The sequence below is a fragment of the Alosa sapidissima genome, chromosome 21, assembly GCF_018492685.1.
Source record: "Alosa sapidissima isolate fAloSap1 chromosome 21, fAloSap1.pri, whole genome shotgun sequence".
NCBI classification, from domain to species: domain Eukaryota; kingdom Metazoa; phylum Chordata; class Actinopteri; order Clupeiformes; family Clupeidae; genus Alosa; species Alosa sapidissima.
In genome coordinates, this window is record NC_055977.1 from 31,096,612 (window position 1) to 31,209,395 (window position 112,784).

Here is a 112,784-nt window from a genome sequence, read left to right on the forward strand (position 1 = left end):
TATAATAAAAATGTATATATTACTTTAGGCTTATCCAACCGGGTTGCTTAAACGCAATTGGGGTTGTTAACGTCACACAGTCAGCTGACGATAAAAGGCTGCTGGGCCTAACCTGCGGGGAGAGAGCGCTAATTACCAGGAAGCTTTATCGGAGAAAGTTGTTACCGAGGGCATGTGAGACATGGCGGGAGCATTTTAAAGCGAGATTTCACACTGGATATACATTGGATTCCTCTGGATCGTACCCTTGTGGATTAATCCCTTTGAGGAATTACTATGAAGCAGCGCGGATCCTGAGCACGTTTCCCTTCCACCAATATACAACTAATTCAACATATTCCACAACTCACTTTCCTTCAGTGACTCAGACTCTTTCATACTTTCCCTTTTTGTTTAAATAGCATTTTATTTTTGATTGTATGGAGGGATATCGATTATTTAAGTTGTGAATGAATATTTTTGGTTTAATTTAAACTATCACAATATATGATTTGAAACGTGTTTGTGTTTGATTTGTGTGATAGTTTCGCTCTAACTGTGACTACATTTGAATTGGCAGCAAATAGGCCTCTTGCCTGGCACCCCAGAGACAACTGAATCTCTAAATTTAAAAATAAAAGATTCAGATTAGTCACGTTACAATGGAAGTGGCTTTGTTACACTGTAACTTAAAAAAAGAATTTTATCTTAATGAAACACAAATGACTGAGTATATCACTTTACACTGAGGTAGTTTAAAGTAAGTTGCCATACGCTCTGTGGTGCGTAATAGGTTACAGGAAAATCCCTGACACTCATTAAATGATACAAAAACTTCTTAACAAACATTTTTCCTCCAGGGCTCAATGTTCCATCAGTCAGCGTCAACAAAGTTAATCAAGCAGTTCAAACATAATTTGAGTACCAAATGAATAGGAGATCTTCCTAAAAAAAGTCAGGCTGCGTAAGTCGAGAAACTGATGGAGTGCAGAGTGTAGGAACAGTTGAGGACAGAGGAATTTAAAATAACATTCACTGTGTTTTCTGTAATACACAGATTTCTTCATTCGGAGCTATGCAGTCACGTAAATTTTGGTTGGTTATTACGTAGGCTAATGCACCATATTACATTTACATACATTTTTCTTTGCAACAACCATAATGTAATACCTTATTACATCATGCAGTAAAATGTAATACAGCTTGTGTTTAATCAGTTTATTACAAAATGTGGCAGATTATTGTGGCAGTTATTACCTAATGACGGAAATGTATTATATTTTGTCAAGTTATTACATAATTCGGTGCTATTACATAATGCTTTGTAATAGGGTGTGATTATGAACTTTCATAGGGCAGATTCAGTATGGAGTGATCTAAAACTACTCCATAGTATTTGTCAAAGATGTTGAAAGTTCAAATAAGGAAACCTGAGAGGACGACAACCTTTTCAAAGATCTTGGCGATAAATGCTAACTTGGAGATGGACCAATGTTAATTATAGTCAACACAAGAGGACCGATTTCTTGAAAAGGCATGAAGCTAAAACATCTACGTGGCACAAGGTGGAATTCATATGAGAAACAACCTCAGATAGCTGGGAGAATGATACGGCTCAGAGTAATGCTGTTTTAAGAGAGATTGGTCAAATCTTTGGAGAAGTTCTAAAAATGGGAGATCTTTTTTCATTTTCGCTCTGCTCTCCTATAAGCTCGTCTGAGAGAATGAGTGGTCATTCAACCACTGTTGTTAGTCTTATACCGTTTTACTTTGAGAGTAATTTAACTATGGAGTTTGGTTTAAAATTAGCGACCTTTTTACCAGGAAAAATGCCCCTTGCTACCAGTGTTAGCATTTTGGAAGCATTGGCTAAAAACAGGCTTGTTTAGAATGCATCGGATAGCAGCTGTTTTTGCACCGAACAAACTTTCAAACTCGTTATCATGTTAAGCATATCCAAAATCCATTTTCCACCGGCTTTCCCCTTTGAACATGGTTGTAACTCATGTTATCACTTACTTATGTAATTTATGACGCTGCATATGTTTCATGAAGACCATTAACGACTTTGTTGGGAAATTATTGATGCATCGATTAACATTTTAGAGCCTCAAACTGAAAACATTCTTTAAAGTCACTATTGTGATCGGCGGAATCTAACAGGTTTAAGGTCACATTGATTGAACAAGATGTGAATATCAATGAAGGGCATATCTACAAGAGGAACTGTGATGTACGGCAACACAGATTTTCTACTTCTAATGCATAAAAACACCTTACTTCCAACATATAGTTCTCAATGAAAAGCAAGCTCAGATCCAATTAATTTAATAGCAATAGCTGACAAGTGATCCACACAAATGAAAATCTCACAACTCATTGTTTATTTTTTTATTGAATAAATGAGTTGAAAGGTAACAATAGTATTTAAAACTACATCATTGCCATAGTCACATACGCCCCCATCCAAGCATGAGAATTCATCCCCACCAGTGCCCCCCCCCCCCCCATTTAGGATCCGGTAATTTGTTCCATACTATTACATTAAATGCCCAATTCAACGGTCACCACACCAACAGCTGGGGAAGGGGAGGATAATCAACAGGTCATTTGTCATCCATTACTAACAGCTCGGAGAGAAAACCAAAAAGAAAACTATGGGTATACAAGGCTATACCTGACAACCCCAATTCAAGCAATCCATTTAGTACATGGAGCATTCCATAATCAGCATTTCTACGTTGCAAATAGAAAACCACTAAAATAATTTAGAAACTAGATCCAAAATATTTTCAAAAAGTTTTTTTTTTTATGATGTATAAAACAGTCATGTTGTCTTTTTTCCTCCTTTTTACAGTGTTTTTTTTTCTACAAATTGTTTTCATTAAACATGTTACTGTTCATATTCATTGTGTCATTATCAGTCATTTCTACTATTCTACTACTGTTCATCTATCAGTGCGATTGTATACTGGTGCAGCTACTGGGTCCAGAGTAAAGAAAAGAGGCTTTTTATTTTGATGGCATTAAAAAATAAAGATGAATGTTTCTTTTGTATAAAGTATAACTGCTGGTCTTTAGGAAAACACATTAAGAAAAAAAAAAAAAAAAATTCTAAGAGGCACGCTATGGGGTATTTAAACACAAAAATAAACAAAAACACTGAAAAAGCATTACATTGACCGTATGTCTGGTCAAGGTACTTCCAGATAACAATATTTTATTTAACAGAGTTTGCAAACTGAAAAGGAAAAAAAATGAAATAAAATGAAAATAAAGACAAACACATTAGAAATTGTACAAAATTGGTAAAAAAAGAAGACAAAAATAGACATTTTCTTGCAGGAGTGCTTGGAAGGACAAGGTGGCAGGTCTGAAGAGCAGCATTTGGACATGGCTGGAGGCGTCTTTGGTTCAGGTGAACAAAGGTGAAGTGAGCCTACACATTTCCAAATGGATACTGTACTGGAGGGAACAGTAGCATGGTGGGGTGTGTGTGTGTGTGTTTGTATGTGGGGGGGGGGGACACTAATCCAAATACGTATATTTTCTTAAAGGAAGTTACAGTTCCTTTTCAACTGATCCCAGTCCAGGGAAATGCCAATGAAATATTTTTTTTTTACTGGGCAAAAAAGGGAGCGTACTATTACTGTAGCCTACAAATATGTTAACATTTCCGTTAAGCATTTTGCTTGAAGTCCCAAATGGAGTGTAAACAAATCTAAACATGCACTGAACTGAAAATAGCCTGTCATGGGAGGTACATGTACTAGGCAGTGGAGCAGTAACCATAGTTCCAAATAATAATGTTCTACACACATAATCTAGCTTTTTGCATAGTATTTGTCCTGTGAGAATAGTTGTGATAAAATGTTAAAGCAGGAGGGGTTGCAGAAAGCAAACTAACGTGACAAACATTTTATTGTCATGTGGTTGGGGTGTGTGTGTGTGTGTGTGTGTGTGTGTGTGTGTGTGTGTGGGGGGGGGGGGGGGGGGGGGGGGTACTCTAACACACTAGATGAATGGCATATGTCCTCTACCCCCAAGCCATGAAAAAGGGATGGTGATGAGCATGGGTTAGACTTGTGACTCCATGTCCTTTCAAACCTGCAGGTTCATTGTATTTAATCTTGGTTACACTGGTGTGAAACAAAAAAACCCCTGCAAAATGTGTGTGCATATGAAGAATCAATAATGATCTATTGATATGATCGGTGAGTCCGCATGACCAGTCATGTTTATTTTGACCGCCCCAAAATGAGGCCTAATAGCACCATTTTATGTTCCTTTTGTTTCTCTTATTTAGTGTCTAGCAGCACAATATGCCATGGATGAACAGATGTTCATGTTCATACATGCAACAGAAAAGTATTGCATATGTGAATACATTTACTCCTGTATGCACATACATAACTCACTAGACTTTGCAGCAGCAAAGAAAGTATTCAGTTTGTATTGTACTCATCAGAGGACCAGAAAAAAAGGCATTTACATGACTTAGATGACATACAACAAACACCACAAAATGTGAAATTTGAGCTATTTTAGCAGCCTCCAAGTCACAATTCCCAAATGGCATTACAGCGTAATAAAAATTATTGTATTTCGATATACTAAAGCTGGCTCGAACATCTCCCATATCTACGGAAATGAAAAAATTGAGCTAACGCTGCTGGGCATAATATCAGAAAAAAAAAAAAACGGTCAAAACAATCAAGTGTATCATTTCAATGTGTGGAAAATGGTGATCTATGCCTGGAAATCTTAAAAATATAGAGAGAAGAGGTAAAGTCGGGCTGCCAATTTACTGGTTCATGTGTGTCAAGTAATTCATTTTTAAGGCAACACAACTGAAATCAGGGTCATCTCTGGGAGTAATAGGGTAACTGTGGATGGAACACCAAAAGCCCTTAATATTGTGCACAATGGAGGAAACAACAATGTCCTTATAGTGACATGTAGAAGCCTCATCACAATTGAGCACCTCTAAAAATGTCAGTTTCTTCTCCAGAAAACAGTACCGATAAGTACTTATGTGTGTGTGTGTGTGGGGGGGGGGGGGTGTCACAACACAGTATGACTTACAAGATTATTCTTGGACATTAAAGTAGTACTAATCCTGTGATTTTCTCAGACAAGCCTGCAGCCCCAGCCCCCACCCCCCACCCCCGCACTGCAACAGCAAAGTGCAAAGCACTTTACCTGGGTTTAAAAAGATAAAAAGGAGTTCATAAATCACTTGTGTGGCCTCACATGATTGCACCAAACTGCAACACACATAGCTGCAACTTGTGAATCATGTGAACAAAAGCCATTAAATACAACCTTTAAGTCTGAAAAATTATCTTCTCTTTACCAGCCCCATTGGTCTATTGTGAGTGTTCTTAAAATGATTTTCTCTAAATATTCACTCGTTAAATAGTATGTTACAGTTTATTTGTTTTTGTAGATAGATGTAAACATTATTCACACCATGATGGTGTACTCGAGAGGCTACAACCACAATATATCAAGACTTTACAAAACCGTCACAAAATGTGACCCAAACCAAGACTGCTAACATAACCAACAAATGTCACGCAAGGATAAGACTCATAGTAAATGGCAGATACAATCAGAAATACCAGCTTTGCCTTCAAGGGAAAAACCTTGACTACACAGCCATTAGCCAAAAAATTCAGGTAAACAGAGTGGTGCCTAGATGTCAAAACTGAAGGGGGAAAAAAGACACCCAGAACCTACTCTGCATGCAGTAAGAAAATTAATATGGCTTATAGTCTTTTCTATGGCATGTCCCTGTGGTTTGAATTTATATTCAGAAAAAAAAAAACAATCCTCAAAAACTTGCACAAAAGGGGAGCGATACAACTCAGCTTAAGATAATTCAGTCAAGTGAAGAACAATAGCGTCTAATATCCAGAATTATAATGTTGGGAAGTATCTTAGCCAATTTTCAGTACTTTAATAATAGTCAAAGCTTTCCAAAAACTAAACAAAGAGAAGCAGACCCTTGTATAATAACTACACGGTATACAAGAGGTCATGAGGCAAACAACTGAAACACATCCACAACCATTAAAACCCACCAAAATTCATGATGGTCCACTGATTTCAGGAGAAAAAAACTTGGGTTATAGATCATGAATGTTTACATGTACCCGACACACATGGCAACACTCGGGGAGAAAAAAAGTTTAAAGAGAACAAAATAAAATAAAATAAAAGAAGAACAAATACTTACATTTTGCATACCCAGAATAAAACTAATCAAAATTTGGGGCTATCACCTCCATTCACAAAATCTAAACCTGATAAGGGGTCATTATTTCTCCACTTTCTCCTCCTTTAATTCACAAAAGGGTAACGGAAATATATGCTGCAAAAACTAAAATACATGAAAGGAAAAATAGGAATTTTTGCTTCTTTAGTAAATCAATATTAGACTTAATTTGCCAACCCCGTTGCCATGAGCCATCAAAAAGATGGTCTGCACAGCAACGGAAACTATCATCATAAAATGGTACAGTAGTAAAGATAGCTAGACCATGAGGGGGCGGGCTCTCCTGGGAAGAGGTCTGCTGAGAGGTCCAGTGACTGGTCATGCGGCTCGGTGTCAGGAATAATGGTTGTAGGGTGGAAGAGGGTGCCCAATGCCATTCTGGTAGTGATGGTGTTGGCGATGAGCAATATATTCTGCGTAGCTCATAGTCATCTTTTCACTACGATACCTGCATGGAGGAAAAAAGAGAAGGTGGACATAACCATGGTTTAACAAAAACCTATTATATTAGACTGGACTCTCACCTCCGCGACTACTAAACTAGTCCCTTCTGATGAGCATCCTTTTCATGTTTCAGCACTGGATCTTCCACCATATTGGATCTTCCACCATATTGGATTTTATTGAAAGCAAAACTAAACTGTCACAGATCAGTGAACTGCACCTGAGCAAGCACACTTTGCAGTTCCTCCAGTGTTTCCCATACTTATTTGTGGCAGCCCACCACAATATCAACATTGACCACCACACAATGATTTTCCAGGTTGTACTAAAATTTGTGCTTAAATCTAGTTAGCATCATAACCACTCTGTGCTAATTTGTTAAAAACTGTTGCATTCAAGTTAATTCTGCAAACCTGCCACCACAAATAGAATTCAATTCTGTGGGAAACATTGTCCTCAGAAATAATTTTCTAGATAGCCTAGGCATACTGGATAGCTAATAAATAAGTTAACTACGCTGGTCGGAGTTTTTAGTTTCCTCATATGCTTTTTTGTAATATTAAATGTAACTGATATTTTTTCTTCTCAGTCTTGGAAAATGCATTTCATAATCCAATGGGACTGAATGAGCAAATGTGTTAATGGTAATGTTCACATTTGTCTAATGTTATCCACTTGCACAGGTAGAAGTAATTGACAAGCTGTAACATTACAGCGTACAGGAGAACTACAATGTGTGGCGCAATAGCACTTGGGAGTACTTCGACCTAGCGTAGTAATATTAATTAACACCTAATTGTAGATCCCAGCCATGCTTTCCGCCGTTTGCGTCGAAGCGGAATTTTATGAAACCTGAAATCACTATAATACTTCTGCTTGTTATCACAACCCTTCACAATGCATGTTATAACCATGATTGTTCACAATCTACTTTACCACTACCTGCTACTTTGCTAAGTCAGCTCAAACTAACGCTAGCACGGCAGGTTGTCTCTATTTACGGAAATGACTGTGTGTGTGTGCCTCGGAGGGGGAGGGGTCGGCTGAACTCTCTGGTGGATAGGATCTACAATTAGGTGTTAATTAATATTACTACGCTAGGTCGAAGTACTCCCAAGTGCTATTGCGCCACACATTGTAGTTCTCCTGTTTATTCGCTTGAAAAATCGCCACGTTTCATGTTGTGTGACCAGTAGCATACGGTGAGTTTTTGTTGCACCAGAGCGCAGCATCAATTTCCCATCATCCAACTAGCTTCTCTTCAAGAAAATGTCACATTAGTTAATCCTCAGTGATTCCACAAGGGTGTTTATACCTTTTCCAATAAGAGCAATTGCGAGGTAATTAAGTCATTTTTTCTCTTTACAATTTTGTTTAATGGTTGCTGCTCCGTGGTTTATTTTAGCAAAAGAATCAAACATACATATTTCAATTCATTGGCGCTTTTTCAAAAAGAAGCGGGCAGAAGGCATGATTTTCAATAACACACTTGCAGCTTCCTGCACAGTGTCTGTTCCATTGTATCTTTTTCAAATGCTAAGAAGCCACCTTGTATAAAATAAATCAACAAAAGTTCGGAATGTAGGAGCAGGTATCTAAAGCCTTCGTTCTCTGCGACACAATACAGCCTCATGTCTTTGCATATAAAAAAAAAATGCAATGGCCTTGCAAAGTGCGACAACTTTTGAGTGAAAAACCTTGTCAGTGATGTGGCAGGCTTGGAAGCCTGTGCTCTCGCCTTCAATACCATAGCGCCTTTTCAGGTGTGCGGATAGATTTGACGTAGCCGCAGTATCTTCTCTTACACTGACAGTCTTTCTCTTTGCAAACGGCAACATCTCTTACCACTGCTTCATACGGTACCATCACCCTTGAAAGTCAGACTCAACAAAACAATAATGTGTGAAATGTAAGTAACGAATGCGTCTGAAGTGGTGTGAAGTATAAGTGAAGTAGAAGACAATAATGAGGTTAGCGCCACCCGCAGCTTAGGAGTAGGTAGTGCGCTTACATCGGAGCCATAGACAGAAAAAGAAAGGTCGGAGCCGATGCTGAAAATAGATAGGTGAACAAACAGGCGGCAAAATAAACACATTAATCGATACTCTTGCGGACGCATCGATGCATTGAATCGTCTGCTGCATAATCGATGCATCGATACAAATTTCGATTAATATTTACACCCCTATCATAAATAAATAAATGTTGTTCATTAAAATACAGGGTGCATAAGTATTCATACCCCTATGTTATATTCCCATAAAAGCAGGCAGATTTATATTTTTAAAGGCCAGTTATTTCATGGATCCAGTGTACTATACATCCTGATAAAGTTCCGTGGCCTTTGGAATTAAAATAGCCCAAATCACATACCCTTCAACATACCTAGAGATTAAGATGGTTGTATTTCAGTTAGCCTAATATAATATCTGGTTTGATTTGCATTGAGAGATGATCTTATGGAAAGTACCCCATGCCAATCGTGAGAAAGTTTGGAATGGAAAGTTTGGTGTATGTAAGTGCTTCTGAAGTGGAGATTTCTCAGAGTGTGAGAGGAAACTCATTTTGAGAAAACAGCCTTGAAACACAGCCAATGAGATTCTGTTCTCAGCAATCACTAAGGCTGATACGAAGTGTCCATATTTGGATTGCACAGCGTCATGCAGGAAAAACAGAGCGTTCCAACGGTACTACACATGATATGTTTCGGATGAAGGTCGCGGTAGTGCGTGTGTTAGAGTGCTAACTTTTGGTGAAATTAGGAGAAATATACAGGCGCGATTAGACAAAATGTAATGAAGTAAACACCTAAATGTGTAAATCGGACTTTGTTGTTGTAGTAGTGTGAAAGAATGCATCCTAAGGTAACAAACTATCCCAAAATATCAACATTGACCAGTGCAAATGCAAAAGCAATGTTTTCACCTTCCGTGTCTCATCTTAAGGCTTGTCCACACCAAATCCAATTTTTCGGAAGAATTATTCAAACGAAATTACGCAGGTTATTAAACACATGTTTTCTAATTAGCCTGTACACCGAGGACAAAATTCAATACTAGAAACTAAAACTTTCGGAACAGTCTTTTGATGTGAAATTTTGCATGCGAAAAAGAGCTCAAATCAGCCGGGTTGATCATTTTGCCGGGTTCCATTGATGTCACAAGTAGAACGATAAGCAGAAAAAGCTGATCTTGCTGCCCATAGTCTCGTTAATAGGCCTATATGCCAAAGTCACAGAGTTTATGTTACGTCACACTCTACCAGGTGTTCAATAGTGCGAACTACCACAGACACTTCTTACCACCTTCCCATCATTTCGCACACAACTGAAAAAAGAATGAAATCAGTGAACAGAGAACTTCTCGCTGCACAGATGTGTATGAAAAAAATTACATTCATTCACGGAAATGGAAGTTGTGCATCACGTTAGTCTAGAATAGGCCATTTAGGCATTTGAACCCATAGGATGCAGTGCATGATAATATAGCCCATCATACTTTTAATATAGGCTATGCTGCTGACAACGGCTTTACAGGGTATCTACACATTTTCCAAGTGCAAATTTAAAGACTTTTAAGACCTTTTCAAGACATCTAAATGAAAAAATTAAGACTATACCACGGCAAAAAGATACATACGACAACTTAAAACTGTTTTATGCAATAGTTTTTTTTCCTACTAATTGTAACCCCCACCCCATTTTGGATGTCTACAGAAGTTACCAAATATATTTTGACGAAAGAAAAATAACTGTGTGTGAATTACCTTCACAGCTATAAATGCCCAATTTTAGGGTTTGGGCTGCTTGCTTTTGAAGCTGGCTGTACCTATTTGGTTGTGCTTACTGGCTGAAGCTGACTGTTCTTCACCTGTGTCTGTAGTAGCCTAGGCTACTTGCCAAAGACATGTGCACTGGACTGGATTCCCCTCAATATTTTAGAAAAGTTAGAATAAGCTATTTGAATATTTTAATAGGCCTACTTTATATAATTTACTATGTGCATCTATTGTCCCATATGCAGCACAGCAAATTAAAGTTAATCCACTACTTTACATTTTGCATACCAGTTGTATCTAAACCAACCAAAGCTTGACTGAAACATTGTAAACCATTGACTTGTTTTAAATTAAGAGACAGGTCCTCCTCACATGATCCTGCTGAAAACTGCTGGTTTCACCTCAAGCACGCAGATATTATGAACGCACGTTTTTTTTTTTTTTTTTTATGTAGCCAGTCGCCGACATTCCAAAAATATGCAGTTATATTTCACAACTTTTGTGAAGTAGGCCTACTGGGAAACGCTGGCAAGCAAGCTGCTGACAGATATTACAGGTATTATAACTTACAGATATTTTCTTCCCTAGGCTAGGCCAGCAACACACGCTGGAAAGATGCAAACAGATCAACTTAACATGAACAGTATTTCCTCCTGATTGCGAAAACGTTTGTTTTCTTTTTCTGTCAGTCCGTGGTTCCTTCATAAATTGCGCAGCAAATTATCAGACGAGTGACAGAAGCACTGCGCATAATTTGACCAGCAGCCTTCGCGTCTATAGTTTGTGAAACGATGCTGCTTCCGAGCAAAGATTCTAGATACCCAGCGCAACTCCAAAAAGGAGGACAAATGAGCGTCCGGCTTGAGGCTGCGACAGGGATTTTAAAATCTATATGTCCGGCCTAAATTCGAACGTATGGCCAACCTATCGCTAACTGGCATACCAACTCTTTCTCCCGCTCACGTAAGCTACCTGTGTATCTCAGGCCTCGGCTACACAAAGAAAACGTCAGGCATATTTGTACATACTGTATTATTACCGTTTTCACACCTTTAACCACACCTGTGAAAAATATCTTCACTCTGCAACCACTACACTTCCTCCCGTAGCCTTATAGTCACTTACAATTGCGTTTTAAATACACGAAACGGGATGGAGACATTTCACTTGCTCTCTTGCACTCGCTGGCGGTCCTGTACGCAAATTTAATACCTCCCTTTCGAAAATTCAAGAAATCCCAGACAATTTAAGACTTGTTTAAGCCTTAAAACCTGAAAGTTGTTTTTAAGACTTTTTTTAAGACTTTTTAAGGATCCGCAGGGAACCCTGCTTTATGTCCAGGGTTCCCACCATTTTAAATTTTGGCTCAGGTTGCCAAGCGCAAGAGAAGTCTCACCGCAGGCTGATGCCCTGGCATGCGTTAACGTTGCTTTATGCTTTACAACTGAAATAATGTGTAACTCTGTAGGCTAAACTCTATGGACCTTATAAAAGGTAAGATAGTAACTAGTATTGTTTATTAGTTTTTGCTGTGTGTTGACCATTACCATTGCAAGCTGATCAATGTTAACCACTTGTTGCAGCAGTGGTTAAAATTGCAATACTCATTTCTATATCAGTCTCTGATGTTAGGCTATGCCCTCTGCTCCTTAGCAGATTAACATGACTTTTGACGTGGTTTCGTGAGTTGCACATAATATAGTCTATGCCATTTTTGTGGCGTGTAGGCATACAACATCTTGGCATGCAACATTTTAATTAGGTCTACTCTACAAGTTGTTACAACAGTCCGCCCAAATTGCAGAACTTGTGTCCAATATGCGGGAGCAAAGGGTGGTTGTGTGTGTGTGTTGTGAAGTGGGGTGGATGGGTGCACTGGTGGGACCAACCAATTGTGTTCCGTGATTCGACTGCACTGGCCTATATCATAATAGCTCAACTAGCATAGACAAGGGATGGGAAGGATAAGCTTTCATTTCCCCAGCACCTCTCAAACCAAAATGCACTCCATGAATGAACTAATCTACTTTAAATCTCAATGATTTTATGAGCTCTCCCTGTTCTCTCTTATAGCGGGCATAGCTTACCCAAAACTTGGCATCTCTTTCTTGGCTACATTTAACTATAAACAACTCCACAATTCACTCAGAAGCCAATAGGCTATAGCCTACTGAAAGTTGCTGCGTGAATCTGTGTGACGCGAGCAAGAAATAGAATGCGAAATATTAAAAATAATCACATCAGACTCAGTGTGTACACACTGCGCAAATTTCGCATTTTCGCACCGGAATTTCATGTCATATCTGGTGTGGACAGGCCTTTAGACTGTGAAAAGTTTGTTTTTGATCTCAACTTTGTGAGCAGCGGAGTTGGCTACTTTCATTCTATAAAGTTGTACAGCAAGTGGGCTAAGCAAGAATTCTTGGAATTTCAAAAAAAACATTTAAACTTACGATACATATACACAGTTAAGAACAAAATAATTCATACCCCTGGCAAATATTGCTTTAATGCTGATTTTCTCTTTATCAACATATTTATTCTGACTAAAAATGACACCATCACATGCCAAAAGTTTGTAAGACAATGTGGGAGAAACATGAAATAAAAAAAAAAGAACCGTTTATCTTTTTTGTGTCCAAAATTATTCATACCCTTTTTAAATAATCAATGGAAACATCTTTATTTGCATTCACAACTCTCAAAATGGTTCTTATAATATCTACCAAGCCTCACCATGTCTCCACAATGATTCTAGACCACACTTTTTTAACAGCAATCTGGGTTTTAAGTCAGGAACGACTCACTTTTTTGCAGTGTTAATTTGAAAAATATGACAAAAAAAAGAATTGTTAACGACCTTTTTTCCATGAATAAGACGAGACGTTGACGAGCTAAAAATAGATCTTTGATAATAAAAACTATGAGGAAATGTAGGTTTAGTTTTCGTTAACGAGACGAGACTAAAATGTTAGTGGTGTGCTATTGGACATTTAAAATGCATGGAATTTACGTATTTACCCCCAATTGTGCATCTAGTCTGTCTGTCAGGCCTGGGGTGGGTAATCGGGAGAATTCCCGGTGGGCCGCTTCACTTTTGGGCCGGTCAAGAAAAAAAACATATGTCACATTAGTCTATCTTCTCTTAAAGCGATGGTTCGGAGTAAAACACCCTCCCAGAACCTGTTTTCCCTTGGTCGAACCCTGGTCGAGTAGCGCTGTCAGAAACTAATGACTTTCTGCAGGCGTAATGGGACCAACTTTTAACTCGTAAATTACCCCACTAATAATGCCCTGAATGGTACCAAGGGAAAACGGGTTCTGGGAGGGTGTTTGGCTCAGGGTCATGGTGCAAAGGACCCTAGGGTGAAATTACTCCGAACCATCGCTTTAAAGTAGGCTACTCACGTTCCTCAATCTATGTCTGACACCACAGCCTCTGCATGGGTTGTAGCCTACCATCTGAGGGAGTTCTCCCCTCCCAAAGAATTGGTTGGGTCCATATAGCCTGTCTTTTCCAAAACGTTCTCTCAGAAAGGCCTACAAATAGCCGGGCTGGCCCTACCGTAGCGATAAGCGTCAGGGAAGATGGATGGTATAAAGAGGCCAAGAGGGACTGAAAAAAAGAAGGCCAGGTAAAAAAAGAAAGGAAGGCATTGGAGGAGGATGTTGCCAAATGTGCCAAGCTTCCAGATTTCTTTAAAGATGGACACTGGCAACTGGTAAGAGAAATAGCAATGATTAGAAACGTAATTATTGGGTATTGCATTGGTTCCCAAAGATTTTATTTTGGTCGCCAGCACAATGTATGTTGTGTAATTAGGCCTAGCTTATACCATTTAACCAGGAAATCTATCAGTTTTCTATTAGGATAGTTTGTTTACCACAGTCACGGCCCTAGAATAGCTCTGAAACGGGGCGAACGCGTTGCAGAGGGGACAGCGTGCATCTCACTTTCAATGTTTTTCAACCCGGGGGACCTGGTGACCTTCTCAAGTAAACAGTAACACTAAAGCAAGAGGCTACACTGAGATTTTGGAGGAAAATCATTGGAACATTAAACCATACAATGATCCAAAACATCCAGCCAAACAAGGCAAGAAATGGTTAACAGAGAACAATGTCAACATTTTAGAGAGGCCCAGGCAGAGTCCAGACCTCAATCAGTCAAAAAAGTTGGCACAAGGCCAAAGTGATGGCAAAAAGTTGTTCCTGCCTCAAAACTCAGATTGCTGCTAAAAAGGTGCAGTCTACAATCATTGTGGAGACATTGGAGAGGCTTGGTAGGTATTATAAAAAGCATTTCGAGAGCTTTCATGGCAAATAAAGATGTTTCCATTGATTATTTAAAAAGGGTATGAATAATTTTGGACATGCCATTTTTCATGCTAGCACCACGTTTAAAAGTGACTAAGATTTCCGGTAATTTTCCTATTTAAAACTTGTCTGTTCTTGTTTGGAAATCTTAGTCACTTTTAAACGTGATGCTAGCAGGCGAGATGCTAATGGACTAATTCGATTCAATGATCTATGCTAGGCTGGAGCTAAAAGTGGTATCGCCAGACTCAGAACGGCTGGATGAACTGGAGAAAGTAAAAATCAATTGTTTAACTCAAGGGGAGGAGGGAAATGAGTGTAATTCACCAAAAGGTGGAATATCCCTTTAATCTCTATTGCATTCACAACCATACTCTACTTGCACTTGGTATTTAATGCTTCTTTGTACTTCTGGTTGGATGTCAACTGCATTTCATTAGCTCTGTAGTCTGCTAAATGACAAAGTTGAATCTAATCTAATCTAATCAATTAAGGCTGAGCCATAATTTGTTGAAAATTCTTACTAAACCATTAGCTGCCTCTCTGACAGGAATCCAGACAGCTTGGTTGTTTCATAAAAGGGAAAAAGAGAGTATCTGCAGATACTCAAGGTTAAGGCATCTTCATCGGGCACAAAAAAAGTGTCATCATGCAATCCTTACTTGTGAGGGAGCTAAAAATTAACTTCTAGCCACTTCTTGTTACTTTAAGCTGTAACCAGTGGGCAGCCGTGGCCCACTGGTTAGCACTCTGGACTTGTAACCGGAGGGTTGCCGGTTCGAGCCCCGACCAGTGGGCCACAGCTGAAGTGCCCTTGAGCAAGGCACCTAACCACTCACTGCTTCCCGAGCGCCGCTGTGGTTGCAGGCAGCTCACTGCGCCGGGATTAGTGTGTGCTTCACCTCACTGTGTGCTGTGTTTCACTAATTCACGGATTGGGTTAAATGCAGAGACCAAATTTCCCTCACGGGATCAAAAGAGTATATATACTTATACTTAACTGTGGAAAAAAGTAGCGGCATTGGAAAAATTTGCATTTGAATACCATCTGTTCAATCATTCAGTCCCCTAAGGGCAGGGGGAGCCTTTGCTTGCTTGAAAGGTCATTCAGAAAAATGGGCTGAATTTGTATAACAAAATTGTCTTCAGAATTAGCAAATACTGAACTGGAATACAATAAGCTTCTCTTACCTGGTCAATTTAATGCTCTTCCTGAAGTCATTTGTGATGGGAGCTTTATAACCTCCCTTGCGAAGTAAGGAATCTATGGTCTGAATGTGGTCCCATCCTGAACAGAGAGAAAAAATATATATGTTAAACAGGAGAGAAATGCACATTTAAAGAAAAAAATAAAAGGTTTACTTACCTTGTTCTTTTGCAACCTCCGGAAGATAGGTGGCTGTGCGTTTTGATCCTTTTTCATTGAAAAATTCTATCCTAATGCCATGCACACCAACCTGTAAGGAAGAATGTGTCATTGTAGGATGGTGCAGAATTGTAGGATGGTGCAGAAAGACTTAGTTTCACCAAGCTATTGCTGGGTGGGGATAGAGGAACATTGTATAAATTTCTGTCCCATGATCTGGACATGCATTGGCTGCAAAAATTCAACGGGATACAGGTTAATTGGATTTGTGTATGAGATGGTATTCATAATTTAAAAGCTAAAATAAAAGATATTGCATATATTTTTGCCTGAGATATTCCAAATGAGTATCAATATCCATGAATTCTGGTAGACAAGTCAAGTTCAAAATATTTTGTGCTTGAAAACATGCCTTGATGTATTTTCCTCTAGCTGCAGTCAAGTCAAGTCAAGTTTATTTATATAGCGCATACAGAGGTCATTCAATGTGCTTTACATAAACAAAACCAAACAATAATAACAAATAAAAGTATAGAAGGGCAATATAGTCAAAGAATAGTTAAAAGGTAAAGATCATAATAAAAAGAAAACATAAAACACAAGGTAAAATCATTTAAAAATAAAGAATAATTAGTCAGCAAAAACAAAGGCAAAAGTAGTAAAAAAGTAATAAAAGACAAGGTAGAATAATTATCAAGGCAGATTCAGAATTTGTAACTCGGCACAGTTAGCAGAAAGCATCTGATAACAGTTTGGTCTTAAAGGAGAATTCCGGTGTGATATTGACCTAAAGTGTATTGAAACATGATACCGAGTGTGAACGTATGTCTCACAGCCCATCTTGGCTTGTCCCCTGCACTCCAAAATCTGGCGCTAGTTAGCCGATGCTACCAACAGCTTTTTCAAAATAATTCAGTGGAAATGCATGGATTCCAGTTTCTTCCAGTAGCAGCAACTGGAATCCATGCATTTCCACTGAATTATTTTTGGAATCTGATCCCTTATCATACCTGTTCATTCTTACTCGTTGCTCGACTTATCGTGACTAAATTCAAGATGGCTGCAAACGCTAAACTTCGTGAAGATACTGTCTGTATAAATCGTCTTGTAAGTAAACTACCAGTGCTTTTTCAAAGTTCTCAATGTCTCGTTTTAAATGTCAGGGCCCTCGGAAGTCTACCAATGAAGTGTGGAGATACATTGAGCCTCGTAAATGGGTGTAAAACAGTGATTTATTTGCATGGCTAGCCCGATGCCGAAGCACCACTATTGAAAAAGCTGTTGGTAGCATCGGCTAACTAGCGCCAGATTTTGGAGTGCAGGGGACAAGCCGAGATGGGCTATGAGACATACGTTCACACTCAGTATCATGTTTCAATACACTTTAGGTCAATATCACACCGGAATTCTCCTTTAAGTCTAGATTTAAAACTGGCTACAGTTGGGGCCTTTTTGATGTCATTCGAAAGTTGGTTCCACAGCCGAGCCGCATAGCAGCTAAAAGCTGCTTCACCATGTTTAGTTCTAACAGTAGGTTTTACTAGCAGGTTTTTCACCTGGGACCTGAGAGGACGAGAAGGTGTACACTGCTGAAGCATGTCTGACAGGTATTTAGGTCCTGCTCCATTTACTGATTTATAAACAAGCAATAGTGCTTTAAAATCAATTCTGTGACTTACTGGAAGCCAGTGCAAGGACTTAAGAATTGGAGTAATGTGGTCAGTTCTTTTAGTTTTTGTTAGAATCCTAGCTGCTGCATTTTGTATCACCTGAAGCTGTTTAACAGTCTTTTTTAGGTAGGCCTGTTAACAGTCCATTGCAGTAAATCAACCCTGCTGGAGATAAATGCATGAATGAGTTTTTCTAAGTCATGTTTTGACATCAGCCCTCTGAGTTTGGCAATATTTTTGAGGTGGTAAAAAGCTGATTTAGTTATCGCTTTCATGTGGCTGTTGAAATTTAGATCAGTCAATTAATACACCAAGATTTTTAACAGTATCCTTTGCCTCCAACCCTTTTGTGTCAAGGAGAGTGGCAACCCTAAGTCTTTCCTCCTTTTTACCAAATATAATTACTTCAGTTTATTCTTTGTTCAGCTGAAGAAAATTGAGACATCCAGGTGTTGATTTGTTCTATACACTGACACATAGATTCAAGAGGACCATAGCCGTTTGGTGACAGAGCTAAGTAAATTTGTGTGTCATCTGCATAGCTATGATATGAAATCAAACTAGATGTACCGCATAGCGGTACAAAATATGACCGCCGCTCAGTCCTGTACATCCGTTCCGCGAAAATAAATCACACTTCAATTTGTCTCCATATTTTACTCCATCCCCCACTCTTGAAACTTTTGTGTATGCTTGTTTGGCATGCCTGAGTGTGTGTGTGCGGCTGCACAGAAAGTACCCTACTGGTGCTGAAAAGGTGAATAGATTGTAGAATAGCCAAAGAAGATGTAGAATTGTTATAAAACCTTTAAAATCTCTAAACAATCACAAGTAGGGCAGTTCATCACAGTTCATCCATTGCAACTGGATTGATGAAAGGTCACTTACACCTGTAGGCTACATTGTATTTGGGAAAAGCAAAAGGTATCAGCATAATGTTATTTATTTATTTATTTATTTTAATGTATTTTTAAACAAAAACATCTCTGTCAGTTCCATGCCGTTTTCAACAGCTATCAAAAACAAAGGTCATTTTTGGATGGATGGATTTTTTGTGAATGTTTCTTCTTCTTACATAAGATTTTAGTCATCTTTAGTTCATGTAATACTTTATTGTCAATGCACAAATTAAGTAACAGTAGTCTGAAACGTTATTGTTAATGCACAAATTAAGTAACAGTAGCCTAGTCTGAGACGAAATGCTGTTTTACATCTAACCAGTGGTGCAAATAACTGACATGTCCAAATGGGCCTTGATGAAATGCGTCGCTAGACTGTTCATACACATTTTAACGGGCCAAAGTTGAAGAGCTTTTGTCCGTTATTGTTCGTGCAAATATAGGCTGATTCATGTTCCCTTGCATTGTTTAACTGAGGTCCATGGCTAGTCTGGCTTTCATCAGACCAAGCTCAATCTTTTAAGAAATCAAAAAATAAATAGCGGGCAGATCAGGCTGGGTTCACCCAGCCTAGTCCATAGGCACCCGATATTGTTTAATTTTCCGATTGAGATATACACGCTCTGGCTATTCTAAATGCAAAAATGCATCAGGGAGTTATGACAAAACGGTAACTAACAAACTAGATCCTAATAGAAAGCTGTTAGCTTCCCTAAGCTACAGGTAGGATTATAAGGTAGGCCTATTTACAACATAAATTGTCAATAGGCTATGCTGGCGACACAAATAAAATCTCCTTTGGAAACCAATGGCTTACGCCTTACAGTATCAAGCAGACTTAAACTGTCATATCGTGGCGAAAAGTTGTAATAACATTCACGCAGCTCCATGAGTCAAGGAAAGCGCGAATGAAGTAGCCACTTCTAAATGGGACCCACTACACAGTAGCTTAAGGTGTTTTGCTAAAGCAGCCATAATGAAATGAAGGTGTCATTGTTTGGATACTTCACACACACGTGCTTTTTAATTTCACAGACTACAACTACCAAGCTGTAATCAAAGCACATCGATTCCCCTCTCACACCCTGCACGCACTTAAAACAAAATAAACAGGCATCTCAGTCTCACGCATGTATAGGCAAAACTGTATCAGACCGGTGTAACGTTGGTAAATCTTCCATTGCACAGAATGATTTTGTAGCACGTGCAATAAATGACAGTCGAAAGATACAAACAGTGCTGCTATACATTTGCTTGGTATAACCGCATTTATAGTTTTCTACAAATGCAATAAATCAAATGCCTCCATCACTCAACCAACGCTAACGGTAACATTACCTAGGTCCTTATTGATATTACAAGATTAACGTACCTGCAGTAAAAACCAAGCATGTCCGATAAACATCCTCAGATTTATTTCGGCTTCAAGAAGAAATGGGAATTACACTTCATGTGAACATCGTCCTATCCTTATTAGATGTTCGCTGCGGTAAATTACAGTCCTTGTATGAAGCGTCCATTGTTTTTTTCCAACCCACTTTTAACTTCCAACAAAATTACGTCTCACTGCAACGATGCGCCATCTAGTGGACAAACGACTACTTCTCGCCAATACTGAAAATGCAGCCATGATGATGATGATGAATATTTATTTTGGCTTTCTTTTAATCCTACTGATTTAAATTTTTTACCGGGGGGGCAAATCACAAATGAGTGATTATGAGCCAGGTTGATGTGGGCCCTTGAGACCAACATACCATAAAAGATTCACAGAGAACTGTGTCTGCCCTACCCTCCTTTCGGGGGTCCAGTCCAGCGGGGGGGCTGCAGATGAAAACGAAAAATGACGGTTCCATGCTATCCATGTGGGGGTACATGCCCACCAAGTTTTGTGTACCCCGGTCTTTCAGTGTCCCGGGAATCCTTGTTGGTGTACGTCACTAAATGTACACATATATTATTTTATTGTAAGGCCCCCCATGAACGAAAGTACACAAAACTTGGCATGCATTCAGAGGGTGTCATAATGATCCTACACTTTTAATTTCGTGCAGTTTTGACCTTGTCAGCCAGAGATATTGAGATGAAAACACCTAATTTTTTGCTTTTTAATTTTTAACTAGGTGGCGCTATACATGAAATAAGTGGTAATGGGATGGGTTGACATGCCCCCTTAAGACCAACATACAAAAAAAAGGTGGACCTCCTAGGCCCTACGGTTCTCGAGATATTCACAGAAAACTGTCTCCGGCCACCTACAGGCCAGTTGGTGAATAGTAACATAAATTAATTTATTGTGTGGCCCCCCATGAACGGAATTCCACAAAACTTGGCGTGCATACAGAGGGTGTCATAATGATCCTACACTTCCAATTTCGTGCAGTTTTGACTATATTAGGTCACAGATACCTTCAATTACACCACCTCATTTTTACTTTTTTGTGTTTAACTAGGTGGCGCTATACATGAAATGAGTGGTTATGGAATGGGTTGACATGGCCCCTTGAGATCAACATACAAAAAAAAATGGTCCTCCTAAACCCTACGGTTTTCGAGATATTCACAGAAAACTGTGTCTGCCCGATGGTTCCATGCTATCCATGTGGGGTTACATGTCCACCAAGTTTCGTGTACCCCGGTCTTTCAGTGTCCCGGGAATCATTGACGGAAATTTGGGCATGCGAAAAAGAAAAAAAAAAAAAAAAGAAAAAGAAAAAAAAAAAATCTGACTAAACCTATATGACCGCCGCTTCGCTGCGCGGCGGTCATAATTAGTTTGGATGATTTGTCCAAGTGGGAGCATATAGAGGTTGAATAATAGTGGCCCCAAGATCGACCCCTGGGGCGTTGGTGTTGAGGTACAGTTTCCGATTGCAACAAAGAAGCTCCTTTCTTGTAGATATGATTTTAGCCAGCTGATAACTATGCCTGTAAATCCAACCCAGTGTTCTAGTCTGTGTAGTAAAATATTGTGATCAACAGTGTCAAATGCTGAGAGAAAGGAGAGTATGCAGGAATTAAAAACATTGAGAATTTAAACTTGATTGTTTTTTTTTTTTTATTTAACAAGCCTTTCATAATTTAGAGCAGTGCTGCACACGGTCTTGTAGAATAAAATTGGCTACATTCTAGCGCACATATCAACAACAACAAATATAGCCGCAAGCAGCGATTAACGGTCTAAGCAGTATGGCCGAATTGGCTGAAGTGGCCCCTGGAGGAAAATGGTTGAACTATTTGAGAGGTTCAACAGGTGGGAAAAGTACCTGCAGTTTAGGAAAAATTAGTAAATGTGAGAATAGCACACAAGGTTTATTCCCCTGAAGTACAAAGTTAATTTGCCTTACCCCTTTACTAGCTGCTAATGAATTGACTTCTCTCCTTTTATCCTCTATTGCCGCTGCCACACATTTCAATACCTGGTTATGACGCCACGTATCCCGCCCCTGGGTGAGACTTACCTTGCACCCTGATAGGATATGGTGGAGACTGTCCACACACGAGCAAAGTATGCATTTATCATCCTCACCAAACCATTGACTTAAATTCTTGGGAGATGGGAGCACATCATAAATAGCACCTAACATAAATCTGATCTTACCAGCTTCCATGCCCCATAGATCTTTCCATTTAATCCGTCTTTTTTCCACCCCTTCCCAGTTCACCCACTGCCCTTGTTTTGCCTGCGACACTGCCTTAGTACATCTTACAGCCTCCTCCTGTCTATGCATTTCCTCCACTACCATTTTCCTCTTTTCTCCTGCAGAAGCCTTACTCCACAAGGGTTTACTCATGCCCACCCCTAGACCCTCCCCGCCCATGCTGCACATGGCCCATTATATCCCTATGCTTCAATGCTGATTGAGCTTGCTTAACTGCCTGCTCTGGGTTCCACTTCCTCCCTGCATTAACTGTGGGTGCAACTTTCCTCACCACTGGGTCCTTGGACTGAGTAAGAGTCATTTCCAATCTAGCCTTAGCACACTTAAATTCCTCTGTCAGACTAGATATTGGCCACTCTACACAATGCCCTTCCCATACAAGGCTACACTGCTTAAGCAGCGTGGGACTCCGAGCCATTTTCTGACAAAGGAGTTGATAATTTTTTCCAACCTCTCTACCTTTGACAGAGGAACTTCATAAACTGTCAATGGCCACATTAGCCGAGGCAATAAACCAAACTGCAAACACCACAGCTTCAGCTTACCTGGCAGCCCTGACTTGTCAATTTTTGCAATACCTTGCCTAGTGACCTGTCTCAAGTCTTCAACCTGTGATTTATCACTAAGGCTTGCATCATACCACCTTCCCAGACTCTTCACTGGTTTCTCCAGTACTGTGGGAATCACCTCTTTATTTATAGCAAACTTCTTATCTATTACCTTCTCTTTAACAATCTAGACTCCTAGACTTACTTGGCTTCACCTTCATTCTGGCCCATTGCAGATTGCTATTTAACTTATCCAGCAACCTGTTGGTGCATGGAACGGTTGACGTCAAGGTTGTCATGTCGTCCATGAAAGCCCTAATCGGGTGGAGGCGTTGCCCTCCCTGCAACTTCTCCCCACCCACTACCCATTTTGAGGCCCTAATGATGACCTCCATTGCCATTGTAAAAGCAAGTGGGGAGATGGTACATCCCGCCATGATTCCCATCTCGAGTTGTTGCCACCCTGTGGTGTAATCAGCTGTAGTAAAACATAATTGAATATCCAGAAAGTATGCTTTTACTAGGCTTTTAATGCTACCTGAGATTCTGAAATAATCAAAGGCCTCCCACAACAGACTATGCGACACAGACCCAAAAGCATTAGCCAAATCCAAGAACACAACGTGCAGGTCTCTCTCCTCACGCTTTGCTAATTGAATTTGGTGCCAAATCATGCTGGTATGCTCTAAGCACCCAGAGAAGCCAGGAATTCCAGCTTTTTGCACCGTGGTATCAATTAATTTATTCCTTTCAAGGTAATTTGTCAGTCTCCGTGCCACCACACTGAAGAAAACCTTCCCTTCAACATTCAGTAGACTAATTGGCCTAAATTGATTAATCTCCACTGCATCCTTTTCTTTGGGAATAAATATTCCCCCAGCCCTCCGCCAAGCCTTGGGAATACTGCTTTTTCCAAATTATCTTCATTTATTGCCATAGAAATCTTAAAACATCTGGTGCACTCTTATACAACCGGTAAGGCACTCCATTAGGTCCCGGGGCTGAAGAGGCCCTTGCACGTTTTATTACTTCTTGCACCTCTTTCCACCTTGGTGGACTATCGTCGCATTGGCCACTTAATTCACCAATAGGTGGGATATCAGCAGGAAGTACCATCTCTCTGAACCGCTCCCTATCTTTTTGCACTCCCTCTAAATACTCCTCAAGCTTCTGCTTAGGTTCCAAAAGACTACCACTCTTCTGCATTACGAAAAGACTTAACAAACTTAAATGAGTCTTTATAGAATGCTAGTCGAGCTCGTGATTTCTTCTTACTATTTTTCCTAATATCTTCAGCTCTTCTTAGCACTGCCAACCGCTCCCTCACATCTGCCTGTAGACAGTAAATACCTTCCTTCTCATCATCTGTAGCTTTTCTCCACTGCTTCTTAAGCTGCCTCCACTCCTTGATAAGTTTATCCATCTCCTGCTGGCGCCTAGATTTGACTACCTCATGTTGCCGTTTTGTCCTTATCTCAATAGTCCCAAATCTTTCCTTACCATAGCTATAAATAATGTCTCCCATTTTCTCTAATTTGCTTTCAGCCGTCCCCTTGAGATCACCCAGGATGCTGACCAAATCACTATTAACATCTTCCCACATTCTACATTCTGCTGCGCCTGGCCATCTAACCCCAGGCCTATGACCATTAATCTTCTCCCTCCTTGGCTGACTGGCCTCTCTTTCTGCCTCAGTGCTAGAACTTTCCTCAACAACAGGGGTGCTGATGTCCTGCGAACTGTGGGTTTCTTCCTGTCGCTGAACTTCAACCGACTGACTTGATGCACTTCTTAAGAAATAGCTATCAATGCGGGGACCCTGTGTTCCCTCTACCAAGCACTTCTTTTTCCCTTGATGAATTTTCAGGCCCTTCAGACTTTCTGCCAACCACACACACACACATCTGCAGCTTTTTCTCAGTTTTCTCTGAACTAGTGGCTTCCACAAACATGTTTTCCTTACTCGTAATCAAATTCGTTCCAGGGTCAGTAACCATGTTTAATATACAGTGCATACGTAACGTATTCACAGCGCTTCACTTTTTCCACATTTCGTTATGTTACAGCCTTATTCCAACATGGATTCAATTAATTTTTCCAAAATTCTACACACAATACCCCAGAATGACGACATGAAAATACATTAAAAAAAGTTTTTTTTTTTTTAAATGTTTACAAATGTATCAGAAATAAAGAATGAAAATGTAATATATACATAAGTATTCACAGCTCGATACTTTGTTGGGGCACCTTTAGCAGAAATTACAACCAGTCTTTTGGAATATAAGGCCACAAGCTTGGCACACCTATCTTTGGGCCAGTTTTGCCCATTCCTCTTTACAGAACCTCTTGAGCTCAATCAGGTTGGATGGGGAGCGTCGGTGCAGCCATTTTCAGATCCCTCCAGATATGTTCAATGGGATTCAAGTCTGGGCTCTGGCTGGGCCACTCTAGGACATTCACAGACTTGTCCTGAAGCCACTCCTTCGATATCTTGGCTGTGTGCTTACGGCAACAGACAGTTGCGTGCGTTGCAGTGCTGGAGACGCATCCCGTTCACTTTACATGAGCTTACGTCATCCGTTGCCGAACTGAATTGTGGGTCCGTTGCATCGTGTTGCTCCCGTCGCTCGCTTTGAGAAGTTCAGCTGTTGCTGCACCGACGGACGGCACCGGCCAATCAAATCAAGCCAATCGAAGGACAGCACCAGCCAATCAAATTACAATTATACTTCAAGTCATTTGCACAGCTACCGTCGGGAACACCCACTGGCATGCGTTGACGGAAAACAACTGTGTGTAGAAGCCCTTAGGGTCGTCGTCTTGTTGAAAGATGAACCATCACCCCAGTCTGAGGTCAAAAGCACTCTGGAGCAGGTTTTCGTCCAGGATGTCTCTTGTACATTGCTGTATTCATCTTTCCCTCAATCCTGACTAGTCTACCAGCTCCTACTTCTGAAAAACATCCCCATAGCATGATGCTGCCACCACCATGCTTCACTGTAGGGATGGTATTGGCCAGGTGATGAGCGAAGTTTGTTTGTTTATTAATATTAAAATTCGAATATATTCGAATATGTATTAATAATATTTTAACCATTAAATGTCTTCAGTAAGACCGATATTGGTATCAAACTTAAGATCTATATGTTCTGTCCACCAGAGGGTAGGGCTGCACGATTATGGCCAAAATGATAATCACGATTATTTTGATCAATATTGAGATCACGATTATTTATCACGATTATTAATTAATTTTAGTGACAAAAATATTTTTTTCCCTAAACATATTGGACTTGCTATCTGGTTCACCCAAATTCTTCCCCTTACATTTACTCCCCTAAATTACTGCAAATATAGACTTGACTGCGAATAATAATAAATAATACCTAAGGGATAATGTATAGAATGCCGGTCATTATTGGGAAAATAAGTCCCGACAGGGCGAACCGGACCCCGACGCGCAGTGGAGGTCATTATTTTTTTCAGAGGTCCTTTCCCAAGAAATAATGACCGCTAGAACTTAATTATAATATTATTATTATTAATAATAATAATAATAATAATAATAATAATAATAATAATAGGGCTGTCAATCGATTTAAAAAAATAAAAGAATTAATTACATACTCCGTGATTAATTAATCTAGATTAATCGCATATATAATTTTTGCTGTGAAAGTATTTTAAATATTTAAATTCAAATGAATCATTGACTAATCAGCATTAGTGACATTAAAGTTCAAAAACTCTTTTATTATTATATTCACTGTTCAAATAGTTGCCATAATAATCTATGATATGACCTAATATGCTGAGGAAATAAATTCAAATGTGCTTCGGGAAGAAGTTTTTTTTCACATACAAGGCATTTCAGACCACAGATATAATCTAGGGGACACAATGAAAATTAATTAACACTCCCCTCAATGTCGACACTTATTTCTTTGCATTGATGTGCGACTATAGTTGATGAACTCCGGTGATATGCAAATTCCTTGCTGCAGACATTGCAGAGGACTTTATTTTCGACACTTTATTTTTTTATCAACACCATCAGGCCATTTTTAATCTCCTCTCCTTCATTTTACAGTCTAATTTTTACTGACTAGAACGGCTCGGGGTCAAAGGTCATACGGAATGACAGCCCTAAATAATAATAATAATGTTTTGTATTATTTAAATGAAAGTAATTTTGTTGTAGAAAATGTATTTCTTAAGAAATACTGTTAATTTGATGCTGTTTAATTAATTTATAAATGGTGCACTGTCACTTTAAGATTCTTTGCCAGCTCCACTCAAATATAGCCTATGGCTGGTACTGTGCTATAATGGCTGTGCCCTCTCACAGTTTATAAATGGTCAGTAGTGGAAACTACTGTTGCCATCGTGCTCTCTCCCTCTTGTGCATGCTCAAATGCGTTCCCAATTAAATGGAGTAACATACCGTAGTTAGATCTGCTGCAATGGAGATAAGATCTCGATGTAACAAGCTGTTCTGACATTGACATTGTAAACGTTCTCTAAGAAGAGTGTAAAGCAGTTTGCAGTAGGGTAGCGTCAAGATAACCACAACGTCGTCTATCGCTGGAAAAAAATAGCGAGCGGCCTATGATAAACTGGACCGGATTAAAGTGCGTGGCGGGCCGCAGTTTGGACATGGTTTAGTCATTCGTTGATATGTAAAACACTGACGTGTAGGCTACATTTTCATTATTGTTCACTCGTTTTAAGTAGGCTGTGTCTTGAAACGCTTATGCATTGTAGGCTGCACATGTAGCTTATAAAATACATGAATAAAATTCACAGATCCCGTGTTAGCTCAACTCTTATTAATTGACTATACCGGAGGAAGCCATGAGAAAGCAAACAAGGACTAAAAGTTAACGTGATTAAAAAAGGCATGTGTGGTTTACGTCATGTGATGTGTTTCACGTAGGTATGAGTTGAGAGCCCTGCTTTGCTTATGTTTTTGGTTAACTTCACTTGCCTGAAATCCGAAATATTTTCGAACAACGGATGATCCGTTTCGAGGGACAAGCTCCGGCCTTCTGCTGTGCCACACATTTGATTTTTGATCGTCGTTTTTTGCATAGTCTAACTGGCATACTAATAGTTAACATAATGCTACTAGTCCACAGTGCATCCAAACTGACCAGTGCATCAGGCTGAGCAGATTGGTAGGCTGCATGCAGGCACATGGTCAGACAGGTTTAAGGAGCGCTTGATTTGTTTTGTAGCGGAGCACTCTATGGGTTGCCAGGTTGGTTCTATGGGTAGAGCACGCATTTTTAATATCGCTCGATCACGCAAATTTGATCGTGGGAAGCCAAAATCGTAATCGTGATCAAAATTCGATTAATTGTGCAGCCCTACCAGAGGGCAGTGTGGGCAGTCAATGTCAGGGCAGTCAATGTCAATAGACTATGTGCACGAAAGGCTGAGTATTTATGCGTTTGTTAAAATTGTTATTATTGAGCATAGGGCCTGGCGATAAAACGATAGCGATATGTATCGCAATAGACATGTAATCGATATCAATAAAAAATATGTTCGATAGAACATTCATAATTAAAAGCAACACACACCTCCTGCCTTACGTTGTCCATAAATAAATAGGCCAAATTTATCTTGCATTGTAGTATGTCAAACTCTACCAGAGTGGGCGATAGAAGTAGGCCTACCTCAACACAGACTCTCCTTGCCCTGTGCACTCTTTCTCTCTCCCTCTCAACAGGCGCATCCCTCCTCAGCATGCACATGTAATCCAAACATTAATCGTGTAAGACGATTGGCTAAATTGCTACTAAATCCGGTTAGCATCATTAGCACGCTGCACGAATTTGTTCAAAACTGTTGCATTCAAATTGACTGCTAAGTTCTAATCAGGAGCGTGCGGTCCATATGGGCAGGTGGGGCAGCAAACTACCTGAAGCATCCTCCACAAAAACTAGTTCCTCAGTAAATCATTGCTTCAAGTCTACTTTTAATAATGTGATTGTCACATTAATTATCTATAGTTTCTGTAGGCTTTCCAACTATGTTTGGTCTATTGACATTAACTTTTGGATGATGGTGGCGATTCTCGTTGAGTTTAATGTGTCATGCAATGTTGGGGCAGGGCACCTCGACGATCGCATTCCTCAATATACTTATCGCATAACCCTGGCGGCTTCAATAAGGATTGCAATCCGCGCTAAAAGACGCCTGTATGGTCGTAAAGTAGTCTGGCCCATGGTCATATTCTAGAACTGCTCAAATTATTCCGCCAGTAGGCCTATCGTTTCATTTCAAGATGCAGAAATGGCGAGTAGTGTTGCACCTGTTAACCGTGTTGAGTTTCTGTTATAAAAAAAACAATGAGAGGTTGAAATTAGAAGAGACGTTAGCTACCAGTAATAGCCTTGCTAAAATAGCCTTGGAATCTGAATTGAAAACAACGTTTACAACCAAATACATTTATAGAAATTATCTCCATAGGCTACAGGTTCGAATATTAAGAGATTCCTAAAATTTGTTCGAATATCTTTAATTTTTAAAATAATCGAATTATATTCGAATAACGAAGTTCGGAGTCAAAGCCCTAGTGTGCTCCAAACATAACGCTTGGCATTCAAGCCAAAGAGTTCGATCTTTGTGTCATCAGACCAGATAATTTTGTTTCAGGTGCCGCCATGTATGTGATTCCTGCAACAGTGATACTTAAAACTTGTTGACAGCCTACTTGTTGATTTGTTGCTGTAGTGTAAACCAATGTCACACATAGTAGCCAACTGAAAACACTTAATTGATGTGATATAATGATTACGTGTTAAATGTATAAATACAATGGTTTACTAAACAACATAGTAATTTATTTTGTCAGTCATCATGTTCATTTTAATGAATAGGAAGGAAATTTAAAGGTGACACAGAATGATTGAACTGGGTATTTATCCTTGTTCTGTGACGTGACATATAGACAACAAGATTTTGGTTAAGTCTGTAATGCCTTAGAAGCTTCCTAAAAACCTCTCCCAGAAAGCTATGTTAGGGTGGGGGATTTCCAATGCTTGGTTTGCTTATTTGGCATCCTTTCGGGCTTAACTAGCAACCCTATTACGAAAATCAAGCACTTGACGCTGATTGGCTGCCACTCAAAAGAATGTAACTTTGCTGACTTCAGAACACGGACAAACCAACTTCTTACAGCTATGGCCCATTCACAGATTCCGCCTTATGCTCTAGGCTAATGCATATGCTTGGATACTGTTTGGGTCTTTGGCTGAAGGTAGCCTACCGTTCGAGCAGAACGAAAATAGAACCGTTTCAACTAGGCCTATTTGTAATAATATGAGCATTAAAACAGACAAAGGCAGCTCACACAAAGGCTGATGCTTAGCCTATATGTATTGTATTAAAAGTTGAAACGTGTATGCAGAGTCTTCGGACAAAAGTCGGAATACAAACATTATAAATGTTTTCCATTCCCAAGGTAGGCTACTTTCATGTTTTCGCACCAGGCGGAAGATATTCACAAACTAAAGGCGCAGATGCCGACGTGTCATCGTCTTAATGTGAGCATGGCAACAACTTGGCCAAGAACTGATTCAGCTAAAGCATGACCAAAGTTTCAGTATGGCCTATCTTAATGTAGTGGAAATCCAATTAAAAATAAACATAATCTCGGGCATTTCTTTCAGTAATGAAAAGAAAGGGCAAGAAAAGCCTGAAAGGGCACACCTTGGAACTTCGCAAATACTGCTGCAATCTCTTTGCCGTATATGGGGGTGGGAGGGCGCTTGTGTGCAAAAGAGGAAATTGAATGAAAGTGTGGGGGGTGGGCAGTGAGATATATTTTACGTAATATGTACCCGTTGTACAGATTGGCCCAATTTCTGGCAAACATTTCTAAACGAGGAATTTCTATGAACCAGAGTTTCAGAATGTCTAGCTCTTTTCGAATGTTCTTGAATGCGGGTATACTACCGTAATTCAACAAAGGTTGAATAAAGGCAAAACAGTTTATGATTCTCCGTCACCTTTAAACCATAGCCAATGCAAACAAAATCCGCAATATCTGTCGTGAGTCAAGTCAGCTGGTGTGTCCAGAGTCGTCTTTTCGAGCTCCTCCCAGCTGACTCTGGCAGACCACATGGACAGTCAGGTGCAATCAATTATTTAATAAATAATTGTGAATTACGAATAATAAAAAGGTTCTACCTAATGAGACTATTTTTCCATAACCTGTAAAAGAAAACTAGCTTTCCCTATTCTCTAGCTTTCTCTATTCTCCATAAAATTCTCCATTCTCCATATGATGCTTTTTTATGTGTTTGATGTCACTTCCTGGACTCGTCCGACAGTCTCTGAAAGACCTAACCCCTACAATAGAAGCTGTGATTTTTGTTGGATTTTAGGGGATTTTGTAGAGATGGAAGTTGAAAACAATGGCAAAGCGATATGCATGGGATTAAATTGTAAAAATAATGATAGAATAATAATAAATAGTAATAATAAAACATAAATGTAATCCATTTTGGAATAAGGCTATAACATAACAAAAATAAGTAAACACTGTTAATAGCCATTATGGGAAGTCATTATTCCCATAGTCTTAATTCCCATCAACAGTCATTATTTCCCTGTCATTATGGGAAAATAAGTCCCTTTAGGGCCCTGTCGGGACTTATTTTCCCAATAATGACCAGCGTTCTATACATTATCCCTTACGTAGCATAGGGTTTGTGATTACAGTAATAGTTTACTATTGTTGGTTTACATGTGACTGTTTTCCTGTTCATTTGTTATGTCGGTGAAATGACAAAAAAAGAAAGTAAAACTGCTCAAATATGTTCAACATCTAGTATTTACTGAAATGTGCATAATTCACGGTGGTTACCATCCAGTGACGTCATAATATCTTGAATATTCTTGAATTTCCCCTTGGGGATCAATAAAGTATCTATCTATCTAATATGCCAATTAGATGAGTAAATTTACCCCCTTCATAAACTTCTGTTCATACTCAATGATTTTCACATTTACAGTAGGACTTTATCTCTGACCACTTGCAAGCCATGGCCTTTTGAAATTTTGATGTAAAATTCCAATTTATTTTTTTTAAAACCCTGGCGGCTAAAGGGTTAAAAACAAAATATTTTTCATTGGTTGTTGGTAGTTAAACCACTTGTGTCATTGTTGCCTTGTTGATAGGGTAAGTAGTAGTCTTTTTATTTATAGTCTGGCTGTTTTCTTTTTGGCTTTTTCAAGAAACCTTTCAAAATGCACCTTTTCAACCATCATCTAGGCTAATTAGTACAGTCACCCCATACTTTGGGGTGATTTTATTAGCCCTAGTGATAGTGATTTTATTAGCCCTATTTTGTCCATAATCTTATACTCTTCCAATGTCAGTGTATCATTATATTGTTAGTTTGATGTAAGATGCTTTGGATAATAATTAAGTAACCACACCCACTCTGCGAATACAAACGTTTTATAATGTGATGAGACTCTAATGAATCTGAGATAACAAATTGACATCAAAGAAAACATATATACAGTGCAACCGTGAAGTTTTCAGACCCTTTTAAGTTTTCCACATTTTGTCATCTTTCAGACTCTTAAAATGGATTCACTTAATTGTTTTCATCAGTCTACGCACAACACTCCAATACTCCACAAAAAGCAGGTGTTTGGAGCGTTTTGTAAATTTATAAAAAATAAAAGGCTGAAATATTCCATTTACATAAGTATTCAGACACCTTGTTATGATGCTTGCAATTGAGCTGTGTGAAAATCGAGCTCAAATTAACCTGTCGCTAAGCCCCGCCCCCCCATGTGAAACTCGGACAAACATACCAGGCTTGATTAGAAATACATTATGGAGAATGACAGCTGACAGTATATCAAAGCAGGCTTTGAGGACGTTTTGGTTAAAAAAAGATTTAATTTCCTCCAGAAGCAATCAAAGGGGACTTAATTATGCTATGGAGGGGTATATTCAAAACTTTGAAATATATACAAGGTGACAATCTTAAAGTGGAGGTGAGTAGCCAGATCACCGTGCAAAAACCACTGACGTTAACGTTAATGCTAGTTAGCTAGCTAGTTGAAGATTGAGACCGAGATATGTTAGGTTACATTAACATTCGATGTAGTAAGACTATAGTAGTTGGCTAATGAGCATTTTCATCTTGAGATTTAACAGGGAACCTGGTTACTGTGCCCACGTTGTTGGCTTAGTAGCCTACATTACGTTGAGCTGTTGCAAACGGCCTACGTCCTGTAGGCTACTGTTGATGAAATATACCCCGTTTACTAGCCACTCGGGGGTACCGGCTATCGGTATTACATGTCCCTCATGCACAACGTTTGACCATGGTTATCCGTCGGGGTTTTTTGAAGACATAAACTCCATAATTAACCATTAAAGATGCCCTGCCACACGTATTTTATTACTTTGTGGTAATGTCTGAAGTTCTACCATGGACTCTAACATTTTTTGTGGAAAACATGCCTTGGTTACCTTGTTTCAAGCCATTCTAGTGTGGTATTGAAAGCCTGCATGAAGACTCTGCTCGATTTGCGCCAGTTCTCATTAATATTCAACGAGCTAAGCTGCTTGACTCTGATAGGCTAACAGCTAGTAGGTTTCGTCCATAACATGACAGCCGTTATCAACTAATTTTAGCTTCATGGCATGAACTTAGCTTGGCTAGCATTGTCCAAATGTGCATAAATAAAACCTGCTAGGCTAGCGAGTTCATTAAACCTGTATAACATAGCACTTCCTTGAGTTGACAATTACGTTTTACTTACAGGCACTGGTCATAGAGAGCGATGGTAGCCTGCTCCAGGCTTCAACAGCAACCTTTTTGCAAAACCTGTGGCATTGTTCCAAAAAATAAACTGAAGCCATTTGATCTGGGTTCTTGGGCAAAATGCATTGTTGAAGTTCTATTTGTGCATAGCACACAAATCCGTTGACATTCAGCCATTCTTGCATGGGCCTACGAAAACTGTCACAGAGCTAAACGAATTTTGTGGGCACGGTCTCAACTGGGCGAGCTCATGAATAGTAATGAGCTCATCAATTCCACGTCAATCTGAAGAGCTTTTGCAATAGGCCTAATTTCTCCGCTTATTTCTTTTCAGTGGCTAGAGCTGACAGAGGAGTTAGCTGTTCATTTTCACATTCACGACATAGCACAAACACATGGACCTAACATGTTAAAAATACAAGTAAAAACGGTTTTGTGTGGCAGGTCACCTTTAATTTGTAATGTTATGCTTCCTCCCTGTTGTTTCCTATGGAGTTGTTCGAGCTGATGTCCGAGTCTGTTGAGGCTGGACTGTCATTTCATCTGCGTTCTAAGGGTGGCGCTTAGCGACAGGTCTTGAGCTATCGTGTGAAAATTACGACCAGTTGAGGGAAGAAAATGAATCGCGATGCAACTACTTTGTCTGTCTCTCTCTCGCATCCAAACATTCACAATGAATGTGAAAGCAAGGACTGTTGGTGTTAAGTTGCTATTAAATCCACTTAGCATTATTAGCACACTGCTGATTTTTTTTTTTTCCAAACTGTTGCATTCAAGTTGACTGGTCAAGTCTTATCGTGTTAATCCCGATGTAAATGGAAAGGTATTTTCCCAGACTCAAAGGGCCTGTTTTGTTTGTTTTGAAACTTAAACACACATGGGGGAAACAGAACAGTCCAAACAGTAGACTATGATAAGGTAGGCTAACCCATTAGGCTACTTTGTTTACAATATTTCCAGGCTTCAACCAGTGCTGCTGACATAATAATAATAATAAGAATAATAATATAGATATTATAATAAATATATAATAAAACTGATTAAAGCTTAATCAACTAAAAAAATGTGAGAAAATCGCATTGTGACCTTAACATTGTGAATCATATCGAATCGTGAGTTGAGCACCTCTTTACATCCTTACTGGCCGCTCAGCCAAACTGAGTAATCCAGGACGAAGGGCCTTGGTTAGACAGGTAACTATCACTATGAGGTTACTATGAATGAGATCCAGAGTTCCTTTGTGGACATGGAAGAACCCTTACAGAATTACCATTTGAGAATTATTTCAATTTCAATTTAATTTCCCTTATAGAGCGCCAAAACATTACACATGTGGGTAGATGACAAATAGCAGAATTCAGACTGTCCATGTGTCACACACTTATAAAAAATGGCAATTGTTAAGAATTGATATGGAAATGTTGTAGGTCTGGTAGGTTCAAGTTCTGTCATATTAAATTTATTGGATTTGTATTTCACTTTTGACTTAAAATAATCATCCAAACATAAAAAATGTCATATGGTGTGACTGTCCACCATGTGTGCGAACTTCCTAAAAAGAGTGTATATCCATAAAAGGTATAATTACTTTAAAGTTTAACCATGCATATAAAATAATTGGATGTTTTTTACAACCACAGAAAGTTTTGATGTTTATGCATGCTGTCCAACTAAGTTATAATCAAATATATTTTGTCCATAAAATGGTTGTCATATGGCGTGAGTGACACTATATTGTATATTTTGACTGGGCATTCATTTGGACATTATTATTGTGAAGAGGACCCTGCTTAATCAGGAAGTAACAATAGAATGTCAGGAGTAATTGGCATGGTCAAGAGGTGAGTTCAGCTTTTTAGATTTTTATATAAAAAGCTTTGAATTGGACATCATCAATCGTGGCCAAATTTTAGTGTCTTATGGTGTGACATCATTTGCCTAAAAAGTAGCTATTTTCCACAAATATTCTTCATGAATTCTTAAAAAGCACTGCTGCCATGTGGTCAGTTGCATGCTAAATAATAGTTAGCTGTATTTAACTGTCTAGAAAATTAGCTTAACTGTCAAAATGTCATATAGTGAGACGCTGCATCATATGGTGTGACAGCTTTTTTCAAGTCACACTATATGACATTTGTCACACCGTATGACCAAATTGCATTTTTACATAAAAGTTCTTGTAAAAACATGTTTTAAATTCAGATATTATATGTTTTTTTGTTAAATCTGTGATAATTGGGAAAAAAATGTATCTGTACAATTCATATTTCTCATACTTTTTTCTTTTATGTTACCATGCCATGTAAGTTTAAAAAATAAATACTAAACTTTCATCTATTTTGCGGTTACACGCATACACCATTCATAGAGTGACTTCAAAATTCATTGTTAATGATTTTATTGTCATTAAAAACCCTGTTTTGCTCTGACACATGGTGGAGTGGTGCAGTTCATCATATGGCGTGACACCATGTCATTTGGTGTGACATTAAATAATGTCACAAAAAAGACTTTATAATTGAAAAATCATTAAAACATCAATAGCACACAAAGGAAATGGTATCTGCAAGAACCTCAAGAATTTTGAGTGAGTTCTTACAAGAAATATCAGAATTAAGCTAAAATATCTGGTTACACTTGTTAAATTTTAGGTTTTTCTTCTAAATATTCACAAGGAAATGTTGCAAATCAAAGCAAACATGATTAAAATGTACAGTGACATAAATTAAAGTAGAAAAAAGTATCTAATTTTCATTTTATTTCAAATTATTTTCACGTCACACCATATGACAATTTTAGGCACTAACATGACAAATTGACATATAAATATATATTTCACTTTTTTTTTTTTTTAAAAAAAAGTATATTAGTCAAGTTTAGAGATACAGCAACACATATAAACACTTTTTAGGGATGATATTTGAAGTTTTTTTAAATTCCTTTTTTCAGGCTTATTTGTCATCCACCCATGTCTCAAGGCGCTTTACAGAGAGTTAAACGATGCTCTTTCAATGCGGCAGAAAGAGCCGCTGTCTTGACACAATCTACGGTCTAGGGACAATTCTGTAGACCTTACATGCGTGCCTCTCCTAATACTGTAATGTAAAGTTTTTATACATTTTCAAAACACTCCAAACACCTGCTTTTTTGTGAAGTATTGATATTACTGAGTATTAATTTAATCATTAAGATGAGTCTGAAACATAAAGAAATGTGGAAAACTTGAAAGGGTCTGAAAACTTTCCGGTTGCACTGTATATGATTGAAGAGCATTGTTCAGTGTCAATCAGTGTGTGCAATAACATTAAAATAGATTTTGTTGCTTTTTTTGAAGATATCATCTTACCTCCCAGTCAAGATAATCGCCAACATCTTCAAAGTTGGTGAGCAGAGATACTGAGCAGAAGAGACGTGGCAGCTCATCCCTCGTCATGGGGGGAAAGCGGCTGTCTTTAAGGGCACTGAAAGCAACAACAAAACAACTTACAACAATAAAGCTTCCTTTAGATTTTCTTTTCTTTTTGACAATGACAATTTCCTCCAGATTGTCATAGCCAATGGTGCACATCTGCACCATTACCTTGTAAACATAGAAACTTGGTTCAGATTTTGTTCCATACACCTTTCACTTATTAGAATAATGATCCGTCACATACACAATAATAACAGTGTACAACTAGTAGTGAGATGTAAACCTGACTTGACATGACTGTTAAATGGAAAAGAATATTAACTAGAAAATGTAATTCCGAGGAATTACCAGTGCATGAAAATGCAAGTCATAGTTGATGACAACTGACAGTTGGAAAGGCTGAACAGGTTAATAGTTGGATAGTTTAAATTGTTCAATTATTTAATAGGGAATTATTGTAGTGAGGACTTTTTTTTTTTTTTTTTTTTAAATGGCTTACGTTTAATGGCTTATCATGGATGCACACAATGGCAAGTAGCCTAATCAATCGTTCCTCTGCTTTAAAATTCATCCAGTGCAGGTCAGCCTGGGTGTCATTCCGAACTTAGTCCCGCCCACAACATTTGAAGTCGGGAAGTTCGGTCTGGCATTGCTTCATTGTGGTGGAAGTATGCTTGCCCTATATCGGGCGGGCCAATCAAATCAGGCTTTACGATGATGGACAGGTGAGCAACAGCACCTGGTCTATCACGTCATCTGAGCACGCTTAGATTAGGCTTATGTTTGAAACAAAAATGCTGTGGCTAGAAGGATACATGGCTTTTAAGACCCCATATGGAAAATTCATATTATTTAATGAGGTTGTATCACTGAAAACTTTGGCCAAAGTTGAGATGTGGGAAAACTCGTGGTTTCACTTTCATCAAGGGAAAACAGCGCTGTTGCATTGCGACATGTTCCCTCGTTCGTTTGAAATCTCTGATTGACCACCTGTTCGAGGGATTTGCGACAGCCTTTCCCAGCTGTTTAACATGTTTGTAGCATATCACTGTTCAACAGAATTATTTTTAAAAACGGAGGGGATATAGGAGAAGGATGGTTTGTGTGTTTTCTTCCTACACCTCACGGTAAGCTATTTTGTTGCTTTGATTGGTTAGGTCTATCCAATTGAGTGCAGAGGCATTCCCCCCCTGTATCAGTTGAAACACGCCCCATAATTACGTCCCAATGGAGCAGTATCAGACTCGTATTCTGACTAGAACTGAGTATGACTACGTCAGGCTAAGTGCAGGTGGCTTTAATGTTAAAACGGCTTGCCATGGCACTGCCAGGTTATAGACAATGCCAATTGCACCTGCCCAGAGGCACTCGGGACCTGCCATAACCAATCACTAACATTTGGTCGTGACGTATGTCATGTCCAGTGTTGGGGTCGTTACTCAAAAAAAGTAATGTATTACACATTACTTGCTACTGTAAAAAAAATGTAATCCCTTACATTACTTCTTTACTCTCTATGGAAAGTAACGCATTACATTACTTTTGCATTACTGCGCTGAAATGTTCCTATAGATGCTGTTATTGATATGCCCCCTTTTATTTACTATCTAATTTATGACGTTGTATGAAACATTAGGTAGCATAATCTAGTCTACTACACTCTACAACCCAGGTTGCGCTGTAGGCCTACCAGATATTTCTTACAGATAGCTAATCATTGCTTCGTCTTACTGAAAGCTGCCTTCAAGTTCACAAACACGCCACCCCAGTGCTGCTTTTAAAAATTGTGCAAATTCGAATTGCTTTATGGAAGCGCTGCTGCCCTGCTTGCGCACCCTCCCTCGCAATGTTGAATGGTGACACGCACACAACAAAAAAATTTAATTGAAGTGTGCTCGCGAGTTGCGCACTGTCATTAAGATGCTCATGTTCACATTGAAAACAGTGGCAGTCCTAGCTTGTATAATACCCTGAAATCTTTTTGGAGGCAATTTGTGATGTGAATGACTTCAGACTAGGCATTAGTTAGTTGTGCACTGTTTCTTGCTCTCCCGCTCAGTATTAAGCTAACAAATACTCCGATGGGTTTTGTGTTTTTGCAGATGTTCTTGTCGCCTTCCCAGAAGATACGCGAGTGCACACACACACTAATATCGGCAACGCAGTTTAACCTCACTACCGCGACATTTTGAACAGCAGATTTTTTTAATACAGGAAATATTTAGTCTTTTAGTTTCATCTCTTATAAACGGCCTGATTGTACATAGGAAAGCAAAAAGGTATCATTTAAAGCCAAGAAGACTGTCTCAGAGGCAGCTGCAGTAGGAGGCGGCCTGATTCCACGCACCCTGCTCATGACAGGGTAAAGCACACGACAACATGCGTCTCCAGGGCTCAAGGAGGAGAATTCCTATTTCCTAATAGGAGAATCTCAAATAGGAGAATAAAGTAATCCTTGCTCACACATTTTTAGTAACTGTAGTGTGATTACTAAATTTAGAACAGTGACACGTTACACTACTCATTACTGACAATTGTAATGTGATTACAGTAACACGTTACTTTCTAACGCGTAACACTCAACTCTGGTCATGTCCAACCTTGAAGCGAAGCAGATTTATTATCTTATATACGAAATGTAATAGAAGTATTTTCCTCTCTAATTTCAACTTCTTTAAGAAAATCAGAGTGTCTGAACTTTCAAAAGTAGTTAAAGTGACTAGGGCTGCAGCTATTGATTCATTTTGGAATCGAGTATTCTATCGATCGATTATTCGAGTAACCAGATAAAAAAATATTTTGCGTTAAGTGCAATTTATTAATATGCACAACAAAGGTCATGCTGTAAACTAGCCCTAGTCACTTCAAAATAAATAAACCTAGCGGTTATGTAGAGCATTATGTAGATTTGTGCATCTACAGCATTTACCATTACTACCAAATAATCTCCCTTACAAAAAAATAAGTGTAGTACTTTAGTAGCCTGGGGGCCAGCCAAACTTAGCCCCGCTTTAGCCCAGGCTTACATTGATGGACAGATAAGCAACAGTGCCTCGTCTATCACATCACCTGAGCACGGTTAGATCGATTTTGTTTGCAACAAAAACGCTGTGGATAGAAGCTAGACAGATGGCTTTGAAGACCCCATATAAAAAGATGCATAACTACTTTCACTGAAAACTATTATTTCTGAAAACTTTGGCAAAAGTGCATATGTGGGAAAACTCCGGTTTCACTTCCATCAAGGGAAAACAGCGTGTTTGCATTGTGATCTGTTGTTCTCCTTTGTTTAAACCTCTATACCCCATAGCGGCCGTCAACGGCCGTTCTATATTCTCCTGTCACGGCCGCAATTCTTAGAGACATCTGCTACAGTATAACCTTCATAGATTAAATAATAGTGTTAGTGGACACATGACCTCTAGACTTTTATTTTGACACACTTAAATGGCTAAGTCGCTACTGACATTTCTCTGGTATTTTTGAGTTTAGCCTACACTATTGACTGACCAGCTGAGGAGTTGCGGTGCCTCTGGAGTTATGGCTTCTACTAACAAGCGTCCGCGTCTGTTCTCATTAGATGAGATAGTATTGATATGCATCCACCATGTTTTGATGTCAGTGGCGATCATATTGATGTAAGAAAATGACAAAAATAAAAATATAAAAGTAAAAATACGAAAGTGTAATATATTTAACGTTTCAAAGTCAAAGTCAAAGTCAGCTTTATTGTCAATTTCTTCACATGTTCCAGACATACAAAGAGATCGAAATTACGTTTCTCACTATAATTTACGTTACGAAATTACGTTTCTCACGTTTGTCATGCCTAACTTAGCTGCCTCTCTCTGGCATCTTCGTATGGCTGTCACTGTGAAAGTCAGTTTGAGTTTAGCTAGCACCAGCAAAATATAGACATAATTCAGTGATGGGTCATAGCCTAATTAACCATAAAGTTTATGATAAATTTGCAGATATAACACATAATGGGGCAAATAGGGGCAGCCGTGGCCTACTGGTTAACGCTTCGGACTTGTAACCGGAGGGTTGCTGGTTCGAACCCCGACCAGTAGGCATGGCTGAGTGCCCTTGAGCAAGGCACCTAACCCCTCACTGCTCCCCGAGCGCCGCTGTTGTTGTAGGCAGCTCACTGCGCCGGGATTAGTGTGTGCTTCACATCACTGTGTGTTCACTGTGTGCCGAGTGTGTTTCACTAATTGGGATAAATGCAGAGACCAAATTTCCCTCACAGGATCAAAAGAGTATATACTTACTTATATACTTAATGTTAACATTACTCCTTTCTGGCATGTAAAGCTAACATTATCAATATCCCACTTACAGATAGTTATTGCAAACTACTACTTATGTACCTGTTCTCTCTCAATGACTTTATGTTGACTAATAACCAAAGTGGGAACCACAGTCGTGTTTTCTGTTTATGGATATCAGGAAAATGTATCTTATACAAGTAGGCTAATGTCTCGTCATCTCATTTGTGATTACAAAAAAATAGCCTGCTAATTTGCTACCTTCACTGAGGTAACGTTAGTCTGAGACTCGTAATGTTAGCCAAAGATAGGTTGAAGGTTAGTGAACGAGTGCAACAGGTTCATTATCATCAATTGATCAAGTTCAGATAAATTATATAAACATGATGTGCATGTAAAAAAAAAATCCATGTCAGGTTTAACAGTCCCTGTTCTTGGTGGCATGCTTAGTCAAATGAGCCATGGTTTCATGTTCTATGCTTCTCCTTTAACGTTAGTTAAATCCTCATCATTCTTGAGTTGTAAGTAGTCTAGCTAAAAACTAAATAAGTGCAAGATATGCCTGTCTATTTCAATGAAATCAGTACTCGTATAGTATCTTGCAGTATTTCCCAGAGAATTGAATTCCATTTGTGGTGGTTGGTTTGCAGAATGAACTTGAATGCAACAGTTTTTAACAAATTAGCACAGCGTGGTTATGATGCTAACCAGATTTTAGCACAATTTAGTACAACCTGGAAAATAATTGTGTGGTGGTCAATGTTGATATTGTGGTGGGCCACCACAAATAAGTCAATGTATGGGACTGTCTTGTTTCCCAGCTTCTAATATAGACCCATGTGAACCATATTTATAACTTTTTTTAGTGAAAGACTTTGAGAATGTAAGTGACTACGCCTATGGCCGTCTATGGAAAACATGGATATGTAATTCTTAATGGATCATATATCATTTGAAATTGCCATTTCTAATCTTTAAACTGAAAGAAACTTACAATTGACACTATTTATTAGCTTTTTTTCTTGGTTATTTGAAATGTTTCTCAAACTGCCCTTTTCTCTGGGAATTCCCAGGAATCTGGAGCATTGCTGTAGAATTCTGTTGGGGTATAGAGGGTTAAAATGTCTGGTTGGCTACCTGTTTGCGCGAGGGGTTTGCGACACCCTTCCCCAGCTGTATAGCATAGGGCTGGGCAATATGACTTAAAACTGGATCACAATAAAAGCGTTTCATATCAGTCAATATCAATAATTATTGATTTTTTTTTACCTATTTGAAATAAGGACCAGGAGATTTATTATTTTATTTAAACACTTTTTAACAAAATCTTACCGGTATAATGGTAAACCGGGATAAAAATGTTGACGATAACAATTACCGTTTTCATTTCAAATATCATAATTAATAATAAGTCCCTTCAGGGTGGAACAAGGCCCCTCCGCTGTGCGTCGGGGTCTGGTTCAACCTGTCGGGACTTATTTTCCCAATAATGACCGGCATTCTATACATTATCCCTTACTTAGATGTCCGTGGATTGTCCTATATTTGAAGTAAAAAAATGGAAATGTCTTTAAACATGTAAAATCGATTTTACAATCTATTCAATGAACACTTATGTTTCAAAAATCGAACAGGTTTTTTTTCCACAAAAGTGACAACCATACACAAGCGCGAACCATTGACAGTGAATGAAACGAAGGGAACGTATAAGCCATGGTGTGACATATGTGACCAGGCATGGGAATTCCAGGCGCAAGTCGCAGAGACGCAAGTCGCGAAAAACGACGTTGAAGTTTTTTTTTTTTTCAAAATTAGTTATTTTCATTTTTTTTGCAGAATGTGCAAGTTGAAGTCCTAAAGAAGCAATTCCATGTTTCAGATAACAGCATTGGTTGCTTTAAAAGTGTATATTTTGTCTTTGAATATGGTTAAGTTTCAGGAAGTAAACCAGCGTTTGAATTGGGCGTGATCATTAGTGCTCTTTCGTTCTGTCGGCCAATCAGCTGTATGCTAGAAGTAACCTCATGGCTACAAGCGATACACATGGCTACTTAATATACAGTGACCCTGGAGCCCTCTCCTTGGCAGACATTCGTGTAGCGACAACCTTTCTCCAGAGCTTATGTACAAAATACGGAGTGATTCTATAGTTGCCGAAAGAGTGGCAGGACATGCAAATCATTGGCCATCTTGAGGCAAACAGACGTACAGTAGTTTCTTTGGAGATGACTACATCCACCAAAAAGCCGCAGACGAAAAGAAAGTCCCCCCAGACCACTATTTCATCGGAGGCAATGAAGTCTGCAGGAATACTTTTCAGTTTCTCATAGCGCAAGTAGTCTCTGTTGCATTGCAATCCCTGCTACATTGCTTGCTAGCTAGCTAATGCTACATTGTCATTAGCTAGCTCAGTACTGTCGTTTAAAGTGATGCACATCGAAACTAAGCTGTAATGGGAGGTTTTTGGCTAGTAATGTGAGCATCTGCTATTAATTTGAATAATGCTTGAATTGCTTGAATGGACTGATGCTAATGATTTAGCACCTAGCCTACTGGAGGATAGTTTGTATGAATACATCCAGAGTAAGGTGCAAAGGGGCCTGTTAGCATTGCCTGAATTGAATGTGACGCTAATGGTTTAGCAACTAGTCTACCTGAACATTAATGACTTCAGTGCTGCTCTCTGTTCTGCTTCAATGAAACTTTTTTCTTCTTCTGTTCTTTTTTTGACATTGCGGCTATTGCCGTCATCAGGTAGGCCTAGTGGAAATCTGCTCTCCTGAGTCATCTCAATCCCACAGCTTTTTGGAACGGCAGATGGCAGAGTGTTTGTCAAGAACTTCGACTGGCAGAAGCATCTGAGTCCCTACTTCAGAAGGCTTCCAAAGATCAAGAGTTATCAGCACTTCAGGTATTTATATTGAAACTTTCACATTGTGTTCATATAAAAAATTGGTTGATGATGGTGTTTTATGAGAAATAGGACATTTTTAAAATGTCCTGTTATTTGCTTACAGCATTGATGCCAAGAGACCAGGTGTGGTGCTTGCAAAAAGTCACTGTGATGCAGAACCTGTGGAATTTCAGTTACTGTGCAATTCAGCGGCTCTGCCCCCTGTTGACTGTTGGACTGAACATTGACAGGCAGACCTATCTGCATGAAAAAAATCAGGCCTTTCTGTGCTGATGAGGCAAAAGACATCACATGCCCAGCGCCAAGGGTCACAGCACAGAAGAATAAGAACAGAAGAGGATGCGGATGTGATCTCACCAAATAATTGGACTCTCCTTCACAGCCTCTTGCTTGCTATGTTAGCCTTTATGCACAGCCTCTCCCTCCCTCCAACAGCCTGGACTAAATTCACTTAACTCTAGTTCTGACTTGTTGTGTTGCCTCCAAAGTCTACTGACTTAAAACTGCACTGTTTTGCCTTACTTTTTTGCACTTTACCAAATAATACCTGAACTCTCCTGTACCACAGGGTCAGTCCCTGCCCTGTCACCCTTATCACACTTATCACTAGGGTTGGGTATCGTTTGGGTTTTATCCGATACCGGTGCTAAATCGATACTTTTAAAACGGTGCCGGTGCCGAAACAGTGCCTGAACCGGTACTTTGTTTTTAAAATGTTCTAAATTGTTTAAGCGCTTATGTGTTATGGTTTGTATAATGTTTTATTTTAATTGGGCTGTTAATTAATTTGACATTATTGTTTTTTATTGATATTCTCCTTAAATGTAGTCTTAGCATGTCATTGTTTTTATATTACTGATTGAATGGACATTATTGTTTTATTATTGCCTTTCCCCTTTTTTTTCATTGCTTTTTATTAGGCTATTGATTGAATTGATATTATTGTGTATTATAACTATTCTCCTCATTATATTTGACCTACATTCTAATCTGTTCCCTGTTCAATTTCTAAATATTATTATGTTGTTTTGTATTAATGTGTCGCTTTGGACAAAGGCGTCTGCTAAATCCATAACCATAACTTAAAATGGTCTAAAGCATGAATTGCTTTTTTTATTTATGAGACAAATTTGAACATGAAATTGAACTGTTATATTCAATTTACTATCAATATCTCATTGCTCCTACAAATAATACATATAAATGTTAAAACAGCTTGCCATGCATGCACACACAATGGTAAGCTCTGCTTTGAAGTTCACCCAGTGTAGGCGGTTTGCCATAAGGTATGTTAAAACAGTTTGCCATTGAACTGCCAGGTCATGGACAACGGCATGTGCAAGCAAGTCTAACAGACTCTAGCCTACTTTCCAGTTAATTCAGTGTTCCCAAATGCTTCAAGAAATTTCATGTCTTAACCCATAACACGCAATAGTTTTGAACATGTTAGGTTACATGTTGGTGTTGAAGTGTTTAGATTCCCAGCACTAGCCTAGTAGGCATTTTAACAGCAACTATGGCTATGCGCTAACACCAGAACGTACGGAGATGGTTTCGTAGCCTCTTTGACAGCTCAGTGACATCAGGTATGTAACTGTAACCTACATGTTTATGTTTTTGCCAGCTAACTTTAAAATGATCTTCATATTCATTGTGATGCTATATGAGCCTCATGCACATGAAAGATTAATATCATGCCATTATGTTTGAACACACCGTGAAATAAAGTTTACACCTTAGCCTACAACTTTGCTGATAACATTTCAAATAAATGCCAGTTAGCATGTTGTTTCATAGCCTTTTGCTTGTGTGTAGTTAGGCCCACTGCTAGATTTTGACAGGAGCTCACGATATTGCTTTAAAGTAAGCTACTGGCTCACGCAAGCTGTCAAACACTGTCCACTCGCCTATATGGTGCACCCCTCTGGTTTATACATCCAATGTTTATGTTAGCTAACTGTATCTGGATGTGTTGCTATCAGAGCAAGGCGTTAGAGATGACATGCAGTGATGCCTCGTTAAAAAAAAAAAAATAAATAAAAAAAAAAAAATAAAAAAAAACACACAACGCTATTTAAGCAACGAAATCCACATTGTTATTCGATGCAGTTACTACCGTTTGCATTGGCACCGGTGCCATATAAGAACCGTGTTTCGGTGCCCAACCCTACTTATCACACAGCCTCAGCACATTTATGTGGACCTTGTTTGTTATTTAGTATCTTTTTCATAGTATCTTTATTCTTATTGTCTAGTGTATAGGATTTGTTCTTATTTTTCTATTGGATTCATATTGACTTCCATTTTGCAATCTTGCTTGTTGTGTATATTATTGGGTCTTCTATTGGGAACTAGATGTGGTTTATACCTTGGATTATGGGATTGTAACATCTTATCCTGTGTATTAATGCATGCTATTCAGGGCCTTTTGTAATAAAAAGCATTTCCATTTCAATAAAGTACCTTCTAATTCTGATTATTCTAAGTCCAGTGAAGTGCCTAATGAAAATAACACTACATCAATATTAACAACACTACAATTCTTTCTGCCCTGCAGGCTAACAGATCCAGGTGTCACAGTGACACCTGTAGGGGGAAGGGCTACAGATAACAGATGTCACAGTGTGACATCTGTAGAGGAAGGCTTATCTCAATGAGATGCAAATGAGCACAATTGTCTTTCCTTTGACTCAGGGCTAGTCCACACATACAAAACCGATCTTTTTTTCCTCCGTCTTCCCTGAAACCGCATCAAGAATATTTGCGTCCAAACGGATCCATCTCAACACGACTCAACACGTTACTTCATTCCCCAGGCCTATAGGTGGCACTGTTTCTTTACAGAAATTGACCAAAGTTTGTGCTTTACAAACAGACAGAATAGGCTATGACGAAATGGCTAGTGTAAGGAAACCAGAATTGTTTGTGTGGACTGATGGTGAACTGTCAACTGTAGAACTAATAAACTTTATTTTACGGTTTGTGAAGGGTGCAGTCCCATCCTTTATTTGGCTAACGCAGGTAGGCCTACTAATCACCTTTACTTTCTTTGGTTGTAGGATAGTCCGTGATCCGAGTCACATTAGTTTTGGCTATCACCGCAATTAGGCTACTAAACGCAAGGCTTACCCAAGTTCTAGGCTATTCTGTCGCCACATTTATAATATTGCTATAAAACCTTCGTTAGTAACAGTCAATACGTTTGCCTGCATCAAATCGCGCATTTGCATTCAGTGTGCTACCATCGGCTTAACGTGAGTTCTAAGCGTCTTTGTATGCTTATATCTGATTTCACTCGACTGAATGCATGTATATATGTTGTAAGACATGTAAAATAAATGAATGACACTGGCACTACGCACAAATTAATGTAGCCTAAACTTACACCGCACTTTCCTAATAACTTAAGTTCTCTCGTGTCACTGACAGTAGCTAGAATGCATTAAAAAAACACCGGGAAAAAAACGTGTTCAGTCCACCAAGTCATAAGCTATCGGCGCTGCGCAGCACCAGTTGTGATATTTATCTTACGGAGTGTAATCGTAGGTAATGTCATGTATGAAAACTAGTATTGTTAGGCAATACTATAAGTGCAAGTCCAGGGAAGCTGAGGTGTGGCAATGACATCATTGAGACGCAAGCAGGATGTGCGGTTTCGCTGTCTAAACGAATTCAAACGGGCTACGGTTTCAGATTTCTCCACTCTGGGACCAGGTTTCAGAAAAGTGCGGTTTCGGGCAGTGCGTTTACAGGATTCGTTTGGACGCTCGGCAAAGACGAAGCAAAACCTCTGCGTTTAACCTAAAAAGCGTCTCCGTGTGGACGGGCCCTCAGGTGAGGTGAGAATTTGCAAATCTATTGGGCCAGTTTTCTCAGTAAAAGGTTTTCAGAGGGATATACATTAAAACAGTGGTCCCCAAACTTTTTCTTCCGAGGGCCAGCTCACTATGCCTGGCTCTAAGAGAGGGCCAGAGACTCGGAGTATATTAGTAACCATACCTATATTAGTAACCAACCTTAGTTGAATATTCCATTACATTTAATCATAGGCTACTGCAATTTAATACCATTGTTAGCTGTGTTTATATTGCCATCATGCCATGTAAAATGTAGCTCAAATGAAATAATACTAATTAAAAAAGAGTTTAGCATTCCCAAAAGTATTAGCAGGGAGTCCCAAAAGTATATTTTATTTAAAATGTGTCTTTGCATACACCGCTCAAGTTGTGAACAAGCAATATCCTACAAATAATTTAAAGTTCTCAAACTATGAGAGTTTTATGAAGTGCTGGCAAAAACATCTGAAATGACCACCATTCTAACTTTCACTCACCTGATGTGAACTTTGTGAATTTGTATGAGCATTTGAAGAGTGAAAAAAAAAAAAAAAAATAATTATCCCAGAACGTCCAAGAAATATGACTTAAATAGAAGTTAGTTAGTTATTAACAATTAATTGATAAACTTTTAGAATACTTTGAGCACTGATGCAGTCAGCATAGGCCTCTTGCATTGTTTGCAGGTAGGTTCATTCCGCTTTCGATGGCAAACGCGAAACGGCGCCAAAACAACCATCAGTGGACAAAAAGAGTATTACATGTGTATTGTTAAGACTCGCTATTCGCCTTATTCACCCGGCGGCCATTATGAGTCTGAGGGGTACACTTGCCATTACACATCAGTCCAGCAGATGGTGGTGGTAATGCACTCCGTTTGCAAACTGCTAAAAAACAATTCACTGAAGAAGAACAGGGCAGTGAACCCTTCTTTAATCTGTGAGCTTTTTTTGGCAGTTTGCAAACGGAGTGCATTACCACCACCATCTGCTGGACTGAGGTGTAATGGCAAGTGTACCCCTTAGCCTCGTTATGGCAGCCGGGTGAATAAGGCGAATAGAGAATGAATAGGGGAAATTACAGAGGTTATAGTTTGACGATGTCGTACTCCGGTGCGGGCCAGATGCTATATACCACAGACATGTTTTGGGGGACCACCCAAAATGCTATAGTCGTATGTAGCCAATTTATATTCACAATATAAATATAATTAAATATAAATATAATAAAATATAATTAATATTATTTTATAGCATTTGTATTAGTTGTTTGAAGAGTAACAACGGCCGGTCTTAACGCGAGTTCACAACTGGCAAGTCGGTCAGACTAAAAGGAAATAAATATTTGGATCAATCCTAAATTGACAGGGTCGTTTGGGCAAACAAAAATATTTTTAAGGATGGCCTAATCACAAAGTTAATACATATGCCATACTGATAGATACATCGCTGAAGGATTACAAATGTTATGTTGGTTCTACTTCATGGACCCGAAAACCACATAGCTTCGCTTGATCCGTAACCCTCCCTTTTCGATAGTAAGTCATTTCCCAAGGGTGCGTCAGCAGTAAGGGTTAAGACACAGTAAATGGTTTGGGAGACTAAATATTTTCAAAAATGCCTTTTTAGAGGTGGGCTTAAATGGTACAGTGACCCTAAAAGCAGCTAGCGCAAACTAACTTTAAATGAGAATACCTTGATAATTCTGAAAGTTTGGCAAAAGAGGGATAACTATATGATAGCAAGTTTATAGCATATTTAGGCTCCATGCATAGATTTATTAATTTTGGTGTGAGTAGTTCCCCAGTAGTCAGTGTAAAACCATTTAAGCCCAACATGTTCCTTTTAAACCCATCTCATGTGTTTCAATAGGAAATTCCCGAAATTATGAGGTTTGATACATTTTCACTGTAATTCTGTGACTTCATTAGTTGGCAAAAGCAAGCCAAACATAGAATCAAATGTTTTTTTTTTTTTTTAATACTTGTTAAATGTAAAATGTAAATGTTATTGAATAAATATTCGGATTTACTACTTTCAAAATAATACATTTTCATCATGTTTTCAATAATTTTTATTTATTCATAAAGTATCTTTAAATGATAAAATATACACAAATAAATGAATGCATTTTCAAATGAGAGATTAATCTTACATTTTAACAAATGATTATGTTAATAAACTCAGCATGTATGAAAAATAACTGAACTAAGATTTTGGTAGGCTTAATGGTTATGCTTGATATATATTAATATAGGGATGAGTAGGATATCAAAGATGCCTCGTATCAGTATTCCTAGTTGAGTAGAGAGGCAGGGCTCCAAACAAAATTTTTGCATTGGTGCCCCCAACATTTTTTATTTAGGTGCACCAGCACAAAAAGCAAGTTACAAAAACTGAACGAAAATGCTGATGTGAAATATGGTGCGTTGAAATAGACTTGATCCAAGATTCCAACGGTACATCATTTTTCAAAATCGGGCGTACAGGTCACATCCGAAACGACAAAACACATTTTTGGTAGTTGCAGCAAGCCCTAGGTCAAAGGGCACCAAATTATATGCGTGTCCTCACAATGGAGTCCCGAATCCCTGTACCAAGTTTTGTTTTTGAGAAATTAAAGTGTCGCTTAGATATGAGCTAACTTCCCATAACTCTAGCGCCCCCCTAGTGGTCAAATGTCACCAAATTTACTCTGTGTCCTCAGGACGGGGTCCCAAATCCATGTACCAAGTTTGGTTTCTATATTATATGTGATAGCGTTGCTGAGATATGAGCCTACTGACTGTGATTATAGCGTCTCCTAGTGGTCAAAATAAAGCAAATTTATTGTGCGTCCTCAGGATGGGGGTCCCCGAGTCTATGTACCAAGTTTGGTTTCGATACCTAAAAGCGTTCCTGAGATATGACCTACTTCTTGTTTGGCGGCTATGCTATCTTTTCGCTGTGTCAGGCAAAAGCTTTCAAAAATCAAAATTCAAGATGGCGGCGAACGGTAAACTTCCTGAAGGTACTGTCTGTATAACTGAAGGTACTGTCTGTATAAATCGTCTTGTAAATAAACTACCAGTGCTTTTTCAAAGTTCTCAATGTCTCGTTTTAAATGTCAGGGCCCTTGGAAGTCTACCAATGAAGTGTGGAGCTACTTTGAGCCTCGTAAATGGTGTAAAACAGTGATTTATTTGCATGGCTAGCCCGATGCCCTAGGCCGCCCCATTGAAAACCTGTTGGTAGCATTGGCTAACATGCGCCAGATTTCGGAGTGCAGGGGACAAGCCGAGATGAGCTATGAGACAAAAGTTCACACTCGGTATCATGTTTCAACACACTTTATATCACACAACTTCTCCTTTGACAGTTGTGATGAATAACTTTGATGAACGACCACCCATTTGTACCTGAGCGCCCCGCTCTATGCTATCTTGTTTACAGCACTCCCAATGCAGTGTTTCCCACAGAATATGCAGAGGAGGGGCAGCGGGCTCGTTACGAGAGAGAGAGGGTGGTGGGTCAAGGAAAGGCTGCGTGCATAAAAAGCGCAGCTCAATGAAAGGATTTTATCTTATCTTTTATTTAAATAGTACAACATAGAACATTAATGTGTGGCGGCCGGTTTTGATTTCGTGGTACCCCGCCACAGATTAGTCAACGTATGGGAAACACTGCCATGGTCGTAGATTTGCGTGGGGACGTTGTAAGAAATTTCTAGCCTTAAAGGACAAGTTCGGTATTTCAGTGTGTAGTTGTGTATTCAATGAAATGCCAGTGGTTTGCTTGTAATTGGCAAGTGTACGCAAAGGTGCATTATCGCCACTAACTGGGCTGGAGTGTCTATTATTCAAGCTCTCAATGGAAGAATGTACGGGTGTGACGCGTTTGGAAAAACAGCTCCACAGTTATACAACGAATGGTAAAACCCCTGTTGGAAAGCATCTTTTGCAGCAATTTTTGTGTGAGCATATCAGTGAACACCTCTGACTACTCGGTGGGTTTCACGTCTTTGTAAGGATTGTTCCAGTGCACCTACGCAGCCATTGTGGAGGTGGGGAGGGCGCTACCACAGAAACCAGAAAAAAAAAAAGCCAGCAGCATGTGTCCAAATTTCAATCTTAACCATTCTATTTCATCAGAAACAATCTGAAAACATGGCTTTAAGTGTAAACTACTAAACTTGTCCTTTAAATACATTTCCATATAGGTGTGTGCTGTATGTTATTAGTGTCTTTTTTTTAACTCTGTCTGTGTGCAAAGTTATTCATAGAAGTGTATGAGTGAACAGAAATTGGGTTGATGAAAGATGTTTTGCATCAGTGGCATTTTTCCTCAAGGTGATTTGGGCCTAAGTGCTTGTTTGTTGAGATAGAAGAGGCCCTGAGTTGGCATGGTTATCTCCTTCTAGGGGGGCTGGCGACTTCGTGTGTGTTAGGTCGGCCTTTGGGTAAATGTCACTGATGCCGGTTCTTAAGGGTTACATCCTTGTATACAAAGTTGTGCAAAACAGGTGATGTGATCATCTTGATTCCTGTCATACCATACTTGGAGATGTAATCTGTATGATTGTTCTAAAAGATGTGTGCCTTTTGTGCGGAGCCTCAGACTGCGTCTGGTAGCAACACGACGTGGGTCTCCGGTGCCGTGAACAAAGCTCTCTGAGATCTCTGACTTGACTACTGACTGGCTGAGACTTTGTTCAACTGATTGCTAAAATCCTAGACCAATAACGTGTTCACACCAATGTGAAATTAGGACTGAAATGTCCCCACCAATATTCAGGTTGAAATGGAAAAAGCGCTCACATACGGTACACAAAGGGTTAAATCATTTCCCACTTTAGTGCCACCTCCCAAAATACGTCTTTGAGACCGGTCTGTTTTTTGATTGGCTTAGCTTCCTGTATGCTGTCGATACAAAGTTTCTGGCACACTTGGCTGCAATAGCTCTATAATCTTTGCTTGGCTGTCGATTCGAGGATGTCGGGCAAGAAAAGAAAGGTGGAGGACATCAGAAGCTATTTCAAGAAACAAAGTGTGATGTTCTAGTTCAAGGCATAGAAATGGCAGAAACTTTTTTTTTTGGTACAAATTTCATTGACAGTGCCATGTGTATAGCCCAGGGATGGAAATTAGCAACCGCCATCAGCCAAATACGGGTGAATTTGTGCACTGGTGGGTGCACTGTGGCGGGTAAGATGGAGCTAGTATACCCCAAATATACAGTCACAGTGTTTCCGCTAGATTGTTTTTTGTGGCGGCAGAAATTATTTATGTCAGAAATTTTTGCCAAGTTTTGTGCCAAGATGTTGTAGAAACAACCCACAACACTGCCTTTATTTGGTGCAAATCTCCTTTACATTATAGTCCGTGATTCACATTAGTCAAGTCAAGTCAATTTTATTTATATAGCGCATTTCATACACAGAGGTCATTTAATGTGCTTTACATAAACAAAACCAAACAATAATAACAAATAAAAGCTTAGAAGGGCAATATAGTCAAAGAATAGTTCAAAAGGTAAAGATCAATAATAAAAAGAAAACATAAAACACAAGGTAAAATCATTTAAAAATAAAGAATATTTAGTAAGCTAAAAACAAGGGCAAAAGTAGTAAAAAAGTAATAACTAGATGTACCGCAGAGCGGTACAAAATATGACCGCCGCCCAGTCCAGCACATTTTTTTCACAAAAAGAAATCACGCTGAAAGGCCTATATGATTCTAACTGTCTCACTAAATTGCATTCTCCACACTTAATTCTCACTGGTATCTGCTAGACAACAAGTACCAAAACATGATTAGTTCATAGATTTCACATGTAAAATTCATTTTATACAACCCCACCTCCATCTTGCCTGTTCATAATTCTGAGAAATTCTTGATTGTTTGTGTTATGTGTGAGTGTGTGTGTGTGTGTGTGCCTGCGTATGTGCCTGTGCATGCAAGCGTACATATGTCTACTGTGTGAGTATGTGTCATACGTATGATTACTGTGAATGTATGTGTGTGTGTGTGTGTGTGTGTGTGTATCTGTTTGTGCACATGTGTGCACATGAAATGGGTTAACATGACCCCTGGAGGCAAACATACGGAAAAAAAAAGGTCATCCTAGGCCCTACAGTTCTCAAGATATTCACAGAGAACTGTGTCTGCCCTACCCTCCTTTCGGGGGGTCCAGTCCAGCGGGGGGGCTACAGATCAAAACGAAAAATGACGGTTCCATGCTATCCATGCAGTTTTGACCTGGTCAGCCAGAGATATTGTGATGAAAACACCTAATTTTTTGCTTTTTAATTTTTAACTAGGTGGCGCTATACATGAAATAAGTGGTAATGGGATGGGTTGACATGCTCCCTTAAGACCAACATACATAAAAAAGGTGGACCTCCTAGGCCCTACGGTTCTCGAGATATTCACAGAAAACTGTCTCCGGCCACCTACAGGCCAGTTGGTGTATAGTAACATAAATGAATTTATTGTGTGGCCCCCCATGAACGGAATTCCACAAAACTTGGTGTGCATACAGAGGGTGTCATAATGATCCTACACTTCCAATTTTGTGCAGTTTTGACTATGTTAGGTCACAGATACCTTCGATTACAACACCTCATTTTTACTTTTTTGTGTTTAACTAGGTGGCGCTACACCTGAAATGAGGTGATGGGTTGACATGGCCCCTTGAGATCAACATACAAAAAAAAAATGGTCCTCTACCAAAACTCTACGGTTTTCGAGATATTCACAGAAAACTGTGTCTGCCCAACCCTCCTTTCGGGGGGGTCCAGTCCAGCGGGGGGGCTACAGATCAAAACGAAAAACGATGGTTCAATCTATCCATGTGGGGTTACATGCCCACCAAGTTTCGTGTACCCCGGTCTTTCAGTGTCCCGGGAATCACTGACGGAAATTTGGGCATGCGGGGGGGAAAAAAAAAAAAAAAAAAAAAAAAAAAAAAAACTGACTAATCTGACTAAACCTATACCGCTTCGCTGCGGTAAGTCTAGATTTAAAGATTTTTCGTCTTAAGTCTAGATTTAAAACTAAAAACGGAAAGTTTGAATCCGAAAGTTGGTTCCAGAGCTGAGCCGCATAGCAGCTAAAAGCTGCTTCACCATGTTTAGTTCTAACAGTAGGTTTTACTAACAGGTTTTTCACCTGGGACCTGAGAGGACGAGAAGGTGTGTACTGCTGAAGCATGTCTGACAGGTATTTAGGTCCTGCTCCATTTACTGATTTATAAACTAGCAATCAATTCTGTAACTTACTGGAAGCCAGTGCAAGGACTTAAGAATTAGAGTAATGTGGTCAGTTCTTTTCATTTTTGTTAGAATCCTAGCTGCTGCATTTTGTATCACCTGAAGCTGTTTAATAGTCTTTTTAGAAGGCCTGTGAACAGTCCATTGCAGTAATCAACCCTGCTGGAGATAAATGCATGAATGAGTTTTTCTAAGTCATGTTTTGACATCAGCCCTCTGAGTTTGGCAATATTTTTGAGGTGGTAAAAAGCTGATTTAGTTATCGCTTTCATGTGGCTGTTGAAATGTAGATCAATTAATACACCAAGATTTTTAACAGTATCCTTTGCCTTCAACCCTATACACGGACACATAGATTCAAGAGGACCATAGTCGTTTGGTGACAGAGCTAAGTAAATTTGTGTGTCATCTGCATAGCTATGATATGAAATCAAATTATTTTGGATGATTTGTCCAAGTGGGAGCATATAGAGGTTGAATAATAGAGGCCCCAAGATCGACCCATGGGGAACACCACAGGTCAAGGACGTTGGTGTTGAGGTACAGTTTCCGATGGCAACAAAGAAGCTCCTTTCTTGTAGATATGATTTTAGCCAGCTGATAACTATGCCTGTAAATCCAACCCAGTGTTGTACTAGGGCATCACCACGAGTGCATACAAAATGTTTTGGGCCAAGTTTTGCTTTAATCCAATTTACCTTCGTTACTACCAGTCGTGGCTTTTTTACTGCGTCGATTTGCGATTGAGTGCGCATCTAATGTAACCGCGGTGTCTTCGCAGAGACATCCACTCTTCAGTTTCATTTTTGCTGTTGTTGCGAGCGAGCTAATAGGCTACAATAAGGGAAATACTTTCAACACGATCAGCTTCAGAAATTAATGGGTTTTCCTTAGCTTGTGCTACACCTTTCCACTAAGTTGTGCTAAAATTTTAGTTTTTGCGATGTTGACAAACATGTGTGGCACATGGAAGCTCTTCATAGCGCATGCCATTAACGTCTATAAAAACAATATTTATGGAATAAAACTAGACAGGTTCCCTTGGGATTGCTGTTTATTGTTAAACTGCAGTTTTCAGCAGCCAGCAGAGGGCATTTAGCCTACTATGCTTCCGGGAAATATTTTGCATCTCCCCTAATTCTGAAGCAGAGGCACCGCTAATGAAGAGGAAACACTGAGAAGAAAGTTAATGTTTTAAATAGGCTACATCAATACAATATAATATGTGAAGTAAAACTGGACGGGCCATAATAACCTCTCACTAGTTTTAGGCTACTTATTGTTAAATTGCAATGTGAGCGGCAGCCAGCAGGGGAGGATACGTCGGCAGGATTATTTAAAAAGCAACTGCAATTATGGTGCGTCTGCCCTGATTCTGATACCGTGGGGGTATTAATTAAACCGTGGCGGGCCGCCATGCTGAAATAAACAGAGGAAACACTGAGTCAGATAAGGTAGAATTTTCATAGGCCCTGATGGTTAAAAATAAGAAAGTGTCTCTTACGGATCATGTAATGTGCAGTAGCCTATAAGGGTAAATCGTGCTGCTTTGAAGTTACCTATAATAACTAGACTGCATTTCCGGCAGGAACTGCGAAAGTGTGCTTGCCCTGGTCCGGTCACCAACGTGAGCAGACAGTGACATACGCTATGCTGAACCTGGCTTGATCCAAGCATTCTAACAGTGCCTTTCAGTGTTGGAGCAGTGGCAATACCTCAAAAGCTCTATTCAACTATTGCCTTGTGGGGTGAATGCAGTTCGTTGGATTTTACCTGTGGCCTGCCTTCGAATTTAGCTTCTATGACTAAAATCAAATCAATAAAATAAAACAACAGCAGTGATTGGCTGCAAAAATAAATAATGTCACGCGTCTTGCACCTCTCAAACTGGGCTATCAGGTAAGAAAAATTTGAAATTATGAAATAATGACTAAGGCATTAAAATGCTGCTTGTTTGTCAGGATACTTTTTCACTGATTTATTTAAAAAATATGAGCTATGAGTGTGAATGTTATATATTCCATCCCCTAATTCTGTTTTACTGGTTTATTTGACAAATAATCTATATAGATTTGCTCGATAAAGACTTTATGTCTGTTTGGGATTATTTTGAGAGCCTATTGATGCATCTCAGAATAAAGGAATGTCCACAACATTAGTGATGTTTTTGTGTGTGCGCATGTCTCTAATAGCCACAATAGGAGTCATTTTAGCAACACAGTATTTTGTGTGGCCCATAACGACCCAGTGGATCATGAAAATGTGCCAAAATTCACATTCCTTGCTTGTTGTTGGTACATTAATCCCATTCAGATTGCCACTTATCTGAGATGTAAGAGTTCAGTATAGGTTTAAGGTCTGGGGCAGGGATTTGAGATTCTGTGACTTCTTCATTGAGGGCTTGCTTAGCAGCACTGTCCGCTTTCTCATTTCCCCTCAGACCAACATGGCCTGGGACCCAGCAAAAAACTACACTCAAGTTCTGGTTCTTTAGACGTTCTAGTTGATCAAGCTCAGCTTTGGTTGTACTTTTTACATGACATTAAAGCCTACTGTAATTACATTTATACATAGTTATTCTACTGATCTTTATACTATTCATCCTGCACATAGACTTATTCTTACTACTCTTATGTTGTTTCTGCACTACAATGACACTGTTTCCACACTGCACATAGCTGTATGTTATGTACATATCTGTTTTATTATATTCTGTTAATACACTGCATATATCTATATTATTATTTATACTATTATAATGTTACTGCTACATCTACATACATTATTCTACTTATTGTATGAGATAACTGCTAATACACTGCACATATTTATATTTAATTCATATTACTCTAAACCACCTTCTGTAAATCAACTATATACTACTGTCTACATTGCACTATATTTCTTGACCTGTCTCTGTATATTTCATCACCTTTCTATACTTTGCATCACATTGCATGCATACTGTAGCTACATGAATCACAGCTAAGATCCTTGGTTGCTATGAAGGCCAGTTCTAAATGGATGGTTGCTATGGCCAAAGGCCAGTTATCTCTTCCGTTGTCAAGCGGGCATATCCTAACTTTATCTTATTTTAAACATCTCTATTTTACTTAGCCTACTTCCATACAGTGAGTCCCATTAAGAAGTGGCCACTTCATTCACGCTTACCGTGATTCACGTAGCAACATTATTAAATTAATCTGTCACCATATGCCTATGCCAACGTTTGCAAAGAGGAGAATCTTTTAATTTGATTCACAATGAAACGTTACATTTAATGTACATGTAAACAATGAGTAGGCTAGTTTTGGTTGTTGTTGGTGGTGTTACTGCATCCCTTAGTTATGCCTACAATGCAAAATTGTTCCCTCGTGATTGTTGGACGCATTTCAAAACATCGCGACGTGAAATGCCACAACAAAACATTGTTTGTGAATCGGTCTTATTAGGAGTCCTCGCTTAAGCGGTCACAGACTCCGGCGCTACTTTTAGGGCTAAAATGCTTCCTGAATTACTCTTAGTAAAAAAAAATAGGAGTCCTAAAGTTACGAGTGACGAAGTTACGAGTACAAGCATCTCATATCAAATGACCATGGCATTACGCTAAGCAACATAAATCTCATAACCAGCAACATCTCCTCCCTATGACCTAGCTAGCTAGCTTCTAGCCACACAAGAAATGAATGATGTTAAAATCTCTGCTTAGCATTCTAATAACAGAAGGGGCACATTTATGTGGACCACTACAACATGACTCATTATGTCTAACGTTAACTGTATAAAACACTTACTTTCATAAAGGAAGCACACCATCCAGCACATACACATGGAAATCGATATTTTAGGTACTTGGCCACGAACTCAAAACGTGTCTCTCTGAAGCTCTGTTCTAGAATCTTTGCTCAGAAGTCTGTCCCCGTTGCTAAGCAACATCAAATAAACGAAATGACAGTCTTCCAGTATTAAATGTGTACGTGTGCTTCCGAATGGATGTGTGTGGTTTGCAATTAGAATAAACAAGAAATAACATTTCCAATAATTTCCCATGATAAATTACATAATATTTGCACCTTCCTTACTTGTGAATCTCACACGTATTTCAAGTAGGCTACACTAGTGAAATGTAATACAACGTTGCCACCTAGCATCCAGATGTAGGCTATTTAACATCAACGTGACATTGCTTGTTTATTCTTTCGTCAACTCCATGCTTTTATGAAAACAATCTTTTTTATCATAGTTCCCTCTTCAATGAGCGATTACCAGCTCGTTTTTGTAACAGAGATAGCTGTTTATTGTCCCTAGGTTTACAGAAACACCTATTCATATTAATACGTAGCCTATGGAGTGCTGCCGACCACTGTTCATTACATGGCCCAGAATGCCTTGCATGTCTTTACAACAAAACAACACAGTAAAACCTAAATGCCCGTAAACATATGCATTTGCATACTTGTAACATTTTTAATAATACTCTCCCATCATGATATTTAACAATAATGACAAATTTAATTTGAATACCATTAATGTGAAAACAACTCTATTATGTAAGCTATATATAGCTACTGTTCTCCTTGCTATTTCAGTTCGTAAGTCCATACTATCCCATGGCAGAGCAAGGATTTCATGAGTGGGCAAGGTTGCCAGGAGACATTGTGGCTGCCCAGAGGCATTGAGCATACTTGGAAGGCATTGTGATAGAAGGTGAATGGTGAGAGTTACCAAATACCTGTGGGTGGTTTGCAAAATGATGGAAACTTTTGGAATATTTCTTTTTATTTTTAGCTTATGCACCCTCACATTGGAGTCCCCAGTTCATATACAAAATTTGGTATCGATATGTGACAAGTGTTCCTGAGATATGGACGACTTCCTGTTTCGGAGCTTCGCTGCCGATTTCGTTTGGCTGTGACGGGCAAACGCTTTCGAAAATCAAAAATCCTTCCGGTAACTTTTGTGAGGCTTGGTCCAAGGATAATGTACGTCAAGTTTCGTGGCGTTCGGACCAAATTTGTGACCTGTGAAAATTTTGTTTCGCTTTCTGTTCAATCCAATATGGCGGACGAACGGCACGCCCACCTGACGTTATCTTCGCGACCAACTTACACCGGTACTGACCGGACGTTTTAAAGTTGGAACGGTGTCTCTGTCTCAAAGGGCCTAGGCGCTAGAGCTGACAAAAAATTAGGGAGACGGGAAAAATAATAATAATAATAATAATAAAACTTAAGAAGAACAATAAGCTCACAGACAGCTCACTCACGCCAAATGATTGTCTTAAAGGAGCCACACCACTTTTATGACACTATAGCATATGAATGCTGTTCTGTTGACCTTTAGTTTTGTTGCTAGTGTGCATGGAGGACAGGCCAATTTTGAGTTCTGTCCAACACTGGTGATAGGTTTAGAGAAATATTCAGCACATTTTAATCGTATCGCAATAATGCCGATAACCGGGACCATTTACTATACTTACTACTATACCATTTACTATACTTGCTATATTTACTATAATCATATCACATCACATTGTATCTAAAGTGCAATCTGAATTTTCCTCTCAAGTTAAACTTGTGCTTGTCTGAGCAGGCTATTTAGGCATATCGGTGTCGTGTTGTGGCTATGTTCTAAGAATGTAAAATTAATATAACAAGGCTTTTGCGCAATAGGTGAAGAAGAACAGAAAGATGAACAATGATGTGCCTACTGTTAGCCTACCACTTGGAGTTTACGAGATGGAAACGAAAGGGAAAGAAGTTCCATTCCAAAAAAGATGTCCATTTCAATTGTAGCTTGAATTCTAGCATGTTTTAAATCCGAAATAAGGAGGAATGTGACATGACTCATGTTTCCATAGCAGATGCATTCTTTATAGTTAATAACAATCACAGGAAACACTGCTAAGGTCACACAAAATAAACAGAGGAACGCAAAACAAACTAATTTCAATTTCAGTCACTGTAACTGTGTTACTTTATTTAAACAAATACTTTGTTTCATGCTCATTACCTCTAGAAGAAGTGGAATTACAGTAACACGTTACATTGTAATGTGTTAAGCTTACTCCCAACATTGCACCTAACCCAATGCAAGTGGCAAAGAGTAGAGATGCAACGATAGATCGGCTGGTGACCGGAATCAGCCGATTTTCACGTGATCGGCCATGACCAGCGACCGGCCGGTCAGTCTGAGACATGCCGATTTTATGCCGGTCAAATACACTCGTGCGCCGCAATTGTAACAACACCCAGCTGAGTTTGAAGAAGCTAGCAACCAGGCCAACACTCAGGGCTGGATGTAGGGTTACAAAGAAAGCGCTAATAGGCTACTGAGTTTTCTATGCAGCAAACGCTGTGCTTTACCATTGGCCTACTGCGTGGAATTTACTAAGCTGTCACTTTTGACATAGTAGCCAACAATGAAGAAAACTGATGCTCTGAATACCGAATCAGTCGTCTCTGAAAGTTTCTATAGCCTAATTGATGCAATTAACCGGAATTTGGATTTATTTTTTTCACCGCAAAACAGACGTGCACTGTTTTCATATGGTGGAGCACCTAATCGCTATTAGCACTTCTCCCCTGTGTTTGCGTGATAGCCTAGGCTGCTACCACTTTACCCTCGCCCTCCCATAAATTCATCAATGCATATGAAAATATGTTACATGGTAGTATGTTCAAATGTATCATGAACATTGTTCTTAAATCTTTAGTTGGATATTGGATGTGAGAAGCATAAAATGGGTGTTCCATAACTTAACTTAATCCATAATTTGATACTGCATCTGAAGTTAGACTTGAAAAAGAATCTGTCTGCTCACCGATTTTTTTTAACAGCCATTTCATCATTGATAAGTTGATTACACGTCTATATTAACATCTTCTATTAAAGAAAAGATAGAAAATAACTATTTGTGTGTGTGCTGTAAAATGGTTAGAAGAAATGAAATCGGAATCGGCTAAAATCGGTATCGGCAGGTCAAACTCTATGAAAAATCGGAAATCGGTATCGGCCCAGAAAATTGCAATCGGTGCATCTCTAGCAAAGAGTAAACAAACTCTGTGGAGAAATATCATTTGTTTAGTGTTTTGTTCACTTGGGTTTGAGAAATATGTTAGCATTTTCTGCTTTACCTCCAGACCGTAGTTGGATCATTATATTATCCACATTCTCTTGTAGAACGTAAACAGGAACTTCACTGGTTAACCCACTTCACTTTAAATACAGGTTAAATGCAACAGGCGAGATACCGGCTGTTTCTCAAAGTCGAGGATCATCGAGGATTCTTGCTTGGTAGAACTGAGCCCTGCCCGGTCAAATCCTTCTTTCTTGAATTTCCCCTTGGGGATCAATAAAGTATCTATCTATCTATCTTTCAAAGACGAGAGAAGGCTTTTTCTTAGCATTCGGAAAACACACAATGGAACAGACTAGCGAGTGTGTGTTATTGAAAATCATGCCTCCTGCCGGCTTCTTTTTGAAAAACAATGAATACACTACGGTCATTCTCCCACATCAATATATTGAATTATTGTTTGATTCATTTGCTAAAATATTTCATATAGGCCATATTTTATTTAGGCTACTTTACATAGTGACAAAAAGACAATGATAACATTAAATAGCCACATAGTGAACTGCTTTGTTCAGTACAGACTTTAAAATCTCCATAAACGTGTGTACAGGATTGTGGGTGTTCCAAGCACACCGAGGATACACACCACCTCCAACCTCCAAAATTCAGCAACAAAGGACTTCTACCTTGGTAGACTTTGATAGAGGCTTGACATTGGAACAATACTTCGGTGGAGTTCAATGACAGTGTCCTTGAAAAAGCGGTCAGTATGCTTCCTTGACTTTGGGAAACGGTGAGTTTCATCTACTTTAGTCACCAGCTTCCCTCTTCCTGTTTAACTAGTCTATTTATCTTTATATTTTCTCTTGCTGTAGTAGCCTACCACTTAAAGGAGCCACACCACTTAATAAGATACTATGTTATTTTGTTGACTCATTTTTTTGCAGCTGTACCATGAATGACGGGCCTATTGTGATTTAGGTTCATCATATTGCAAAAACTTAAAAGTTAAATAAATTTACAGTTATTCATTTAGCAGGGCTTTTATCCAAAGTGACATACAGAAGGAGGAATAACATTCAAGCTACAGTGCAGAGGAGACTTTAACTTTGAGCTATGATTACTACTGCATCAATCAATTACTAGAGGATAAATTGCACATCATAATTACTGTTGACTGTTTATTAAATTACTATTTATTGTCAATGTCAATTTAACAGTTGACCAAAGTGCTGTAAAATAAAGTAAAAATAAAACAATAGCAAAATAGTATATTATAATAATAATAATAATAATAATAATAATAATAATAATAATAATAACAACAATAAACAACAACAACAACAACAACAACAAGAGTAAATTCAAGGTAATAATCTAAAATTTAAAGTATGTTAATGGTGATTGTGTGTGTATGTGGGGGTCTAAAGAAAGCTTAAACTGATTTCAAAGCTATAGAGTAAAAAGGGGCTTTGAGATGGGATTTGAAAATATTTGGAGAAGGGGCAAGTCTAATGTGGGGAGGGAGATTGTTCCAGAGTTTGGGGGCAGTAGCAGCAAATGCACGGTCTCCTCTACTTTTAAATTTGGTTTTGGGAACAGTCAGGAGTAGTGTTGCACGGTGTATCGATACTAAAAAGGCATCACGATGCCTTCACGCAAAAAAAAACGATGCGATTTCCGACGTTTTTAGAATCGATACTTTATTAAAATAATAACGTTCTGTGTCTGTGTGAACTGCTGCTCTCACTGCTCCTTGCACACATCTAGGCAAGTGGGCGTGTCAAGCAGGCAGCTCTGAGTGAGTGAGTGCGCAGCCAACGTCAACATAGTTCTTTGCCGACAGTCCTAGGCCTTGTGAATAAAACAGAAGTTGAAGTGAAATCTGCAACTATTTCGGATACATCGCAAGCCATCAGGTACACAGAGGCCGAATGTAAAATTTGTTTCAAAGTCATTTAAAAGCAGTAGGCTACGCATGGAAGTTGGCTAAACACCTCGCAGACATATCCCAACATTTTTCAGGAAGTTCAAAGAACAACAGGTTAACGAATATGCTATAGAAAACACGAATACATGGTTAGTGCAAAGTTCTTCTCTTCTGTTTTAGTCTAGCGCAGCGTTTCTCAAACTGTGGGTAAGACATGCCAGGTGGGGCGCGAACTGACGTGAAAAACAGGAGTTTTTTTTATCTGTAGCCTGGGCCCAGGTAGCACCCGATGCGCGATGGACGCACTGTGTTATTCATAGGGAAGCGCTCGTGTCAAGGCAGCTTAGTTAGTCCCGACATACATGAGATTTTGAACGTTGCATGTGAGTGGTGAATTTCTTGAATCTGCAAGCACGTTCACTAATGAACATTTCTTGATGAAGCTGGCCTATCTTAGCGCTATATTTGATATATAGCGATACATTTGAGTTAAATGTCCAGTTACAAGGCAAAGACAAGCACCTACCTCACCTAGCAAATAAGATTACTGCATTCACCAAAAAAACTTGAGGTATGGGACAGGCGCCTCGATCGCGACAGTATTATGCCTTTGAGATTTCTGAGCAAAATCGCTGAAACGTCTGATTCAGGAGCCACTCTTGTGATCCCATGTATTAAACAGTAGGCCTACATCACATCCCTGCAAAGTTTATTTCAAAAATATTTCCCAACCAGCAGTGCTCAGTATGACTGGATTATGGATCCATTTAATGCAGCATGTTGGTATTTCATTGAATATATTGTACAATGCTGTAAAATGGCCTATGCTTCCTAATATGTTGCTGGAAAACAGAAATACGTGTGTTATTATGTATTTATTTATTATTATATCTGCAGCACCAGCTGATTTTAACTCTGTTGAAGAACTTGTCATTATTTCAATAAATTTGACAATTTTAAGCTTGACCTACCACTTTCTTAGAGCGATGAGGGACAGGTGGGGCTCGAGAATGCCCCCTTGATCAAAATGGGGAATGACAGAAAGTTTGAAAACCACTGATCTAGTTTGTTAACTACCACAGTCACGAGTTGGGTTGCGATAGTCTGTCATTTTTAAAAAGTGGGTCCCCAGAAAAAAAAATTTGAGAAACACTGGTCTAGCCTAAGTGAAACGAGTATGGTTCTCTGGGATAAAGCGAACCTTCCTTCATCAATGAATTTTGACGAGACATAACGAGCTGTAATCATTTTGACGAGACATAAGAGCTGTAATCATAGGGTGCTAACGTGATGAAAGCGCAATGTTCACGCCAGAATAACATTACCATAACTTGTAAACAATCTATTTCATGTTCGGTCAGTAGGCTACTACTGGTAATATTTGTCATGGCATGTAGACTGCAATTTGTTCAATAATTATTGCCCAGATGTAGGATAGGCTACCCGAAATGCGCTAATTAAAGCCCACAGCATATAGCCACCAATAGCCTACCACCAAAGCGTGTTGAGTTCTAATAATAATAGCGGCTTATTGTTACGTGGTAGCAAATCATGTTATCAAAGAAATAGACGTAATGTAGGAATGCACACAGATATATTGCAACAAGTAATGTAGGCCTATCTGACGAAGACCTGAGTGGTTGGAACGTCGCACTTGTAAACTGGGCGCAAAGACCATCCTCACATTTTTCCCTTTGCAACTGTCAAAGAAACAAAGAAATCCCACGAACACGGGAAGGCCTAGGGTAACCTATACTGTACATCAGATGGCCTAAAGATTAGGCCCCTCTGCAAAGCATTCAGTGATTTGCATGCAGTAATTTCAACAATGACCTTGATCTAGCCTAGTTTGGCTATTTAAAGCTACTTTATTGCCAAAACACAACACAATGTAAATGAACTATAACAAACAATAAAGGACTTAAATCACACAAAGCAGGCCTACTATTTTACTGACTATTAAAATAATAATTATGTAGGAAGTTTAGAAGTTTAGAACACAGAATTGACCTGCACACTACAAAAGTGCACCGAATTCAACACAAATGACTCAATACACTTGGAGGAGGTATGAGTCCTTTCTTTTCCAGATATCTTAGGATTTCGCCTTAGTATTGTTTCAGTATCAACCAACGTGATATTTATGGCAGGTATCGTATCAAAGTCATAATTTTGGTATTGTGACAGTCAGGGAGAGATGTTTTCACTCTTATGGGTAGCAGTTAAGAGGCGAGCTGCTGCATTTTGAACCAGTTGCAATCGGAAAAGTGAGGCCTGGTTGATACCAACATAAGGAGTTAAAGTAATTTCAAAGTCCACAAAAGTCAGGAAAGGCTTGATTTTAGATAAGTTTCTTAACTGGAAGAAAATAGTTTTGACTACAGACTTGACCTGTTTGTCAAAAGTAAGATCTCCATCCATGATCACACCCAGGCTCTTTACAGAGGGCTTTATATAGGGCCTCAGGGAGTCTAAGTTCATACTCTGGGTGAAATTTCCACTGGGTCCTAATAGGAGGACTTCAGTTTTGTTGTTAAAATTAAGCCATCCAGTCTTTGACATTATCAAGACAGTCTAGGAAAGGTTTTAAGGAGTCTTGGCCTTTTAGGGGAAGGTACATTTGGGTGTCATCTGCATAGCAGTGGAGAGATACCATATGTTCTAAGGATGGAGCCTAAAGGGAGCATATAGAGGGCAAAGAGGATGGGCGCAAGAATGGATCCCTGAGGTACACCACAGGACAGTGGTGCTGAGGAGGAAGCACAGTCGCCTAGAGAAACTTCTATCAGAGAGGTATGATATGAACCACTCGAAGGAAGTACCTTTAATACCAACACACTGCTCAAGGCGAGAGAGAAGGATGATATTGTCAAAGTATGTACAGTTAAAATGGAGGAAAATATGAATAATTGCATTGCAGGTCGTACGCCTCTACATTTTCTGCTTGTGCTCCTAAAATATTCAGTTTGGGGCTACAGAGCTTCTGGTAAAAACAAAAGTTAGTTTGAGCCCTGATGGGAAAAGTACATGAAATAGCTCCCTGAAGTTTTATAATATAGGCCATGATGGTCTAATGTCATTGCACATGGCTTAGGCCATTTGTTGAATTATCATACAGAAACATAGGCTCCTCATGTGTGCTTCAACAGTGTTTCAAACTAGTGAAACTAACTAGACTTAATCACCTTATTTGACTAACTTCAAACAGTTTTATTTGCAGTGTTTTTGTTTGAATTGTTACAGCATTGCCTGGCTCCTCCTCCTCCTGTCTATGTTGCATCTGTCCCCTACAGGTGAGCTGGGCGCAGGTGCTTGGAGTCACGCAAACTACTTCCTGGTCTGGGCTTTTAAAAAGCACTTCAATTGTGACCGCCACTCTCTTTCCTACACCATTTTGGATTTAGTTTTGCTTATTCACTACACTGCATTATACTGATTGCTTACACTTTTCCCCAAATCCAACACCACTACTGATTACTGAAAACGCACTGGTTTACTATTGGACAATTAATGCCTACCTTCATGCAGGCGGTCAGACTGTTGCCCAGCAGCCTGTTCCACAAGTCTGTCCTGTCCTTTTTAATTTAGAGGCCGGAGCGGCCGCACTGTTAGGCTCCGATACCACTCACACCACGAGTCTGAGGCTTGCCCAAACCCACCTAGAATTCATGTCTTCCTAATAAAACGAAGACCATTAAATTTCAAAGATATTGGCCATAGTAGCCTAAGTTCGTTGATGGGGATGGAGTTAGCTAAATAATTTAGAAAGCATACGCTTAGCCACGGGCGGGCCTGGACGGGCCTAGGCCCGTCTATTTGTCAGTCTTGCCTGTCCGATTAGAGGAATTTCCTTCGTTTACGCTCACCATCTTATAAACACGCGCAAGTCAACATTGTGCTTCGCTCAGGTGGCTGTTTACGCTCCTCCGCTCATGTGTCCTCTTAGATTCCAAAATCAAAATAGAGAGGCCTAGATTAGATACACCATACAAGCATTAATCATAGGCATGTTTTATATTTATTACATAAAAGAGGAATTTATTGAACGCATTTGATCACTGCTGACAAATTATGCAGAAACATTTTCAACTGGAGCAAAACAATGCATGAATGTCACATGCAACACAATTAGATTGACCATATTGGACAATTGCTTTATCATAGGCATGTTACATGCATGACATGAAAAGTGGAACTTATAGAACGAAAATGACAAATAGAGTACCGAAGTATGACGTAGCATTTCCATGATGGCAGAATCACTGGATCTAAACAAACTTGGGCTTAAAGTGCAAAGGGCAAAACTTAAGTGGCTTAAATAGCATTGAATGTAGACATGTGGCATCATTTCTAGCTAATAAATTGTTGCCATTTAAACGTGCTTTACCTGCTAGGCAGCAGCTTACCCACATAACAGGTGTAATATGAAGAAACAAAATTCCAGTGGATATTTCACGTCTTCTCAAAGACTGGCGGCTGTTTAGAGTGACGTTTTTTGCTTAAAAAATAAAGCCAAAATACGTCCGTGAATTTAAGGATTTTAACCGCATGCTGTGAAGTTACGTGCAGATCTCTTTTACGGAGGAAACCCATGCTAAAATAAAACTCTGTAGTCACAAATTTGATCGTGTTGTTATGAATACATGTTGTAGTATGTGATTCCTACAGTGTAAAAAAAATATACTAACATCTTAGAAACGTTGTAAAATTATTGAAATAGATTAACTCATTGAGTGCCAAAAACGTAATATTACGTTTTTCCTTCCCATGCGTTGAGTGCCAAAAACGTAATATTACCAGGCATGAAAACGGGTCAGGGGTGAAAAAGGTGAGAAGGGCGCGCAAAGTGGGAAATGGCCGTTTCATAGCAAAACAGGCGCGAGTGACATTGTTGCCAATAGTGCATAGCTTCCATGGAGTATGAAGTTGCCTAAAACCAGAGATTTATGAAGAAAACAAACTACAAAATGTCTAATTTTTACACAAAAATACTTATTATTTCATTAAGTGTGAAGGGGCCCACTTGGCAACATGCTTCAGCCTGGCCCTCCTATCCTCCTCAGTAATCTACATGAGTTTTCTTTTTCTTTCTTTCTTTGTGCCTGAAGTTATCAGACATTTCATAGGCCTAAAGGACACTTAGAACTATTTGAATAAGTCTGAATATTTGATGGACCAAACCAGGTAATAAATAAACTTGGGTAGGGTAGACTAGGCTTTAATTTGTAAAATTGGTTTGAAATGTTTTAACCTGCAGCTAGGCTACTTACAGATTGTGGCATTGTGATAGTGTGTCAGGCCACTGAGCGTTTCTTAAAAGATGGCATTACCATGTCAAACACTGTTTTTGTCTCTGAACTCGACAAAACGCACTGAAATATACTGAATAAGTATGCCTATTTGCTTCACCTTTTCGATCTAGATGGCTCAAACTGCACGTATTCTTCATCAAATGAACTTGTTATGTCTATATTTCTGTTCAATATCGCTAAATTTAACAACAGCCTATGCTACGTTGCTACACCAATCTCAACGTCTTTTTCTGACAGAAGTTGAACGTTTCAACTAGCCCACCTGTGACATCAATAAGCATCTCTCCTCGCCGGGCTCACATTCCAGACACATCTGTAGTTACACAGACAGGGATTCCAGCGCAAGCATTCTGTTCGCGTTGCATCCGCGGCAAAATTTAGCTTCCACTGTTTAAATAGGCTAAATGCATAGGGCCTGCATTCACATAATCGTTGCTGGATCAGACAAGTTTTTTTAATTGGGCTCTTGTATTACAACGCATCAAGATGCGTTCGCGTCTGCGCGTGATTTGTAAACTCAGTTGTAACCCCATACCCCCCCCCCCACAATATTTTCTCATCGGATCTGCGCGAACCATGTAAGTCCCCTATTTTGGATTCAAAACGGCGAATTTCGCCGAAAGGTGAGGAGTTTTCATGCCTGTATTACGTTTTTAGCTTTTTTTTTAATTACGAAACTAGACACTGATTTTGGGAACTCTGTGATGAATGGAAATGAAATATGATGGTCGAAAACTCATGAAAACGCAAGATCTGGACATTTTATCTGGACGTTTGATTTGAAACAAAGCGGCAACCATCAAAAGCCGAGTTAAGATAAGTCACTGATTAGCCCATCAGTGACATGCACGCCAGGTCAAAATCAGGTCATTTATTTTCGTGGGTTTATCACTAGGTGGCAGGTCTCGTTAGATCTCTTCCCAGAAACTTTGCAGACAACACTTCTCAGGTGCTGAAGGGAGAAATGAAAAAGTCGAAGAAAAAGATATTGCAGAATGTGCGTTTTCGCCAGACAATGCTGGATGAGTCCACCTTTCTACTAAGACAAGATGACTGACCACGACAGGTCAAAAACATTACAAGGAGTGACTGAACACCGTGCTGAGGAGGGAGTTCCATCTCCACCACGAGCCGGGCCTAGCAGAGTGGGTGGTAGGCCGAGTCGCGCTTGCAAGAGGGCACGCCCCTGCCAGAGTGCCGAATATGTCAGTGATAGTGACTCATAAAAGACGCAATATCTCCATTTCTAGAAAAAAAAAAAAACAGGGATTTTGATGAAAACTAGCCACTGTTTAGCGTGGGATTTCTCAGGAACAGAAGCGTGTAGAAATACACGGCTTGCACCCACTGAGAGCTTAAAGTCTCACCTTGTAAACGAGCCATTGTATGTGTTCATAGCTTTAACACAGAATATGCTGTGGCTGTACAAAAATCATCAACAATGGTCTAAATTGCTGGCACTCTAGGACAAAGATTCCGAAAACAGCTTGGCATTCAATGAGTTAAGAAAGCGCCGCTAATGGTGATTTCAATGGTTAGATTGATTTGTTTAGATCCAGTGAAATTGCTGCCTTGGCAACGCTACGTCATGGCTTCGGTACTCTATTACGCAGTCGGCTAAACATTTTAAACGTGCAAAAAACTGATGAATCCAGCATGGGTGCGTTGCATAAATTAAAACACAAATTGAAGCAACAACTTGACCGTTGGACAATCCTACCACAAAACCTTTCCATAGGCCTGCAACGTTTATTACATAAAAAGTGGAATATGAATGCATTTTCATCACACCTGACAATTAAACGGAGCTGTCTGTTTGCGATTTGACCGATTCTTGAGAGCGAGGAGCGGGATATTTGCACCGCTCAGCTCCGTTCACTAGCTCTGATTTGGAGGCATATCATCACATATGTAAAGATTATAAAAAAACGGATTATTTTTCGATTCATGGCAAGTTTTATTATTTTTTAATGCGTTCTGCGGAGAAGGGAGACTGGTGTTGGACAGAGTAACACGGCAGACTACTTTTTTTTTTTTGACAACGTAGTTAAGGTGGCAGGCGTGTTCTGCCAAGGCAAAACATTGGTAGGTGAACTCAACTGAATCAAAGATAATCTCTAAGGCTGTATCTAGCCTTAAAGTTCCCAAATGTTTTTTTCCCCCTCACAGCTGCATGCCGGAGATCCGGCACGGTGCCGGAATACTTTCAGCCCTAGAAATGTGTAACACCGTAGACACCTGCATCTTTGCTTTGTTTTGCCTCACCAACACTGCCCTTTTCACTGTGGTACTAGATATTTACAAGAAAAGATATCCCGTAACTTTGCCAATACTATGTGGTTACCGTCACTTTAGGTTGTATGTGATAGACGGGTAGCAGTGTCATTTAACACTGCAGTGACAGCGCAATAAAGTATTTCATTTAACACAACTGTTTCAAACAAAAAAGTATTTCAAAGAAACTTACTGCTGGCTCTGACTATTAAAGGCAATGTACATGTCAAGCTTTATGTATGCAAGAGATCGTCAGTAAAAATGATTTATGAAAGATACTCACCTAGTAAGGGTGTACTCCCTGAGTCCTGAGTGCAGGTTCATGGCAGAAAATGTACCTATACAACCCCTCAACCTCTTGTCTCTGCCAATTTTCCAAGTGACGAACAGTGGACTGCAGGAATGGGAGAGAACATTAGTGACAAAATCGTTGCAAATGTATATATTTAAAAATTGTGAAAGGTGGGAATATTCAATTGTTCAAATCAGCCATCCTCTAGATAAACTATAACCCCAAATCAGAAAAAGTTGGGATGTTGCGCAAAATGGAAATAAAAAAAGAATGTGATATACAAGTTTTTAACCCCATATCTAGCAGCAAAAAGGACATAGACAACATATCAAATGTTGAAAATGAAAATTGACTATTTCATGGAAAACATGATCATTTTGAATTACATGCCAGCAGCATGTTTCAAAAAAAGTTGGGACAGGGAATGTTTACTGCTGTGGTGCTGCACCTCTTCCATTAACAAAATTCTGTAAATGTTTAGGAACTGAGAAGACCAGTTGCTATAGTTTTGAGAAGTAAATGTTGTCCCATTCCTGCCAGATATAGGATTTTAGTTGCTCAACAGTATGAGGCATCAGTATGTTTTTCATTTCATGATGCACCTAATTCAACAGGTCTACACTACAGACAGGTCATTTTAGCACCTGGACTATTCCTCTACGTAGAAATACTGTTAAAATGTGTGCAGAATTAATTTTGCCATTGTTTTCCTGAAATATTCATCGTCTTCCCTGAAAAAAAACATTGCCTGGATGGCAGTATATGTTGCTCAAACCTGTATACATAATTCAGATTTGATTATGCCTTGCCAGATGTGCAAGATGCCCATGCTGTAGGCACTAATGCACCTCCACACCGTCATAGATGTTGGGTTTCGAATTGAGGGCCAAAAGTTGGAAAGGTTGGATGCATGGATAGGCCCTCTCCTTTTAGCCCAGATGGGTCCATAATTTCCAAAAAGAATAGCAAATTTTGATTGATCTCACCACAGGACCTTTTTCCATGTTACCTCAGTCCATTTTAAACAAGCTCAGGCCCAGATAAGATGATATCTGTATCATGTCTAAATACAATTTTTACTCTAGCATTTCTGAATTGAGTATCAAACTCTGCTCATAGACAATGGTTATCAGAGGTTTTCCTGAGCCCATACAATGATTTTCTTTACAGCAACAGGTCTGTTTTAATACAGTGCCATCTGAGGTCCAAAAGCCATCCAATATTGTTATTCAGCTCTATCCTTAGTTTGCAAAGTTTTCCCTGGATTCTCTGAATATTTTAATGATATTATGTACTGTAGATGATTAACACCCCAAATACTTCACAATTCCATGTTAAGAAGCATTAAAATGACATTGTTTCAACATTTGTGCACACAGGTTTACACAGTGTGATTAATACCCCTACATCTTTACTTCTAAAGCCTATTTTATGCTTAGCGTCGAATTGACGGCGTACCCCCGCGGACCCCTCTGCGTCGTCACGAACCCCTCTTCTGATTGGTCAACTCGTCCTGTGTTGATAGTCGGTGTTTCTAGCGGCCTACTGTGGGTAGGGCTGGGACAACGCGTCGACGTAATCGATGACGTCGACGCAAAAAATACGTCAACGCAAAATATGCGCGTCGATTCGTCAAGTGTGCTGCTTAATATTTCAATTTTACACCTTCAGTGTTTTCCATACGTTGACTAATCTGTGGCTGGGTGCCACAAAATCAAAACCGGCCAGCACACATTGATGTTCTATGTTGTACTATTTAAATTAAAGATAAGATAAAATAATTTCATTGAGCTGCACTTTTTACTCACGCAGCCTTTCCTCGCCCCGCCCGCTCTCTCTCGTAACAAGTCCGCTGCTCCTCCTCTGCATGTGCATTTAACCACCTCTGCATGTGCATTTAACCAGAGGCCGTTTACGAGACATTCTCTGATTTAACAAAATATTCACGATTGTTGAAGGATTGTTGTTGCCACATAGAAGCACTGCATAGAACACAGTGGGCTAAATTGCTATTAAATCAGCTTAGCATTGTGACCATGCTGCGCAAATTTGTTCAAAACTGCTGCATTAAAGTTAAAGTAAACTCTGCTAAGGTCTTATCACAACATACACTGCAAAAAATGAATTCTAACCAAGTGTTATTGATCTTATATTAAGATTAAAAGATCTATTTGGTATTGTTTTTGGTATGAAAAGACTTACCTAGTGCCCTCTCGAAAGATCATTTTGACTTAATTTAAGAAGACCAACTTATTTTAAGGAGTCTTATCAAGACAAATTTGCTCAACGCACTGGCAGACAAATTTGCTTGTTTTTAGGACAATTTTGCTTAACGCACTGGCAGACAAATTTTCTTGTTTTCAAGATGAGATGTCTTAAAATAAGTATTTTTTTTTTTTTTAAATCAAGTCAAATGATTTCACAAGAAAGCGCTAGGTCAGTCTCTTTATACTGAAAACAATACCAACTAGTTTTTTTTTATCTTGATATAAGATTAATAACACTTGGTTAGATTTTGTTAGATAAGCAGTTTTTGCAGTGTAGTACATTGAGGAGACTAAACTAAGCTAAGTTACAGTATGCAATCAATCAGTATCTCAAAGATAACGTTAGAATACCGTTTGGATGTCAAGTTTGCATGCTTACTTACAGCTGCTTGTATTTCGTTACTCAGGGTTCATTTTATAATCGACTCTGAATGTTTGCAAAATCCCGATGTAGTTTGCTAAATGGAAAGGTGTTTTCCAAGACTCAAAAGTGCTTGTCCCAAGGAGAAGTACAAACCGTTATTTGAACTAACTACGTAATGAATTGCATCCACACATCAGCAGCCTTTTAACTGTGTTATGTTAATTGCAAGGATTCCCTCACGAACGTCTTAAAATGACTCAATTAGACATGCACTATCCTACTGAACTTTATTGAATGCTACCTCTGACTAAGAATGCATTACTTTGCACTTGTATAGTCTTTTATTTTGGAATCTTAAGAGCAATAAACAAACATTGCAATATTAAAGAATTCATGTTTAATTAATTCAGATATGTAAATAAACATGTATAAGTTGCTATTAGTCAATTAATGAGGAGATAATCGATAATCGAAATCGAACTGAAAAAATGAATCGTTAGATTAATCAATGCATCGAAAAAATAAATCGCTAGATTAATCGTTTAAAAAATAATCGTTTATCCCAGCCCTAACTGTGGGGATTAGCAACATGCTAGTTCACCGACATAAGCTTTGCAAATAAACTCAGACATATTTTAATTACAATAACGGGGTTATCCGTCTGTAGATAGATAGATAGATAGATAGATAGATAGATACTTTATTGATCCCCAGGGAAAATTCAAGAAATTGTAATGTGTGTATATGTCAGTAACGTTTTGAAATGAACACTCCGCCAGCAAGCAGTACTTTGTGGGCAGTTGTGCTAAAGTTCGCCTGCTAACATAACTTAAACTGGCTGGCAGACACCTCACAAATAACCTCAGACTCTTATTTACTGGTTTACGGTGTATATTTCTCAATACTTTGTACAAAATCTAAGCAAGAAAAGGCCAAACAAATAAGATTAATATTTTGGCACGACAATCTATGGGGTTTGCCATTCTGAGTAGCAGAGCCCGTTTACATTCTCTGTGAGTAGGCTACCGTTTCGGTCATAGGCTACAGCATTATGTCTATGGGCTGCAGACTTGTTTCGGTGGTGGGCGACGCAAACACAGGCGACACCAAGCGTTATGCGATGCAACCCGAAGCAGAACCATAAAATGGTCACGACGCCGTAGGAGTGCCGGCGTAGCTGCGCCATGGAGATGACGCAGAAGCATGTTGAGACTCTGCCTCTCTGGGATGCTCTTTTTTCATACCCAATCATGTTGACAGTTACCCTAATTAGTTGTGAACCATTCCTCCTTCAGTTTTCTTTATTATTACACAACTTTTCCAGCATTTTGTTAGCCCCATCCCAACTTTATTTGAAACATGTTGCTGGTATCAAATTCAAAATGAGCATGTAATTTCCATGAAAGTGTGAAATTTGTCATTTTCAACATTTGATGTTGTCCGTGTCCTTTTTGGTAACTAAATAGGAGTTCACGAGATTCGCAGATTATTATATTATGTTTTTATTCACATTTTATTCCCAACTTTTTCTGATTTTGGGTTGTACAACTACTACTTCTGTTGCTTATTATTATTATTATTATTAGCATTGAAAGAAAGTGCAGGGCTCTACACTTTTTTAAACGTTTAAAGCCAACAGTTAAACATGCCAACATTTACAGGAAACAAAATGTAGTGCCTACTTTATTTTTGGTCTGTTTTATCTTTCTATGTTGTTTAAATAATATCATGCACTGTCGTTTGCATTTAGCCTGTATATCAAGTATCCTGTAAAATGTATCCTAATTTATTTGGGAATCCATCTGTTGCAATTCCAAATGGTGATATGTCTAACTCCATACTGCAGGCCTACTACTACTAAAACAAACAGCCCATTTCCCTTCCACTCCTGTTGTTTTTAAATGTGCTGGGTCATTCCACGTAAATTCAACCAGGGCCCACGCACTTAGGTCTCAACAAATTCTGAAAAAATTACCAGGTATACCTATGCTACCCAGGAGACACACTGTAAAATTACTCTTATGTAAGATCAATACTTTCCAAGATACAGCCAGTTTTACAATGGGAGGGGGGTGTCGATTTTGTTCGGCCTCCTTTTTTTTTGTCAAAGTTCACAAGCCCACAGCGCAAGAACTAAACCATGTAGAAGGCTCAAATTTTGCATGCTGGTACATAAATAGGAATAATATGTAGCAAAATCGTCACTTTGGTCTGGATAATCCTGCATGGTCATAGCTGTCCCTCAAAGTTGATACAAATTTTATTGGAGTTTTTGGCTGGGCTCTGTTTAAGCCTTCAGAAGACATATTTGTACTCAACATAGGCTCTTGATTTATTTTCCTTACTGAGATAAGTAGAAACACTCACAAAAAACAATAAACAGAAAATAAATTCCTTCAGGGTCTGAACAGCAGACTTTACAAGTCTAAAAAATCATTTTGGTTCTCATTTTCAGAGCACCCAAACACCTTGTGGGAATATACAAAGATTTTTTTAAGATTTTTTTCTTTATTCTCCATGATCTTTTCTTTTCAAAAACACCAATTTGACTTGTCTTATGCAAATCTTTCTTTTTCACTTTCCACCCTGAACATGGGCAAAATGCACCATTGACATCAATATGTTTTGTATAGAGCTACCACAGGTTACTCTATACAACCACAGGTGGCAGTGTGGTGACTATATATAAAACATATTGATGTCAATGGGGCATTTTGCCCATGTTCAGGGTGGAAAATAAAAAGAAAGATTTGCATAAGACAAGTGAAATTGGTGTTTTCAAAAAGAAGGGATCATGGAGAATAAAGAAAAACATATTTAAAAAATCTTTGTATATTCCCACAAGGTGTTTGGGTGCTCTGAAAATGATAACCAAAATGATTTTTCAGACTTGTGAGGTCTGCTGTTCAGACCCTGAAGGGATTTGTTTTCTGTTCATTGCTTTTTGTGAGTGTTTCTACTTATCTCAGTAAGGAAAATAAACCAAGAGCCAATGTTGAGTACAAATATGTCTTCTGAAGGCTTAAACAGAGCCCAGCCAAAAACTCCAATAAAATTTGTATCAACTTTGAGGGACAGCTATGACCATGCAGGATTATCCAGACCAAACGTGACGATTTTGCTACATACTATTCCTATTTATGTACCAGCATGCAAAATTTGAGCCTCCTACATGGTTTAGTTCTTGCGCTGTGGGCTGTGGGAAAAAAGAGGCCGAACAAAATCGACACCCCCCTCCCCCTGTAAAACTGGCTGTATCTTGGAAAGTATTGATCTTACATAAGAGTAATTTTACAGTGTGTCTCCTGGGTAACATAGGTACACCTGGTAATTTTTTCTGAATTTTTTGAGACCTAAGTGCGTGGGCCCTGGTTGAACTGACGTGGAATGACCCTGCTATAAAAATAAAAGTGACTTGACTTGACTACATGCCTAGTTGGGAAATTGACCTGTCCAGGGCTCTACACTAACATTTTTTTCCAGGAGCACTTGTGCGCCCAAGTTAAAAAAAATTTAGGAGCACAGACAAAAATGTGGGCGTACAGTTAGTTCTGTGCTTAACTTAAACATGATCTAACATTACACTGCAGCTAACACTTAAACATGCCAGTGCACCAATTGCGAATATTAAGAATGACTGACAACATTTAAGCCACAGGAAATAGGATTTTAAAAGATCAGTGCCTACTTTATTTTCAGTCTGTTCTATTTCCCTACATTGTTAATGTAAAATAGTATAATACATTGCCATATTTGCATTTAGCCTGTATATCAAGTATCCTGCCAAATGTAGGCTAATTTATTTATTTGTGAATCCATCTGTAGCTAATCCAAATATGCCCATGGTGACCTATCTGACTGCATACTGCCTAATACTACTACTAACACAGTCCATTTTCTCTTCCACAAAACCCAACATGGGCTAATCAAGGATATATATATTTTTAAACTTTTACTTTTTATTTTAAATATCTGCATTGATGGGGGCAGTAGGCAAACGTTAGGCCTACTTTCGTTTTGCACTTCAGCTTGTATTTGGTGTAAACAAGCATGCGTGGAAGCCTGGAGTTGTCAGTAGCGTTCTACCTTTGAATAAAATGAGAGTATTACGGGAAGCTACTTTTGTGCCTGTTCGCTACAGCTATATTTTGCATATTGCAGCCAATATGTCAACTGGGCTAAAAGGCATGTTAGGTTACGTTTCCTTCTCTCACTGCATTCTCAGAATCTCATCCTGTTCCTCCGATATCCGATGACTTCAGTGGATAGAAGAACTAATTTCTTCAATCTTTGCATCTTGGCTGGCTAGTCTAACTTTCCACTTTTTCTGCGTGCTCTTGGATTTGATAGAAGCGACTACTAGCGAGTCACAACGCGAAACTGCTAACGTTGATGGGAGGTGTAGTTTTTATGCTGCATTCGCGACGTGATTCTTTTGCACCAGTAATGTTTCTTGATGTTGCGGTGTATTTTGTAGACAAACATTGACATGGTTAGAAGTCATTCGCACCAAAATATTTTTTTGCACTCGCACGCTATCATTTTTACTCGCATGTGCAAGTGAAATGGGCGCACTGTAGAGCCCTGCTGTCGCTAAGCACCACCCTTAGAACGCAGATGAGCCAATGACAGTCCAGCCTAAACTGACTCGGACATCAGTAGGGCCCTATGAAATCATTTTTATTATTTTCCAAATTCCGTTTTATTTTCTCTCAAATTTTTTCTGTTTTTTCGGATTTAATTTTAGTAGTTTCGGATTTTAAGGGGCTTGGTGTTTCGCCCTCTCGTCAGTGAGAATCTATTGCAGCACTTTATGAATGGTGGGTCTGCGCGTCTGCTTGAGGTTGCTGACATTCACGTCTGGGAATGGGACTGCTTGCAATATTTCAAGAAACTGACATAGCGGTATGTCAGCTGCACACATTTCAACACACCACAAACTCACATCAACTACTGATTTTGTCATTGTCTTGAATGGAGGGATTTTCCCGCAGTGGATTTAAGTATAAGTATAAGTATAAGTATACATACTCTTTTGATCCCGTGAGGGAAATTTGGTCTCTGCATTTATCACAATCCGTGAATTAGTGAAACACACTCAGCACACAGTGAGGTGAAGCACAAACTAATCCCGGCGCCTTGAGCTCCCTGCAACAACAGCGGCGCTCGGGGAGCAGTGAGGGCACTTCAGCCGTGCCTACTGGTCGGGGTTTGAACCGGCAACCCTCCGGTTATAAGTCCGAAGCGCTAACCAGTAGGCCATGGCTGCCCCAAACAATTTAGCTTTGTTCTTAAGTTGCCCTTTTGATTTCTATGATTGCTATATGTATTTGCGAGTCAGGTCAATTATGTGTTGACAAAACTTGCGAGCTAGTTGTTTTCAGACTCATATAGTCATTGGGGTATTGTTTAGCCCTGTTAGGGACTGTTCGTTATTTATTTAAGGGGGCACCAGAGGAGTTTTGGGAGCGTTAGTCAAAAAAGACGTGACCCTCCCTCGCCAGCAAGAATTTTTTCTATGACCCTCCAAAGTCATTGAGAAAAATTCCAAAAATAATTCTGTGGAAATGCATGGATTCCAGTTTCTTCCAGTAGCAGCAACTGGAATCCATGCATTTCCACTGAATTATTTTTGGAATCTGATTCCTTGTCATACCTGTTCATTCTTACTCGTCGCTCGACTTATCGTGACTAAATTCAAGATGGCTGCAAACGCTAAACTTCGTGAAGATACTGTCGTCTTGTAAGTAAACGACCAGTGTTTTAAATGTCAGGGCCCTCGGAAGTCTACCAATGAAGTGTGGAGATACATTGAGCCTCGTAAATGGTGTAAAACAGTGATTTATTTGCATAGCTAGCCCAATGCCGAAGCACCACCATTGAAAAAGCTGTTGGTAGCATCGGCTAACTAGCGCCAGATTTTGGAGTGCAGGGGACAAGCCAAGGTGGGCTACGAGACATACGTTCACACTCGGTATCATGTTTCAACACACTTTAGGTCAATATCACACCGGAATTCTCCTTTAAGAGGGGAAGCCTATAACATTAGCTGAGTCACATAGGCTAAATCACGAAACCAAACTAATGTAACAAAGCACTTTAACAGGGGGAATTAATTGGGCATGGATCATAGAGTGGTGAAGTCCCGCCCCTTCTACTTCCGGTCCATGGGACCTATCTTTCAAAAAATTATGAACAGGAGTTAATGGAGAGATAACAATTATTTTTTGGTCCAGTTTGAATTGTGCCACAAATTTCACATATGATGTGTGTGAATTTAAAAGATAATTTTTCACGTCAAGAAAGTACTGTTGTTCGATAGACTTCAAAAGTTATGTTGGTTTTGTGCGAATCCACTCAGTGGACTACATCTCTCGTCTCGAACGATGTACGTCACCAACGTAATGAAACGATAAGAGCTGTTATGCTAGTTAACGGTTGCATCTTGCTGCCTGCTATGTCACTTAACAGTATGTAATGTACAGTCTATGGACGAATACAACTTACCTGATGTGTTTAATCCTCTGACTCATGGTATTTTCTTCGGCAAGGAAAGCCCAATTAAGACCTGTTGCTGGTATGCTGATACAATCTAGTGTGGCTGTGAATGAGCTAACGTCACTACCGCGACTGATGGGTTTGTAGTCGTTGGAATTACGATCTTTCACAATGTTGTAATGCAATAGTTACGAAACAAACTGCAAATGTCTTTACATGAAAAATTGTCTTTAAAATTGACAAACATCATATGGGTAATTCAAGGCACAAGTCAACCGGGACCAGAAAATAATTTCTTTTTCGCCATAGACTGCCGTTCAAATTTTTTTGAAAGATAGGTCCCATGGAGGCAAACGGAAGGGGCAGGACTTCACCACTCTATTGTGCTGAACGCTATTTGTCAATGAACAGAAACACACTCGACATTCAAACTATTGATAAGATGTGCACTATGGAAACTGGTCTGTAGGCTACCACTGGACAAATAAATGACATTGACTCGCCATATCCTGACTCAGAATAAAAACATTTTCTTGCTTACTTTGCCGCAAACTCGGTCATGAAATCATAGGCCAGCTTGCAGGTAGCCTAACGTCTTTTTCAATTCATAGAAGGGCAAGCCCCTAGTCTTTCCTGTGTCAAGGAGGGGCGCAAATAGATTTTAATAGCCTATTCAACTTCGAAAAGCTTTGTTCACCCGATGCCAGTCACTGATCGCAATTTAAAAGTTCGGAAAGGTTCATCTTTTTAAGTTTTAAGTGCAGTAGCCTAGGCCTATCTGTCCCCTTTTGAATTATATCCCGAGCCTATTGAGGCAGCCTACAGTGCGTTGTCCTGGGATTCGGACGTGCTCCAAAAGAAAAAAAACTTCAGGATAGATTTTTATATATGGTTATGAGGAGCAATATGAGAAAGAAATTTGATGATCATTGATTGTTGTTTTGGGTCGTTAAGCCTTTTATGCCTCAGTGAAGGAGACGATTGAAGAAACATGCCGTCACGTCAGGTAACCTAAAGGTTCTTAGTGATTATGAGGAACAATATCAGAGAAATTTGGTGATCACTGATCGTTGTTTTAGGACATTAAGCCACGTTAAGCTTTTTGCTTAGGCTACAATAGGCGTTGAAGAATAAACGCTTAATGTCATCTTTGGCCAGGTGCGAGGCCCATCAGACGCGAGGCCATGGGCAACGGCCCAAATGTTGCTGTTTTCATAAACACAAAAGTTGGGTGACCCTCCCTCCTAGAATAAAAAAAAAAAAAAAAATGGGTGACCCTCCCCTCAACAAAGAATAAAAAGACATGACCCTCCCCTATTTTCCTCCGGTGGTCCATTCCATAAATACCGAACGGTCCCTTATTTAGCAGTCAAGCAGTTTAGTGTTTTGCCACCATTGATGGGATCACTTATTGTCTTTGTCATGCACCAATCAACAAACTCAACGACACACGTGAATATTTGATGTATGATGACTAATAGGCTACGCAACGTGTTTAACAATGTCTTTTGGCCACGGTTTAGGCAGAGACCTTATGCCTTTTGTTTTAAAGTAAACTGAAATAAAAAAGAGAAGCAAGTAAAAAGTTTATTTAATGTGTCAACAGAATATCTGCAAATTCCGTGCAATTCCGTGTTTATAAGAGAATTCCGTTTTCATGTGTAGTGTAGATTCTGTGATTCCGCCCGCGTTTTCCGCATTGCGGAAATCATAGGGCCCTACATAAGCTCGAACAACTCCATAGGAAACAACAGGGAGGAGGCATACAATTACAAATGAATGTTTTTTGAGGAAATAAACTCCATAAATAACCAGACGGATAACCATGGTCAAACTTTGTGCATGGGGGACGTGTAATACCAAGACAGTACCCCGAGAGGCTAGAAAACAGGGGTATATTTCCATCAACAGCAGCCTACAGGACATCTCTCACATTTGCAACAGCTCGACGTAATGTAGGCTACTAAGCCAACAACGTGGACACAGTAACCAGGTTCCCTGTTAAATCCCAAAATGAAAATGCTCATTAGCCAACTACTATATTCTTACTACATCGAATGTTAACGTAGCCTAACATATCTGTCTCAATCTTCCACTAGCTAGCTAGCATTAACGTCAGTGGTTTTAGCGTGTTGATACTCGCCTCAATAGCATTACTAAGTCCCTTTTGGTTGCTTCTGGAGGAAATGAAATCCTTTATCGACCAAAATATCCTCAAAGCCTGCTTTGATATATTGTCAGCTGCCATTTTCCATAATGTATTTCTAGTCTGGTTTGTTCGTCCAAGTTTCACACTGTAAAAATGGGGGCCGGGACTTAGCGACAGGTCAAAACATAAAACAAAAATATCAACGCAAATTACCAGCCGGAATTCGATAATAATATTTTTCTTTTTTCACTTACTCCCAATATATCATGCATCCCTAGTTTCAACCAGGCCATTTTAGTTAAATTAACTTAGTTCCAGTGTGTAGAGAGATGGTGAGAGGGTTGAGGTGGAGAGGTTCATTTTTTGACACATGTGTTAATTAAAATTTGACAGGAAGTTTGGAAAACAGTAGCATATAATAAGCAAGGACCGTCTGCACGTTTGTCTGTCTGTTCTTCATATATCTCTTGCACAGTTTGTTTGGCCTACATCAAAGTAGGTGTAACAACAAAAGTGAAATGTGTCAAGTATGACATTGCTTTGACGTATGAACTGCGGAATATAAGCAAACTGTTCAAAGACAATTTAGACCTATCTGACCTCAACAATATGGCGACTGCCTCTAGATGTGATGTACCTGCAGGCAAAGAAATTTAGCGCCTCTGTCACTCCAAAGCATAGCCTACTCTGACACACTGACACAACTGTGTAAATTCTGCATGCTGTTGAATTTGATGTTTGTTTATTCAGAGTTACACTCTCAGAACATTCAGAAAGTACTCTGGGATCTTCAGCTAAAAGGAAAGAATGGCAGAAGGTGATTAAGTTGTTGAAGATTGCATGGAGCGAAATTCACTCTTGATTGGGCAAAATGAGATCAAACGAGGCAAGCAAATCAGATTTGGCAAATCTGTAATACAAATGAGAACCATTCAATAACTAATTAACATGTGTGTTTTGTATGTAACATTCACTAGAGAGGTGGTAGTAACAAAAAAAAGTTTTTAAAAAAAGTTGGCAAAGGCCTTTAACATGAGAACATTTTAAACAGTGTCTGGGCGACCATTGACGTCTATGTCAACATGGATTGTAGCATGTTTGTTATACAAACTTAGTGAGGGCAAATAATGGAAGCGCATTTTGGGTCTGAAGATATCTGTGAAGTGTTTGACTGTTGTTGTTTTTTCCATTCTCACATGTTCCTGAGTAAAGGTAAAGCAAATACCACAAAATGGCTTCAAAATTAAGGTATTGTAGATCACATGCACATTAAATATTGAATGGTTAGTGTGAAAATACCCACCCTAACTTCAAACAATGGGCTGACAGCTCTTTACTGATCACCATAACAAGCCCTAATATTCTGTACAAGTGTAACGTTAACGTACACTCCACTTTACTCTCTGTAAACTCTGGAACTGACCTGAGAAATACATTGAAAGGACAAATGCACAGCAAATTACCATTTGTTTAACATTACTACATTTACCATAAACGTTGTCTAGATTAGGCTAAAACGCCTACATTTTAGAAATATGAAAGGTGGGGGGGTGAGTTGTTTCTGATCTCCCTCTGACAACAATGGCGTTAGCATGCTAACAAGCAGACACAATAAAAGTTAGCTAAGATGCTAGCAGAGACCGGCAGCAATACGGAAAGTGTCCGGCAGCTTTATTGTCTTCTATTCTACTGATTCGACAAAAAAGCAAGATAGCCACTTAAGGTTAAAGGTTGGTAAGCAAATATGCATTTACATGCATTATTTGCTCGTCATAAACCTTCAAACGGACTAACGTTAGGTAGTCGCTTAGCTCACGGTAGCGATCAGATAACAACTTTCACGGGGCTAAGCTAACGATTATTCCCTATTCATATGCGGTAACAATTCTCATAGCATCATCGGATCATTTACAGAATGTATCTTAATATTGTCCCTGTTTATTAAGCTTACAAGCAAACATTACAATGGCCTTCAACAGAGATATCTGCACAGCTAAGTTAACGTAAAAGCCCGTTAGGCCAAAAGCTGGGTAACGTTAACGCTAAACCAGTTTATGTTAACGTTAACGTAACGTTGACATTGCTAACGTTAGCTTTATCTTTAACGTTGGATACATTTTAACATTAACGTGAAACCCTTCCGTGAAACAACAACGAAGTCATTTAGCTCTCATAACGTTAATTTCGGTACCAATCAATTATCTGTATTGTTTTCATTTCACACATGGCTATCAATATTGAGCAGCAACGCGTAATCTTTACCGCTAACGCAGTGCTAACACCAGAAAGCTTAGCAGCTAGTTGCGTTAGGAATTTAACTGGCGAGCTAGCCATCACTAAGCCACGTTAACATTAACGTTAACGTTAACTTGCGTTACCTTTCGTGAGACAAAAAGTAAGCACAAGTTACTTATTAGCTGGTAACAGACCGTTGACATTAGCTTAATCAGACAGCCTTAGGAAAAATATAAAACCATTGGAATTAAAACTATCATTAAAGCACAGGTAAGTCAACGCTAGGCCTAATACTATTGCTATACAATTATTAGCTGATAGCTTAACGTTAACGGTACTTACTAGGGGTCGTTTGTAAACCTGGGTGTCCGTGGAGGTTGGTATCCGTAGAGATGACAATAAAGGACGTCGAAACAGAAGCAACACATCTCAGCTGACACGACCATTTTCCTACCTCCGCTCCCAGAGCCACTAGAGCCGGGGCTGAGATGAGGAGAGAGGGCAGTAGAGTTGTAGCTTCCCCCCGAGGAAGGGGACAGAGTGTTGCTGTTACTGCTACTACTACTACTCCCTGGCCCCCCTAGGCCGTTCACTCGGTTCACGTTCCCTGCCGCAACAGCAGCGGACGAGCCAATCCCCAAGTCCGATCCACAATGCCCGCTTCCAGCTACCCCACTAGCCGTTCCGCCGGGACCTCCAGACCCAGGGGATCCCGACAACTTCTGCTTCTTCACCCCGCAGCACCCGGCCGCCATCTTGGAACAATCTGCACCGACACACCGCTTCCGACCCATCACCGTCACCGCGGGAAGGGCGGGAGGGAAGGCCGACCAGACGTACAAATCCCACTGCGTCAACACGTTCGACGGACAATGCTCCACCTTCCCTGTTGTGTCAAACACCTAGCTCAGTTTACGTGTTAATTCCAAATGTAGAAATGGGACTGCAGTGTCATCCAAACCAATATGCCCACTCCACACGGAAGAATATGCAATTGTCCTTGAGAGGCAACCGGTTACGAACGGCGAGGAATCATACGTTTTAATGAATCCAAGATATTTCACACTTCTTCAACCAAACCCGGAATCCAAAGCCCATCCGTTGTCATAATATATTTACCAGTTAGGCCTTTACATGGCCCTAAGATGAATATTTACACATTCTTTGTCAGATGCATTAATTTAAGACATAGGGACATCCGATAGGCAGCTTACTCGTTGTAACACAAATCAGTCATCTAGTAAGGGGGTTGCAAACTAAACAACGTCTCAGCCTGCACAGGATGTTGCACCTTTGATAGCCGAGTATTATAACGATTGTTGGCTCACATCCGACCTCAGATACGGAGACTGCTACAATATCCGATTCTGAAGTCGACGCAGTCAAAATGGCTAGGGGCAATGCGGTTTAATTTCTGAATTACAGCATTTGCAAGTAACAAGTCACTCAAGCAAAGCTTGACAGGCTTTACGCCGCAGGTCCTGTTGTTCTTATTTCAGTCCCAATGCAAAAAGCAGTTCTGAAACTTTGTTGTCGATTTGTTTGGACGTTACCACTCGATAATAGGTAGACATATTTTTAACAGTATATTAATCCATTTGTAGAGATCCACCGTTCTCCCCACCTTCGTTGCTAACTGCTAACATTCAGCTACGTTGGTTGCCGTAAAGACCTGGTTACCCCAAAGTCGTTGCTACCGTGTATCTGCCACGCAAATAGAGAATCCAGGACGCATTTTGTGATCAATTCTTCCCTGGATAACTGGATGATTCTCTATGCATCCTACGTTAGCATGAGCTGTAGATTGCCCTTCCCAGGCAGTAGCCTATCCCGTAATCGCGTGCAGTAGTACTGATTAGTCCTCAGTCTGGAAGAAATAAAGAAAGAGAGCGAATTCACCAACCGGAGGCTGCTGTCCTTTGACACTTCAGCACCACCGCCTTGCCAGGAACTTACAGCTGTCTGCAGATAGATGCTGCTGTACAATCATGCCCGTACGCCTTTAATTTAAGGAAAGATGTATCTCATGACGTGTACTCAACTCAAACTTATATCACACACACACGTGCTTCTCAGATATATTTCAAGGGTTTAACAAGTTCCAAGTGTGTGCGAGTTGTCTGTGATGGCAACAAACATTGTGATGTCATTAAAGCTGTAACGTTTAGCATTAAGCAACATTTAACGCTAGGCCTACTTATTGAAGTCATTGGCCTCCAATAAATCATATAGTCCATTTTTAAGTAGCAGATTAAACAAAGCAAAACAAATAATACATTGAACATAAAATCATTTTATTTATTAGAACTAGCCTATGCTGCTCATTCTACCTGCCTGTTTGTTCAGAAGGGGAGGTACAGCTTTTGAGCTCAAAACGTTTAATTTTGCTCCATATTTTCAATATAGAATTGCAGAGGAGAATTGACTTTGCACTAAATGGACTTTTGATTGTTTCCATGTGCTAGCAATGGTGTAAAAGGTAAGTAGCCTAAGACGCTTGCCAAAAGGTGGCCCAATTGGTCTGTTTTCATTCAGAGATAATAAAATAGCCTACAATAACAAACGATAAAACAAAACTAAAATAGATATAACCGAAAGCGGTAATTATTGGGGTCCAAGCAAAATTGTAAAAAGTGCCCCTTATTCCACATATTTCATTTGCAATGAAACAATGGTTATGGAATTTAGCAGACGCTTTTGTCCAAAGCGACTTACAAAATAAAACAATACGATAGCTTAAAATGACCAGTAAACAGTTTTAAAAAGTTGGTAAGAAGAAAATAGCAGCCGTGGCCTACTGGTTAGCGCTTCAGACTTGTAACCGGAGGGTTGCGGTTCGAACCCCGACCAGTAGGCACGGCTGAAGTGCCCTTGAGCAAGGCACCTATCCCCAAGCGCCGCTGTTGTTGCAGGCAGCTCACTGCGCCGGGATTAGTGTGTGCTTCACCTCACTGTGTGTTCACTGTGTGCTGAGTGTGTTTCACTAATTCACGGATTGGGATAAATGCAGAGACCAAATTTCCCTCACGGGATCAAAAGAGTATACTTATACTTATATAGGAATAATGTCAATAATAAAAGTAAATAATACAATAACTATACAAACCAAAACTCATAAGAACTACTTAATTAAACTAGAAAATGTAATTTCGAGGAAATTACCAGTGCATGAAAAAGCAAAACATACATCAACATAAAATGCAAAACAAACTTTTATTTGCAGTTGTGGACAGAGGAAACAGTTGGCGGGAGTCATAGTTGATGACTGACAGTTGAAATGGCTGAACAGTTAAATAGTTGAATAGTTAAATTGTTAAAATTATTTAATAGGGAATTATTGTAGTGAGGACTTTTATTTTGAAACAGTTATGGGCAGAGGAAACAGTTGGTGGGAGTCATAGTTGATGACAACTGACAGTTGCAATGGCTGACTAGTTAAATAGTTGAGTAGTTTATAATATAATATGTAAGGGATAACGGCCGCCGAGGTGTCCTGTTATACGGAATTAATGGACGAAGTATCAGTAAATTAATCAAAACATAATTGTGGTATTTAAGGTCAGACAACTATTAATGTGATTTTTTATACAAAATGTAGTTGTCCCACAGCATTGCCATCATTTCCACCACAACACTGTAATGTCCTTTTAAAAAGTTTTTATGAAAAATTGTTTGAGTGGTTTCTATGGAGATGAACAGTGACCTCACAGCACATGTCTGAAGTGGAAGATATTTTGAATTTCTTCATCAACTTTTGAAGAAAACTAAAGGTAAATATTGCTTGAAATGAAAATATTTTTTATTGTATGTCATTTCCAAACATGGCGTAACATCAAATTAGTTTGTAAATAAATAGATTTTTTAACATAAGTAGATGTATTTTGCATGCATGAAATGCTAGATACCAATTCATAGCTAATCTGTGATGCTAGTTTGGATTATTTTTTAAATACTGTAGGATTGTCATTTCCACCTCCATAATTTCCAACACATTCCCTTCTTGGGTGGAAATGACAAAGGTGAGGTGGAAATGACATTTATGTTTACAAGGTGCAATTCATAGATTGTGTGGCTACATATAAGTAATGTATTTATTGAAATGTACAATGGTAATATATTTATTCATTCATTCATTCATGCATTTTCAACTATTTTTAAGATGCCACGGAAGTCCACTGCAGAGAGGTCTCAGGCCTATAGGGATAGAATAAAAGAGGATCCTGTGAAATTTGAAGAGCGACTGAAAAGAGACAGGGAGAGATACCTGAGAAAAAAAGAAAGAGGGGTTGCAAAGCCAATTGCAGATTTATCTAAGCGGGAACAACGCAAAAGAAGGAGACAATGGAGAACCAATCAAAGAAATTATCGGGAAAGATGAAACAAAAACTCTTAAGGTACAGGCCTACCTTTCTACCACTACACCACCAAACTCTCCGGATTCTGTGCAGCCAGAACATGATGTCGCTCCACCTCCCACACCACCCTCACCATCACCTTCTGCCCAACTTTAACTAAGGGGAAGGAAAGGGGAAGGAAAAAGGTTCAAAGAAACCGTTCAAAAGTTTATGCAGCATTGTATGAAAGCAATGCTAAGCTTGAGAAGGCTTTGCAGAAGGCCGAGAGGTACCGCAAACGGTATGATAGATTAATGAAGAAAGTAAGGCAGGCTGACTCCCCAAATGCCAAGTCAAAAAAGCAGATGGCAACACCACCACGCACTCTAAGAAAAACTTTGGTCTTCCATAATGCTCTTCTTGCTGAACTGAGAGACAGATATGAAAATATCTCCTCCGAAAGAGACAAACAACTTATTTAGAAGATAATGGCAGGAATGATCCTCAAGAAGTATCGCCTACTGAAAATGGCTAGAACAGAATTTGGCTTCTCAGCCAAGAGCATGAGAAATAATGAAAAGAGGTCAGCAGCACTAACATACACAAGGAATAAGCAACAAAACAGCATCAGCACAGACGAGAAAATCAAGTATTTCTTAGAGAGAGATGAGAACAGCAGAGCAACAACTGGTAAAAAGAAGACTGTGACACTGAAAAGAGATTCCTTAATGAACCCATGGAAATACTTCATGAGAAATTTAAGAAGGAGTATCCTGACATACAAATTTCTTACAGTGAGTTCTGGAAGAAACGCCCTTTTTGGATTATAAAGCCCACAATTAAGGACAGAGACACATGCCTATGCAAGACGCATGCCAATCTGCAGTTAATGGCAGACAAGCTGCTGCAGCACAAAGTGATCAACAGCAGTAAAATTGAAGATTTGGTTGTTTCTCTGTGCTGTTCACCATACACTAAGGAGTGTATGTACAGAGAATGTCCCAACTGTGAGGGCAAAGCATTGAAAACCTTGGCCTTTGACCCTGGGGCCCTGACATTTTGGCAGGCATGGAAAGCAAAAGCTGAGGAGAGAGAGAAGAAAAAGAAAGATGGAACTAAAGAGAAAATCACAGTTCATCTCACTGTTAAGGAGAAAGTAGAGGGCACGCTGCATACTTTACTTGAAGACTTTTCAAAAGATCTTAAACAAAAACTTGGAAAGCATGTGTATAACATCAGGCATCAGTATGCAGCTCTCCGTGGCCTAAAGGAAAACTTGAGAGAGGACGAGGTCATTCTGCATATTGATTTTGCAGAGAACTTCCAGTGCAAGTACAACAGTGAAGTCCAGGCGGTACATTTTGGAGATTCGCATCACCAAGTCTCACTCCATACTGGTGTCGCCTACACCTGGAAGGATGTAAAGTCATTATGCTCAATCAGCTCTTCTTTTCGGCACGACCCCTCAGCGATATGGGCACATCTAACCCAAGTGCTAACTTACTTGAGAGAGCAACATCCCACTGCCACTTCACTTCATGTGGTTAGTGACGGACCAACGACTCAATACCGCTCCAAAAAAACATCTTCCTCCTCACCAATGTTCCTTATCAAATGGGTTGGAAAAGGGTGACGTGGAATTTCTTAGAGGCTGGCCACGGCAAAGGCCCAGCTGATGGGATTGGAGCAGCGGTGAATAGAAGAGCAGATTATATTATTGCAAGAGGGAGGGACATTCCAGACGCACGAGTACTGTTTGAAGAGCTTAAGCAGCAAAAGTCTGCCACCGAGCTGTTCTATATTGAGCCAGATTCCGTTGAGGCAATGGATGTTCACGTTCCATCTGAATTACAGACAAATCGTGGCATGATGAAAATTCATCAGGTATGGTCTTGCTGTTGTTTCTTTATACATTTTATGGTTTTGCTGTTGTTTCTTAACACAAGTTATGACTAAATTAAATGCTCTGACAGACTGTTTTTTTTATCTCCTTGCAGATTATCTCTCATTTTCCAAACCAAATGTCATGGAGGATTCTTAGTTGTTTTTGCTCTGCACCCAACGATTGCTGTTTCACACCAGAAATGGTCAGGTTTCAGTCATGGGATGAAGCTACCCCCTCAACCAGTACACATCCTGTCACCATCTCCCAAGATGGAGGTCTGCAACCAATTTTGGACTTTCATGAGGGTCTTATCGGTCAGTGGTATGCAGTGGTTTATGATGGTGATGTGTACCCCGGTATTATTCAGGATGTTGAGTTGTACAGTGGGGCTCAAGTCAAAACAATGACCACTATCGGGGTCAATCGCTTTTATTGGCCACCGAGAGATGACGTCATCTGGTACCAACCTATGGATATAATAGGTCTGATCCCTGAGCCCGTACCAGTGACAAAACGGCACAAGGAGATTAAGATGGCAGTTTGGAAAGAAATCTGCAAGATTTGGCCTTAAATCACATTGCCACCATTTCTCTCCCTCTCTCTCTCTCTCTCTCACAAACACACAAACAAACATACAAACCTCCATGCTTACTGTGCGCATGCTCTCTCTCTCTCGTTCTCTCATGCATGCAAGATGCTTTACAGTTCACAGTTTACAGTTATATGATAATTGATATGATATTTTAATATGATAATTGATATGGTATTGTTTACGGTGTCTTTTAAACATTCTCTTTAAAACATTGTTCATCAAGAGACCGATTCGAATTTTTGAATTAGAATAGATTATTGTATTGCACACACATTTGCAAAGAAAAGTACACACACAAATGTGCAAACACACTCCAGCGTGCGTGCACACACACAAGCACACACTCATAAACTGTCTCTCTCACACACACACATACACACATATACTGTCTGGTCACCCTAAATGCCCTCTGGACAACACACGCACACACAAGATGCTTTACAGGCGCTCAATATGCTTTACAGTTTATGTTACAAAGCATTGACATGACAAAGGTTAAGGTGTTTTTTTAAGTATTCCGAAACTAAATGGATTTGTTAAATGTAATTGTGTGTTTCAGAAGGGTTAAAATAAATGTCTTCTGTTTTTCTATATGGACTTTCATTCATTGTCATTTCCACAGCACCCAGTCATTTCCACCACCTCATACCTTTTTTTTTTTAAATACTTACAAAATTCTAATCACTCATTAAAAACTTCTGCATAGTTTATGGGATAATGTTTCACTTAATGTAATAACACTAGTAGTTATTTTCTGAAATGTATCTAACCAATCCAATATTATATTTCAGGTTGTGGTGGATGTAAGATTTGTGTTTGGTCCTCATCACAATTAATTTACTTAATCCACAAATCTATGGTAATTGCAATATAGGTATAAACTGTTAAAACTATGTGTGAAAGTGGTCTTACACTGTTAAAAAATGATGTATATCATACTATTTTAGTAATCAAATATTTAAATGTGATGGAAATTACATTTGCTCAATGCAGGTCGGAAAATATGTCAAAAAACACCAATTTGTCTTGTAATGTTAGTGCGTTCTCTTATGGATCATCAAACTAGACTATTTATATTAACCTGTTAGACTGTGACAATTTTTCCCTCTCAAGTTCACAAGGCCAAAAGTGCCCGTAGTTGAAGAAACACCCATAACTCACACCTCGAAGGCCGTTATCCCGCTTATCACCCAGTTGCCACTGTAAAGCAAAGGACACAAGCGGTTCCGTTTAAAAATAAGCTCACTAGTTCAGCTTGTTGGCCCTATAACAGCGATATCAGAGAGGGTTAAAGCGGAGCTAGTAATCAAGGATCTTTGGTGATATGGACAGTTAGCTTGTTTACAGTTGATTCTATTGTTGTGAAACCTGCAACCGTCGTCCTACTATGGTTGTTATAGTTACCATTCAAAAGCATTGATATGGAACGGTGTCCTGTTATTCAGAATTAATAGCAACCCCACCAGCCAATCAGAAAAGAGTATTTCTTCTCTCCGGGTGATAAAATAATATAATGGTTAACCCTTTGCAGACCGCGCTGAACATTCCATTTTTTCCATACTTGATGGCCTTATGGCACAAAAAGGCTTATTTGTGTGATTATGCTACATGACAGAGATATAATTTACCCACCATTGTAATCAGGAGAAATAGCCCTTTCAAATGATATAACATATAATTAAATTCAACCCCCCAAAAAATACGAAACTATCAGTTTGCAAGATTAATCTAATTTTTCCCCCAATTTCTGTTGTAGATAGAGGAAAAACTTAGAGTGTATTGGAGATTCACAATTTTGTCCTCTACTCAGTGATAAAAACAGAATAAATGTGTCACCTTTTGTTCAAAATTATACATTTATTAGGCCTTTGCAGACGGCACGAAACATTCCGGTTTTTTCATACTTAATGCCCTTGTGAGACAAAAGGGCTTATTGTGTGGCCATGCTACATGGCAGAGATAAGATATACCCACCATTGTAATCAGGAGAACTAGCCCTTTAAAATGGTGCATATCATAGTTAATAAGTTTGAGTGTAACACACATTGTTTTTGTCAAGATGAATCTTACTTTTCACCTAATGTCTATTGTAGATATAGTGTGTGAAAGATAGATAGGGTTGTGTTCTCCTCAGTGAAAAAAAAACAGAATCAATTCATCACCTCTGATTCACTGATGAAGTTATCATTAATTTACTCATAACTGCAAGTCGCAGTAACAAGTAGATTTTTTAAAGAGTAGTATGTTTTCATTTGCTGGTTTGACATCTGACCCAAAAACACACAGATATAATGGTCATGTAACAAAAATAAGATGTTTTATCATCAAAACAAGATGCATAGCTCAATATGGGATGTCTTACTGTACTCTGAAGAGGCTAAATCAATTGTAGAGAGGACAGATAAAGGCTGAAATACAGACTAGCTGATGGTAACTGCTTCTCCGTGTGCTTCATTCTACTATGAAAAAGAATATAGAGACACTGGCACATGTGTTAGGTTTACGAAAGGGTAAGTAAATCATTTTATTTAGAAAAGTCTAACAATTTCATTAAAAAAACAGGAACAACAACTGCAGGTGCATAACATAAACATATGTTTACAAACAAGCAGTAACTATTAGAACTACAAGAATGACAAGACAACTGTATAACAAAGATCAACTAATACTTTAACATGGTGAACAAAACATCAATTAATACATTCACACACATATAAACAATTAAAACATTAGAATAAATTCAATACATTTAACAACCATACCTCATATAATTCGATACAATATATAATTATTGATATAATTTGCCCTACACATAAGGTGATACACTAACGCCGCATTCACACCAGATCCATGGTGTGTGTGTTGTCACAGCTGTGGCAAGGTTGTGTGTGTGTGTGTGTGTGTGTGTGTGTGTGTATCCATCTAAGCCTAGCAGACGATGAGGTGTAAATGCTATTGGAGTTGGTGTCTCTGTCTTTGTCTGTGTTAGAAGGATAGTGTATGCTTTCTACCTGACATGGGACTTGACCAAACTCAAAATAAAGAAATTGTCAGATAAGAAAAGTAGAAATTGAATTACAAATCTATTATCACTATAATCCCTGCCATTATTGTTATAAGCAACACTCTTATCACAACCAGAAATGTGCATGCACTCAGTTGGGCGCACACACACACAAACATGATGGGAGATTACTCTCCTAGCACATCATTGTCTTTCTTTTCATCCAGAAGCTACCCATCCATGTCCCATGTCCATGCCATCCTGGTCCTTGGGGTCATGTTTGCCATCAGCAGTCGGCTGCTTTCACCTCAGTTGCACATACTTCTCTCCCTCCATCTAAAATAACAAAAATCACAGGTCTGATAGTGAATAGGTTGTTTAGTTTTATTTTACATTACTTCCACATAATCTTAATCACCACCAACTATGACTCTTTTCACTAAAAGTATTGTCACTGGAGGACTCCAATATTGCTCGGAGAGGTAACATTAGTCTCAGAGCTCACTAATAAGTGTTATTGCATTGGCTAAACCATACATAGCATACCAGCTTACAAGCAAACATTGATTCATGAACATTTGTCAGGAGATATGACAGAAAACATCTAAACAGCGTATGCATACACATACACACTGTGCATTTTACTGCAGTTGCGTAAAGACAAAATACCCCCTTAGAAAATAATGTGTCGACGAGTAGGCTTGGGTGTATGAGCTCCCATCATAGTTAACTTAGCCACCCAAAAACCTCATAATCTTAGCAGCCAACCTGACAGCCTAAAAGCTAAACAATACTACGACACATTCATTGACTGCTGTTTTCATGAATAAATGACTGAAGATTTGTTATAACAAATAAGACAGCCTCTGGCGGCTCCCCGGGCCAACCCAGTAACCGCCCCTCCCGCCCTGGCCCTACCTCCATAGCTTCCCCACCACACTCACCTGCTGTCTCCGGAGGTCGCAGTTCACATCCAGGGGGGCAGACATGTAGATGGCGCCGATGGAGGGTTCGCAAGGGCCCCTCAGCACCTTCGGGACGCATTTGGTATACTGGTCCTTGGGGGTCGGGCTGCTGATTCCACCGCTCACAGGCCCCATTCCCTTGAGGCCGATAAGGAGTGGTTCGGATCTTCTTGCACCCATACAATGCACACAGCTGGCGGAGTAGCAGGGACTCAAATGCCGGGCCTTGGTCAGACAGCAACTTTTCCGGACAGCCGTAGCGCTGGAACACCTCCCTCCATAATACTCGTGCCGCAGTCTCTGCTGTCTGATCTCGTGTGAGCACTGCAAAGGCATAACGGGAAAACAAGTCAATTGCCACCAGCACATACAGTGGGCAGTGCTTCGACTTGGCCAGCTTCACTCGCGGTCCGCGCGTGGGATCACGCGGTATCACGCGACTTTAATTTGTATTTTCCCACTGTGACGCTGCAACAACCCAAACAACCGGTAGATGGCTCAAGTGAGCAGGGTGTCTCGTAAAAAGAAATGGAGCCTGGAAAACCCTACACAGACTTCACTACAAACTTTAGCAGACTGGTTTAGAAATAATTTAATAGCCAGAAATATGCCTGCCCTGCCCTAATAAAGAAATATTTGGTTAACTGCGAGTGAATCCCGTTTGCAGCCGTAGAAGAAACGCAGGACAAATTAAACATTCTGGTTTTCTCCGAGTGCAACGATGATAGACAGACATCATTTGGACAAAATATAGAGCATATTAACCTCCGTTGCTCAGCCAAATGCCTTCCTGTTACGTCCTGTTATCACGGAGTTACAGGCAATAAACGATTTTTGATGGTCACAAGTTTACTTCATTAGCGGATTATTTTTTTGATTATTAAAGAGTGTTTTTCATTTAAAGGTTTGACTTCGTGCTTATTCAGTAGAGCATTTAGTGCTCTTCCCAATCCCAGACGTTCACATTGCATGTTTGTTTGTAATGGATGCAACCGCGAGATATGGATATGTTGCTGTCAATTCCCTACTTCATATACTAACCACCAATGAGAGCGTCTCTCGTATGAAAATTCCTGACACTTCCCACCTGAAGAATTAACGCAAGGCTTTGTCGGGTCTTCAGCCCCGAATGTTTAAAATGTATATAGCACTGAATATCATTTTAAAAGTAGTCTGACAAAGCTTATTGTTTTGTGACACAGCTAAACACTGGTACCTCATAGAACGTCTATAACATAGCCTAGGTGGTTGCAACTCACAAAAGTAAGCAGATAGAAAGAACTCACGCAAATCTAGCATGCAACACGCAGACAGCTTTATGCGCAGGGGAGAGAGCGCAGGGGAGATGTGCAGGGGAGATGCGCGCGCACTGTGCTTTATAATTGTTGCCTTCTGATGGTATCTTGCTAATTCACTGAACTGCATTAGGTGACATAAATGGTATTGCCTTTATCTTATAACTCCTTGTCTGAGCGACTACCAGGCCTATGGTTTTTAAAAGTCAGATGTTCCCTGACAAAGACATTCGAAAATTAAGAATGTTTATTGACTTGAAAAATACACAAATTTTTGCAAACTCCCTTCATTCAACCGTTGAAGACATCGCGGTCTGGTGCGCTATGTAGATCGTTTCTCGTACCATTTAATTTCTCAGAATTTAGGTCTACTAGGCCTACAATAACGTCATCACCAAATACACCTATTATTTATTTTTAGTTGATCAACCACAAAGAGTAGCATAGGCCTACTGTGCACAGTGCACTGACGACTGTAGCAGCCCAACGTAACCAGTTGTTGTAGATGAGAGGCAACCCCTTGTTTCAGATAGCCTGGACAACATGTTACCTGAGTGTTGCCTACATTATTAATTAATGGTAGCCCACAATAGTTAATTGATTCGCGTAACATATTAGTTGGCTCAAAGAGTAGGGAATCAGGATGGAGAGAGTCACGCGTGTGTTGCTTTTGCGGGATCGAATCCAGTTTAATGCTAGTTTTCAAAACATATATTTTTTACATGTCTTTTGTCCGAGTGGCTGTAATGGAGCGCTCATGGCGCATGAAAAGCGACTTCAAACCGCCTAAAACAACTTGTTTGTGAATGTCTGACAACTGCTGCAGCGCATGCACGCGCAAGGAAACCAGTAGGTGGAGAAACCAGAAGGTACACAACACCGGAACGATAAGGCTATTTCGCATAGGCTACTCAATGGTGCTATTTCACACGCATTATAGCGACCCCCACTCACCGGGGTTAGTGGAAGTTGTTAATAGACGATTGGCGTAGCCTACAGTGGACTAGGGCTGTCAAAATTGCTCAAAAATGACGTTCGAATATCCCCTCTAAAATAAACACATGTATTCGAATATATTGGAATATCTAGGCTATATTATTTGCGCATTATGTCAGTTCTGTCAGGTCCATTAAGTCAAGAACAACACAGGCAATAAATTCTTTAAGAAATTTTATTGAATATATTACAAATTAAATTTGGCGGTATGGCTCTGTTCAGAGGGGTCCCCAGACCTTTCATGAGCACCATGAAAGAGCAGTGAGCCTGGGGACAGCAGCAGCATTAGGGGGGACACACAGTTTAACACTGAGCGAGCTAAACTATTCCCCCATATGAACAGAGCAGGCAACTATGACATAAAGCCTATGCCATGTTATACACGACAGGGTGGAGCAGGGGAGGAGGTGGGTTGCATAAATGCGAGCAGCAAGCAGTTAGGAATAACTAAAGCAGCTTTAAATAAGGCGCCCTGTTTGGATGTAGCCATTTAGAAGCGAGGGGAGTGCGAAGGGAGTTGACAGCTGATCAGCTGACGCCCATAGCGGTTAGCAGCGCCTTGACTACTTGGCCTGCCAGAACTGACGCTGACGCTCAATTTCTGTCAGGTCCATTAAGTCAAGAACAACACAGGCAATACATTCTTTAGGAAATTTTATTGAATATATTACAAATTAAATTTGGCGGTATGGCTCTGTTCAGAGGGGTCCCCAGACCTTTCATGAGCACCATGAAAGAGCAGTGAGCCTGGGGACAGCAGCAGCATTAGGGGGGACTCACACAGTTTAACACTGAGCGAGCTAAACTATTCCCCCCAAACAGACCATACCTGGCAATCCTCTTGTGACCAATCAACACAAGATGATGGAATTAAGTAGCCTTTAAGCACGGGGGAGCAGAGCACATAGGTCAGGAAACAGAGCAGGGAGCAGAGCACATAGGGCAAGAAGCAGATCAGGGAGCAGAGCTCATAGCTTTCTGAGCGTCAAGAATGGCGCGAACATCAGGACGAAGGTAACGTTCGTATGCAGTAGACGTCCATCGGCCCATGGCTTTTAGGGTTGAAACAGGAGCAGATGCCGCCGCAGTAGTGCTATCAGCTGAATTGTTATGGGGAGCCGAAAGGTCAATGATCAATCGTTTTTTACCTGAATATTTCCGAGTGGCGATCCCTATGGGGTTTATCCTATAAACTGGGACAGGAGATTCCTCATACGGTCCGATCATAAAACCTTTTTTGACTTCCTTCTCCAACAAGGCATCCACTATCTCAGGCTCCTTTGACGCAGACAACAGGTTTTTACAGCTGAATGACACGGCAGGGAAATGCAACAGACCAGCAATGAAACCTTGAACAAGACCAGTCAATAAATAATCCACGAAACAGCGGTTAGGATGCTTTTTCAATGCCCGACCCAGTTTAGGGACGTTGACAGGCGTTGATGGTTTTATTTCTTTCGCTCTTTCATGAAGCGAGTTCTCCTCGGACACACCGACTTGGGGTGGGCATCCCCGCAGTAGCTACAGACGTGAAGATATTTACAGTTATACATCCTGCAAACATTCTCATTAAAATTGTAACAGAGAGGAGTGCTATTCACCTGGGAGTCAGGATTGCGGCTCGGGCCAGGATGGGAAGGGCGAGAGGCAGTTTTTGGACACAGAGAAGAGGAGTGCGCAAGAGAGCCACAGATAGAGCAAGACAGGACTTGGTGGCCTGTGAAGTGCCTACTTATCAGCGCGAGGTCGACCGCGGACCAGTCCAGTCTTTGATTGAAGCGCTGGATGAACATTGCGGCCTTTGCAGAGAATGATTTGTGGTACTCATAAAACAATGTTCCCCCATAGGAGAGAGCTAGGTCGGAAATAATTGCGAGATAATTATCAAGTTCGGCTCTACGAGCCGGATAGACTTCGTAAATTACGTCCCTGTATACCCCAAAGGCTACGCAGAACTCGGGAAAGGTCAGAGTCTTAATCAGTCTAGGGTCCCCATCCTTTAACGCGACTGATATGTCGCCACAGTCTACGACACGCCGCTCGCACAATTCAGAGCCCAGCAGAATTTTCACGAGATTGATATCGTTACCTGCTAATATTTGGCTCCTCAAGTGATGAGGGATGGCAGAAGACGGTGGGAAGAAGGGCGAGCCCGTGGTTAGGGGTACAGCGGTGGCCAGGGACCTTCTAGGAATGAACTCTGGAGTGACGTCATCACGCTGAGGCTGGTGCTGGAGGTGACGCAGTTCAGGTGCGGTGGAGACTCCTGATGCGGAAATGACGGTCGGTGAAGACGAAGGTCTGATGGAGTCGCTTTCCAGCGTGGAAATCCTGGCCGTCATGTCAAGGAGTGATGCTTGGATGTTAGACAGCTCTGCAATCACTGGGTCATTGGCTGGAGGTGCGCTTGGACCCGGACGAACTTGGCCACCGGCCCGTTTGTGTGCAGTACCGGCTGGCTCGATATGTTTCCTTTTTTGAGTTTGCTTTCTTCCGGATGTTTGGGGAGGAGGAAGCCCAGGCAGGATGTCGGCAGCCGGTGGGATGTCCTGGGAGTCGCAGAGGAGGACAAATAGATCCTCATGAGAGGCGCCGATCGGAGGCTGGATGTTGGCCTGAAACAAGGTCTCCAGGATCCTGGACACCGGCCAGTCGCCGATGCTAATGGCACTCGGGGTTCTATTCGCCAACCGGGAGCTTCGACGGACGGTGTTGTTGTCATCCTCGCCCTGGCCTGGTTGAATCTGCGATGGCTGGGTCGTTGATGACTTCGAGTAAGGTTAGATCCTCGTCGACAGTGGTGGAAGTCATGGCCGTCAGAAAGGTGAGTAAGACCACACAGATTCTAGATAATGACAGTAGCATGAGCTTGGTATGCATTAACGAGTTGAGTGCATAAATGCGAGCAGCAAGCAGTTAGGAATAACTAAAGCAGCTTTAAATAAGGCGCCCTGTTTGGATGTAGCCATTTAGAAGCGAGGGGAGTGCGAAGGGAGTTGACAGCTGATCAGCTGACGCCCATAGCGGTTAGCAGCGCCTTGACTACTTGGCCTGCCAGAACTGACGCTGACGCTCAATTTCTGTCAGGTCCATTAAGTCAAGAACAACACAGGCAATACATTCTTTAGGAAATTTTATTGAATATATTACAAATTAAATTTGGCGGTATGGCTCTGTTCAGAGGGGTCCCCAGACCTTTCATGAGCACCATGAAAGAGCAGTGAGCCTGGGGACAGCAGCAGCATTAGGGGGGACTCACACAGTTTAACACTGAGCGAGCTAAACTATTCCCCCCAAACAGACCATACCTGGCAATCCTCTTGTGACCAATCAACACAAGATGATGGAATTAAGTAGCCTTTAAGCACGGGGGAGCAGAGCACATAGGTCAGGAAACAGAGCAGGGAGCAGAGCACATAGGGCAAGAAGCAGATCAGGGAGCAGAGCTCATAGCTTTCTGAGCGTCAAGAATGGCGCGAACATCAGGACGAAGGTAACGTTCGTATGCAGTAGACGTCCATCGGCCCATGGCTTTTAGGGTTGAAACAGGAGCAGATGCCGCCGCAGTAGTGCTATCAGCTGAATTGTTATGGGGAGCCGAAAGGTCAATGATCAATCGTTTTTTACCTGAATATTTCCGAGTGGCGATCCCTATGGGGTTTATCCTATAAACTGGGACAGGAGATTCCTCATACGGTCCGATCATAAAACCTTTTTTGACTTCCTTCTCCAACAAGGCATCCACTATCTCAGGCTCCTTTGACGCAGACAACAGGTTTTTACAGCTGAATGACACGGCAGGGAAATGCAACAGACCAGCAATGAAACCTTGAACAAGACCAGTCAATAAATAATCCACGAAACAGCGGTTAGGATGCTTTTTCAATGCCCGACCCAGTTTAGGGACGTTGACAGGCGTTGATGGTTTTATTTCTTTCGCTCTTTCATGAAGCGAGTTCTCCTCGGACACACCGACTTGGGGTGGGCATCCCCGCAGTAGCTACAGACGTGAAGATATTTACAGTTATACATCCTGCAAACATTCTCATTAAAATTGTAACAGAGAGGAGTGCTATTCACCTGGGAGTCAGGATTGCGGCTCGGGCCAGGATGGGAAGGGCGAGAGGCAGTTTTTGGACACAGAGAAGAGGAGTGCGCAAGAGAGCCACAGATAGAGCAAGACAGGACTTGGTGGCCTGTGAAGTGCCTACTTATCAGCGCGAGGTCGACCGCGGACCAGTCCAGTCTTTGATTGAAGCGCTGGATGAACATTGCGGCCTTTGCAGAGAATGATTTGTGGTACTCATAAAACAATGTTCCCCCATAGGAGAGAGCTAGGTCGGAAATAATTGCGAGATAATTATCAAGTTCGGCTCTACGAGCCGGATAGACTTCGTAAATTACGTCCCTGTATACCCCAAAGGCTACGCAGAACTCGGGAAAGGTCAGAGTCTTAATCAGTCTAGGGTCCCCATCCTTTAACGCGACTGATATGTCGCCACAGTCTACGACACGCCGCTCGCACAATTCAGAGCCCAGCAGAATTTTCACGAGATTGATATCGTTACCTGCTAATATTTGGCTCCTCAAGTGATGAGGGATGGCAGAAGACGGTGGGAAGAAGGGCGAGCCCGTGGTTAGGGGTACAGCGGTGGCCAGGGACCTTCTAGGAATGAACTCTGGAGTGACGTCATCACGCTGAGGCTGGTGCTGGAGGTGACGCAGTTCAGGTGCGGTGGAGACTCCTGATGCGGAAATGACGGTCGGTGAAGACGAAGGTCTGATGGAGTCGCTTTCCAGCGTGGAAATCCTGGCCGTCATGTCAAGGAGTGATGCTTGGATGTTAGACAGCTCTGCAATCACTGGGTCATTGGCTGGAGGTGCGCTTGGACCCGGACGAACTTGGCCACCGGCCCGTTTGTGTGCAGTACCGGCTGGCTCGATATGTTTCCTTTTTTGAGTTTGCTTTCTTCCGGATGTTTGGGGAGGAGGAAGCCCAGGCAGGATGTCGGCAGCCGGTGGGATGTCCTGGGAGTCGCAGAGGAGGACAAATAGATCCTCATGAGAGGCGCCGATCGGAGGCTGGATGTTGGCCTGAAACAAGGTCTCCAGGATCCTGGACACCGGCCAGTCGCCGATGCTAATGGCACTCGGGGTTCTATTCGCCAACCGGGAGCTTCGACGGACGGTGTTGTTGTCATCCTCGCCCTGGCCTGGTTGAATCTGCGATGGCTGGGTCGTTGATGACTTCGAGTAAGGTTAGATCCTCGTCGACAGTGGTGGAAGTCATGGCCGTCAGAAAGGTGAGTAAGACCACACAGATTCTAGATAATGACAGTAGCATGAGCTTGGTATGCATTAACGAGTTGAGTGCATAAATGCGAGCAGCAAGCAGTTAGGAATAACTAAAGCAGCTTTAAATAAGGCGCCCTGTTTGGATGTAGCCATTTAGAAGCGAGGGGAGTGCGAAGGGAGTTGACAGCTGATCAGCTGACGCCCATAGCGGTTAGCAGCGCCTTGACTACTTGGCCTGCCAGAACTGACGCTGACGCTCAATTGATGCGCATCATGTCATCTGTTTTTAACTTTTTGTATGGTTATTGCTTGACAGGGGGGATCCCAAGCACCTTTAAGCCATAAGGCATTTCCTAATTCACCTGACACTGATATTCAAAATGTTGAAACTATTTCGGCATAGCCTATAAGCAGTTTAATTAAATGTAATGTTAGTTGTAAACAAACGGGCTACTTGGTGAGGCTTGGCCTCACAGATGCGCTCGTGCCTTAAATGGCAATACAAATCTTCACGATAGGCCTATTAACTGACCGCCCGATTCACGTTGGCTGGGGGGCAGGGGGGGCCATCAGACATTTGTTCCCAAGGGTCTATGAATTGTTAACCCGGCCCTGCCCCCAACGAACGCAACTTTCCACCTCTGAGATAGCTGAAAAGAAGTCTAGAGGACTCCTAACTCACTAGACCAATGTTGACATCGTTGTTTACCTAAGTTTATCTTTTGTGCAGATCATATTATCAAAATCAGAATCAGCCTTCTTGGCTTGGTTTGAGTAAACTAACAAGGACCCCCCCCCCCCCCGCCCCCCCTCCATGAAAATCAAAGGCTACATATTCTCAGCTGACTCGTCAAAAAGTGCGCACCACCTTATTATTATCTGCAAGTGTGTGACTTTTACTTACGTGCACATGGCTGCAAATTGACTTTTAATTTATGTATTTTCTGCCTTGGGCATTTTAAAATATGGATGTATGGTGGTTAGAAGTGTAAATATCAATTAGAAACCTAAATATATTTATAATTATTAATTTGCAAACAAATAACTGGCGTCAGTGACGTCTTTGACATGAAGATCCCTGGAACTATGCTTCTAGCATTCTACCACAGATCGAGAGGTGTAGTTGTAACTACACAACTTTACGATAGTGGTTGCGAACGTTCGTTGCTACTATGGTTTTGGGAAACACTAACGTAGTGGAACGATGCATTGGACTATGTAAGTTCCAAATATGAATGTAATTCTGCGGCATAAAGCAGATGTATTTGTTTATTGTACAGAAAAATAAAAATGACATGTCAAGCAGTCAATTGACTACATTGCAGTCAAGAAGTAGGGCAAATTAATTTACGAAACCAAAACGTGGGTAGTCTAAGCCTCTATTGCGTAGCCTGTTAAAAACGTCGCCAGATAGTATTAAATCGGCAACAACATTGTTTTCTGCAGAAGCCTACCCAAGGCTACAGATTAATTCTGAACAGTTATTTCTCTACTGGCTCAATTATCACACCACTGTTTTGATTTGCGTAGTTGCATTAACCCCAACACTGACAATAATGTAGACAGCAAATTTCGATTTCGATTTTCGTTACCACCGTGTAGTCAAGCCTTAAGCCATGCCCAAGTAGCCTAGATCGAGGTAATGTTTAATTATGCATGATTTATTTTGTTATTGAATTCGTAGGCTGGGATTACTCTCGGCAACAATTATTTTTAATGGTAGATCCTGCTTTTTCAGAAGGGACCGCAGGCAGAGCGATGTACAGTGGTAGAGCGACGCACAGTGGCTGAAAGTGGTACTAAAGCTTCACGCAGCTTCACGCCGTGTAATGCGCGAATGAAGTGGTCATTTGAAAGCGATGCCCACTGTATGGTCGTGCATCCGCGGGTCTTCCCAGCGACAAAAAGTCAACCGCCAGAATTTCCCACGGATAACAGGTTCTGATGCCCTGCATGGGCGGCCACTCACCACGCCCAGCAGACCTAACCAGGCATTGTGGACACTTGTTTTCCCAGGCCTCAACGTCCCCCTTCAGCCCTGGCCAGAAGAACCTGGTCTGGAGCGCCTTGACCAATCGTCTCCCCCTGGCATGTCCCATTGCCTCATGGAACTCCTGCCATACTGCCTGGCGCTCGCTCTGGGGGACAACCACCACCGATCCTTCTTCTCCAGACAGCCGATATACCAGCACGCCCTGTCGCACTTCCATCTGCTCCCAAACTTTCAACAGTGCCTGGCTGGCTCCTGGCAATGTTCTCCGGGCCTCCTCGGTGGGCGTTGTCCCAGCTAATTTCCCCCGTATCACTTCAGCCAGCACAGGATCCCTTCCTTGCCTCTCCACCCAGTCGACCTCCTCATGGGCAACCACTTGACCCACTGCTGTAGGGCCAGGCTGTCTGGACAGGGCGTCGGCATTCCGGTTCTCCACACACTAGGCTTGTGGCACAGCTCAAAGTCATAACAGGCCAGCTGGCCTGCCCACCGCTGCTCCACAGCCCCAAGTTTTGCAGTCTTCAGGTGGAGGAGCGGCCGATGGTCTGTGAACACAATGAAACTCATACCCCACAGGTAATCTTTAAACTTTTCCGTTATGGCCCATTTAAGAGCCAACAGTTCCAGCTTAAAGGCACTATAGTTTCTGTCGTTCCTCTCGGCATCATGCAGACTCCGGCTGGCATATGCCACGACACGTTCCCTGCCACCCTATCTGAGTCAGGACTGCCCCCAAGCCCTGAAGGCTGGCGTCAATATACAGATGGAATGGCTGTGTAATCGGCATAGGCCAACACCGGGACCTCCACGAGGGCCTGCTTCAAGCCGTCAAAAGCCTCCTGGCACCCCTCTGTCCACTGTATACTTGCTCATGACGCCCCATTAGTCCCCTTCAACAATGCATGCAGTGCGGATGCCCGCTTGGAGAACCCTGGGATAAATCTACGGTAGTACCCCACGAACCCAAGGAACGACCTTACTTCTCTCACCGTAGTGGGTACCGGCCATCCCCGTACCGCTACCGTCTTCTCTGGGTCCGTGGAGACTCCACCCTGGCTGACCACATGGCCTAAATACTTCACGGAACGCTGGAGTAGACTGCACTTCACAGGCTGCAACTTCAACCCATGGGTGGTGGTAAACTGCGTCTGTCCGGCCATGGTCTTCTTCATCCTGTGCGAAAACCCGCTGCCACTTCTCCAGCAAAGCGTGCAGCTGTCCTCTTTCTTCAGGTGTCAGGCCCTCCCCCTGTCCGCTCAGTGTACTGAGGTGCTGTGGGAGCGCATGGCCAACAGGTCGGACCTCGACTTCCACCACTTCCTCACCTTGAGGTCGCAACACCAGCTCGTTGGGCAACTGCAGTGAGTCAGGCTCCAGCTTCTCCACATTAGCTAGAGGGCGGCGGGTGGGTAACTCGACTGGATAGGAGTGGAGATTGCAGACCCGGAGTGGTATCTGCCCTCTTTGGACAGTTGCCAAAGCCCAACCAACACACCATTCTTGTTGATAGTCTTCAACCAGCACTTGGTCTATCTCTCAGCAGTCCTGATGGCACCTCTGCCCAAACCACAGACTCCGTCTGGGGTTGTAGCCTCCGGGGGCCTGCCGTCCGAAGCCTGGCCAAAGCGGTCTCCTTTGGACCACTTGTTGTCACTTGCAGGCGCCGGCAGGTTGCAAACGCCTGGTTCCATGCGATCCGTGCCGGCCTAGGGAGAGTGGACACAAACATAGAACGATGAGTCCCCCCTTGCTGCTCTAACACTTCCCAGCACTGACAGATTATATTCATACCCAGGATACCATATGGGGCTGGCAAATGTTCATGTGTCACCACACCTCGCTGGGGGACCAACACTCCAGCCACGGTGAAATCCATCACTGCATAGCCCACATATGGGATGTGTAGTCCATTTACTGCACGGAGGGTGAGCGATGGGACTTCTGTGGCACCCTGCATCTCAACCCCCTTCACATAGCGTTCAAAGACAGTTTGGCTAAATAGAGTCACTTGAGAGCCTGTGTCAACTATACATGGCACAGGCCTTCCCGAAGCCAGGACCTGGATTTCAGGGCTGTCCCTCCCCCACTAAGGCCTCTTGCAGTGCAGGTTCTACATACCCAGCTCTCACCTGTGGAAATCAGGGATCCGAGCTGACTACGCCAAAATTTGTCGTGGCCAAGCCCAATTGAGCTACCACTTTTCCTTTCTGGGAGACAGGGATTTCGTCACCCCAGATACCAGACTCCTCCCCTACGCCAATTCGTTATGGATCCCAGAGCCACCAGCAACATGAACCACACAACAAATAAATAGTCTCTCCCTTCAGTGCTATGACTCTGTTGATGACTTTGTCCAGATGGTCTATGTATTTATTGCAACGTCCGGCTGTGAGTTTGTTTTGCCAAAAAAACTATTGCAGATATCAATGCGTCTTATTGCAGATATCAATGTTCATGGGTTTGGCCTCACAGCAGAGGCTTAGACAACTATGACCCACATTTTGGTTTCGTATTAATTTGCCCTACTTATTGACTGCAATGTAGTCAATTGACTGCTTGACAGGTTATTTTAATTTTTCTGTATAATAAACAAATACATCTGCTTTATGCCGCAGAATTACGCACTTGGCCAGCCTATAGAACGGGCACATTTTGGAGAGAATAGAGAATGTACGCACGCAAGAATCTAGGCTATTTGTGGCTGGTTACCAGCAAACAATGTTTAATGAATTAACTCAAAACGTCAAACATTTTCTAAACAATACAAACAGAAAGGATGCAGCAGGCAGCAAATGTAGAAGAGTCATTTCCAGTGGAAAAACAAAATGCTGAATGAAGCCCAAAGATATGAAGGCATATCTGGCAAGTTGTTATTTTTTGAAGACGTAAATGGTTGGACTATAGGCCTAGTTTGCAAGAAGGAGAGCATGCCACACTATCCATAGCTGTGGTAGCGGGGGGTAGGAGGATTACTTAAAAAAAAGGCCTGTGGTTTGCGCAGCCTACGGTAAGTAGGTCTTAGTGAGTTAGGAGTCCTCTCGACTTCTTTTAAGCTGTCTCAGAGGTGGAAAGTTGCGTTCGTTGGGGGCAGGGCCGGATTAACAATTCATAGACCCTTGGGAACAAATGTCTGATGCACCCCCCTGCCCCCCAGCCAACGTGAATCGGGCGGTCAGTTAATAGGCCTATATCGTGAAGATTTGTATTGCCATTTAAGGCACGAGCGCATCTGTGAGGCCAAGCCTCACCAAGTAGCCCGTTTGTTTACAACTAACATTACATTTAATTAAACTGCTTATAGGCTATGCCGAAATAGTTTCAACATTTTTGAATATCAGTGTCGGGTGAATTAGGCAATGTTCTCGAAGTAGCCTTATGGCTGAAAGCTGCTTGGGATCCCCCCTGTCAAGCAATAACCATACAAAAAGTTAAAAACAGATGACAAGATGCGCGTCACTGACATAATGCGCAAATAATATAGCCTAGATATTCCAATATATTCGAATACATGTGTTTATTTTAGAGGGGATATTCGAACGTAATTTTTAAAAAGTTTTGACAGCCCTAGTCCACTGTAGGCTACGCCAATCGTCTATTAACACCTTCCACTTAACCCCGGTGAGTGGGGGTCGCTATAATGCGTGTGAAATAGCACCATTGAGTAGCCTATGCAAAATAGCCTTAAAAGTCTCATCTCATCGTTTTTTCATTAATTTTGCAGTGGTCTGTAGTGTTGATGAATGCCCTGTGAGCCGGTTCTGGTGAAAAAAATGCTGTCCTGCATCTGTTTCATGCTGTTCTAGTTTGGTGGGGAAGGTGGGCGGGGAGGAACGACTGGATTTCGCCTCTAGTCATGAATATTAATGACATGCTAATGAATTCACCTCTGATTGGCTAACAGTACTGTGACGTTTCCTCCAGTGCGTCCTTATCCGATTCTGCCTGTGCTATGCACCATATTCAACTTTACAGTGCTAAAACCTGGCTAAAACTCGAGTCAAAACTGTTGCACAAAATGTCTTCGGAGATACAACTTCATGTGTTTGATCCGAGTAGGAAGAAGCGCCGCTTTCTGATCGTTTGTCGGTGAACGTTGGTTTAATAGAATGGTAACAATTGCATGTCCGCTTAAAATTTCTCCTAAAAGAGGTAAACGTTTGTGGCAATAGTCATCTTGCATTCAAGTAATAAACAGTTGGAAACATTTTAAAATAAAGACCTATTTCTTTACAGTCAAAAGTCTTTGCAATCTTCCTAGTAGATATTTTACTTCACAACACAGGTTATAAGCACCCTAAATGCAGTTCAGCCACTGACCTAGTCTGCTAATTGTATGCTATCGGAATAGATAGTTATGGTTTGAATTCCATGATAATATCATTGAAAGACCACTTGGTTATAGCTCAATATATATATAGATCTAAGCAAACACACTTACCTACTCCTAGCTATATTTCGCTGGAATTGCACCGGCAGAGAACGTGTGCTGCAAGACTTCTCCAGTAATGAGTATAAACTATGGCTTTGATAGCCTACATTGGCAGAGGTTAGCCTACTCAAGTTGTTTTGTCACGTATGACCCTTAGGAAAAAGTACTATAGGAATCTTATAGTATAAGACTACTATAGAAAAACTATAGCAGTTATAGGATATTATAGAGTTATTAGTAGTACTTCTACAGTATGTCCCAAAATACGTATTCCTAGAAGATTACTATAATATTTTGTCCCAAAATACTATAAGATTCCTATACTACTTTTTCATAAGGGGATCATGTGGTTAGTCAGCACCCCTGTTGTCTGTATGACCCTGTACCCAGGATTAGAACCAGTCTGCCTAAACATAATGTACTCCCTTCAAAATGCACTAAACATTTGACTATGACGACTATGGCCCTCTGTGAGACAGAAGATATGAAATGTAAGAAACCTTTAGCTTAAAGGGACAAAAACTGATGAAACTCCTAAAACAAATATACAAAACAGGTCAATTTTCAATAAATAACTTTATTATATTTACATACAGCAGTGGTACTCAATCTCAAGTGTTCCACAAGTAGATGTGGTAAAATATAATAGATGAGTTGTTTGCCATATTGAACCAACTTGTATGCAAATCCAAACAGTTCTGCAACACTGATGTAACCTATGCCAGTTTAAATCATATGAATCCTCGGACACCATAAGCAAGGTGCAAAGACAACAAGCAAGGTGGTTCAGTGAGAAGGCCTATTGTGTAATATACTGTTGAAGTAGGTCTACTGGTTTTTTTTGTTGCTAGGTGGTCCGTGAAACACTGACAAATATTGCAGTGTAGTAATATTGCAGTAATATTGCAGTCTATTAAAATAATGCAAACACAAAACAAGAACATCCAAACTATGCACAGAATTAACAATGTCCTCTTTTGCCAGACGATGCAGACATCTGGCCTACAGATCCTTTGTAAGATGGTGCTGGGATTATTTAGGGAAAAAGGTCTGAGTTGCTGTTTTGGCTTGTATTGTCCTGGGGATCTGAAGGGACAACACACAAAACACATTCGTTGGCTGTGATGATTCTATTACATTGCTCTTTGATTGCGCTGGGCCATAGGTGGAGCCATCAGGTGTTATTGTGGAGATGTCGCTTTCATCCTCCTCCTCCTCTTGATCAACCTGAGGTCTTCTAGCTGGCCTTGGATGAACAGGCTTGATGGCAGTAGAGGTAGCAGGCCCCCATGCCCATGGTGTATGCAAAGTGCTTGTATCAATACTCATACTTTTCATTAAGTATTCTGTTTGGGTACCTAAAGTAAATAAATGTGTATTACTGTCAAGTTACAAGATACTAATAGTACACAGGACATTCACTATCTCACACAAAACTGTACTGGCACAATGGAAACAAAAATATTTTAGTCACTGTGGTAAGGTGTATGATTTACTAAGTAGCACACCCACAAGAAGACATTCGGTAATATCAATTCTATCTGTTATGCAATTCATGGGTTTCATCAGGTCCATTTACACAGGTGTATTAATCAAGCACCATGCAGTCTACATTCATAATCGAGGTGCTTGATTTTATACACCTGTGGAAAGTGACCTGAAGAAATCCATGAATTGACTTTCCCAAACATTGACGAGCACATAAGAACCTGTATTAGCCTACTAGAAAAAGACTTCTAGAAACTAACTAGCACAACAATAAAAGTTAGATCACAAACCTTTGCTTCTAACGTGATGACCTAATGTAGGTTAGAAAGCTGTGTAGCCTGACATGAGGATGTGCTCTGAAAGACATACAAAACACTAAGTAAACAGCAAGTAATCAAACAAAACATCATTGTAGGCCTACAAAGGTCAATGTAATAATGGCAAGAAGACATAAATTAGACTGAAGTGTAAATACCGGAGCTCTAGTGATAGCAACTTAGCCTAATAGTGCACGGGTATTGTGTTTTTCCCTGTTTAGACTAGAACAATACCCGTACTTAGTTGAGCATAAGATATTGTTGCTAATATTATTATTTGTGGTTTAACACTTAGGTTAGAAGATTATAGGTTCAACAAGCTAAATCTCTGGGTAGTGTGGTCAGTTTCTTATGAGTATAGCTA

The 112,784-nt window shown here is 40.3% G+C and overlaps 1 protein-coding gene across 1 annotated transcript; it reads right to left on the bottom strand.

The window, feature by feature from the left end:
* Positions 1 to 2,355: 2,355 nt before the first annotated feature.
* ammecr1 (AMMECR nuclear protein 1) lies at positions 2,356 to 87,899 on the bottom strand. Its single transcript, XM_042076140.1, has 7 exons — positions 87,784 to 87,899; positions 86,170 to 87,694; positions 72,306 to 72,416; positions 37,094 to 37,208; positions 16,164 to 16,254; positions 15,989 to 16,085; positions 2,356 to 6,707 (listed from the first exon to the last, which is right to left on the bottom strand). The coding sequence occupies exons 2-7, from the start codon at positions 86,619 to 86,621 to the stop codon at positions 6,593 to 6,595; spliced, it is 981 nt and encodes a 326-aa protein (XP_041932074.1). The 5' UTR covers positions 86,622 to 87,694; positions 87,784 to 87,899; the 3' UTR covers positions 2,356 to 6,592.
* Between the last annotated feature and the right edge of the window lie 24,885 nt (positions 87,900 to 112,784).

Bases quoted from the DNA above. Each gene is read 5' to 3' on its own strand.
- ammecr1 (XM_042076140.1), bottom strand. From the start codon at position 86,621: ATGGGTCGGAAGCGGTGTGTCGGTGCAGATTGTTCCAAGATGGCGGCC. The intron at 37,209-72,305 runs GTGAGTATCTTT...TGTTGCTTTCAG, and splicing joins AGGGAGTACACCCTTACTAG to TGCCCTTAAAGACAGCCGCT. The intron at 6,708-15,988 runs GTAAGAGAAGCT...TCCTCCATGCAG, and splicing joins AAGAGCATTAAATTGACCAG to GTATCGTAGTGAAAAGATGA.